Source organism: Sturnus vulgaris, chromosome 8 (genome assembly GCF_052056855.1).
Source record: "Sturnus vulgaris isolate bStuVul1 chromosome 8, bStuVul1.hap1, whole genome shotgun sequence".
Classification (NCBI taxonomy): Eukaryota; Metazoa; Chordata; class Aves; order Passeriformes; family Sturnidae; genus Sturnus; species Sturnus vulgaris.
Genome location: NC_142250.1, coordinates 30,009,548 through 30,111,476, shown reverse-complemented (window position 1 = coordinate 30,111,476; position 101,929 = coordinate 30,009,548). Strand labels below are relative to the sequence as shown.

At 40.6% G+C, this 101,929-nt stretch overlaps 2 protein-coding genes across 2 annotated transcripts; one reads left to right on the top strand and one right to left on the bottom strand.

The window, feature by feature from the left end:
- The first annotated feature begins 2,833 nt into the window (after window positions 1-2,833).
- On the top strand, window positions 2,834-50,888 carry NRAP (nebulin related anchoring protein). Its single transcript, XM_088169349.1, has 42 exons — window positions 2,834-2,905; window positions 3,174-3,268; window positions 3,985-4,072; window positions 6,254-6,358; window positions 6,882-6,986; window positions 7,630-7,737; window positions 8,549-8,653; window positions 9,204-9,311; window positions 10,286-10,390; window positions 13,130-13,234; window positions 14,959-15,075; window positions 16,450-16,554; window positions 17,479-17,586; window positions 18,296-18,400; window positions 20,843-20,941; window positions 21,450-21,554; window positions 22,725-22,832; window positions 23,637-23,738; window positions 24,245-24,442; window positions 24,664-24,768; window positions 27,032-27,130; window positions 28,172-28,276; window positions 28,732-28,839; window positions 29,416-29,727; window positions 30,744-30,848; window positions 32,978-33,076; window positions 34,883-34,987; window positions 35,381-35,488; window positions 35,911-36,024; window positions 37,335-37,532; window positions 38,745-38,849; window positions 39,866-39,964; window positions 40,813-40,917; window positions 41,285-41,392; window positions 42,986-43,297; window positions 44,055-44,159; window positions 44,817-44,915; window positions 45,034-45,138; window positions 46,650-46,757; window positions 47,414-47,729; window positions 47,960-48,108; window positions 49,303-50,888. The coding sequence occupies exons 1-42, from the start codon at window positions 2,834-2,836 to the stop codon at window positions 49,402-49,404; spliced, it is 5,214 nt and encodes a 1,737-aa protein (XP_088025475.1). The 3' UTR covers window positions 49,405-50,888.
- Window positions 48,766-72,748, bottom strand: HABP2 (hyaluronan binding protein 2). Its single transcript, XM_014872451.2, has 14 exons — window positions 72,602-72,748; window positions 64,434-64,470; window positions 58,938-59,063; window positions 57,738-57,845; window positions 57,205-57,321; window positions 56,760-56,879; window positions 55,986-56,157; window positions 55,469-55,557; window positions 55,114-55,339; window positions 54,128-54,267; window positions 53,654-53,788; window positions 52,014-52,159; window positions 50,895-51,095; window positions 48,766-49,391 (listed from the first exon to the last, which is right to left on the bottom strand). Exons 1-13 carry the CDS (start codon window positions 72,668-72,670, stop codon window positions 50,919-50,921), a joined length of 1,662 nt encoding a protein of 553 aa, XP_014727937.2. The 5' UTR covers window positions 72,671-72,748; the 3' UTR covers window positions 48,766-49,391; window positions 50,895-50,918.
- Window positions 72,749-101,929: the final 29,181 nt, after the last annotated feature.

The following is a 101,929-nucleotide window of genomic DNA, read 5'->3' as shown; positions in this document are numbered from 1 at the left end:
TTTAAGGAGGCTGGAGAGGTAACAATGTTTCTTCCCACTAATTTGCACTTTCAAGGTACTGTCTTCTTGTACTTTACGTGTAACCACAGTACTTTTAAAGCACATTGATTAAGGTTCTACTGTTAAGTAAAGCCTTTCAAGATTTTCATTGATATCAAAAAGCCTTTATGAGGCCTTACTAAAGGAGGAAAAAAGCCACAATGAGCTTTTAACTGAAGAGAAAATGTCTTGCTAAGATTTGTCAAGATAACAAACTTGCACTGGTTTTGTGATTTAATTCCTTGCATGATCAAAATGTAGTGCATGCTTTGTAATGAGACCATTCAATGTTTATTTTTTGATAAACTCCCTTTTCTGTTAGCAAGTCGGCTTTAATCTGGGGTGGTGAAGAACAGGACAGTTTTGGGGTCCTCAGAAATGGGAAAATCTTTGAGAGACTCCAGCAAAACTGATGTGCAATGGATGTGAGGGAAGTAGTGTGGCTGGGAAAGACAGCAGCTGTAGAGGACACTGTGTCTTACCACAATTCTCCTCTTAAAAATGCTGTGACTTGGGAGAAGCAGAACTTGGAAAATGCATTTGCTCACTTCCAGCCAAGCTGGTAGTATCTGTCACAGTGAAAAGAGAAAAACAGGCTTTATATATCTTGAAATGAAGTAGGATTTTTCTGTGAAATAAAGGGTTTTATCTGTCTTGGAAGGAGTACACAGTCTCATTCCCTTCAGGGACGTCTGAATGTTCTGTGGGTACACAGTGCACATGGACAGCATGATGATTCATGCTGGAGTCCTCTCCAGATAGTCAGTGTTCAGGTGACTCCTGGATGAATTATTTGTTCTGTAATCGCCAAGTCTTTATGGTTTTGTGTGGTTCAGGTGTGTCCTACTTTGAGCACCTCTCTGAACTAATTTCAGGAGGGTCTTAAGCAATGCAGGAGCAAGTCATGCACTCTTATTCTTGCTAAACTGTGAGACAAGGGCTCCAGCATCAGACAACATCTCCAGCTTCAGACAGTGTGGAGACAACTAGGACTGCCTAGAAAATAGACAGGATGGTGACTCTTGGAGTAGATGAACACAAAGAGGCAACAACTGATAGTGTGCCAAGTTCTAAATAAGGAGGGGACAGCCTGGCCACTGTTATCCTGATACAGGTCACTTGCATAAACAGAATGGCAATCTGGGACAAGATGCAAAGTTGCATAAGAAGGGAACTGAAAGCCTTCCAAATTATTTTGGTTCACAGGTGTGAGGGGGATAATTATTGTGGTGTAACTTGGTCAACATAAATCTCTCTTGATCCCAAAAATAATAACATGAGGTAACTCAGCAGTTATTTTAATATAAAAAATTATGTTCTGGGGACATTTTTTAAAAATGAAAATGCATCTGTTTATATACTGATATTAGTTACTTTGAAAGGCCTTAAGTGTTTTCAGGACTTTGTGCCACTGCTCTTCAGATTAGAGACTCTATTTTCAGCACACCAGTTGCTGACAGTACATTGTGCCAGTACATTGTCAGCATTCAGTAAAAGTAGCAATAATAGGTTAAGCAGAACTGCATATCTCAATAGAGAGATGAATAGGAGGCTCTCTAAGCATACCCAGAAGGTTTAGACAGAAATTATTTTGATGGAATTGTTTGCAATTTATAGAACAGGGAAGTGCTTAGCAATATCCCAAGGACTGCTGCAGGCAGTGGGGCAGATGCATGGATGACTAAGTAGACTTTTACTCAGATTGAGATAACTCTTAGCTTGTGTCCCAGGTTATGGAGCCCGGCAGCTGGAGGTATTATGATTAGGTGAGATGTAAATCTTAAATCCTGACCGTTTGTAGCTGTTAGAATTTAATAGCTACTTTTGTACAGAGCAGACTTCACAACCCTAATAGCTTGCTTGAATCCTAATATCAGACATTCCTTATAATTTTTTGGTGAAGGAATTTTTATATTCTGATCTATTCCAGTCTGCTCTTGGTGAACACTGTCAAATATCTGCTTAGTTCATTCTATTCAAAAGTAAATGCTTCTTTTCTGAAGTTTTTCCTGTAGGAGATAGAAGTTTGGATTTGTACCCATCATGTTTAGACCTCTTTGAGATAAGAGGTTCTGCCTGTTTCACAGTGCATCCTCCTACACCTGGAGGTGGAGTGACAGGTGGATGAAACAGGAAGATATGAGAAAAGAGTGAGCTCTGCTCTGCTGACATAATAGACACGGTTAAAATGAGCTGGCACCAAGGGAAAAAATTAATAACTTGTCTGGGACAATGGCAGTAAAATTCTACGTCCACCCAAGGGCCAGGAAGCTTCAAACCCTGTATCTCTGGTGGTACCTCCTTCTGCTATGAGGCTGCTCCTAAAAACACACTGCTCCCCCATGAGGCCGCTTGTTTATCAGGGTGAGGAGAAACTAATGGTAAAATGCTGCTACCGAATGTACTTTTCTCTTCATCCTGGGCTTCTGACAGCAAAACTGAAATACAAAATGATCAGGCTCTAACATTCACATGGACGTGATTCGTTCCTGTGAGTTCATTCTTCTATTTAGAGAAAGATATTGCTACCCTCCCTTCTGCACTGACACAGTTGCCAAAATAACCGCTCTTACTAACTGGCAGCTTTAAAAGCCAGCCTGCAGCTGACTTTGAAACAGAAGGTCAGCAAAGGGAGCAACAGACTTCAATTCAGAGCTTTAATGGGAGCCATTGACCACAGCAAAAGGCCTTGACTGGAGTGTCTAGAGTGTGCTTTGCACAGGCCAAAAAGTCACTTTCATATCTTTGAACCTTTTGTATAAACCTATATATTTTTCACTCTGTGGATTTCAAGATGAATGTGCAGCCGTGTGCTAGATGTGGCTATGGGGTTTACCCTGCTGAGAAGATTAACTGTATAGATCAGGTCAGTTCTCTTTCTTTATCATTTTGGACTATAATAAATGTACAGATTGGCACTTCTAACACTGTGCAAATCTCTTGGTTCCAAAAGTTCTTTGCTCACAACTGGGTTCAGAACTGAAATCAATTAATAACAAGTATATATTTGAAGAAAAATATAGTCAAGTTCATTAAATGAATGGTAAGGATCAATAGTGAAATTTTAAACTTAGCAGAATAATAATGAAATACAAACCATGTTCTGTTTGGTTTCTCTTTTGTGGCATTTCCAGACGTGGCATAAAGCCTGTTTTCACTGTGAAGTATGCAAGATGATGTTAACAGTAAACAACTTTGTTAGCCATGAGAAAAAGCCTTACTGTCAAGCGTAAGTGTATTTTTTAAAATTTATTTTTTATTTATTTTATTTTATTTTAGCAAAGTTTAATTTGGCTAGTCATTTTAATACCATGGAAGGTCACCATTTGGACTCAGTCTGTCCTACGTGTGATGTGAGATCAGGTATTGTTGGTGCCTTCATGGGTATCTTTGGATATATGTGAATCACAAAATGATGGGAAACTCTTTTTATCACACATAAAGCTTCCTCATTTGGCCACTGTGTTAAAAGATAACCAAATTAAGTTCCATTTCAGTATTGTGGGAAGAAAATAAAGCCAACCACAAAATTCAGCCCTTTCCAAATCAGTGGTTAAGAGTTAACAAGGTTGAGCTAATCATAAAGAAAATGTATAAAATGCAGATTTTGGAGTTGATTCTAGGAAGTTTTTATTTTATAATGATCAATTCCTGTCAAATTTGTCAGCAGAAAAAGGAGAGATGACAGTTATCTTTTATTCTATTATTCTCTTTTGTTATTAGAAACACAGCATTGATATGATGATCATTAAAATTAATTTTGCTCTAGGCACCTACTCTCTACAATAATAACTTGAATGTAATCTAAGATCTCTTTGTGAGTGGGGGAGAATTTGTGTATAGAGGGGTGGAGGCTGGTATTGTATTTTTGAGTGCTTGAAGGGAACCTTTCTGGTGAGCTTCCTGGTACATTCCTGATATCCTTTTACACTTCTCCTTTTCTAGGCACAATCCAAAGAACAATGCATTCACGAGTGTATTTGAAACACCAATAAATATGAATGCAAAAAAACTGTCAGAAGTGGTGAGTGAGGTAAGAAGCCTGAGGACCAAATGTGTTTATTCTACATTTTGATAACATATTTATGTCTCTTGTTTTGTAACTGTAAATATGTGCTTTTTACTTATCTTCCTGTGTTCTTTCAGATCAGTAAGATCTCAGCTGGGTTTGAATCATAATTTTTTTCAGTGCTATTACTCATCTGAAAGAGATCTTAGATCTAGATTATCTAGATTTGCTTCTGCTCTCAGAAGGAAAAATTGATTGAGCTCTTCACCTGTATATCTGATAATCTGATAATAATAAGCACAATTAACCTGAACTGCCCAGAGCTGTGTAAACTCAGTGACTAAGCAGGGTTGCACAACTTCTGGAAGCAAGAAAAATTTGCTTTGTGATCTCATCAGAAACTGCTACAAAACAAATTATAACTGGGTGGGAGGCAGGCAGGAGTTCCCATAAATACTTTGTCGAGTATTTCCGCCGGACCTGAGGTGGGAAAGCACCGTGTCCGGGGAGCTTTGCAGGGATTTTTGCTGGAGGCGTTTTTTGGGGATGGAGGCGCGCCGGCGCTGCGGGCGCTGCTGTGCCCCGTGCGGCCGCCAGGGGCGCTCGGGGCCCGCCTCATTCCCAGCGCCATCCCTGGATATCCCGCGTTGCTCCCCCCGCAGCATCCTCACACCCGGAATAAAAACACCCGGTTATCCATGAATACCTCACGTCTCCGCGCAATGCCGTCTCCTTGAATGACACGTCTTTCTATACCCTAAAACGACGTTGCTCATTGTGAATATATTTCGCAGGCAGAGCGATGTGTTTTGATGTGATTAGCAATTAACAAAGTTGTGTTTCTTAGATTATGGCATGCAAAATTAATTCTGATGTCCTGTATTAGCTGTAAAAGCTTGATGCACATGAATAGCCCTCGTCAGACACTGCATCATTTATCGTTTTGTACAGCATTCTTATGCCTCAGTTTTTGCAGTATCATGGGTCTGTAACTATTTCAGCAATGACTGTCTCACTTACTTTAAACTGTGTGTGACGGATCTGCTCAGGAATGAGTTTGGGATTACTGGAGGTTCTATTTCTGGTTTAGGCAGTGATATGAGACTGATACTTCCAGTGCATGTGAGTACACAATCCAGAGAAATTATAGCTCAAAGATCACTTTCCCTTGTTTTACACACCTTAAACACCTTCTGGCCTTTTCAATCACATAATGAGGCTCTGTTCCAGCGAGAAAATTGCTAAGGGTAGTAGAGAAGCTTTTTTGCAGTATCTTCTTAAAGGGAGTAATTCTGTATAAATTTTGAGAGCAGGAAAATTTTTTGCTAGTAAATGTATAAAATAGTGATAACTTGGGAAAAGGTTTCACTTGCTACCATAGAAGTTTGCTGTTTTTATATTTAAGCTTACTTCTGATGCAGAAAATAGAATGTTTCTTCAATCCCAACATGATGTTCTCACATAAGTCTTATGTTGAGACATAAGCTGGAGTGCAAAGATAAAAATTAGGTCTCTCTATACAGAATTTCTGTGTTAGCAGGCAAATCATTCAGCTCTCTGAACCTCTGAGCTTACTTTATAGATGGGAATAATGGTACCTGTGCTCAGTAACATTTCTGTCCAGTCAGTTTAAATTTCCTAGTCTGGGTTTTTACATCTGAAGAGTGAGTTGTATAACAGAGCTGTGATTTCAGTTGGATTTCTACATGCTCTCATGATAAAAGTAGCAGTAGGAACATAATGACCCAGGACTAAATACAGCAGTCATTTACATATGCACTGTTAGGATATGGTACTTAGTGGACACTGTGCAGGAAATAGGAGAATAGAATATTGCTCACTTGGTAATAGTTTTTCCATCTAATGCATTAACACATCCTGCTTAAAATTTCTCAGGGATTTCAATTCTCATAGATTATTTCCCCCAAAAGTATTATCTAAAGAGTAAATTATTCTTTCAGAATGTCATGCCAGGTTTCAGGTATAATATGCTGCTCCTTTACATATGTGCAGCTCCTATACAGAAATCTTAGGTCGAAGCTGGGTGTAGACTAGAAAGCAGAGTTTTGGCCTTAGGGCTAAATGCAATCGTCACCTTCTTTGTGTCCCCTCTTATTTTTCTCCAAAGGAGGTGTGTGTTAGTATGTACTAACAAATGACTAAAATGAGTAAACAAGTCATTATCTTTTTTTTTTTTTCTTTTAGATAAAATATCGAGAACAGAGTGAACAATTGAAATCAGTCTTTCAGTGGGATGTGAGGTCCAGAGAAATTGAAAGTGTCTATAAAGCCCAACAGCTGGCTACCCAGGTAAGAAATATCCCTCGATTCTCCAAGCCAGCAGCCTGCAGGACACCAAGGATTGGCCCTGGCTGTCCTGATTGCTAGGGGTTTAACCACGACATTTCAATGCTAAAAAAAGCGCCTTTGATTCTCATTTGGCTGAACTTTTCAAGGCAAAATAGCTCAATGATAGCTTAGGATAGAAGAATCAGAAGGTGAGGAAGGAAGAGTGTGTCTACAGTGCATGTACAGCCATACTCTATGTGTCTTCTCTCTACTGGCACTGGAGCTTCACAGCAGGGAATCTGATTCCCAGGGGCTGTTATTTGAGTTTCACTCCAGGATCCTGGATCCTGTCATCTTGGTATCAGTTCTTGCTATACAAGTTCTGCCTTGGCACTCTGAAGGGATGTGGACTGTAGGCCTTGTGCTGCACAATTTCACTTCCACAGCACTGTGTGCTTCCTTTTTTTTTAACCCCTGTCAGATCAGCTGTTTGAGTGTTAAAACCAGGGTGAAGATAGGTAGTTATATAGTTCTTGTTTTGTAGAATGCTTACTATGCTGCTTATGAAGAAGGAAAATCGTGGTACCCAGGAACAATCCCAGATCCTGAGATGGTCAAGATAACACAGGCACAGAAGGCTCTGACTGATGTAAGTGGACTGATGTTTGGCTTTATTTTCATGGTCTCTCATATTTTGAAGACTTACAAATGCATCAAAGTCCGTCCAGGCTTTGCAGGAAGAATATCTGGAGAGTCTGTCTACACTCCGATCTTTGTTAAGAAACTGGCATGTTTATTTCTGTCAATAACAGTACTTAGCCCTGTAAGTGATTAAAATCACCTAAGAATTTTATTGCCATCATACAGTTATATATTTATGTAACTCAGAAACACTTCAACTGCTCACCAAACTGAGGTGATCTGATCTAGCAGGCAGTGCTCTTTCTCTCAGAACTCATGATGGAAAATGTCCCATATTTTCCACAGATCAGACTTTTCATTGACTGAATTTCCATGAGTGATGAAAATCACTTTTGAATTATGACTGTGTCCTTACAATGGGTTAGTGACCTAATTAGTTTAGGCAATTAAAAGTGGATAATTGATATGAATGAGAAATGTTTTCTCTTGTACCTAGGAAATAGTTGCAACTTACAAACTTATAAAGTGTAAATTCTTTAATTTGTTTGCTTTTAAATAAAATGATACATACCTTTAGGGAGCAGGCATGAGAAGAGGAATCACATTAAACTACAGTGGATTCTTCCCTAATAAACAAATTCATCTTCTAGTTTCAATATACAGAAGAATATGAGCCAAGAAGAGGCAAAGGCAGCTTCCCTGCTATGATCACTCCAGGTTACCAGGTCGCTAAGAGAGCCAACCAGCTAAGCAGTAATGTAAGTCACAGGGCTTTTAATTCTATTTTACACTTCTGAGTATGGAGAATCCTGGGTTCAGGCCATTCACTTGAGATGTTAGATTCTATGATGAATATTTGTTATACTCCTACAAAGTGAGAAAATGCCAACATGATGCAGAAAACAGAGTTAGTAAACTACTTGGCCTGGGAAGACAATCATATACAATAAATGACAATGTAGATATTTCCTGAAAAATGTAGCAACTTTTGCCGTAATTTATCACAACCTGAAAAAGACTGTGACTCGCCCTGAAATGTTAATTTAATTAATTACCTTTGCTTTCACATTATGGCTTTATTAATTTAATTATTTACATTTGACATTTTTCACTTTATTACTTGAAATCAAATAGCTATAATTTTGAAATTTGTTAATATACAAGCTACTTTTAATTTATGCACAGGAAATTGCTTATTTATAAAAGGAACAATTCACATGAAAAAGATAAGTTAAAATAAATCCCATAAAAATGATTTTAAAGTATTGCTTTGTTTTCTGCAGATACTATCTGCATTGTCATTGCAGTATGATCTTGGGACATTAATGACTATTCTCATGGTATTTTAATCAAATGTATGGCCCAGATATATCACGTGAAAATTTTAATATCTGGTCCATTCTGTCTATTTCTGGTATTCACGTTAAGGAAATTGGGCGTTAAATATATGGATAGCTTGACTGGAGGGTGGAGACTGCTGTTGCTCATTTTCTCTAGAAGTCTTCTGATAGGAAATATACTTTTGCTGCTTGTTGTTTGTAATATGGACATATATGTTTTCCTCTTTAGGTGGAATATAAGCGTGGACATGAAGAGAGAGTTTCGAAGTTCACCTCTGTTGTAGACACTCCAGACATACTTCATGCAAAGGCTGGAGCACATCTTGCAAGTGATGTAAGTAAAACAAAATAGATTGATCTGGTTTTGGCTCTGCAAGTGATTCCTAGGGTATTTATAAATTACTTGAAAATATGAACACAAAGAAAAATAAAAAAATAATGTTTTAAAGGCAGACTTGTTTTAACATTAAGCATTTAATGCTTCCAGTTACAAAGACCACATTCAATTTGAGGCCATTTTAGGCTGTCAGAACAGAAGTTGGAAACCAGTCTGTTCCATACCCACCAACTGGCTGCCATGCAAAGTAAAGAAAGAAGCTGCCTCACTGTAATGTAAATAGAACAGGCATCTTGTAGACACCTGAAGTGTTTTCTTTAAACAACTCTTCCTGTCCTACACCTTGAACAAGACAAAGGGGCCATGCAGAAGATGCAGTATTGTGTATTTAAAGACCAAATTGCAAAGATTCAGACTTCATGGTTCATCTTCCTTTTGGCAGATGACAGCCATCAAATGCCTGACTTTGCAACTTTAAGGATTGATTATGTGTGCAATCAAGATACATTTTCTGTAATTGTTCCTGAACTGTCTTGAAATTTTGCAGTTGAAATACACAGAAGACTTTGAAGAACAGAAAGGAAAAGGCAGCTTTCCTGCTATGATCACTCCAGCTTATCAAATAGCCAAGAGAGCGAATGAATTAGCCAGTGATGTAAGTACCCAAAGCAAAGTCTCTTTTGGGAAAGACAACATTAAACTGTCACACAAATTTTGAATTAAAAAAAATTTGCTGGCAGAAATTCCATGAGCATGGCATAATGATCTTTTCTGGCTTTATTTTCCTTTCCAAACATAACAAAATCACAACATCCCTATACTCTTTAATAAGCACCATAAAAGGACATCAGTATTCCTTCAAAATGTACAGTTAATTGTGCTTTGTTATTGGAAACTGAAAGAAAAGCTCTTTTTGTTGGAGAAGATAACATATGGAAGAACATATAACTCAAAGGAAGTGAATTTAAAATGTTGTTAAGAGTCATTGAGGAAAATAAGAGATCCATAATTTTGAAGGTAAAAGCAGCTGACTCTAAAACAATTACATGTTTTTTGTTTGCCTTTGATCTGTGGAAAACCCTTCACTTTTGTCAGCAAACACACATGGTGATTAAAGGGCAGCATCAGGTTACAGGCATTGTTTTGACTTCAGCAAATGTAGTGCAAATCTTGGTCTAAACTTGAAGGCTGACTGCCTGAAATTCCCTTTATCACTGAGGATAAAGCATCTTTCAGAAACAAACCCATTTATTGATGGGACTCAGGTGACCCTGTGGTAAAATAAGTGCTCTGTGGTAACAGTGAATTTGCATTACAGTCAGTTCTATTTTTTTAAACTGCTGGAGCATCAGGGATTAGCCACTGTCAAGCAGGTGGTGCTGAACACACCCAATGGTCTGGGTTGAAATGACAAGTCCCGTGTTCCTACTGCATTATTAAAAAGTACACCACTAGCTCTGTTTTTATATCTTCAAGTGACATATTTGACTTGTGCAGGTTGGTGGCAATGGGAATTTTGACAATCCTTTATTGACAAAATGTGCATGTCGTTGGTTGTTATGTATTGTGCAGCATCTGTGTACCAGACTAAACTCACCTGGAACATTCGTTTCCTTTTTCTCCTTTTAGGTAAAGTATCATCAAAGATATGAAAAAGAGATCAAGGGAAAAGCCAGCCATACAGCTGGAACAGATGTTGATTTTGCAAGAGAAAATGCAGATCAATATGGACAGGTATGCAACATCCAAGAGATAGCCATGTTGATCATTACCAGAGCTGATTGCTCAAGGTTTCAGAAACTGGTGACACTTATTTTCACTTTCGTTTTCCTGTGTGAGAAAACAAGGTCTCCAAGGAAAGGATGGTGTGCAAACAGCAGTGTGCTCCTGAAGTGCGGTGTGACTGTCACTGGCACCTATAGATGTGACTACAAGGTGGCTCAGTATCACTGCATGACCCTTATGGTAGGGCCATTCCTAAAGACTGACCTTGGCAAATTTCATCTGTGTGCACTCTACATTTCTATTGTGGTGTTATGTGTCACACTGAAATTCATTTACTCGAGGAAATATTCCCATTCCATGAATAAAGAAATTCAGTCAGGAGAAAGGTGAAAGGGCTGTGAAATGGTAGAAAGTTGGCAGATAGCTGGGTGCCTTCTCTCAGCGGGTATTTTCACAAATCTTAGGAGCTTTGCAGCTCTAAATATGTGTGAACAGCATTGAATCTCTTAGATTTCACCTCCTCTACAACAGGGGAATTATAAGCCTGACAAGCTGTAGTTCTGTATTTGTGGAACCAAACAGGCTTTAGTTCTGTTTTGGTCTGTGGCATTTGGTTTGCCTATGTTGTATTTTTGAGGGAATACAATTGGTTTTGTGCTCATGCAAAATGCACCCAAAGTTCAGTTTAAATTAGGTTAGGGAAATAGCAGAGCTAAATAGAACTGAATGCAGCTAAATGGAATTCGAAAGGAATTGAATAGAGGTGTTGTATAAAGAAAACTGTATGGTTAATCTCAGGGGTTTTTGTCCTGCTCCTCAGTAGGTCCATATACTTTGGAGAAATGAAGGAACAGGGGCTGTATTTTCCTAAAACCTTTGATATTTTTGGTATTTTACATTTCTTGACTTCTTCTGTCCAAATCTATATTTAGTATTCTGTGAAAAGCAAACCATCCTTGAAGAATATGAGTTTAGAGTTGTAGCAATGAATCCTTCAATTAGTTCTGTCTTTTGAACTGCTACAAGTTTTAATGGGAATAAACAAATAAAATGAAATTGAAAAAGCCCTAATTACATTTCCAAGCCTTAGAATGCTTCTGTTTTAGAATTAATTTAAGTTTTCTTTCTTTGAAAGAGTCTTTGAAACTTCAGTCATGGACTTTAAATTCAATTTGAGTTTTAATCTTTATAGATTGGATACTGATATTATTAGTCAAATAACACAGAATCACTGAAATTAATGGATCTTTCTGAGTAAATTGTGACTTAACATGGGTAGAGGGATTAGATTTCTAACTGTTGAGATCATCAACAATGAATTGAGTGTGCATCAGACAGATATATATAAATATACATATATATATATATGCACATTCATATTTTTATATATGAGGCAATTTTTTGAATCCTACTGTAAAATTCGTGTGCTGAACATCTGTTTTGTTCGTGTTTTAAAACCTTAAGAGTGGCTAAAGTAGTTTTCTGAAACTTTGAATATATGCACAATATTAGAAATGCCATTAAAGCGTATTTAAGAGAGTTTGAAGCAAAAGACAGGTTGGTCTGGAGAATTCAAACTCTCTAATGGCATTTTAAGAAACTAACTCGTCTGGTTAATCAACTCTATTTTTTTTTCTATGCCTGTTTATAGAATAATTTAATGCCATTGTAACTATGGCATCATAAACTTGTGGTGTGACCTATTTTAAAACATGATATTGATGGTGCACAAAATTACCTCCAATGGATGGTTTTGCATTGAGAACACACAAAAGAGATATCCCAGATATTTGTAGTCCTTCCTGTCTGTGCTCTCCATGGCATTCTTGACATACATTCTATTCATGGCACATTCTATTTTCACTCAAGCTGACTCTACTACAAAAGATTTACAAAATATTGCAGAGAAGATACATTACACTACATCTCACTTGTTTATATTCTTGTTTGTACTCCATATTGTCCCCAGATCTTGCTATAGAAGGCTTTGGGATGATTATTGTCCATTACAATTGAAAAAAAATCGCCAGTATTTTGCTGTTAAACTATCTAAATTACTTTCAAATTATAAATATTTACACATACACTTATCTGTAGATGGACTTAAGGGTGTTACTTCCACAACAATTGGAGTTTCTTTAATTAGACAAATGGAATTTTGTGATTTTGTTCACTAAGGAGTTTGGCATTTTTGATATCTAGGTATCTCTGCTTCATTTATTCCTCCCTCTTCAAAATACATCACTGAACCAGAGAACTATTATTTTTGGTCAGTTATGATGTGAAAAATTACCATGGAAAGATCAAATAGCTTCTGTAACATCACAAAGAAAGGTTGATCCTATGTTAAACTTGTTAACTTTTAACAAGTCTCCTGGCTAACCAAATCAATGGCTATTTTTATAATATTCCAGGGAAACATGTATTGACAAACAGAGAGGCAGGCAGATATCTCTGTAAGAAATGAGGTGAGATCAGAAGGGTGTATGCCATTGTACACTTGAATGCTATCTTGACCACATCAATAGTTACCTAAATTTCTCTTGGAATGCAGCACAGGTAGCTTCAGAGGCACAGGTAATTTAACAGGTCAATTTATTCTTATATTTTGGTCATTTTTTCATTTAAAAAGAAAATATAATCGAAGCTGTGAACCTTCCTACTAACAAGGACTGTGGGGCATTGTAAAATAACCCATGGCCCCATCTGCCCATGTGTGATGAGTAAACACTCTTGAATTTTCTTCAGGGATATATGGATGAGTTTGAGGAGCGCAGAGGGAAAGGAAGCTTTCCTGCTATGATCACTCCAGCTTATCAAAATGCCAAGAAAGCAAATGAATTGGCAAGTGATGTAAGTATGAAACCTGAATCAATACAATTCATAAACAATTAAAAGCAGCAGTTTGTCAGAGCAGTGCTGGGAGGAGAATGCTAAAACTGCACTTGAGAAGTAAACAAAAGTGACATTTTGCTGCATTGCTGGGAACTGGATGGCTCAGGGGATTAATAATATCCATTAATAGAAGGGGGCACAGCTCCAACTTGTATGAGGGAGGAGATGGATGTGGCAACTAATGGGGATCCCTACTGCTAGGTTAACCCTCCTGGCAAATCTGCACCTGTATTATTAATGAAACCTTCAACTGCCTTAATCATCCTGTGGACTACTGTGGTATTCCCAGTAGTGAATAAATGGAGGATGAATGAACTGTACTGGTTTTGATATTTTGATGTATCATGCCTCTAGCACAAAGCAAGTCATATGGAGGAAAAGCAGCATAGACTATGACACTGTCACGTCACAAAAGCGAGCTTATTTCTGGGGTGTGAGTTTTGGTTTTGGGTGGTAAACTAAAGAAGAGGTGGTGGTGTGTGATTCCTGCATCCAGCCCATCCATTAGAGGGCCTCAGCCCTGTTTGGGGAGACCATTTCTGGCAGTGACAAAAAATGGGCCAGCCTGTAGGTCAGTACCCTGTGGCTGCTCTGAAGGGCTCCTGTGAGTGACAACTTTTGTAGTGTGGACACCTGTCCCCGATGGGGCTGTCTGAGCTGATGAGCTCAGTCTGTCTTCTGGGGAGCTAACAGATGGTTGAGTCTTTCAGCTTCTATTAGTCTGGACTAATAAACTGGAGTGGAAGGACCAGTCATGTTCTGTTACCTGAGCTTATCACTGAGAGAATATAAAACACCTCAAATCCTCTGTGACCAGTCCCAGCTTGATGACAAACTCAGTGATCCCCTGTTTAAACATGAAATATTTAACCTTTGCAGACAAAGATCACAGTTTCATAGGTTTTAAAAATGCTAATGGTCAGTAGCTTCCTCATTAATTTATAATACAGAGAGTGAAGAGGACAATTGGTTCATAGCAGTAAAATTTGCACACTACAGTGCTTACCAGCCTGCCTTATAGTTTTAGATCCTGAGGAAATGTGTGCAGACTTGGAAAATAAAAAAAACCAAAACACTTTGCATTTCAGTTCATGTAAAATAATTTATAAGAGGCCAAATACCACCTCTCTTCACCCATCCAAGTCCAATTTACACCAATAACCTGATGTCTAAATTAAATTTAGAAATCCCTTGTTTCAATCTTGATTTTGTAGAGAAACAGAATTCCCTTAAACTCAGTAAAGGTACAAAAAGATACAGCTTTTTAAAAAAGCTGGTCTCTACAAAAGGAAAAGTCTGTAGAGCACTTGATGACTAGCTGTAATTCTCTGACTAATATTAAGTATCAAGGATTAACTGCATTAATAGAAGAGCACAAAAGCTCTGACCACAAATCTGCTAATAATCTGTCCAAGCTATGAACAACGACCAGGACTGTTCAGTGTATGTAAAAAATTTATGAAAAATCCTATCGAGTAGTATGTCTTGAGAGGGACTGTGAAGGGCTATGGGGTTATATTTGGGTTATTCAAGGTAGTAAATACAGTTTTTCAGCTTAGCAAGTTCCATTTACTTATCAAAGCCAGCATAGGAAAGATATTATCCTGACTCATGAAACCACTCTAAATAGTAAGGAGGAAAAAGTGCACATCTATTTTATAATTCTCCCTACTTCTTTTCAGATAAAATACAAGAAAGATCTTTCCAAGATGAAAGGTGCAGCTCACTTTCACTCCCTAACAGCTGAAGACAACTTGGCTCTTAAACAAGCCCGAAGTGTTAACAAGCTTGTCAGTGAGGTAAGGGCTTGAATCGATCTCTTAACAAGTTTGGGAGCAGCTTGTACAAACATTTGTATTTGATGAGTAAAGACTGCAAGTTAAAAAAAAAAGCTGTTGTTCTTAATGCACTGTACATAACAAAAATCATCTCTGTGTAGCACAGCGACTGGAGAGAAAAGCTCAAGAAAAGATCTTCAGGTGTTGCATTCTGGCCCTTCCAATCACCTGTGTGAAAGTCTGGGAAATTAACCCCAGGAGAGTGATTCTAGTTCTGACCACATAAAAAACCAAAATCTGAAAAAAAACCCACCCCAAACCTGAATTGTGCTTTTAATATGATATTAAGAGACAATGCTTTAGGGTTAATTGGGTGTGTATCTTAGAGTGTCTCAAAGAGTATTCTAATAATCAAAAAATAAGAATAACAGAGACAGCATTTATCCCATTCTGGTTATGCAGATTTCTGTTTTCTTCCATCATGTGAAAGACTGTGAGTCACTGATAATTGATTCTTTTTCTGCTTGGTAAGGGAAGATTGCAACAGAATTCTCAGTAGATTCTGAATTATTAATTTATTTATAGTGTCATATCAGCTATAAAACTATTAATAAATGTGAGTTTCTAGAACTTCCCCATGGCAGTTTAAAAACTTATACTCTTGAGATGTCAAAGTATAAAACCTTCAATAATGAAAAACCCCTGGAAGTAGGGCTGGAAGGGACCTCCTGGGCCAATGATTCCTGGCTCCTGCTGGTTTGACACAGCATTGTATAATCCTCCTATTCCAATTTCTAGCCTACATTTATTCCTGTCCACTTTATTGCCACTATGTTTTGTGCTAGCATTGCCCTTTACTTTAAAAAGTTCTTCTCCCTGCATGGTTACTTTTTTGAGAGGTTTACAAATACATCATTTTCTTCTCTCTGCCTTTGATTTCCTCGACTAAGCAAGCTGAGCTCTTCTCATCTCTCAGTCTCTCACTGCAGCTGTTACAGGCTGAGAACACGTTCCTTAAACAGGAGTGACTGTAAGAGTACAAAAGCTCTTGCTGAGGTCTTGCTGGAATCTGGTACATGGCACATTTGTACATGTTCATTTGCTCCACACTCACCTTAGAATTTCTTTGTATATCATTGTCTTTGTTAATAGTTTTCCTCCTGTCGCTGTCTTATATACTTTGCAGAGGACGAAATTGCATTTCTTTTGCCTATAAAATGAGAACTGAATGTATGAAAATTCTCTTCATATTAATTTTCATCATATGCCATCTGATGAAAACCATGTATCAAAATCTCTGAACAGTGGGTCTGCCTAATAAAAAGTGTGTGAAGGAACTTGATAGAGCAGATTAAGGTTTTACCATACTTCCCATTGTGCATTTTTGTCACTAAGGTGGAGTATAAGAAGGATCTTGGAAACAACAAAGGCTACAGCATGAACTACTGTGACACTCCACAATTCAGGAATGTGAGCAAGATCTCAAAATTCACCAGTGATGTAAGTTTTCAGTACCTCCCTCGTGTATGGCTTGCTTGCTTTGGTAGCTGCTGGAATCACAGCTCATCTGTGTGTGTGCTTTGGATAAATGTGTGCTGGAAATGTCATTATAACTGATTTTATCCCATTGTTGTATAAAACTTATCCTAGTGTGTCCTGATGTATAGCTGGGGCTCATTTTATTTAGGATTATGAAAAGAACTATTATGGTATTTGGAAGAGAGGTTACTTATCATGTACTGCTGATCTAGAGAAGTAGCAGTCAGTTGTTACTGTTGTCTGTCATAATTATTACTTATTTCATTGTGCATGTCTGTTTCCTGACTGGCAGAAGATACTTCACCAGAGTTCATTCCAGAGAGGAACATAATTCTCGTGTGAAAATAATCAGTGTTAATAATTACACCTCTTGTATCTCATGAAATACAATTTTGTTTCATACTGTCTCTTACCACTTGCTGAAATCCCAGAGGAGTAAATATTTTGCCATACAGTTGAGATAGCAGAATGATCAATTTTTCTTGTCAAATCCCCCACTCTGGGATTGGTGAAAGATGCACCAAAACAACCCAATGTTGTTTATTTCTTAATGTGCAAATATTGTCTCCCTGGGATTTGTTCTAGTATTTATTTCTGATGAAATGCCGATGTATCTTCTTTATGTGGCACTCAGGTGGTATGAAAAGCAAGTAAATGATATCTTGTAGAAAAAGAAACTCACAGAGGATTGTAGCTTTTATTTTTTAAAATACCAAGGCTGTTGTGGACTAATGAGTTCCTGTATTGGAGCAACACTAGTAGACCAGAGCTGTAACAATTTGTCTCCCTGCTGTAAAATATGGGAATTCTTAAAAGCTGAAACTCTTCAGTAGAAAAGTTGAATGTATTTTCTCAGAGTATTTTTATCTTTTTTTTTTGTTACAGCTTAAATACAAAGAAACCTACCAGAATGAAATGAAAGGTCACTACGTGGGTATTGGCATGGACAAGAGGATGCTCCATGCCATGAAAGTTGGCAGCTTGGCAAGCAATGTGAGTCCCTTTTATTTGAAATTGTAGGCTTGTTGCCTCCTTGTCTTTCAGTTTTTCCAGAATTAAGTTGGATAGAAAACTTTAGAGCATACTGTGCTGGGGATCTGATGGATAGGTATGTTGAGAAGATGGGAAATTCTGGAAACCCTTTTGTACTGCTTTATGGCTCACTGTGTGGAAGAAGTTAAAATAAGAAATTTCAGTGATCTGGCGACATACTGAGATCCTTCAGTTTTCTTTGACATCAGTAGGATGCTGAAGGTTGTTTGCCACCACCCCCAGGGTCAGACCTTTGCTGGAAAAAACAGTCTTTAATGAAGATTTCTGGATTCCAATTTAATTTACTGGGTTAGTCAAGAAGCTATTTCATTACATACCATTCCTTCAAGTACATTATTTACAAATCTGTAAGAAGCTTGAGAACTAAGCAAAAAGATAAAAGAGATGTGTCATAGGTGGAAGTTAAGTTAATGCTCCCACTGTTGGCATTGGATTAATTGAGAAGCTGAAAAAGAATCAATTAGTGGCTAAACTATGCAAATAATTTCATTTTCTTTGTCACTCATGACATTGAACTTACTTTGTTTCTTGCATTTAATATTAATATTATTGTTTCTCCTTTCCTCTTGACTGATAATTATTCAAACAAATGACAGCTGAAAAAAAAACCCAGAACAATGATTTTTTTTTTGTTCTCCTTGTGTTTCAGATAGCCTATAAGTCTGATTACAAACATGATGGTGTTGACTACAATTACCCAGCTACCCTCACTCCTTCATACCAGACAACAAGAAAGTTGGTTCCTTTGAAAGATGTAAATAATTTTATGTTTTTGGTTTTGGCTTTTTTCCCCCCCCATGACTTGCATAGCTCATCATCTCTCTGTAGGATATATTGTGATAAATTGCATGTGTCAAATGATGATTTAATGATAGGAGCAAACAGCCACTGCTAACAAAGTTAAAGCAAAAAAGTGCAGTATCAAGAGGTCTCAGAGCAGTAGAAAGTGCTGCCATGTCCTGTCGTAGGCTTCAGCTCAGCACAGATTGTAGAGTAATGTGAAATCAGTGACTCCTGATGTGAAATCAGTGACTCCTGATGTGAAATCAGTGATTCCTGCCCTATCCCAGCTCTGTGCTGTGAAGGTCTCACCATCCTGGGGCAGCTCCAACAGCAGCATCCAGCACTGAAAGCACAGGAAGGACAGGGAGACTGAAACAGCCTTTGTGAGCCCTTGGTGAATTCCCTGAGGAGTGGTGTTCCCTTGGAAGGGGTGGTCACATAACCTCTCCAGCCATGCAGAACGGGAGCCCCTGTGCCTGGGCTTGAGTTCCTGGTGGAGCAATGTGAGCTTTGTGTGCTGCCGTGCCTGTGTGTGTAACCAGGTACAGGAAGGATGGCATTCTGCACAGCTTGTGATGCCTCCACCTCTCCAAGCATTGAAAGCTTGACTGATCTCCTCTACTGCTGGCACCTTACCCTGTGCCTTAGCTAGGAGCATACCAGGCATTGATTATAAAATCAACAGGAAGAGAGCAGCAGCTCTGCAGGGCATTTCTGGCTTCCTAAAGGGTGTACACCCTGCCTTTACACTGCAATGGCAATAAATCAGGAGCAATATGCTTTAGAGAGGTCATTAACATTATGTGAGGTTTATTTGGGCCTAAACACCTCTTCCAAGACAAGGATGGTAGCATGAAGATCTGGAATTGGGAACCCTGATGTTTTTGAGGAAGTATTGGGTATACTTCAACTCTAAGATGATCTATTGTCTCTACAGCAGTGGCTTCAACTTTGCCTTTGTAAAAGCTGAGAACAGTAAAATTCAGTGTTTAATTGCTTGCTGTGTGAGAGAGCTGTGTTATTAAAAAGTTCAAGGTAAGCATAATGTTCTCATATTCATGTCCAAAAATGTAAAAAACATTTCAGCAATTCCAGTGGCTCTACAACTGATAGTTAGCATAAGGGTTTGGAACACATAATTCCACTGACCACAGAGGTTCAGCTGCACCAGTCCTGATGTAGGATTTTGAATTGGTCCCAGGATGTGTGTGCTCCCAAATAACCAACATGCTTACTCTGAACTCTTTTAGGAATACAGCTCTGTCATACACTAAGCAATCACAAGTAGCAATAAATACAGTTTCAGTTAAAAAGAAATGATCCGTTTCCATGGAATTAAAATTCTCTCTGCCTCTGAGGAAGTAAATGCACTGTTTTAAGTACCTTAATCACTTTGGACCTGTGAGATAATTCAGGCCTTTTTTCCTAGCTTTTATCATTCTGGCAGAATGAGGAAGTTTATGTGAGGATATGGGAGATAAGAAGGCTTGCATTGAAATAGTTTCAGTAGCTCAAAGTCTCTAGAAATATGCTCCACTTTACTGGAAAGAGGTGCTTTTAAGAAACTAGTTTTAAGCAATGTGATTTGCAATGTTTGTAAAGTGGTGATTAACTACAGTGAATATTAATGAGAGCCTACAGACAATAATAATTGTGTTTTGTAGTAGAGCAATGAGTTCTTTTGCAGCAACAGGTTTGAAAGGAAGCATCATGTGATTTCTTTTATCATGAATAATTTGGGGCTTTTAAATATTTATTTTATAACTTATTTTTGTTGCTACCATATTAATATATTAGTAATTTAGTGGGCTCCAGTACTCTTGATAGCTGACATTAAAATGAGTTTTTTTGTATTATAATTACGTATTTTTCTTTTCTCAATATCCCCACAAAACTCTGAACACACATGGAAATTCTGTGGTTAATTTATTACATTGAAACTCAGTAATGACCAATTATAAGAGAGTTCATTTGCTCTACCCAGTGGTACACTTCAGACCTCTTCATAGACAGTTACAATAATTCTTATCTGATAAAGATAAAAATGGACTAAGTGGTGGTTAAGAATATGAGTTCTATGGAAATTATTTGGGGGGATTTTATAGCAATGATTTGCAGCTGGTGCTGCATCTTTGTAGGAATTTGTTGGTTTGACAGGAAGAGATTGTAAGTGAGGTAATTTTAAGAGTGGGATAAAATCTGTGACCTCAGACAGGGAAACTATCAGAGCACTAACTCAGACCTCATCCAAGAGATCCTGGCATTTTTCCTCTCTCTATTTATTATGGTTTAAGTAATATTTTATGCAGAGTATTAGTTAGCAAAATTTCATCAAAAGTCAATCTCTCATTTTCCGGTGTGACCATTTCTTCCTTTACTAATTTTTTGTTTAATTAATTTTATTTTAAATTAGGTAAACTACAGGCAAAGCATAGACAAGCTGAAGTACAGCTCTGTTGCCAGCACTCCACAAATTGCTCAGGCCAAAATAAATGCACAGCAGCTCAGTGATGTAAGTTCTGCCATTATTAGCCACTGCTGTTAATTAGAATGATAAGATAATTTAATTTCATAGCATTTGTAGTCTAATGTGTTTTATTCTTTATAGTTCTTCAGCAGATTCATAGCCAAACTAAGAATATATATTGAATGAAATAACTTTCAAAACTGTGGCAAGCATGCCAGTAGATTTAATACTTGTCTCCACTTTTAAGATTTGTATCAGTGTGCTTTTTAAAAAAAAATTTCTGTGTATTTATTTAGGCAAGGTTTTAAATTACATCTTTTGTACTTAAAGATAATCAGAAGCTCTTTTATTTATATAATAAATTTCTACTTCCTAGTGCTTAAGTAAAAGTTAGCTTATTGCCTTCATATTTGCATCACAATTTCCTATGAGTGTATTTATAATTTATGGCACCAATAACCTGAAATTTAACAGCAATAAATCAGTCTAATGGTTATATTTTTATTAAGTTAAAAATAACTGAGTTTCTTGCTGACCTTTTCAACATATGCAGTTGAACTACCGAGCCCAGTATGAGAAGACAAAAACAAATTACACTCTGCCTCAGGATGTACCTCTGCTAGTGAAAGCAAAAGCCAATGCTGAGTTATACAGCGAGGTGAGTCAAGCCTTGGGGAAGTACTGGCATTCATGATGCTGTTAATAGACTGAAACTAATATAAAGATGATGACACTTTTTCTGGAAGCATTTATCATTTGGCTTTGTAGTAAACAAAATGAAATATAGTGCCCAGAATAGACAGGGATCCAATTTCAAGGACAGTGAAACCTCTAGACTTTATTTTTCAATCATTTCCAGATCATTTTCAGGTAATCTGAATTTCTGTAAATCAGTAAATCAGTATTCACTCCACAAAGCTAACTGCTTCTGAGGTGAGATTTGTATGAAGAAGCAACATTTGCACAGTTCAAAGTCCACTGAAGTCAATGGAGAGAAACAATGACTTCAGCCAACTTGGATCAAGCCCACTGTTGCTCCATTCGTAATTCCTGGCAATAAATAGTGATTCACTTAGAGCCTTGTGGGTAAAAACCAAGTACTTGCAGGAAAAGTTGAACTTCTATTTAATTTTTAGAGTATTTTTCAGGCCTTCATTGTCATAGATACTTTTGGAGGAAAAAACCCCAAGACAAATTAGTGCAAAATGAGGGAAAAAACCTCCGGATTTTACTGGTGTGACTTTTATTTTTTAACCAGTATCATGATTTTTCATGGTTTTGAGTTGTTATTACTGCAAGTTTTTTGTGTCTTGTGTTCTTCCCCTAAGTTTTATTTGAGTTGCATTGGCAGAGTGTTGTGGAGGAACTTTCTTTGCATCTGTACTGCGTTGGGATGCATGCTCATTGTTAGATATTGGTAAAATAGAAAGATGAAAAAAGCCAAATCCACAAACTGGGGCTGCCTGAAAACATTCTACATTCATTAGGTGCATGCATAGCATGGATGAAGGCATACTTGATCTTCCTTTAATGGAATTTCAAGTGGAATCTTGAAAAATAGCTTAAAAACCCCTCCCTCCTCCATGTCTGTCTGAAATTGAGAATTATTGATGGGGATATTAAGTGCCTGTGAACTCCAAGAATAAAATTTTGACTCAATCCTAGACAATTAGTTAGCTCAAAATGACAATGAACTGTGACTTAAGATGGTCCCAGTTTGTGGACTGAGCATATTTATGCTTCTGTTTTTCTCAGAGTAATTTCCATGTTTGTTTGAAAATCCTGTGTGTTATGTGTTAGTGACATGTTGCTGTCTTTCCTTTCTCAGGTGAAGTACAGAGAAGGCTGGGAGAAGAGTAAGGGCCGGGGCTTTGAAATGAAACTTGATTCTCTGCCTTTGCTTGCTGCCAAAGCTTCAAGGGATCTTGCCAGTGATGTATGTTACATTTAGTTACCTGGGAATTATTCTTTATATATTTAGCTATAGCACAGGGAAATAAAGCATGGCTCACTTCATCTGGGTTTTTAAACCCTGCGTTTGGCTGTCCATCTTTCTCAATGGCTAATGAACAGCTGGAAACTTTCTCAGATTCTGCTGTGAAATTTCACCCTCCAAAAATTGCTTTTTTTAAAATCACGTGCACAGAGTGAAGCAAAATTTACACAATAAACCCACAGTGAAATTCGGTGTTTTGAATTGTTTCTAGCCTCAAAAATAATATTATCATCTACTACAAAAGGAATGCATATTTCTTTAGTCTGTTGCCTTAACATAAAAACCTGCATATAAAAAAATTCCAAACAAAATCTTTCTAAAATACTTATACTGAGACTTTTAACCTATGGAGAGGCAGAGAAGCAGGACACTTTTTCTGTGGCTGCAAAGTGTTCAGCAATGGTGGGGATTCTAAAATCTCACCTCATTAAAAAATCAAGCCTTGAATTCCATGCTTGGATTGATTTCTTACCTTTGCCTCTAAGAGCCAGATAATTTAGCTAATCAGAAGAATTAAAGTTTATAATCATATACACCTCAGAGGGCTGAGCCTTAAAGAATGAGGTTAAAGAAATCATAAATGAGACTGACCTAGCACCTTTGGAATTTCTGAGAAAATCTGGGAAATTTGAAGTGACAATAAGCTCTTCTAAATTTTTACCATCCAAATCAGCAGTGTAACACATATTGCTTATCTCATGGGTAATTGGAAATATTCTTAGGTTTATGCTGTTCTTTTGACAGATTAAATATAAAGAAGAATATGAAAAAACAAAAGGAAAAGCAGCTGAAACCAAGGATTCAAGACTCTTGCATTCTCTGAAGGTGGCCAAGATGAGTAGTGAGGTAAATTATTTCTCTTACACAAAAGGTTTTTTCATAATTAGGAAACTTTCAGCAACACTATGTGCTCTACAACTGTTATTGGTCTCGCTGTAAGAAATTCTTGGAAGCATTTAACGAAAATGGTTTCCTTCACTATCTGTTAATCTGCAATGATTGCACAGCAGGGGATTTTGGGCAATAATGTCCTTATTTTGGGGCAGGAAAATAACATCCTGTTAAAACCTCAATATGAATAAAATATCATCATATTAAAACCTCAATATAAACACTTCTACACAGAACTTTCAACTCTGTTAGGGTATGTTTAAAAGTAAGATTTATCGTTATAGAGAAAATGGCTCTAGAAAATTTATCCTGGCATGTGTTTTGTCCCTTATAGGACCTGATTCCTCCATCTGTTTGGGTTTTTTTTTGCCTAATCTGCCTAAGGACCTAAACAATAGAGTTGACTTAAGATAGCTTTGTAATATCTGATACAGACAATCTATTTTCATTCCTATTTATAGATTGCCTACAAAAAAGGTTTTGAGGAGAGCAAGGCCCATTTCCATCTGCCCATGGATATGATAAACCTGAGGCATGCTAAGAAGGCTCAGGCACTTGCCAGTGACTTGGATTACAGAACGAGACTCCATGAGTACACAGTGCTCCCAGAAGATATGAAGACCAAGTGGGCAAAGAAGGCCTATGATCTCCAGAGTGATGTAAGATGGTGTACACCCAGATTAACTGTTAAAAACAGCACCAGAGATTATAATTTTTCCATTTGATGTTAATTCTTGTTTTGTATGAGTGCTGTCAGATTGTACTATGGCTTTTTAAAATGTCATTTGCAATGGCTTTGAAACTGGAAAGGGTTTACATGTTCGCTTGCAAACATTATACTCGTGTCCCCTGTGCCAATAAATGTAATTTTCCTCTGCAGCTCCAATATAGGGCAGACCTGACATGGATGAAAGGAGCTGGATGTATCACAGAAGGAAGTCTTAATATACAACAAGCCAAAAAGGCAGGAGATTTAGTCAGTGAGGTAAGCAAAGTTCTCAGACATCTGTCTGTTGTTTGTTCAGAGGTTCATGCACACTTATTCCATTACATTATGTGGAATAGGTAAGGGATTCCTAGCAAGGAACATCTGAGAAATGGAAAAACTGATGAGCATAATTTAGTTATTCTATAGTCTAGAATATCCTGGGTTAGAGATTAAAATCATGTTTTCCCTGTATATAATTATCAAAATAATCTGTGAGGTAGAAATTCCCATAGTTGTGCTTCCACCTCTTTTCATTCTCCTGTCCATTTTGCAGATCAGCATTGAATTTTCATTGAGTTTCATGGCTGCATTAAATACAGGCTTTAAGGAGCAGTATTGAAAAATCTTTGTTAGCCATAGTTGAAAATTCCCTTGCTCCTTGGCAAGTAGGGGCTGTGACTTTACTGGCAGCTTCAGCTTTTCCTGCTTCTCCTTGCTTTTGCTTTATTAATTCATGCTTTGCACTGCCATTAACCTTATGGAAGTAAACTTCCTCAGCTTCTTAGCTGTGGTTGAGCAGTCTTAATAGTGCTAGGAAAACGAGAGAACAGAGATAAGAATAAATTAGGGGAAATTTGACAAGAAGGATAAAATCCCACTTAGTTCTGGGAGGAGGAACAGAAGCCAGTTAGTTACTGGCGATCACACTCTGACACCTTGGGTCTCTGACATCCTCTCACTACTTCTACAAGGGGAAAAAATACATCTTAGAAACAAAAAAAGAGCAGCTACCTCAGATCTGGTGTCTTGCTACAGGTAGGCTGACATCTGCTTCTGGGGTGTGCTGTAGTAATAATCACTTCCACAAATATTTAATCCATAATGATCTGCCTTTCCATTCCAGTGCTGTGCAAGGCCACGAGATGGCTGCCAGTCACCTAAACTGGAGACTGGTGGATATTATTTTAGAGATCTCTATTGCCATACAAAGCCTGGCGTTTTGTCATTTCTTTGCAGGATGTCACTACATTGTGTTCCATGCAATGTGACAAAACATGCTGTTTTTAATCTGCCTCCCTCCCTTCCAGGTTTCTAAAATAAAGCGATGAGCACCTCTTTGAAGTGCTGCATGCTTTTTTAACTTCTATTTTGTGTTCCCCTAGCAGAGACACAGTGTAAACTGATCTGTTCACCCATCAGTTCAAACAGAAGAATTTCTCTCCTGAAATGCCAGATAATGAAAAAATTGCATTTATACCCTTTCTAGGTGAAATGCCCCACTTCATGACTGAACTTGTAGAAAAAGAATTCAATTAAAGTATACAGGAAGTGTTTGCTTGGTCTCCTCTGTCACACTGTGGTCTTGAAACAGAGTCCTGCATTTCCGTGTACTATCTCAAAAAAAGAAAGGATGCTTAGCTCACTCTCAAATGAGTGGTGCAAAAGGTTGAGGCAAAGACATTAATTGAAAACAGGCCTGCTCTAAAGCCTTATGAAGTCGATTAAAGTTTTCCATTCACTTTAGTGTGCTTCAGATGTAAAACAAAATGTAAAATGGAAAGAAATTATGGACAGTATTATTTACCAAATTGAAAATATTAGTCTCTATGCATATGTGTCCATTCAAATGGATTTTATATAAGTACTGACAGCAGAGGATGAAAGAAGAGCAATATTTTTTCTCATGTCTGAGACTTGAGCCTTGTGGAGGCCTCTCATAGCTGTTCATCCCAGAAAGGCTTTACTACAATGTCTGTGCCTTGCTCTGCTTTGAAAAGAAGATTTTGAGATGGGGAAGATTTTGAATTCAGGTTTCTTTCAGGACTCTAATTTAATTATAATCTTAATAATTTAAAAATATCTCAGAAACATATGTTCAGTGATTTTAACCACCGATGCATGTGCTTGAGAAGTCTCTTGTAAGGAAATGAGATAATAAGATAATAATAATGAGACTATGTGGCTTATCAACTCTGTTGGGCCCTGACTAAAGTCATACCCAGCTTGTGAACACACTCACTGCTTGGTGTGCAACCTAGGTCCTGTAAGATATGCAGGCAGCACGTCTGGCACCAGAGATACCCATGCCTGCAGTGACAGCAGCACACACCTGTGCACTGCCCTCCTCACCTCAAAATATCAGTAGTGGGTAGTACTTGGAAGCTTATCTTGTTGATACCTGTGCTAAAACTGTCATGGCAATTTACAGGGCACTTCTGGCTCTATCACTCATGTACTTTTTAAAATTATTTTTAATAATTTTTTGGGGGAGGGAAACTAGTGTTGAAAATTTTGTGTAACTTGCTTTAATTTGCTGTAGAAAAAGTACAGGCAGAAGGCTGATGCTCTGAAGTTCACCAGTGTGGCTGACAGTTCTCAGATCAAGCATGCCAAGAAAAGCCAGGAACTTCAAAGTGATGTGAGTCCTTGACTGAATTTGTCTCTTTGCAAGCACCTTAGGCATAATGTGGTCATTCCTGACATATGTACACCAGTGGGATGGTAAGAGAGCCCCCAGTCATGAAGTCTTTCAATATATAAAATTTCTTCAGATTCATTCTAAGGGGTTTTATTTGTTTATTTGATTGATTCTCTCCGGGAATTCTTTGAACTAGAGCAACAGCAACAAGAATCAAGCACCATTGGGAATGGGCTCCTGACTCTTGTTCTTATCTCCTGTGTGCTGGACAAGCTGCCTTCCTGTGTGTGCTGAAATCAGAATAGTAACCACAGATTTAGAGCTTTATAGTAGGGGCTTCTTTTTCTATGGGATGTAAGAAACATAAACTTTGTGAAATGGGGCATATTTTCACAGGTTTTCAACAGTTCCTCCAAGAAATTCATGGGCTAGAACAGAGCAGTTAATTTCCCTGCTGTTGTAGCCCTGGGATATATAATGGGGATGATTTCGACTTGGATCATAAAAGGTCCTTGATGTTTTCATTCGAAGTTGTAATGTTAGTACTCACTGGAGTATTGTGTCAGCAATTACATTGAGGTCACAAATGCTCTGCAGATTTAATTGCTTAGTATTCTTCATTTCATGCCTAGAGTTCTCTGTTTCTACATCCTATTAAAGGTTTTCATTCTACCCAAGAAGTAGCTGCAGTTTAGCACTGGGTGAAATATGTCCTTGCATGCATTTTGTAGAGTATGAATTGATGCCAGCTTTATAGCTAGATAAGTAGCTAACTTTGAGAAATAAAATGAAAGTATCCTGATATATGTGCTGTTTCAAGGAAGCTTGAAATTTAACCAGGAGTAGTTTGGCCAACCTGACTCTCTGTAGGTCAGCTTTTAACTCCATATTTAACCCAAAAGTTCAAGATGTGAAAGAATAACTTCCCCAAATAAGCTGACCCTTAGAAATCCTTGAATATTTGGGATGTTTTAACCAGTATTCCTTCAGCTTTAAATGTGGACTACTGCTTGTTGACCCTGCTTTGCTTCCTGTGGACAGGTTGCCTACAGGTCAGGGAAAGAGCAGTTTCTTCATCAGTACACCATCAGCAAAGATGACCCTGTCTTCATGCTGGCCAAAGCAAATGCTGCCAATATCAGTGAGGTACTGTGTGATTCCCTCCCTCCTCTGAGAAGTTACAGCTGCTGTGAAATACTTGTTCTGTAGGTAAAATATATGTTCTTTCTCAGAGAAGGTCCTCATGTTTTAGATACAAAAACTTGAAATTTCAATTTCATGTTCCTAATAAATAGTAGCCACATCTGCTGTTCTGAAGACTTGCCACTTCTAGAGTTTGAAGCTGTGCATTTTTCACATGCTTCCAGGCAAGTGGCACACTCACAGTTTCACTGGAACCAGTGAGGTACTGGGGTTGCAATAACCACAGCATCCACAGTTACAGGATGTAAAGGAAGACACCAGGATCTGATCTGTACCCATGTGGTTTCCAAGCATGGAGTGTAAGAAGGACTCATTACTTGAGAGCTTTCACTGTGACTATAGAACAAATGGAACGGATTGATAGTAATAAAGAAACTGTGCTGTTGTCATCTCTTTAGAAACTCTACAGGAGTAGCTGGGAGAAGCAGAAGGAAAAAGGATTTGTGCTTCGTTTGGATGCTTTGTCATTCTTGACAGCTAAGGCAAAGAGGGATCTGGCAAGTGATGTGAGTATGGACTCCATCAGCCTTCTTTTTCTTAGGACAGCTGACAGTCCAGGTTGCTGCTAGTGTTGGGGATGTGTCACATATGTCTCTGTGCCCTGAGCCACCCTCACTCGATTCATGCTAAGGAGAGATGGAGGAGTTGTCTGAGTGATTGGCATTCTGTAATTAATCAGAAGGTTTGCTGTGAGCAATTCAGAGCTTTTCCCCACATGCTGACTGTGTTTTCCTATTCTCATTTTGACCTGAGGGTGAATTTTAGAACTCAAAATGAAGTGGAAATCTCCTGTGAAACATCATAACTCAGTACAGCTATGCCTGGCCAGAAAATTCCTGAAAGAACCTTCTGACCTCTGTGCCTGAAGAATGTTGTTTTTCCTAGAGAGAACCAAAAAGAAGATATTTCTTACTGGTTTTTGTGAGGGCTTATTCTTTATAGACACTAATTTCTAAGGCATTGCAGTTCTATTTTACAAATGATCTTAGTTGCTTTTATTGAGGACCATTGCTTTATTCCCAGTAGAGCTGTCAGTTTGGCAGCTTAAATAATTTACTCTTGGTCTGTTTTCTTCTTCATAGGTTAAATATAAGGAAGGTTATGAGAAGATGAAGGGTAAGCTCATTGGAGTAAAAGCTGTGGAGGAAGATTCGCAGATGGCTCATTCCCTGCAGATGTCAAAGCTGCAGAGTGATCTGGAGTACAAGAAGGCCTTTGAGGGCACAAAGAGTCAATTCCAGATCCCCATGGATATGGTGAACCTTGTTCATGCCAAAAAGGCTCAGAATCTGGCCACAGATATAGGATACAAGACATCTCTCCATCAGTACACAGCCCTGCCTACTGACAGGAAAGTGGCATGGGCCAAGTGGGCATATGGATTGCAAAGTGATGTAAGTCCAGAGCTCCAGCTATTTCAATACCCTCTCATCCAGCCCATTCTCAGCCCCACTTATGGCTTTCTCCAGATATTTATGCTTGTAATGCCATGACATCCTTATGCATCTAATTTTTCAGCTATTGAACAGTGAATATTAACAGTAAATATTAACCACTTGTTTCCTCAAGAGATATATTTAAGTAGTGCAGTGTTTTTGAGCAGGGTTATAACTCCATTATGAGAATGGCTTCTTCAAAGCCTACTTCAAATGCTAATAAAGCACTAGGATTCCTATATTATGTACATTTATTTTTGTTTCCTAATATGCAGGGAGGTTAAATAATGTATGGTGATAAAATCCCATATGGAGACCACGTTCTCAGCTGTAGCCATCAGATGAACTGTCTGATACTGTACACAGTTAAGTTAGACTTTCCATTCTGAGGTTAAAAGTCAGAACTTTTCAAGGCGACTGAGAGAAATGTGTACAGGCCTTGCTGAGGTATGGCTGTTGAAACCTTTGTGACATCTTTGAGAAATCAGCCAAGAATTTAAAATTCAGTACTCTTGGTAGGAGAGATTTTGTGAAGAAAGTGAGAAGTGCTCCTGTACTCTTCTTCCTTAAAGACACATGGAAAAACAAACAAAACAAAATGCTTTCTCTCTAGTAATACAAAAGGATATGGTTTGGAAAATGCTAAGTATAATTTTCTTTTTATTGCAAGTCATGGATGATCCTTTAAAGAGTGCTCCATATACAGTAAAACTGAAGTTACAGTAAAAATTGCAAACAACAGTAAGGTGTAGACCACTTTTAAAAATTACCTTGCAAGGCATATTGCACAAGTGATGGTGTGTCCTTATACTTCTATTTAATTCTGTATTTTTTTTGTTTTCCTTGCAACTATGCAATAGTGAATAAAACAGGCACTAATTTGACTTCATTGTTGTTCCAGAGATGTCTGAGTCCTTTAATGGCATTTTAAGTGTATGAATACCAACAATAGGACGTTTTCTTTCCTTTGTCAGAACCGATACAGAGCAGATTTGAACTGGATGAAAGGAGCTGGATGGATAGCCACTGGGTCATTAAATGTGGAACAGGCTAAGAAGGCAGGAGAACTCATTAGTGAGGTGAGATTTCATGACAGCATGTAACAGAATTTGCTGCATAATGTGTGCAAAATGTCTGTATAAAATTAAAATAATTTTCACTCAAAGGGGAAAGAAAAAGGCATACCACATGAAAGCCCTCAAAACCAGGGATAGGACTGGTAATTAGAGGGAAACCAGATACCAAACACATACCAGTAGGAGTCCATATAGCCTTTGCAAAAACAAAGTAGGTGACAAATGATATTATGAATAATAATGGCAATCAAACAGTGCTCAATTGCTACCCACTAGCCTACCTTTTTAATGAACCAAAACAGGAGAGATGATGAAAAGATGGAGACATTGGACCCAGAACCTTCTTTTGTAACAGACACACGTTTCCTTCTTGCTCATTTTTCATATGTATCCATATTAGCTATTGAAATTCATATAGATATCTCTGTCTATAGAGATTATCTATCTATCTATCTATCTATCTATCTAATCCATCAAGTAGTTTTCATCCTTATTTCTCCCTATAAAAAATCTCACTTACAAGAGAAGGCAGCCTCTAGAATACTTTGTGCCTGTCTCATGAGGCCTTCAAATGAAGTTCTGGTGGAAATAGTTAAAAGTTTCATAGTATTGTGTTTCTGTTATTTCAGAGGTAGTCCTGCTGGCCAAATCTGTTGCTGTAAGAGATTGAATCCTGTGATTTTTCAGTAACTATGGTGCAGGAATCATGTGTCCATTCACTCTGTGGTGTCTCAGAAAAATACAGTCATCCTTTCCCAACTGACTAATTGCTAACACTATTTTTTTTTCCCATGTAATCATCCATCGTGAAGAAGGATGATTCTTTTTAGATGCCATAAATGAAATCCTCAGCCCGTGTCAAGCAAGGTAGCTTTATAAAAGCTGGTACAGTAATGCCAGCTGGAATAGTAACTGTGAATCTGTCTAGGTGTTCCATTTGGATGCCACAGTAGTGAAATCTGCTGAGTAGAAATTTTATCCCCTAGGTTGTTCATCTCAACCTTTTTGTGAGTACTAAATAATGATAGTTTGCTATGAGCCTTGTCGTTTCTTACATATAGTGACTAGTCCTTCTATACTGCTAAAAAACAATTGCCAGAATATAATCTCTAGCAATTTTATGCAGAGATGTTCTGGTCAACACTGCTTTGTCTCCAAATCTAATTAAGACAAGGCATAAACCACTTTTGTTCACTGTTAAACTCAGTAAGATTGCTCATTTTTAAGATAATACTTTTGGAAACCAAAACATTACTTATAAGCTTATCATACTTTAAAGTGCTTATGTGTTTTACATTGGTATTTTTATTCTTTGAAGGGTCAAGATTTTGCTTCAAATAAACTTCTGTAAGTCACAGCTCAGTTTAAAGGAAATGACAAGCCATGAGTTTCTCTCATTGGGAAATTTTGGAATTTGCACTCCAAATTTGCGTTTGGAAAATTTTGTATGTGCTATTTGGAGAAGTGATAAGCGTATTGATAGATTTAAGACAATTCCTGCAGGAAGAGAAGCTTTGTTGACCTGGCCAAATGGAAAGAGTGTCATTTTTTCATTGAACTGCCTACACCTTAATTATGTATATATAACAAGACCAAGAAGCTCTCAGAAGCTACTGAGTCCTTAACAGCAAGCAAAATGAATATCATTATCTAGAAGATATGCCATAACAATTAGGTACAGAGTCAATGACTGCACAGATTTGCTGCAGGTTTAAGGAGGTTACCTAAACCCCCAAACAATAAGTTAAATAGTTGCTGTTATTAACACACTACAATTGTCTATAATTTCTTGCTTAAAGGAACTATAAATTAAAAATACAATCGGTCATACTCCATTTGAAGTAATGTGGAAAAGATTTTAAGATCCTAAGTTCTGGAGTATTTAGGTAACCAGAATCTGATTTTGAAATATTTTTCTTATATTTAAAGATTAATATTAATTGGCAAAAGGTTATTGTTAAATTGAAACAAATATTAATCTGAAAGTACCTAGGACATAAAGATGAGGAAAGAGGAATAATAATTATGTTCACAAATTCACTCTAATCTCCAGCAACCTATGATTTTTCTCTTTCAAATAGCATGAAAGAGCAGCACAAAATTCACAGCTTTGATCTTTTTCTGCTCAACAGAAGAAGTACCGTCAGCATCCATATGCTTTGAAGTTTACCAGTATTAAAGATACTCCTGAGATGATCCAGGCTAGAATTAGTTATAACCAGGCTGTGGATGTAAGTTATAATGTATATACATTATGATTATAAGAGTGGTATCCTCTTTGAACGACCTGATTGAAGCACTGGCTTTCTCTCTCTCCCTTTCTCTGAGATTATCCTTGGGAACCATGAAACTTCTCTATTCTGGTGTGGTGCATCCCACAAAGAGCACGTTTCTAACTTGGACTGGAAAGAGATCCCACAGAAGTGAATGGGATTTTCATACAGAAAGCACTTTCTGTCCCATTTATTTTCAGAAGTAAAATCTAGGAGTAAGACTGACCTTTGACCTTTAAAGAATTTTGGCATTTTGATATTCATTAAGGAAGAACATGTTTGGGGTTCTTTCCCCTTTTCAAACAGATCTTTCAAATTTCAGTTTCTGCATATTCTTTGGAAACAAAATGTAAAGCAGCATGACAAGGAAGGAAAAATAAATTATTTCAAGCTGTCATCCTGCTGAGAGAGAAATCCAGGAGGGGAAACCTTAAAGGGAAGAATTGAGGCTGTTTGGTGTTTAAACATGTTTATTTTTAATAGAAGAGCGATTTAAAAATATTGTAGACTTAACTGGGATAATACAGAACTGAATAATAAGCAAAAGTCACTCAAAAAAGACAAGTTTCAAACATGAGAGGATGTTTTATTGTGAAAATAGATATTTTTAAAGTGAAGGAGAAGATGAAAGACTTTGTGTAAAACACATGCTATTGTAATACTTTTGGTGTCTGTGTCTTTGGTTTAATTAATAAGATCCAAAAGGCTTACATCTCAGGCAGGATAAAATAAGTCATTTTGTTCCACTGAGCCACAGTCAAAATCAGTCTGGTGCTCTACTTCTTCCCACAAGGAGTTCTCATTAATTTTCCTCTACAGGAGCTGCAATACAAATGGTCTCAGCTGCTAAAAAAGTGTCAGATGGGTGAAATGGAGGGGTCCATTCTAATCTGTAGGGCCTCAAACTCTCCTGCAGAAATAACAGCCTAGGGAAGGCAGGTCAGGTGCTCCAGACATGGGTCATACCTAAGGCCAAGAAAAGGTGTCTGTCTGAACCCAAGTTGAGAAAAAGACTAGGCTGGCAAAGAAAAATAGTATGAGAAGGAGAACTCTGCATAGCCATTGCAGGGGAAGTTCCAGTTCCAGTTAATTGCATAAAACTCCTCTTACCTGTCTGCAGACATCTGAAAGTCACCTGGTCCTGGGCCAGCTCTGCGTTCCTCCTCCAAGGGTTGCTGTGGGTGGCACACACAGACACCTCTTCTATGATGGGATAAATCACCTTCTGAGGTGTTTAAATCTCTTCCCATTGACTATTGAGGACCCCTTTGCAGCTAACTCTGGGAATGAATTTGAAGCATTTGCACAGATAGTTACCATCCCATTTATCTGCTAAAACAGAACGCCTTTGGAGAGGCATTTGGGGATCTTCAACTTTCTGTATTTCTGTGGAATTTGAAAGTGTTAGTGGGTTACTCATTGCTGCACACACTTAATTGCTGCTGTTTATTTTTCTTCTCCCCACTCGCATATGTTAGAAGTTTTATCAAATTAATATTCAAATATCTGAATTTTCATATACATTGATTTACACACTCAAAACTTCAAGGAGCTCTTCTCTAGCATACTCCAGCTGATAAGTGTATCAGACTCCCAAAGCCTTTTGAATCCATTTTGACAGATACAATTACCTGTATTTATTAATGCCTCTGCTGCTTTTCTGTAGTGTTTGCTTTCCATAAACTTAATTGCTAATGTTTTTGTTTGAACTAATGATTGAACATGTAGAGAGTACTTGCCACTGAAATTCATCTCTGTTTGCAGAGGCTGTACAAGGAGCATGGAGAGAGTATAAAGCATCAGTATACACCAACGACAGATCTTCCTGAAATCCTGCAGGCCAAATTAAATGCTATGAATATCAGTGAGGTATAAACATGACCTTTAATATTTTAAAGGAAAGTGGAAATGTTGATAGTGCTTTGCTGTTTGTCCTAAGCAGGAAATCATACTAGATTTCTTTCCTTTCCCCAGTATATGATCATTCTGTGGTCTAAATATTTCTGAAGTAATGTAGGAAATCAAACTTCTTATCCAACTTCACCTACATTAGAATGATTAGGAATGAACAAACAAACAGCCTTTTATAATGGACATTTGTCTTGCAATAATTCCAGTTATGCATTGATAGTTTCATTCACGTTTCCCTCTGCATTAGAATAGAATGAATCTCATGTGTTAACATTTCTGGGATATCAATAGTGCTGTGATGCCAACCCTCTGAACTGCAAACCTTCTTTATTTCTGTTCTGTATTTCCTAGACTCGTTACAAGGAGTCCTGGAGAAGGATGAAAGATGGTGGCTATCAGCTGAAACTGGATGCCATCCCCTTCCAGGCAGCCAAGGCTTCGGGTGAAATCATAAGTGATGTACGTGAACGTACTGCTGATATTGTGCAGTGCCAGTCACTCCAGACTGTACCTGCCCTGCTGAGTGACTCTTGATGGAAACAGCATGTCCAGCCAGCTCTGCACCTGGGAGACATCTGGCCTTGGACTAGTTAGTGGTGCTTTTGGAGGTGCAGCCACAGTGAGGTGTTGTTGGCCAATTAGCAAAGGCAGGTTTGTGAAAGCCAAGCTGAGCAGTTTACCTGCTGCAGACTGGTCAGTCACAGGGACTGCAGCTGGGTGAGGCCTTCCTAGAACCCACTAAAGGTTCATTCAGATTTATTATCATACTCAGTATTGTCAGAATTTTCTGTATTATGAAAACCCCTTTATTCAGATTTTAACAGCTAGACTAATACTTCTCTTTACTCTTACCCACATTTCTCTTCCTACTTCCTTTTTAGCACAAATATAAGGAGGCATTTCAGAAAATGAAAGGGCAGATGGCTGGCTCATGTGGCCTGGATGGTGACATTCGTATTGCTCATTCAGTCCATGCAACATCTCTGCAGAGTGATGTAAGTACACGGAAGAAGATGGGGGCATTCTTGAATTGGTTTCCTAACTATGAGTAGTTTCTCAAGGAAGATTCACTTAGCTGTGGACTAGCTGTGGACTAGCCTAGTTCTTTAAAACTTACGATTTTCTGTCCCACTTTCCAGATATTTTAATATAATTGTTATATTCTTGCCATTCTTCTACGTTATTTACAGTAACATTAATTTGACAGTAAAAGAAGCCTGTGTTGTAGCACACTCCCCTGCTTCATACCACCACTGTCTACCACAGAATATTTTACTCTGTGAAAGCATCACTCTGATTGAGAATTAGCACTGGTCTTTGTACAGAAGTAAATTCAATTAGTTATTCAGTGTTTATTTTCAATTTATTGTTTTTCTGAAAGACCAAAGGATGACGGAGTTTATGGAATTTCAGGTTGGACTTTTTTGGTTGGGGAATGGTTCCCACTTGGTCTTGACCTGTGCTAAGAATCACATAATTTGCTGTTTGCTTATAAAGATTTTAACTCTTCAGTGCATTTTGAAGACTGTGGCTTGATCCAGAAAACAGTGAAATATAAGGGAGTGTGTTCATGGTTCTCAGAAGTGCTGGTCTTGTAGTGTTGGCAGGCTTAGACAAACAGGAAAGAGAAAGTGTCTGAAGAATTCATCCATCTGTCAGGTTACTCTAAGTCATTTGATGACCACCAATAACTCTGGATTGTTCCTTATCCCAGTGAACAGCCTGAACATCTCAAATTTGCATAATCTGATTGGGATGTCATGTGAAAAAAGTTCTGTGAAGATTTCTGCACCTTTCTTCTCCTGGACAGAGACAAGAAGTGAAAAAAAACCAACCCAGCATTAAATATTTGTCTAAAGTTATGAAACTAAACTGGCCAAATCAACAAATATTTTGACCTGATGGTTTGTTCTAATTTTAATATAAATAAGGCTTCTTGGATATTTTGCTCAGGCAGTATCTGCCCCTTTTTGTGACACTTTCTAAACAGGCAGTGAATTAGGACTTCTCTTGCCAGCTTGGTTAATTTCATAGATTCAATGTATCAAGTTTTAACAAAAAACTAAATAAATTGTCTCAGCTTAATTGAATATTATAAAGATGGCTACTTTTTGATGAAGAATAGGCTGCCACATATTCTAATTATAATTATTGATCTTTCACTGTATAGTTAAACAAATTAGGGAACCTGTTTTAAAAGAATAATTTATACTGCAAAATGGAAGAAATACGAAGAATGTGTCTTCTGATCAAAACCTGAATTTTAATTACTTTGCTGTGATATCTATGTGATCTCATTGGATAGGTGAAATACAAGCAAGGTTTTGAGGACACAAAGTCTCACTTCCACCTGCCACTGGATATGATACACTTGGTGCATGCCAGGAAAGCCCAGTCCCTGGTCAGTGAGCAGGAGTACAGGCAGCTGCTCCACCAGTACACTGCCTTGACTGACGATGTGAGGCTGAGGTGTGCCAAGAACGCCCACAGACTGCAGAGTGAGGTAATGGCAAAGTGTCCCACTTCACAATTTTAGAGAGATAAAGTCTTTGATGATTGGGTAGAAAAGGGTTTTCAAGTGAGGATGATTGTGCAGTTGGTAAAAATGTCGTTTTTAAGGTTTTTCTAACAATGCTGACTCTTTACCAACTGGTATTTACAACTTGGTTTGGATCTGGGTGAAATTTCAACCTTTCACAAGAAAGGTTGGATTTGTGAGACACTTATAGGCTCTGGCCCAAGACGCCTCCACTGAAATTCTAAGGATAAGCTTAACTCCCTACGTAGTCTCGAGTGAAACTAAATAATGCCTTACAAATCTGTAGGCAGAGCCTTGAGCAAAGGGCTTTTCACAGATCACATTGCCCCTGCAGACCTCAGGAGGGGCTGTAACTTACAAACATACCTGCCACAAAATGCTCAAAATGCTGCTGTATATCACCTTAACATTTCCAGCCAGCAGACTTAGAGAGGACAGACTGTGTCCAAACAAGTGTAACATCAGATACCAGTTGTGTTACCCTAATTTGGGTGAAACACACATAATCAGAGATTCTGAGGCAGGTTTCCATCCATCCTACTCCTCATCCTTCCCATTATCAAATGAAATAATATATTGTTGCAATGTATTTGTCAGGAACCTATTGGTAACTTTTGAAAAATTAATATTTACAGGGAGTCGTTGCTAGGTTTGGTGGTCCAGAAAATATTTTCATGAAGTGCATGCAGTGGTTCAGTGCTATTTTTCTTTAGTGTTCCTTGTTTGTATTATGACCATTCAGAACTGTTAAAAATCAAGGCTAGTTTGTCTGCAGTTTTTCTTACTTAAAAGAGAAAGAAAAAGCATATTTTCTTATGTTTTTATAAACTGGTATTATTTTATGTATATTTATAAATCAATAATATCTACCTGTGATTTATGTGTTATATATGAAGAAAATCTATGTACCTAGAAAAAGTTTTTCAAATGGAAGGCAAGAGTTGAAGCAGCATTTGGTGTTCATGAGGCTCAGTAGTCCTCAGACTCCTACATCTGTGCTGTAGATCTGTCAGGGCTGTATCCACACAGACATATTGATAAACACAAGATCTTAGGGCAGTGTGAACTCTCTGTGGTAGATACTAATTTTAATGGATTTACTGTATATTTTTGGGTGGATAAATATAGGGCATCTCAACTGCAAACTCGTAATTACTTCTGCTTGGTTTTCCTTAGCATTTGTATCGGTCTGACATGAACTCTATGCGAGGCGTTGGATGTATTACCCCAGGGGCCCTGGAGATTGAAGGAAAGAAGAAAGCTTCTGAACTCATCAGCGAGGTAACAAAAGAGGGTTTTGATTTCTCCACTACGAACAAGAGTTTGCCAGATGTCTTTCTATTAGACTGGGCTGGCAAAGTGACTCACTGGATAATGCCAGGCTCCCTCCCCTTGCCTTTGATCATTCCACTCGTGTCCTAACTGCAGATGGGTGAACCTGATGGAGTTTCAGGCTTTGCAAACTTTGCTAACTTATTTTGCAAATCTGTTCTCCCATGTTTCAGACTCAGGAGGTGGTTATTTTATGTTATTTATTTAGGAATTTAAATGGGCTTTTTCAACTAAAAATAAAGTTGTGCCTATCTGTAGTAAGCACCTGGTACTATTTCTCCAAAATTGGAATGAGCTGTGCAGTGCCCAGAATATTACAGGGTCCTCACCTCTACTCCTGCTTTACAGTCAATCTGTTTTTCACCTGCTGCTTTTGTGTGCTATTGTTTTTGTCCCTCTGTAGCTCGACTTTTAATTCATCTGTCATGTTCTCTTCATACAGTCTGTCCTAGTTTCAAATCTTGCATCTTTTGCCCATATTCACATAGATGTGAAATGAGGAAGAGTAGGAGTAGGGAACAAATCCCTGCTTGCAGTGGCCTTGCAGTTGTTTTGCTCACAATTCTAACATCAGGCCACAGGCCAGGTGAAACCTTTTTTTCCTCACAAAAAAATCCAGTGGGCTTGTTCAGCTCCCTCTCTCTTTGGACTGGATTGCCTTTGGTGTAATTCCACTACCCTGGGTTAATGGCACCAAGGGATGAAATAACCTCATTACTGTTTTCAGCATATTCAGTGTGGCAGCACTTTTCTCTCACGTCTTATTCCTTATTTACTTTTCATTTCCCCTGTGAGACTTGAATGCACCTAACTCAGAATAGCAAAAGGTAAATTAGTCTAAGGATTAATAGACAAACTAGTTTTAAGCACAAAAAGCAGTACTAGACCACTGGAATTGGAAAAAATCCCTCATCTGACAAGGCAATTTACTTATTCTGCTCGTTTTTCTTTGTGTGTGAACTCAGAGTAAATATCGTCAGCAGCCGCATTCCTTCAAGTACACATCGGTGACAGACTCTCCTGGCCTCCTTCATGCAAAATTCAGCAATATGATTGCTAATGAGGTAGGCTCTCCTAACGTGAATCAGAAAATATGCTTTTCAAAATGCAGCAAGCTGGGGATGGAGAACTGGGAAAGAGGAAAGAGACAGCCCTGTTCTGAAAGCAAAATGCATCAAAAAAAGCAAAAGCATCACTGATTTGTGCTTTTTCACAGTTAGATCACTTTTTCTTTTTTTTTTTTTGTTTCCAAACATTTAATACCATTTTCAATTCAATCTCTTTCAAAAAGCTCACATAGTATCCATACAACAGAGTTCCATAATCAAGTTTTTTTGCATGAAACAGAGACTCAAAAATCAGGACTGTAGGGTGTTCTAGAGGGAGCTCATTTGCATAGTATGATCCACCTTTGAGGGCTCCTCAAAGAGCCTTTTCTTTTCTAGAAAATAATCACTTTTCTAAATTCTGAAAAAAACAAGACAAAACCTATAGAAAAATTATCAAAATCATATATAATAACTTGGAGAAAAACTTCAAGCTAGAAAATATGTCCAGTCTACCAGAAATGCTTTCCTTTTTATTTCACACACATCTATGATGCTCTTGACATTCTTAGCTCTACTTTTGCCCTGCTGGGAATGTAAAAATGCAATGCTGAGAATGTAGTGGTTTGACATCATCATATATTTATATCATATATATTTATAAAAATTAGTGGTTTTTTTTGCCCGGCAAAAGCCCCAGGTCTTTATGCCCAGAAAAAAACTTTGCCATTTCAGTGATATACTCAGCTATTTTCAATGATGGCTGACTACAGTTGTCACAATCATTAAGAACTTAAGTAGTGCTGTTGTATTACTGAAACAAGAGAGAAAATGAATTTCAGTTGTCTCTTTGATCTCTTTGCCAGCGCCTGTATAAAGCAGCAGGAGAGGACAGTCGGCATCACTACACACCAACGCTGGGTCTGCCAGAGTTTACCCGGGCAAGAATAAATGCAGCCAACCTCAGTGATGTAAGAATTTGTCCTGTATTTCTTACAACTTATCTCAGATGCAGGATGAATTGTGCAGTGCCAAGGAAGATGGATAAGTAGAGGAAATTTGAGGTCTATTCTATTTGTGCTTCCCCTGATTTGATTATAATGATATTTATCTTCATTAGCATGTATATGGTTGTGAGTAAATTAAATTTACATAAAGAACGAGACTTGTTTTGTCTGAGTTAGTAGGATTTCCCAAAGATATTTAAAAAAAAAAATTCTTTTGATTATAAAGAATGAGACTGTAACACAGAATAACAAATGAAAGATGGTTCCTTTGTTTGTTCCTTTGTGCATTTAAAAGTAAAGCAGCAGTCTACATGCGCCTTTCCCACTTTAGGCAAAATACAGAGAATCTTGGCATAATCTACGTGCTCAAGGCTACAAGCTGACAATGGAAGCACTCCCGTTCCAGACTGCCAGGGCCTCCAGAGAAATTGCCAGTGATGTGAGTTGAATGATTCAACCTCCCTTCTTGCCTAATTTCTGTTAACTTCATGTAAAACAATGTCTAAAGCAGATTTTACTGAATTAAAGCAACTCCATAACCATGTGAGACAAGTGTGAGACAGAATATATTACTTATGAATGAGATTCTTTGTGTGAATTAGGAAAAAAAAGAAGAGGAAGAATCGCTGCTAATCGGGAACCAAGCCAGGTTAAACATCTTCCAGTGGGAAATAGGAAATGAATTAAAGTATTTGCAAACAGAAAAAACTGGGATTCTTCTTTTTTTCAGGCTTTTGGCTTCTCATATTATAAGGTGCCCCTTAACTCTGTCCATTCTCTTTTCACCTGACTTTTGGAAGTGTTTAGTGTTTTCAAATTGAAATGAAGCCAGAAACAGCTGTGGGTTCTTTGAATCCCCAAAAATCAGGAGTTACCTGTCCAGTTAGGAAGTAAAAATCAGTGAAAATTCCTGTAAATATATATCGTTTTAACTTCTAAAATAGAGGAAACAAGTAATCTTATCCTTATAAATATTCTATCATTTGGATTGTTGTACGCAAAACACTCAGACATGGTGGTACCCATTCCTCAGAAAGCCTAAGTTCATCCCTCCTTCACAAGACATTTAATAAATTCTAAGAAGATGGAAAAAGTCTTCATTTTGTGTAGTATTTAGTTGCGTACTTTGTCTCTAATGTGATAAAATATGAATATATTTCACATGTGTTTAATGAAGCGACCATTTCTAGTTGTAATTTATAATATATACTTAACCATATTTTGCAGAGTGCTTTTGGTTACAGCTTCAGATCTGCTCTAGAGGGTACAAGTCCATAATAGAATTACATCCACTTACAACAGATCTGAATTTGGCCCTTCATCTTCGAAGCACTTTATAAACATTAGATGCTGTAATTTAATCCCCACAACTCTCTTGTGTGGTAGATAAGTGTTATTATCCCATTTCAACTACATTATGAACTCTTCAGGGCCCAGGCCTTCCCTTTAAAGTTCTAAGCACCCTGTTGATGCTGTATAAATAAGCATTATCATCATCATCATTATTTCACAGAGAGGATAAATGCAAGATCACAGGGAGAGTCATAGTCCCAGCTAAGATGAGAATGAGGGGTTGCTGGTTCTTATTCTTCCCAGGAAAACTGGATTTACTCTTTAAAATAGCTGGGTGGCATTTGCAAATCTGAAGGCTACAGAGTGCATGGTGTTTGCTTTTGTATAGATTTTTTTCCTTCTGTCTTTTGTTTGTTTCTCTAACATGCTCATTCCTAGTGATGGGAATAAAATTTTCAGAGAGATAGTAAGAGTACGTGATTTGAGGTTAAACATGATCAATGTTTTGGGCATATTCAGAAAATGCAATGAGATGAACTTAACTTTAATGTTGCATCTCCTGTGGTATTTAAATTTGAGAGCAATGAGATATTCAAACAATTGCTTTCTAGTGCTACATACCTTGACTGGTTTTACAGAAAACATAGATGTTTCAGTAATTTCTCTTAAGTTAGTTGTCTGGAATAGCTGGTCTAAGTTTGGCACATTTTCACATTTACCCTTTCTCTAAAATTTTCAGTACCAATATAAACACAATTTTGTGATGGAGAGAGGAAAATGCATTGGTGCTAGAAGTGTTCTGGATGATGCCAGGCTGCTGCACTGCTTGCACGCTGCCAAATTACAGAGTGAACAAGAGTATAAGAAGGGATCCCAGGACGTGTGGTCTCAGTTTCATCTGCCCATGGACATGGTCAATCTTGTCCATGCCAGGAAAGCCCAGGCCTTAGCAAGTGATCAAGACTACAGAAAGAGACTCCATGAATTTACAGCACTCCCAGAAGACATGAAGATGAAGTGGGCCAAAAGAGCCCACATGCTGCAGAGTGAGGTAAATTCTTTCTTTTGGACCCTACCAGCATGTATTCCTGAGCCTGCCTAGAGGGAGAACCTCAGCACTTGGCTCTTGCCTTTAGAACCCCAAGTCAGGAGTCCAGACAAATGGTGGTGATGGTTTTGCCTGATGCCCTCACTGCCTGGTAAAGTACAGCACACATGAGTTAGTTGATTGTCATGTCCTTTTAACATATAAGGGAGAACAAAAATGGAAAATGGAGGATTGGATTAAAGTCACACAGTGAGACACCACGACTCTGAAGTGAAATCAGGATTGTTGGAATTGCAGGCACTTTTCTGACTTTCACTTTTTATTGGGTCTGCTTGATTTTCTTTAATAGATTAGGATGTAAAAGCAAGCCTTTAATGTGAGTAAAGAAAGAGTAATGTGTCCTCCTAGAAATGGGGTTAACGAGGAACCATGAACCAGATAAAATAATTAGTATTCCTGACTTGAACTCACCTCATAAAATTATTTCAAAAGAGGTTCTTTTACGCCCAGTACAAACAGGTTATTACTTACTGCTTTGAGTCATACTAATTCACTCGTGGGGCCTTCTCTTCTAACTTGCATATGATACATTATTTAATTCCTGGTGGAATGAACAAATGCAAACAGTTTGGCTTTACGATCTGATATGTGCATGGCAAATGAAAAACCTCAAAATGTGAGTATGAACCAGGGAGTTTTTTAAAAAACCTTAATAGCTGTGGATACAAAACTGATAGTTAACGATTTTCATTTTTAACAGCATCGCTATAAATCAGACCTGAACTTCATGAAAGGAGTTGGTTGGATGGCTCTGAGATCTCCGCAGATAGAAAATGTAAAGAAGGCTGGAGAGCTCATCAGTGAGGTAACTGATAAATCTTTCATGGGATAGCAAGTCTGTAGGAATTGTTTACCATCAAGGCTCCTCGTTACATGACACTTACGAATGTAGCTTATCATTTCCTTTTGATGTGGGAGCCTGTTTATACAAGGTGTAAGTTACCAAGAAGCAGTACAGGAGACACAAGTCCACTGTGTGACACCTGCTGAATATTTTCCATTCCAAATGAAACACAAGAGTATAAGCAAAACATGTAGCAATAAATAAATTCAGGAAACTCCATTATGAAATTCTAAGCAGGTGGTTATGGAAGTCGCATAGAAAGATACAGCACTGACAACCACACTGAAAGGGCATTTGCCTGCTCAGTATCATGCATTAATGGAGAAAAATTATGAGCTGTCAAAAGTGTAGTGTTCAAAAGCTTTTTTGCATGTGAATTTTTAGTGGGAAGTCCTTTGCATAGACAGACACACACAAAAGTTCTGTGCCTGATACAAAGGCATCCCCAGTCCCTAGCTGAAAGAGCAACTGAGACTAAAGCAGAACAGTGGCTTCAGGAAAGTGTCTTTTATGTTTTACCCCAGTTACCACACTCTTGGAATTGTTATATATCATTAAGAGAAACATCTCATGTTTTTTTTTCCTTTGTTTGTTTCTGTTGCCTCCTGCCCTTCCCAGATAAAATACCGGCAGAAGCCAGAAAGTCTGAAGTTCACTGCTGTGGTTGACTCTCCAAGCTTGATTCATGCCAAAAACAGCTACCTCCAGTGCAATGATGTAGGTTACATTCTGATGCATAAGTGATCTTAACTTTTGCTGTACCATAATGCATAAAAGAATTGGTCTTGACATTGCTTCCAGTATCATCTGCATTCAATAACTTTTGTCCCCACAGAGACTGTACAAGGCTGGAGGCTCTGAAGACAGGCACAGGTACACCCTGCCTCCTGATCATCCAGATTTTATCCGAGCCCGCCAGAATGCACTTTACATCAGTGATGTGAGTAAACCTTCTCCTTTGGGGAGCTGACTTGGTAAACTTGTTTGGGAATAAAAACGTTAGTGTATGTAGAAGCCAAGTTCTCTGAGTCTGCCCAGAATTAAAAGAAGCCAGAAGCAGTGAACAGCCAATGTGTTGCTAGGTTTGAGCTTGAGGAATTGGGAAAAGTCTGCTAACTTTCCTTTTGAGCATTCATTTAATTTCCTAGGGCAGTAAGCTATTATTAAAGATTTCAAACCTTCATTATAGATATGTTTAGTTACAAACTAAAAATCTTTTTGGTTTTGTTTGGGTGAGGGAGGAGGGAGAATCCTCTTTCCTAGACTATATATTCTACCTTTCTGAAGCTGCAACACGATGTTGAACTGATCCCTTAGGCATAGTTGTCATCAATCTGGATGTAACTGAATCAGTGAGTGGAAGTAGTTTAAAGAGAATTTGTTTCCACATTATCTCATACAGAGGAACTCAGTTTATTCCCAGTGTCCTGTTCCCTGACTAAATAGCTGTTGTCTTTACTTGTAGGGTCAGAATGACTTTGTAAGGAGCTTTGAGATAGGTGAAATAAACAAGAAGAAATTACATTTCTGAAGCAATAGAGGAAAATGTAAAAAGGCAAATATTGTGTGCAAGGGTTGCACAGAAATGAAAGGTCAGCCCTGTTAGCAGGGTGTACAGTGATTGCTTCTGCCCTGGCTGTCTTGCAGGATTTCTGGCATCTCAGTTTACTTTCAAATTTATCACCACCTAGCACTACATTCACCAGTGAAACAGAAGATTATCTTAAATTGTGGAGTGGGTTTTGTGCTTCTTTTCTTATGGCCACACACCCCAGAAGGGATGAATCAAAGACTTACAGAAAGCAAATGAATAAAATCAGAAAGGGACAGCCGAAAGGAAAGTGTCAGCTAAGATACCATGGCTGTGTAGTAGGACCTGCAGACTGGAAGCTATTTTAAGAAAGCTACTAATGGAAGAAGAACCAAATCTAGAGCAATTTCTCTTCAGGATGTAAATGTGATTCACATCCTCAAAGTCACATTAGAACTGGCTGTTATTCCACATGAGTTAATGAAGCCACATGTGGCTGGGGATAGAGACGAGGATCATTTGAAAAGCTTGAAATAACTGGTATTGAAATTAGGATGCCAGGAAACCCAAGACACTGTGAGTGGATGCATCAAAAGAGAGAATAAGGGCAATATCAATGCAATATTGATGTGACTGATGCATCACAGTTTCTAATAGAAATTAAATCGCATCAAAAACAACCACATTCAAGTACAAAAGGAAACCCTGGTGGCACTTTTCAGATGAGGCATTTTATCATTATGGTGAATAGAAAAGAAGTTGAAGTGCTATAGAACTGGATCAAAACCTTGGAGATGGTACTGATGACTCTTGATACAAATAAGCCCAGTAGGATAAAACATTTATTATTGCAGTTATGGGACTGCATTTAAGAAACTGCAGGGGGAAATGACTGTTTTGTTCTTTTCTTTTCAACACAGAAATTGTATAAAACATCTTGGGAACAGACAAGGGCATCTGGCTATGATTTTAGGATTGACGCCATCCCGTTCCAGACAGCAAAGGCTTCGAGAGAGATTGCTAGTGATGTAAGAATTGCTCTGTTTCAAACAATTCCCAACCCTCTTCCCATGCCACTCCATCCTGTGAAAATGGGTGAAGTCTGACATGAGTGAACTTTGTTCTGGTGTGGAAAATTGGTGATCCAATGAAACAAAGTGCTGGTTAGGTGCAAAGATTTCCAGCTAAAGGCTGACATTAATTATATCCAATACCAGGTCTTATGTCCCAAGAGTTTTTATTGGGAAGAAGACATATTATGATTTAATGAAATAAAATAGGTACTAGGCTATGAATAGTTAATATATGGTCTAGGATAAAGTGGGTTATCTTTGAACTCAGAAGACCACAGCTGGAAAGAAAGCTAAAGATGGAGGAGCTTCATTGGCTGAACTGTGTATTGTGTATACCCAAGAGTGCAACAGTAGGAGGATCTCTGATTACTTTTGAGAGATGAGCATTTTGGGCCCCCTAAGTCTTTCCACTTCTTTAAAAAAGAGCACAAAGGTAATTCTTCTAAAGTGTCTTGTTAGATTAGGAGATGTAGTTTGATATCAAACAAACCCTTGGTCTTTGTGCACTACAGGAAACATGATTGATAGCTAGGGGAGGATAAGTTATTTCATAACAGAATTTGAAGGTAATTTGAATGTGAAAATGAGATTTTCCTCTGCACTTCTTGCAGTACAAATACAGAGAAGCTTTCCTGAGAGACAGAGGCCAGCAAATTGGATTCCTCAGTGCAAATGATGATCCCAAAATCAGGCATGTCCTCAGAGTGGGGAAACTCCAGAGTGACCTCCAGTACAGGAATGATTATGCCCTAAACATGGCACAGTTCCAGAGTCACCTCAACCAGCCAGGATTCCTTCATGCCAAGAGAAGCCAGCAGCTTGCAAGCAGTGTTAACTACAGGCAGCCCTTGCACCAATACACTTGTGACCCTGAGCAGCTAAATGTGAAACATGCAAAGCAAGCCTACAAGCTGCAGAGTGATGTAAGTGTGGCTGAGCGACACGATCCTTCCCTGGGCTGGGGGCTGTCTGTGCAATCTCCTTTTCAACAAAATCACCTGGAAAGAACCACAGTCTGCTTGCTAAAAATGAATAATTTGTTTATTATTGACTCTGCTGCTCCTTTATATGCTCTCTCTTGAATACCCAGGGCATGCGATTTGGTTAGAGCTCAGCAAAATAATACATCCTGGTGCATGTTTCATTCTCTCAGGTAGAATACAAGTCTGACTTGAACTGGCTCAGAGGCATTGGCTGGACTCCCCCAGGTTCTCACAAAGTTGAAATGGCAAGAAGAGCTGCTGAGCTGGCATACCTTCGGGAAATGGGATTGCTGCGTGCTGCTGCTCAGTGCAGACCTGGAGCTGTAAGTAGAGTAAACCATTCTTCTCACAAATCCCAACAGCTCTGCTCCTGACCTGCACACATCCTGTCTAATACTTCTGAATGCTCCCTGAAGTCGACAGTTCTCCCTATTATCTGAACAGGATATGTGCACTTCCCTCATGAAGCTTTGTGCCTTAGTGTACATCTTAATTTGAAGGAACCGTTGAAGGGAATTCAGCAGTGTCAGCAGTGGCAGGTCAGGATGTGTTTTCCCCAACATGTGGATGATGTCAAATCTCCAAGTGTCCTAGTACCTCTGAGGAAAGCAGAAGCAGAGGAAGAAGGGACTCCCCATGCAATTCCCATTCTCTTTTCCCGATTTCATCAGGAACCACATGTTGCCATGTAATCTCCACTGGCAGCTGTATTGACAGGCTGAGTGTGGCTCCTAACAGCATAAAATGTGCTGTGGGAGGCTTTGTGCAAAGGGGCAATGCTCCACCCTCCTCTGCCTCTGTCCAGCTCAAGGTTAAAGATATTACAAGCAGGGATTTTCCAGGCTTTCCTTCTGCCTGCCTCCACAGGGATGACTCCCAGTCTACAGTGTGCCAGTACAAGAGAGCAGAAGTCCATACAGGAATCTTGTAGCCCTTAGAGTTAGGAAGCATTCAGCTGCAATAAAAGAGAAGTACTGCACTTCAGATGCTTCTATCATTTAATTTTTAACTTTGGTAAGAAATCAAACAATAATCCAGACCAAAAGAAACAGTATATATCCATGATTTACATTCCCATCTGGAAAGCTACTGGGAAATAAATGAAAACTATGGTTGAGTAACAGAGGCAGTAACAGGTTGCAGTAACAGAGGCAATATCTTCTTAAGTCAAAGGAATGATAATGAACTGATGACCCCAGGGAAACCTTCAGGTGTGCAATCCATGTGGAACTCAGGTGTTTGATGGTTTGCTTTTTATTTGGGGTTCAAAATAGAAACTAGGACTTGAGCACCTTTAGTTCTTTGGTATGTGAGGTATCTAACTGACATGAACAGGTCCAGTTTTTGCACTTCTCCACAGCAGAAATTTGCTCAGTGCAGAACAGTGATATAGATTTTCTTCTTTTTTTTTGCCAGTTGTGTAATTTTGAATATGAAAATATTGTTATAGAGTAATAGTTAAAACCCTCCCCTATCCACTGACTGGTTCCACAATTTTTTTGCGTGTGATTTTACAGGACCAGTTGGAGACAGAAGGATCTCAGCAAGTCGGAGTCAACCCTGATGCTTCAGAAATTCTTCAATTCAAGAGAAGGCAAATGCAGCTCTATCAGAAGTAAACATAACATAACATAACATAACATAACATAACATAACATAACATAACATAACATAACATAACATAACTAGATTTTCATCTTGTCCTGCAAATCCTGTAGCTTTTCCAGTTTTCTGGGAAACACAATAGATGGCATTTAAGAATTTTTGTTTTAAAAAGCAACAGCAATTTATAACCCATCATTTTATTTTTGTGTGGATACTTTGTGATTTACCACTGAATGTATTAGAGATTCTGCTATTTATTTAAAGCTGTAAACGAAATTAGTACTAGATGACTGGCAGGCTCAGCTTTGTACTGTGGATGGTAGAATATGAAATAATTTGTAATGAATAAATCAGGTGACTCTTATCCCATGTTTGTAATTTTTTGAGATTTTTATGTTCCTGGAATATTGGCACCATTGACCTAAGAGAGTACAAGCGTGGTTTAAGAGATGAACAAGTCACATCAGGGAATCTGTTCTAGGCTATCAGGATGTATTCAGGTCACAATTAGTTCTTCAGCTTTTTTCAAACCTTCTAAGTAAATATCGGAATTACTCTTTGCAGTAGGGGTAGCTATTGATAGATTAGGTAGCTGCTTAGAGAAGGTTGTAAACCAAGGAATTCAAGTGAGAGTGAACACACTACTATTTTAAGAAATAGACTCTTCACAAACAAGTCTATTCTTTGTATCCTGATTTTAATACCAATCCCTTGTTTTTCAAATCTCTCTACAGAATCATTGGGCAAAAGTTACACAATTTGACAGGTACATCTTATGAGAACCCCGAATTATCCAATGGCTTTAGACAGATTTTTTTAATAGCGTTTGGTGCTATTAGATGTCACTGATTAAGCACATATAAACCATTGTAGATCTGGAGCATAACATGTAATTATTCTCTAGTCAGGAATAAAGTGGATAATTCTAGTACTGAAAGTTTGTTTTTTTCAGTCTGAAATGCATCACTAATGAATTTTTTAGTTATTTAAGCACAAAAGTGCTTTTAAAAATAATTTTCCTGCCTGATCGTCCCTCCTCATGAAATTCCAACGGCTGTAATCTTGCAAACTCAGCCATGTAATGATTCTTATGTGTGGGAAAAATGGTACTGGCTTGAGGAGCACACACCAATAGATTTGAGGTGTCAGGGTCCAATGAGCACAGAAAAAACACAACCTTAGACAGGAGCAGGAGGGAAAGAGGAAATGTCTGGCAGCCGCTGAGCTGAAAAGCAGATCTAGAAACATGATTCAGGGCCTTTGATTTGTTTGGGGAAGAAATGGAGTAGCTTTATTTTGTTATCTGTTTGGCTACAAAACGTGGGCTTATTTCAAAGCCTATGACAGAAAAACTCACTGACATTCTAGCTAATGCTCTTAAGGCTGTTTTCAAGATAGTGATGAAGGATGCCCCATGTAAGCCATGAGAAAATGTCAGTAATATTTTTGGTCAAAGATGAGGCATTTAGGGAATTATTAAAAATAGTAAAACTCTCAATCTTACCATTTGTCATTCCAAAGCTCTCTCCTAATGACGTGACCTTGATGAAGACTGAATTGCATTTTTAATCCAAGTGGTGAATTTTGTCACCTGGGTGTAAACTCCTGGCTTGTTTTTTAACCCACATCCTTCTCCCCAGCTCACAAGGCCATATACGTAGTAGGAGCCATTTTTTACACAAGTCAGTGGGCCTCCAGAGTCTCCCTGAGGAAGGAAAGCACACATGTTCAAAGCAAATAGTAACCAAAGCAGAATAGTAACCAAAATCAGAATGCTTCTCTCTCATCACAAGACTTGAAGCTGTAATGATACTTTTTTTCCTAACAGATGTACCATCAGATTCTGCTTAGCCCCTTAGTGGACTTGCAATTCTGTGACCAGGTCAAATGATACCAGACTTTTTGGATTGTAAGTTTTCTTTTTTTTTCCAGTCTCTGACATAAATCTGACAAGGTCACATGAAATTTCTCAGGCGTGAAAGTACCAGGAATTCAGAGCCTGAACTCACAAAGATAAAGATGTGATCCCTGGCATAAATGAAAACTTTAGCTGTCTCACACTCCTCAAAACAGCTTTATTCTGAGTTACTTGGTCTCCTTTCTTTTTTTTTTATTTCTTATTTTTTTTATTTCTGATTTCTATTGCAAAATATGCTTTACACTGGTAATTTGCACCTTAGGAAGTGTTGTTCAAACTGTTTCCTACCTTTCAATGGTATAAGTATGAACTTGTTTCACATTTGTGTTAGCTGTAATGAAAAGAAACATCAATACTGACTCCCTGCAAGTCTCAGCTCTGATAGTGAAAATCAGATTAGAATTGGCACTCAAGGTAGAGGCCATAACAAAACTGAGGGAAAAAAGAGCAATTTTTCAGGTTATTATGACAAACTGCCTCAGAAGCCAAGCTTTCCAGGCTGGTCTCTTGATTCCACAGATCTGCCTGGTGGTGACAGTTTGGCAATATTATCTCTAAGGATGTACAACTCAAAGTGTGCTGCAGAAAGGCTGCTGAAATACACTGATGTGAGAACAGATACATATGCAGCACATTGCCAAGGCTATGCACAGCCTGACTCTTTACACAAAAAATTAGTGTTCAAATACAGAAAAAGCAACAGACCGAACAAGAGTCGATTCCGGGTTTCCGAAGTTTTCCTGCACAAAACATGCTGTCATCCAGCTTGTTATCATGTAGTCCAGGTTCATTGCATTTCCTCTGCGAAATCAGCTTGACATTGGCATCTAACAACTGATAGGATATGTCACCTATGGGATGTGCACCAAAAAAATGGAGTCACTTTCTTCCCATTCCTGTTACATATTGTCTTTTATTCATAATATGAGCTTGCTTGACAAACGTGGGATGGGGGAAGAGCAGGGAGGATGCACGTGCTAGCCTGGGAGGAAAAAACTATCTGGCTGAAATGATAGGTTTCCAAAGAGCTGTAGCCTGCAGTTTCACTCAGGACAGAATAAAAGTGAAGTCAGGTATTCAGAATTTGGTTCCAATCAGCTCTCTCTGTGTAATCCTGCTTTTCCAAGGTGCTGGTTGTCTGCAGCTCCCAGAGGTCCCCATGGGACTTTGAGCTGCTCAGCACTTCTCAGACTGGTACGATTAGATGCTTTACCATGCAAGCTAATGAAACAGATGAAAACTGAAAATCATACAATATTTAAAGGCAATGATTAATTACAGTGAATCTAAAGACATAACTTGACATCTAAAGGCAATAGCCTTAGTTTCAAAGTACTACATCTGTAGATAATTAAAGGTGGTTTATAAGTTTGGTTCTGCTAGAGTTTCAGGAAATATTCCATTTCTGCAGTGATTTCCTGAAATGCTGATAATGGCTCTGCTCAAAGAAGGAGCCATCTAGTTTGAACATGTACAGAGTACTTGATATTCTTTGTTGGGGGAAAAAAGCCCATAATATCCTCCTTACTCTCTTTAAGGGAGACTTTTTATTTGGAACTTTTTAAAAAATGCCCATTAAATGCTAGTGGTGCATTCTGATAAAATGAACACACTTGTCACTTGTGGACTTCCATGGGAGTTATATCAGAAGAAAGAATTCAGTCCCATGTATTGGATCAGGCTGTATCAGTCACAAAGCACTAGGACACCTACTGCAGCCTCAGTGACAGGTTTTCCTTCTGCTGCTTTACAGCAACACATCAACCAGAACATGAGAAAGTGCATTTTTCAGAAAATTGCCATTATCTCTTTTTAAGCATAATAATTTTTCCCCTTAGGATTTACCATGGGCAAGGAAGGTTTTTGGATGGAGCTGGTTGAACTTGAAAAGCTTGGGATTTTTTTTTTTATTTTTCAGTGTATCTGAAGGTCCAGATGCTGCTTCTGAAAAGCTTTTTCTGACCCAATGGGTTGGAAAACTGTGTGAAAATTCCTGTATTTCTTGGTCCTGTCTTGAAACACACAAGCTATACAATAGCCTCTCTTGATACTCCCTTGCTTCTGCAGCTGGCTTCAGATGAAACCATGACATGGAGAGTCAGATGGAAGGAAAAAAATGCATCAGGCATCTTATCAGAACTCTGACAAGTTTGGTTGATTTAGCAGTTGGAGATTTCTGCTAATGAGTAATTTGCATGACATGTTTTAGCTGACCTTATTTTTGAATTTTATGTCTTGGTTTCACGAGTGCCTAGGTCCTCATTTGGGTCTGGCAATTGCTGCTGAAAGTACCAGCCCACCTTGCCACTGGAGTACCCACCAAAATCCAGTTGGCCCATAAGTACCTTTCTCTGTCCTGCCCCATCCAGAAATGAAGCAGGAAGTCCCAGCAGGTAGGAAGAAGTCAGGGAGACATGCTGTTTTCACATATTTTGTTTCTACTGCACAGTTACCATCCACAGGCTGCAGTTTAAGTAGTGCTGGAGAGGAGATAAACAATAACAAAATGTATTTGAAGCTAATTTTGATCCCTAACTATTGTTAGCAGCTGTTACCATGCCAAGCTGCATAAACCCAGCATTCCATTTGCCTCCCTGTGCTGGACCTGTTCCCATTGTTTGGCTTCTCCTACGCAGTGACTGCTACCTGCCCATCACAATTTACATCCCAAGATTCTAATGGGTCTAGATCACAATTTGGCCCTATTATTTCCAGAGTATAGTCTCAATGAGAATTTTACATTGACTTTAGTGGGAGAGAGACACTTCAAACAACAAAGGTTGGAGGTAAGCCACATGAGTATCAAATAAAGGATTTACCAATATCATTGTATAGGACACCCCTGTCTTTGTATTCGCCATGTAAAATTATTCCCACTGCATCAAATATTTGCTCATGATCTTCTTTCATCTCGAGGTTTTGCTTTCCAAGGAATACTTGGATCTTTTTTACTGGTTTTCTGGGAAAAAAAAAAAAGTCAATTATATACAGACATTTTTTTATCAGTGGTGGTGCAAATCTTCCTCTTGTAGAGCTTGGCCAGAAGATTTCCTAAAACCATTATAGGAAGGCTTGGATAGGAAAGCAGTGGTGTTAGAAAATACGTGTGCTCTTAACTTGTTGCAACTGTGAAATAAAGCTGCATGTACATGGTTTTCTTTGCATTTTAAGGCAGAGCAGCAGTATGCACACATTCTGTTACTGCAGCAGTGATGACGAGTGGCAGCTCATGTAGCCATGGGAGTAGAGTTGCTTGCCATTGTCTGAGCATATTTAAAATCATCCATGTTGAAATGATTTTCAGTGTGTAATTTATCTATTTCCTAGGGTGGTGGTTTCCAACTAATTCAATACAAATGTTGGAGGAAATGTAATATTCTAAACTAGCTGGCACAGAAAAAAATTAAAGCTAAGTGTGTATTTTTACTGTTTTGAAGAACTTTTAATTCTGGTGTAATCTGTGATGTTGTTTATGGAATCCCAATATCCCCTGAGTTTTTAATAGAGTTCTTCTTTTACACATCACAAAATCTTGCTACTTTCCTCCTTTTTTCCTCCACACAACTTATTCAGCTCATTTTATTTGAGTGGGGCCTAAGTTTGCTATTTCAGCAAGGACCATTTTCAAGTATATAAACATTTTAATGTATGCAGTCATTTTTTTTCTGTCCTTGTATATGTTTTCCTTTCAAGTGGATTCCAAGCAATCATTTTGATTGCAAATAATTTTGGATACCAAGCTGCCTTTACTAACCACCCTGATTTTTATACATTTATCTACTCTAATGATAGGACATGCACCTACTCAACGCAGTGTGCAGCAGTAAGAACCCAGCATGATTTAATTAGCACTCCACCACAGATATAGTTATGCCCATCTTGAGCCTGAATCTTCAGAAATGCCATCCAGGGATGTTTCCCAGGTGTAGCCTTGGATCCACCATAGATCTTCTTGAGTGTCCTACGAACTTCTGGTTGTCCACATGTTTGGAATGTTTCAGAGGGGTCTGTAGGAGGTTCTGTTGGGATCTCTGCATTGGAAGAGACAGCAGATGTATAATGCAGAGTTAATATCAGACTGGAAGAGTTAAGCAACAGGGAGTAACCTGCTGCTCTAGACCACCTACGTGCTGCCAAATCACTTGCTTCTAATTCTTTACCTGAGCAGGGTGAAACATCACAATATTCCCAATCCACTTCCTTATTTTTCCTGATGTAGCACCAGGGTTTTTGATCCTCGTCAGGATTCCTGAAGGGAACAATTGAGAGAATCAGCCAGCAGGAATAGGGAAATCTCCATGAAACTAGTGAAGGAGCAGAGGATTCTTAGGGAGAACCCTCATGCTCCCATCTGGGAGACAAACAAAGATAATATTTTCTAAGATTTGACAAAAAATATGCCTGAGGAAGGCTTAAAATACTGCCATATTACTATTCCCATACCTATCTTTGCCATAAGAAAAATGTGGGACTGGTTCAAAACAAAGAAGGCAGCTTCTGGAAGCCTCACATCAGCATGGTTAGAGAAGGCATATCTAACATTCTGGTGTTTTATGGGCAGTCAGTGTCTAGAAAGATGAGAGATCTTAACACCATCAGTTTCTCAAATTCGTGAGCAGTTTGTCCTCAGGGATGTCTTTGATACAGACCTCTACAGTTGCTTTTTCAAAATATTACCTGCAGAAGTTGTGTTCACCAATGCCATGCGAGTCAGCATCCTCCATAAAGGCATTGAAAGGTTGGTCCAAGAGATGGTGGGAATTCCAGTGCAGGCAGGTCATGCCATTTTCTGCTTGGTTCACTCTTCCTCTATATGTGGAGGAGTCCTCTTCATAGCAATCATATGGTCCTGTAGAAAGACAGTGCTCGTAGGAAAATTACTTTTGTGTTGTTCCTTGCTCAAAGTGCTTCCTCTTCCTTCCTTTCCTTGCCCTACATTCGTTTTATGGAGGATCAGAAAAGCCTACTAGGCCAAGTAATTATGTTCCTTATTGTACACAGGCCAGAAATTAGAATAATGTCCCAACATCTGTCCACCTTCTAGCTTGATTGACTTCAAATGTCACCTATCAAAAGCACTCCCCTCAGCCTGGGGAGTCACAGGCAACTGGGCAGGCATCTTCACTACATCAGATTTTAAATGTTTGAGGAAAACCTGACATTTCTTCCCTTTGTGACCTCTGGGAAATGTATGCTCACTTATTATATACCAGTGGGACATTGCCAAAGCACACTTAGAAAACACCAAGGTGGGAACTGTTTCAAGCCCTTTTTTCAGCAGTGGCTGCAGAAGTCAGGCTCTTCCTCTGACCCTCTCTCCAAGGCCCCTGGAGCAGTGACAGGAACACCACAGGATGCTACAGGAATAGCATCAGATGGTCTGGCTGCAGGGGGAGGCCAGCCCCTGGCTCTCTGGAGGTTCACCCCTCCCCCTGAGGGGCTGTGACCTACCGATCTCGCAGAATCTCCCTCTGAAAGGTTTGGGGCACTCGCAGGTGAATTTTGATCTGTATCTGTTCCGTATGCAGGTGCCTCCATTTTTGCAAGGGTTTGGACTGCACTGTTTGGATGCTGTCAATGTGAAAACACAGAACAGCCTTGTCAATGTGCTGAGCACTACTCAGCCACTAGTATGCCCAATGGAAACTGGGGAGAGCTCCCACTCAGCCTGCTGGCTTTGAGTTCTCATGAAATCTTGTAAAATGCATATCTCTAGGGGTTTTACCAGTGATTGAACCACCACCCTGCAAATCAAGCATAACTCATCACTGGCCAGACCCATGGATGGGAGCTGCAGCATGACTAGGGCAGGATCACCCCTGCAGTGGGTGATTTCCCACTGCAGACTGGCCATAGTGCTGTCCCCACCACAATTTGTGCCCAGCTGAATGCTCACCACGCTGGCAGGAGGGTGTCTTGTAGGGAGGCTTGCAGCTGCACTTAGAGTAGGGTGGGGTTAATGTAATCAGACAGTCTCCAAAGTGGCAGTTCTTCTCCAGACACATGTCCTCCACTGTGGGAAACACACATAAAGTACATCATCAACATTTGTGTGTACCCAAGAACTGTGCCCTTGCAGGGATCGAGGGAACATGCTTTCCCTTGACGCTACAAGGATGCTTCCATTTGGCAGGTGTGGACTTGAGATCTCATTTCTTGTTCACAGTATCTATGGCAAAAAATCTGTGGTACTAATGAGCAGCTCCCCACTGCCTATCTTGCAGGGCATAGAGGAGCACTCTGCATTCCTGCAGTTTATTTTACTGGATGCTCTTTAGACAGACTGGCCCGGATTAAGTCCTAAGAACTATGGACATAACTGCTGTGGGCTGTCAGAACACTCAGCTCAGCAAACAGTGGGTTTATAAAGTTGCAACAGTAACATTAACTGCCGAAATAAGGAGTATAGGTTAGGAAAAGAGCCATTACCTTTTTCACATGTAGTCCCACCGTATGGCTCGGGGCAGCGACAGCTGAAGCCACTTCCTTTGGCTTCACATGTACCACCATTCTTGCAGGGGTTGGAGAAGCACGGGTCTGCAGAGGTAAGGATGGAGATCTTTCAGCCTCTCAACCTTCATCACCTGCTTTTTCTTCTTGCATTTTGTGCTTGCAGGAGTCTGCCTTCCTAGGCACAGCATCCTGTGTAACAAGTGCTGTGCTTATGCATCAATCAGCACCAGGAGCAGTATGAGTTGCTGCAGAGTTTATTCCAAGCTGCAGTGGCTCAGCTTTGGGTCTGGAGATCCTGTACTCCCCTTGCCCTATTACAGAGTAGTAATGGGGCAAGTTCCTTCCTTTCAGAGGTAGTTTTGCCTCTGTGGCTTTGCCTCTGGTTGTCTGCCTGCCTTCATGCACTGAGTCTGGAGTGATGTGGATTTGGCATTGTCCTGTTTGGAACACAGCATTAAACCTCTCCTGGAAAAGCCATCCACTATCTATAGACTCTACCATACCCCTGCGTGGCTGCTGCCTCAAGGGAATTAGCACTTGCTGAAAGTCACTCCTGTGCTACTCCTTACACTGTGCTCAACATCTCCCCTGCAGTCCAGGCTGCCAGGAACAATTGGTATTGAAGACAGCCCAGAGTCAGCTCTGCTTGCTTTGTACCAGGGCATAACTCGGGGAATGTTACAGGCAACTTCCCTGCCTCTCCTTTTGAGTCCCCTGAGCAATCTCAAGGATTCTTTCCCGTTCTTCTGAAGTTTAGCAAAACAAAAAAAAAGAAAAGGAAATAAAACCCCTGTAACTGCTAAAAGAAAGGAAAAAAAAAAAAAAAAAGGAAACCTGCTCTACATTTGGTGCCTAGAATAAATACAGAACATATATCCTGTGAAAACAGCAATTACATCTTACAGTGTCTATAGACAAATAAGCCTGTGCTTTTTTGTAGTAGCAATCAGAAATGTTCTGCATGATCAGAATCCATCCTGTGAAACCTGGAGATAAAACACAGGATTCTTACAAGAGAAATACAAAGAAGAACACCGCAAACGATCTTCCTAACTCATCCCTTTGATGCAGGCATTTCGAGAGCAGACTGGCAGCCAGACCTGCCATGCTCATGCTTCAACCACAGGGCTGGGATTTTACCCCTTCCTTGCCTTCCTGCCCACCCCTGAGACGTACCTTCCAAGGAAAGGGAGTCATCTAAAGATGTCTCAAGCCAGCTAATTCCCTCCCAGAGATGCTGCAGGGGGTTGGTGTCCTGCTTCAGTTCTGCATCGTAGTAGTAGTTATTGTCATCAGCCTCATCTGCAGGGAGGGGTGAGAAGAGAATGATGGAACAGAAGAATTAAAACTGGAAGGAGACAAGTTATGAAATAGGTTATTCCTGAGATGAACATTTCTTTTCCTTTCCAGCTCATTTAGAATGTCAGTGGGTTAAGTGACCATCTTGAGGCCCAAAGATGGCCCTCGAGGATGCTCCTGAAGGGCACTGGGGCTGTGGCTGCCCAGCTGACTGCTGTGGTGACAGCCAGGATGCCCCAGAGGGGCTGCAGGCCAGGGTTCTCCAGGCATAAGGAGTCCCCATGTGGTACTGCAGCCAGGGCAGATGCTGAGGCTGATACCTCTACAAAAAGAGATTCAGGTTCCTATAAGAAGAAGGGATTTTCCTTGTCCAGCTGCTTTGCTGATCATGAGCACCACTGGTGCAGAATCAGGCAGGGCCCTCCCCAGCACAGGGGCCCCGTGGTGTGCAGGGACACCGAGTCCATCTCCAGAGCAGTCAGGGGGAGCAGAGAGCCCCAGGCACCTGCACGGCTTTGTGACTTCTCACCCACAAAACAGCCTTCGAGGAGTGAGGGCACAGCACTGCGGACACGTTCTGAGGAGCCCACCCCTGCCTCTGCCAGCCCATGGCCTGCAGGAGCCAGTGTCCACCCCTGGCTTGGCCAGTGTCCCCATGGAGCCCTTGGGGACCATGGCTTGGCCAGTGTCCCCATGGAGCCTGTGGGACCATGGCTTGGCCAGTGTCCCCATGGAGCCTGTGGGACCATGGCTTGGCCAGTGTCCCCATGGAGCCCTTGGGGACCATGGCTTGGCCAGTGTCCCCATGGAGCCCTTGGGGACCATGGCTTGGCCAATGTCCCCATGGAGCCTGTGGGACCATGGCTTGGCCAGTGTCCCCATGGAGCCTGTGGGACCATGGCTTGGCCAGTGTCCCCATGGAGCCTGTGGGACCATGGCTTGGCCAATGTCCCCATGGAGCCCTTGGGGACCATGGCTTGGCCAGTGTCCCCATGGAGTCTGTGGGACCATGGCTTGGCCAATGTCCCCATGGAGCCCTTGGGGACCATGGCTTGGCCAGTGTCCCCATGGAGCCCTTGGGGACCATGGCTTGGCCAATGTCCCCATGGAGCCCTTGGGGACCATGGCTTGGCCAATGTCCCCATGGAGTTGTGGGACTGTGGCTTGGCCAGTGTCCCAATGGAGCCCTTGAGGACCATGGCCAGCCATGGTGGGGGGTTGTTTATTAAAGTGGACTGGTGGCTCCTTGCCCAGGTACAGCTCTTGCCAGTGGAAGCCACTCCAGTGTTTCAAAGACAAGCTATGGTAATGAGCAAAGCTAAGCTACGTACAGAGACATTTTAAAAAGCTCTCCCCTAGGGCCGGACCGATGGCCCCATGGATAATGCTCTGCCTTGAACTGATTATCAACTGCATTATCTTAGTTTTCTCTCCTCATTCATTCACTTGCAGCCTTTATCTTTATTCTTTCTTTGCTTCTGAAAAAAAGAAAGAAATTCCACGTTTATACAATGGGTGTTTTATATTTCATATTAAAATAGAACCGTCTTTTTTTTTCTTCTTTTTTTTTCCTACATGCCAACTCTCGTTTCTCATAAAAAAAAAAATAGAGGAAAGTTTCACCTCATTTATTGCTATGTCAAGTCAAGACTCCTTTTCCTCAGCTCATTATTTCCACAGGAGCCGAGTCTTGACTATGTGCAAGTGTTGCAGAAGTGTACGCCTTGCTGAGGAACAGAAGGATCTTGCTGAAAGATAAGGACATTGTCTACACTGAACAAAATTAAATTTAATGTGATGTAGTTAAGGAAGAAAAACAAAAAGGAAGTTTTGCCTGAAATGCAGCCTCCAAGTTCACTTTGTTGGAGAGGAGATTTTGCAAACAACTTGAGGTTGAGGGAACTGTCTGAAGTACTCTGAATTTGTATCCCCTGTTTATTTTCAGAATCTTAGAGGGGCATGCTGGCTTTTATTCCACAGATGCAGTCTGAAGGATGGGGTATCCCTTTTTATTGAAAAATGTACCTGCTAAAAGTTATGAAAGATGAACGGGAGTGATGGCTGCGAAAGGCAGACTGCAAACATGCCAGCAGGCTTTACAGGGGCTGAGGACTCTCCTGGATCAACAGAGGAAAAATAAGTGCCCTGAATGAGCATCAATAGCTAAGCCATTGTAGAATCATCTAGCCTGGCTTTTAAACCAACTGCTTAATGTGTGTTGTTAAGAAATGTTGCTACTGTCACTTGATTTTTGTTTGGCACGATTTCTCAGTCACAGAGTAATCATTTGTTAAGAACACTTACATAACTACTTGGTGTGTTATGAACTGTTTTTAAGTTCAGCTCTTCTGTAAACAAGATGGCCAAGATGTAATTCATGTTTTGCAAGACCTAAATTTGGAAGGTGGCTCTGAGAGGTTTGGGGGCACTGATGGGGTAGTTTGGGAGAGGCTAAAGCACATCTGAGGCCAGTTTGGCACCCAGCAACCCTCCAGGAGGGCAACTTCAGGTAGCCAGGGCTGAGGCAAGCAGGCAACCCTGAGCAACCCCTTCAAGGGCTGGCAATTTCTATTTCAAGAAATTTAAAGGCCAAGGCATGGAGTTAAGGGTACCTGTGGAAAGGGCTCAGAAGACATCAGAAAACTCTCTAGGGTACCCTGTCCCTCATGTGGATATGTGGGAGTCAGGAAGCTGGGGTTACATGGCTGGAAGACCAGCCAAAGTGATGTGAGAGTGCAATAGATCTGAGAAATGACCAGTGTACTGCTTTGCCCATTGCTATTCCTCTTCGTGAAACTGAGAAACAGACATAGCTCGTGCAGGTCACATGAGTGATGTTTCCCATCTCCCAGCTATTCTATGTCATCTCCAGCTGCATGAAGCAGTGAAAAACAAAGACCAGAAAACCCTCTCTGGGGCATATGATATCAAACTAAAATATATCTTCTTATTTATCACTGTTTTGACACTAAATAACTATTTGGCTTCCACATCTCTTATTTAAGAAGTGCTCCCATTCCATTTTTTTAAATTATTCATAACAAGTCATAGGTTTAGTAAAGCAAAAACAGCACTTTTTTAATCTGAGCACATAATTAAAGCACAAAGTCTGATACATTGGTTGATTTAAACATATTACTAAATCAGAGTGTTCGTTCTTTGTAAGTGCTGGAAAACCTTAACATGCTTAAAAAAAAGCAGTGATCTGACATTTGTCACTGAAATGTGACTATTACATGAAATTAAATTAGACATCCTGCATGCAAATTTTCAAAGAATAACTCTCCTCTGTGTAGTACAAAAAATCCCCCCATAATTGATAGACAGAGATTGACTTTTAAAGCTTCAAATCAGCTTTGAGGTCTGGGTGATCTTTTAAACTGTGCAAGCTTTCATCTGCAGTTTTTCACATTGCCAAGAGCTGTCCATCAAGCAATGGATTTCTGATCAATATCCCCTTGTTCATTAGCTTACACGGGCTCTCTGTTATGGAGAGAACAGATACCCCAATGCCGACAGTCACACTGTTTTCAAAACCTTCCCTGGATCAAGTGATGACTAATGTTCCAAGTGGGAAAGTGATGCATTAGGATGCCATTGGGTGACCTGAATTGCGAGGTAACTTTGTTGGACTGCAGTTGTCAAGATGAGTGATGTGCAGAGTTAAAGCCTATTGCCAACACACATCAAGAGTGCCAGAAAGTACCCAGCATTTATTCAAGCTCTCTGAACCTCTGGAGACTGACTGAAATCTGGCCTAATTTAAGCAGGATGAGTTTTCCTACCACCCCCCTAAATACTTTTTGTCCCCAGCTCTGAGATTATTGCAGTGTTATTTTTATGAGGCTGAAATCCTGACTGTATTTTAAGTAATGAGATATTTCCCATTTACTTCTGCAGAGATGAGACCTCACAGTATTTCTTCCCCTCCAAGCAGGCTGTGGCTGGGAGTAGCTGCAGCTTCAGAAAGAAGGGAGACCAGCTAACAACAAAGCCAGAAAGCCTTTCAAATAGTTTTGTGGCTGTTACTTAAAAGCAGTTTTGCAGCACTTTTTTCCTCAGAGGAATGGATGCGGGGTGAAGGGAATCATGATGGCTGAAAGAGTGGAGACTTTAAGGGGGAAGGGGAGTAGGAGATTGTAGGAACAGTGGAGGGACAGATGTAAGGACCATTCACCATAAGACAGGAAATTAATTAAGAAATTGTGAAAGGGATAAGCTGCCATCAAAAGGCAGATCAAACAGTTTGTACAAGGCTGTGTAAACAGGTGTGTAAACACTGAATCAAGTGCATGACTATGGCCAAATATTTGCAGAACCCAAATACTCAGCTCAGACACAAAAATGATTTGGAAATTTGTTTTCTACGCATATGTTGTTAGAACAGCAACATTGATATGGGCACTGCTATATGAGTGACAAGATTTCTGGTTTGGCCTGAAAGCCCAAATACCACTGGAACGAGCAGGAATGCAGATGAATAATGAGTGCATACTAAAATCCACTTTACTTTTTGCAGGAAAATGAGCAAAATTATTGTAATATTTCAATAGATATGAATTATAAACTCATGTCTAAGTGCCATTGAAATCAAGAAAAGAAAGAGCAGGACTTACCTGCAAAAATACAAACTTATCAATAAAATCATAATCTTCTACATGGGCCACGTAGGCTATGAAAGGATACACAAATCCTCACACATCCTACAGATCCTCACACAATATTCATCACAGCTTTTCCCTTATCAACATCTTAATGCGACACAGCCTTAAATGATTTTTCACTTGCATGGACTTGTTTGTGAATCTTCTAGCACTTGGGACAGAGCCTTGCAGAAATAAGTTCCACAGGTAGCTGCATGCTGCAAGGGGAAGTCAGCCTTCATTTATTTGACCTCTAGTTTTCATCCCCAGCTAGGCTCTTTGCTTATCCTTCTGTGAGGTTTGCAGCCATGACCCGTCCTCCAGACCATGGCCCACTGTGTGAGTGGCAGAAAAGTCCTGGTTTGGGACAGAACTGAGAGTTCCAGGTGTGGTCCAGGAGAACCCTGTGATCAGCTGCACGTTGGTGCTGCTGTACCTCTGTTTTTGGCTCCAGTGTGTCAGACACACTCCTGGCTGGGACATGATGCAGCATTGTCTCCTGCACTGACACAGAACATGTGGAGGTTGGAAAGCACTTACTGCATTACCTGTCCAAAGTCAAACAGACTTTCTACTTGGTCATAGGACATATTTTAAACTCAGCAAAGCTCTCCATGAAGTTAATAGAATTCAACACTGGGTACTAGTGAAGGGTCTTAATGAACCAGATTGCCAGCCTTTCAGTTTTGTGGCAGGCAAAAGTTGAAATGAAGAAACTGAAACCACTTACCATCCATCCAGCTGGCCCAGAAAGAAGAATGGGAAGCCTGCATGAGATAATGAAGGTCAGAGAGTCATTTTATGGAAAAAACCAAAGCCAGCACAGAGCTTTGCTTACAGTACAAAGATTCTGTTTACCCCTAGTGCTAGACATCCAGATAAGGCTATTACCCACTTTGGAGCTAACTGACCTAGATTTTAAGAGCTCTTTGAAGAGAGAAACAGAAAGTCAACAACCCATGGTAGAGGTCTGGCTCTTCCAAGCTGAGCTGGTCTGATTTGGAGGAAGCCAGACCTGAATGAGTTGTTTCTTTGCTTATGAGGTGATGGCACACTGGCTATTTGTCCAATTTCTCTGAGATGCTGGCAGAGGCCATGCTCCAGCTGGCTGCCAAAGCTGGGGGCTGGGAGGTGCCCAGGCACAGCAGAGTTGGGATGTTGGGCTGTGCAGCATGGCCCAGGACCTTACACCTGGTGCACCCAGTGGGACCTGGACCCCTGAGCTAGAAGTCTGTCAACAATCTTTGTATGTAGGAAAATATTTCTGGCACTCTCCAGGAGGAAATGCCATGTGTCCCACCTCCAACGTGGGGCTCCAGCCTTTCCTGTTTGGCTCATGATCAAGGGCAAGCAACAAAAGGGAACAGAAGAAGAAGGAAAACAGCTCTTAGCCTTTGAAGAATGTGAGTGAGGTTTGTCTGAAAGGAAAGGCATTGACTCTACACCAGGACGCATCCCCAGTGTGACAATTTCCGTTTGCTTTCCCTCTTGCTTTAAATCCCAGCTGAGGACAGGATTACCCACCTGCAGTGAGGATACACATGCTAACAGTGGGTGTAAAAGAGATTTGAAGTTGCTATTCTTCATCCCTCACATCATTTTAGGGAAAAAATGTATTTCCAAACAATTTAACACCCATAGTAAGGACAGCATACATACACACGCAGTTGTTGTGTGTACCTATGCATTACTACAGATACAATTGACTATAAATATATGCCCTGTTTAGTCACACATTATATATAGAAGAAAGACATTCTCAGATAACACTGGTTGAGACTAAGAACAAATGAATCAGAAGCAATGAATAAGAAACAGAACAAAATAAAAAGCTCAAAATTCACGTTTGTGAATATTATCTGGAATATATAAACGAGCTTTTGCTTCAGGCACGTTTGCGTCCCTCTTGTGTTTGAGCCAGGGAGAACAGACACTCCAGTTCTCCCCTTCCCCACTGACTTTAATGAGAGCAATGTCCCCTGAACCACTCAGCAGAGCCCCTTCCCAGGTGCATTTGAGTGAGCCACACACATACAGAACTAAATCCTTTGCAGCTGGAAGGACACACATCCTCACACAATTGCCCCTCCTGAATGCGTGCGGAGATGATGGTAAATGAGAAGGCTGTAAAAGCTCTGTCCTTGGTGTATATGTTTCTTGAGTGCAGGTACAGCATTTGTCAGATCCTTTGCCAGACCCCAATAGAGACTATATAAAGCAAAGGTCTAATTGCTCCATTTACAATTAGTGATAGTGTTCATCCATAAACACAGACCAAAACAAACCCTGCAAGTGTACTCCTTTCTTTTGGAGGAACAGATGAAACAAAGAACAAGGAAGCAGCACTGGGAGCAGGATGATGCAAGAAACATTTAATCCTGCTTTCCAGCTCTCTGTGCTGCCCTGCTGTGGCTTTTGCCTTATGGGCTTGGAAAGGGTTTGGGTCTGAAAGATTAAATCTTAGTGGGTTTGCCCCTGCACTCAGGCCAGCCCTTGGCACCCCAGGGAATGCTGGAGGGTTTCAGCCCAGGCTGAGTGAGGTGCACCAGGCTGTTCTGTGCCTCAGTTTCCCAGCTGTAGGGTGGAGATGAGAGTCTCAGAATGCTCATACCCCAAAGAAATAGGAAAGATGAGAAATGCAGCACTGTGCTACACTACTTTCTTTCCCAGGTTATCCAGCTGCCTCTCTGTCCAAACACAGGCAGACCTGACCACAGAAAGGCAGCTAAAAACTAAACTCCCTCTTGCAATAAAGTGGTGCCCTCAACAATGTGCAGGTTTACAGTATCATCCTTCAGAGCAGGCAATGGCTTTGTAGCTGGTGACAGTCCCAGATTTTGATTCCTGCTTCTGGATGAAAGCCTCTGTCTGCTGCCACTGTATAAATATTACTGGGAACAAAGGCTTCGGGAGCACCAAGCATAGGGAGTCCAGGAGTTAAACACAATCTGTACTGTAAGGCTCCTGTATCTCCTTTTGTGCTGCAGCTCTCCCTCCTCGTGTGCATGTCACAAGCTGCAGCAGCAGAGCCACAGGGGACAAAACCTCTGGCAGAGCTGACTTCTCAGCATGGAGAGTTTCCTCCTCTGTCCTGAGGTCCTCTGGACCACTCACCAGACCACACTGGTTTTGAAGCATTTTCACAGCTGCTAGCCAGCAGAGGGCCAAATTTTAGCTTTTTGACTCCTGGTCTGAAGCTTGCCATGGTGGTATGCAGCAGAGGAGAAGGAAGAGCTCGCTCCTTCCCTCCTGTGTGCTGGAGCTCTGCCCTTCATCCCCCACCAGGGAAGGATGTGGGATGCAGGGTGTGGGATGCAGGGTGTGGGATGCAGGATGCTGGCCATGGATAGAGAAGAAGGCTGTAGGAGGGGTGCACAGGCTGGGGGTCCAGGAGGGGCTGCAGGAGGAAGTGCAGGCAGGGGCAGGGAAGGCAGGGCATCCTGCCTGCAGTGCCGTATTGCTCGTGGCCAGCAGAGGAGGATCTTGTCCTTCCGACGAGGTGCAAAGCTGAGCCCAACGAGGAGCAGGGTTTGAACAAAAGGAAGGGGGGCGGGGGGAGAAGAAACGAGGCTGTGGAGCTGGTTTCACCAAATGCTCTCCTTGCTGCAGCTCGACACCGATACTTTGTGTGCTCTCTCAAGAGGGAATAAAATCACTGGATTCTGTTCATAGCAGTTCTGCAGTGATGAGGGACAGAGCTGGAAGAATTTGCAGAGAGCAATTTTAAATTTTACTACTTCAGGCTCATAAAAAAGAAACCCTACAAAAAAAAAAAAGTAATAAAAAAGCCAGGAGGGACATTTTACATGGGTACCAGTGCATTGCTGACTATGGAGCCAACTACATTTATAGCGCTCCCAGAAAAAATGGTGAAATTCAAAATGTCCTAATTTCACCTGACCTCTGTTGTCTTTTGTCAGTGTAATGATTAGCAGTTCACTAAAACTTAATTCCTCCAAAGAATCTTCAAAATTCTGCTAAATAGATTTCGTACTAATATTAAACATAGCAAATACATGATACACTCAATTTTTCCATTTCAACTCCTTAAGAAAGAGGGACTAATGAAATATAATAGATTTCAAACAAGAATGACAGAACCATAAGCTTTCTTTATCTCAGGATGGAATCCTATGGCTCTTTCTCAGACAAAAATGTCCAGTTAAACCCTAGCAATTCTTTCTGAATAAACTCAGGAAAATTTGACCCCAAATTCAAGGGAAATTATTTACAGCTGCCAAGGGCATTCTGCAATTGAACTGTTTATTGTGTCTTGGGTACATTACTATCTCTTATTACAATAAAAATCAATCACTAAAACACAAAAGCAGGTGGAAAAGGAGAGCAGAAAGGTGACAGCCCAGGGTTATGCTGTGAATTTACATGTGTGCAAAACTGACTTCCAGAGAAAGCAGTGTAATTATTCAAGCTGGTATGACAGAGTAGCAAGAGAGATGAAAATTAGGTCTATACACACACACACTGCAACAAAGCACTACAGGAATTCCAGTGTTAAACTGCATTGGTAGGAATTGGCTTATTCACTCAATTTCATTAAGTCCTGCAAATTCTCCTGCAACTTGTCACAAAGTGGCCTCTGTGGCAGAAAAACAAAGATTGTGCTTTCATTTGTTCATCTGTGCAGTCACAGCTTTGCAGCCAAGAAGGAGGTGGGATGGGGTTGAACTGGAGAATGAAGATGGATATTTGATCAACTCCCATCCACAAGTGACACAAGCCATGAAGGAGCCACGAGGGCAGACACAGCTACTGCCTTCTCGGAGTGAACCCCTTGATCCTGCTGACAGCTCTCAGTAGGAACCTTTGTCTGGGCTGCTTGCCAAAGGAGGAGGGAATCGACAGTTCTGATGCTCTTACAATGGGCCAGATTTTTGCCTGCAACCATCTTGGGTAGTGACAGTCTTTGAACTTCAAGGGAAAGTGGCTTTTCCAGCAATGACATTGTGTTTCTCAGCCAAGGCCATGGTTGCAGCATAATGAAAGCAGGGCTTATTATCATCTGGAGCACACATGCAACACATGTTGTGTTTTTAGCCTGGGAAACCATTCCTTGAAAGGATTCCACCAAAACCTTTGAGTTCTTCACTTCTCTGCTAACAAGACATCTCCTGCCTCCACACTGAACTGCAATATGTGCATCAGAGTAAATGGGTTCCTTATCAACCAGTCCCAGAGTACTCAGAGAAGTTCACACTTAAAATCTTTATTTTGCTGATTATTTAGTGGTGACCCTTTCCCATGGTAGCTCGTGATACAAAACCCACAGAGATCCAGGAAAAACGCAAGATCCTTCAGAGGCGCTGCTGAAACCAGCTTGGTCCTCTGCTCAGGAGTTACCTACTCCTCTTTTCCAAGAAATCAAAGTTACCAAATTAATCTTTGCTAAGAGGTGTCCGGGTAGCAGCTGGGTGTTTTTAAAGCTCGCTGGTGGTTGAAGTGCCCCCGAGTGAAAAATGGGGTCAGCCTTGGATGCCACAGCACAGGGAAGCTACAAAACGTGTTTCAGGGGTCTGCAGTCGCCAGCTAGTCACACCAACACGAGTGTCTGTGCTATCAAACGCTCCTGCAGCCACAACTGGGAATGCAGGTTATACTGCTAGACTTAAAGCTTATGCAAAGTCATTAAGTCCCTTTAGTTACACGGGATATCAACCTGCACGCTGCAGGGCATAAGCTGATTGCCTTCGGGGGTCAGCGAGGAACGCTTCCCTCTCTGAGAGCACGGTGCAAAATTAGCTGGGGGCGCTCCCAGGGCTTTGTTGCTTTCCTGCTGCATCAGGCAAATTTAGGCGAGCACTGCAGAAGGGTTTTACACTCCATGGGCCACAAATCCAGGCAGGCTTGGCAGCATTCACTTCTCTTCAGAGCGATGGGTGAGCAAAGAGCGGAGTGTGAAGCCCTCGTGTGCGTGGTGCAGCTCAGCAGTGAGGGTGAGGGAGGCAGAACTGGGAGTGTCCAACAGGACTGGATCCATTGGGGTTTAGAAAAATATGTCAGACAGGGTTGGCTTTGGAACACCCTAGAATGTTGGTCTCCAAGCACCTGAGGCAGGGGAAGACCTGCACTGCTGGCAATAATACCCTGCTTGCTGTGAGCCAAGAGGGAGATTGGCCCTTATGATAAGGGTTTCTTTTTTTGCATTTGTTTGATCTTAATGTGACACTTTTATCCTTCCCTTTCCACTGCTAAGTGCATTTTGTTATTGGATTGGGCAGGGCTCATGATTTCAAAACACTTTCCATCACAACTAAGCAGACATCAATTTTCTGAAGATTCAAAATATTCAGTGAAGAGCCACTTCTGCTGCTCTCACCCTTGCAAGCCTTCCTCCCTGCTGCCAGGGATGTTGAGTTTGCAGGGATATCTGATACAAGGAAAAGGCCTGATCTGAACGCTTGTAGATTTAAAAATAACCTTTTTCCTGAGAACTTTAGAGCACTGTTAAGTGGGAGCTGCAGCCTGGTGTACAGGAGGGGCTGTCACTGGAGTGTTGTGGGATGCAACTTTCTATTGTCCTGTTCCAGATTTCTCTAGCTCAACTCAGCACAACATTTAAACATATCATTTAAATCTGAGTGCATTCCAGTGCTTCAATGCAAGTCTGGATAACTAAGGATACACAGCTCAGTTGCAGCAGAGTTCTTTGGATTTCTCTTTGACTAATTAAGGAATGCTTAATACAATACCTTGATTGCAGGCACATTTCTACTACAATATCTTGCTGAGCAGAAGTGAAATGAAAAGCAGGGGGAAAAATCCCAACCCAAGAAGACCTGCCATGTCTGAAGACAATCTTTGGTACAGTTGCATCATATATGCTAAAATAATGGACCAAATTCAGTGCTCACCATACAGCTTTATGCCTTTTATAGAAACAGTTTGGATTCACGCAGATGGGATCAATTTCTTTTCAGGTAGTATGAAAGAACTGAATGAAAACTTTTGTCTTAGGGTTCTGCTGCAAACCTGCCAGATCCATGAATGTCCAAGTATTTTCTTGTTCTGTTGTGACTGACTCAACATGAACTACTGCTTAAACCCATGTTTGACTTCTGCTATATTTCACTAATAATATTTGTTAATCAGCTAATTACTTACAAAAACTTCTAAAACTGGATTCAAATAAAAATGATGAAGGTAGTTAGTTCTAGAAAAGGATGAAAATAGGAATTTAAGGGTATTTTCCGTGATTTCAGCAAAGTGCAGCATCTATTATTTTTTCATTCAAACTATTTCAGTGCAACTTTTTCTTCAGGACAAATCATTAAGACAAAAATATCCTCTCATAACTTGTTTGTCATGCCATGGTCACATCATGGCAACTCATTCACCTCTTTTTCTTTTTTTTTTCTGGGATCCATGCCAAGTGCTAAGCCAGAAAGCCTTGTTATATTAATTATGAAGAAAAAGCATGTTTTATTAAAAACTAGCCTGCTGAATATTCTGTCGTGCTGCTTTTCAGTGACAGCAGAATTGCTTTTGCATTTTAGCAATGTTAATGAATTTTCAGGGGCGGGGGGGGGAGATATGCTCTACATTTTCCATAGCATTTTTTACAGCAAAGTCAGATTAGGACTGTCAAAGCGTTGATTCTATCTAACACTTAGGACTAGTTAGAAAAAACATGGGCAAGACTTCATGTTGTCTAAGACTGGCCCCACATCTTCCTAGCTGAGCATGAATTAACACTGCCAAATTCATGATAAGCTTATTTGTATTAGATAATGTCCCCACAAAGTCTGTCAAACTGACATCTAAGTACCCTAGAGCTGATCCTCTCAGTAAAATGTTACATGTATTACTGGACCAAGTGTGGTGTGGGTCCTGGTAATACACTAGTCTATAGAGTTGTGAAAATCACTGATCTCAAATTCCAGACTTCTTTAAAAAAATCTAAGCCCCATTAAACCCCCTCACTAGATATCTTTCCCAAAGCATTTAATTTAAACACAACAACATCTGAATTTTTGCAGTGCATTTCAGTAAATATGAACCTGCACACATAGGAAAAGCAGATGTTTAAAAGAACCTCAGTTTCCTTCATAAGAAAATTTACTTGATTGCTTGGAAGAACAAAAGAAGTTTTTTAAGACTGACTTTTAACTTTCCTTTGATTACAAGTCATTCTTCCACTCTTCTTTAAAGAGCAGATGAATAGATGTAGGAAAGTATATCAAGCTCTGCCAGAGCAGAGCTCTGGTCACCTCTAGATGTGTTGAATATTTTGCCATTAACCTTCCTCCCACATTAGCAACAACAATAATTCAGTCAATCAAAACACATGGCTGGGGGAATTTTTACCTTTTACAGAAGATGTTTCAAAACTGCCAAGGCAGGGCCGACCTGACCTGTTTAATTCAATATTTAGTCCCTTCAGAATGAAGACTGGAAACAAGGAAAACTTTTTACGGTGAGGGTGGTGAGGCATTGGCATGAGTTGTCCAGGGAGATGGTGGATGCCCCATCCATGGAAATACTCAAGGCCAGGCTGGATGGAGCTCTGAGAAACCTGCTCCAGTGGAATATATCCCTGACCATGGCAAGAGGGTTGGAACAAGATGATTTTTAAGGTGCCTTACAACCCAAAACATTTTATGATTTTAAGATGAGTTGCCCATGCTGCAGCCCAGGGTTTTGGGGCATTTCTTAGTGCCCAGGGCTGGGAGAGGGACCATGCTCCCCACCACAGACCACCAGGAGTGATGTGGCCACTCAGTGTACCCAGAAGAGCCATTCCTTGACACTGTAGATGTCTGCTTCAAAAAAACCAATGGGGCTTCCCTCTTATGTTGCATTAACTTGGTCACCCCAGTGGCCTGAAATGCAGATACACAGAGCTGGCACATGGAAATAAAAGAAGAATGAAAACATACTCACGCCCAAACATGTGGTCCCTAGGACAATAACCAGTGGAAGAACCTGAAGCATCAAAGCACTGTTAGCCATCCTTGTTTTTTCTTGAAATTAGCTTTTTCTCCTTGCCTATGTTTTTTCAGACAAGCCACAGTCTTTTGAGGCCAAGCTAATTCAGTGCAAATAATTAACCGTGCTTTAAATATTGTTTAATGTTCAACAGATTGCCCTGATCAAATAAACGCATCCTGTCCAGATAATCATTGCATTGACCAGTGGCAAATGTTCCAAATCAGTAAGTAACAAGGATGGGAACAGTGTAAATTAACAATGAAAACAAGCATTTACCTTGTATTAGAATTATCCTTCAACTATTATTTTAAATTGGAAAAATGTATGAATCATACTTCTCTCCCACCTGAAAAACCATGAGATCTTGTTACATAATATATGATTTTTAAAAGTATCAAAGTGTGTTATTTGATTATTTTCTAAATTTCACACATGAATCAGAGTTTATGTTCTCAAGCTTTTGTCCACTAATGTGAGAACCAGGATTTATTACTTTTTTAAAAAAAGATCTAAATTCTTGAATAACTTCAATTCTCCTGGGGATGAAGCATTTGTAGCAACAGTAGCAACTCAGGAAATCAGAGTATTGCTGCAAGAATAAACAACCCTCTGTTGCGGAAATGCTGACAAACTTGGATATTGTTTGTGCTGCATGTTGCAAAAACAAATGAAGTGACCATTCTTTCTCTGAGATAGTTTAGAACCTGAAAAGGAAGAAGGTGATAGAAATAGTGTCCACATATTGAAACAGGAGGAAGAAAACAGTGAAATCCCAAGGGCTTCAAAATTTCCCATCCTGAATGTGATTTTGTGCTGAAAAAGGTGGTTGTGAGCTCTTGATTACAGTGACAGGTGCTGAAATTTGGATGCCAGGGAACCTTATTTCTGGTAATTCCTTTCCCTGGAACATGAGCATTCCTAAAGGAGATTTCATACACGAAAAATTACACGAAGAATTTTGGTATTCTGACTATGCCACATGTGCACACCTTGAGCAGGTGCCTACAAGCAATATGTGTTGGAGACAGTATGTTGGTGGCCAGCCACAAATACAAGTTTATGAAATTCCAGATTCTTTAACTAGTTAGAAAGACAGCAAGATAAAAGGAGTTAGATAACACACGACTTTATGTAATGTGTCCTTGAGTAAGCTGATTTGCACTGAATTTTAATAGAGCCCTGATTCATCAAATCTCAAACAGAATTAAGGTATGGACTGGATCCTAATAACATCATGCTTTATATCCATGAAAGATAAATTAAAGGATGCAAAACTGCTATTGACAAACATTGATTATATGTACTTTGATGGACTTTGAAGTTGTGCCAGATGCGTCTTATCAGCCTCCGAAGTTTTCTTTTAAATCTCATTGCATAAGGCTTTTACTTTTTAATTATTTTTTCCCTCAGCTTCTTTGATCAAGAAAAAATGTAGATCATATTTGTGTGATGCTATTTCCTGTGCATTTTATTTAGATATGCCCTTGTGTACAGCTCATGATATGTAAAAAAATGTTACATGGCACCTAAGTGATCTTACCCTGTTATCCTGGGTGCTATTTAATACTTAATTGACCTTCTCAAGCTGCTGAGTGAAATCCTGCCATGTGCAGAGAGCTACCACAATGCTCATGGTCCTTTTATGCCACAGAAATCTACATAATAAGATGCAAGACACAAGGTTGCTGGTCTCTCTTTTCTTCCAGGAGGATTTTGACCAGTGAGAATGTCCAGTGGATGTGATTTTATTCTGTCCCCGGATGGTGGCAAAGTGATCCTCATGTCAGACCCAATGGGAAGGCAAACCTCCCTGAAACTTCTGGCTTTAGGAGATGTTTAGATGAAGATTAGACAAGAAATTTAAGCAAGTGAAAATCCTCCTTTCACTTTCCTATATACAGAAATATTTTGTCAGCAGGGAGCAGCATCAAGAAACTGAAAAGAGGCTTTGGAACCATTCTGATATTTCAAAGTTGTGAGCCCACATGCACATCTTTCTTTCCTAATCCATCAGGACATAGCCACCCCCTTTTGGGTATGGGAATGCATAAAGTATATTGCTTGGCATGGCAAAAGTCTTCAAGGGTGGTGCAGGACTTAGGTACAGGTGGGTTTTTTTGGGAAAACATATCCAAGCCCATCCATGGCTTGCACATCGTACATGAAGAATTTCTCTGTGACAATTTCCAACAATAAATATGGAGAAAAAAAAATAAAACCCATAAAATTCTTTTAAAATCCTTGACAATAAATAGATGAAAACAAAAATTTGAAGTACTAGATCAGGACTGTGGTGGCCTGGGAGTTTCTTGCATCACTGTTAATGCTGCCTTGAACAAATAATTTCTCTAAATACTCCATTCTCATCACAAGATTGTGGCTAGTAACTTCTCTACTTTTAACATGTCCTGTCTGTTTAGAAAATAAATCCTTCTGCCTCACTATTTTTTCTTGTATTAATGAGCAGCTCCAGGCAAAAGACATGCCCTGTCCTAGCTGTGATGTCTACTACAAAGGAAGGAAAAAATAACCTAAAAGACTGTAGTCTCAAATGATTTATTTGGAATTACTACTGAATCTTATTCTCTATAATGCTTGAGCAGCTTTGGTTGCCAGAATAAACAGCAGAAACATTACTTGGTCATTTTTTTCCCCCCTAAAATGGGAATTTCCACTGAAAAAATATTACTCTTGGATGTTTTTTCTGCCACTGTACAGATCACTTGAATTCTGATCCTGGAAAGCATTTCAAATCTTTCCTGGCTGATAACTTTTCTCCATCCTCCAACACAAATGAATATTCTGTGCTGGATCTACCTCTATGAGTCTATGTGTCTATTATTATGCTGTTAGACACACTAACTGCAGATCTAGTTGTTAACACCAGAATAAACAAATCACCACAGCTGTGAGGGAAGAGAGAAAATCCCAAAGACAAAAGCAAGATAAAAACATCTACTATGTGAATCTAACAAAAGCAAAAGTTCTAGAAATGCTTGTTGGCATCAGCCCACGGGAGCACAAGCCAGGCCCTTCAAGGGTATGAACATTTTTTCAGATTTTACAGCAATGCCATGAAATAGGCATGGATGCTTTGACTTTGGTCTTTTGCACTGCTACCATTTTGTGGCTTTCTTTAATGAACTTAATAACTCAAAAGCCCTACACATGTCCGTGCTTCCTCTTTAGTGTTCCCTCCACTTCTATTAAGTATCCTTTTCAAACTGCAAATGAATATGAGAAAGCAGAAGCCCTATTACTCCTCTTTATACAGAAGGACTGGAGTTGAGAGAGAGTATAGGGAATTGACTTTTCATATAAAATCTGGAAAGTGGAGGAGAGGTATTCTCTATGAGAAATTCATCTTGGTGCAGAAAGCCAGCATGAGGTCTAGACATCCCTTAAATCAACATTTAAAGTGTTGTGGTTGCATTTTGCTTCATAATTCTCTCTAGCAGCACATTCCCAGGGATGGTTTCAATTCTTGTGCTCAGATCAAAAGCACAACTAAAAATTTCAAGACAATCAAACAAACAAAAAACAGAATGAGTGCAGGCAGCAGGAAGTTCTGTTGGATGTGCAAGAGGGCTCTTCCCTCATCCATCCTGCTGTAACCCAGAGGTCACCCATCAAAGGCTTAATGCAAGCTCAAAGCTGGTGCAAAAAGCTTGAGCTGGCTGGAGAGAGAGGCAATCCCACCCCAGGGATGCACACCAGGACCAGCAGCCTCTCTGACACTGATTTGGTACCAAACTCTTCCTCTGAAGGTGCATAAACACCACCTTGAAGAGCAACCTGCCAAGGTGGAACTTTGTCCATGTGCTCAGTCAAAGATTGACAGACACCTGGCTAAAAGATTTTCAGTCCTCTTCTGGCCTCCTGGGTGTTCTTTTAAATCTCTCCTAGAACAGCTCCAGATATTCTTGTTAGCTGTGCTGCTTTCTGAGCCTGCTTCTGTGTCTTGGAGCTGCCTGCTAAAAGCATTAAAATTGTAAAGTGGTGGATGAAGGAAGACAGTTTTGCTTTCAAGCTGAAAAACATGCATCAAAGCCCCTGTAGTAAATTTACAGAGTATTAAAAACAAACAAAATCTGACCGTAGGGTAACATCATTTTAGGAAAGATGCTGTGGCCTACCTCAAAGTCTGCATTTAATGTGCACAGCGCTCACTTAACCTGCCTAGGCTACAAATCCCAAGGGACAAATTCTGTCCAACCATCCTAAAACAGAGATATTTTTAGACTGCAAAGGTAGAGCTAATATGGTCTCTCTGCTCCAGTTACCAAACACCTCCTCCACAGGCCCCATTGATTGTTCTCCAGACAAAGAGGAGAGCATGAACATAAATTTGAGAGAACTCATACGAGAAAAAATGTAATAAAATATGACCCCCATGCTATTTTCATGCATTTAGAGGCAATCACAAATTAGGAAACACCTGAATTTTAAAAAACTCCGAGTCGTGCCTCCACCTTACATCATTAAATATTACTGAAATTTTTAAAATTATATTTTCTTTCTATTTGTGGTAGTGTTGAGAAGTCACACATTATTCATCAAGTCACCATTTGTTTTCAGGAAAGGATTCCAACAGGTGATCAGTAATGCACATACTAAATATCTGTGAATTCTTTGGGAGACTAATTTAATATGCTGTTCAATTAATTGTCTGAATGACTGAAATAACAGAGATGAGTAACTTCAGGTGCAAAGATGCACAAGTGTCATAAGCACAGCTATGCAGTTCTGACAGAGCCAAAGAATTTTCAGTAAGAACTATACAAATATTTAATTCTCCTAAAATGTTTAGATTTCCTTGTGCAGCACACCAAATAAGTATATAAAGCAGATTTTAAATTTTCATATATTGTCTAATGGTCATTAGTGCACATGGACAGAATTATTCATCTGAATGGCCAGCTGAAAAGTTGCACATGGTGGTAGACCCTGTCTAAGCTTCTTGTTCTCCCTGTGGAGGTGGTGACATGAGCAGCCTTACATCATGTTAATCTTGGTTTCATGTTCAACTTGGCTGGCCTGGTGTGATAAGCAGGGCCAATTTAGTTGAGCATAAAGATGTTGATTAATTTCAAGCTCAGCTTCCTCAGGTTACAATTCCTCATTTTGTTCCCTCATCTCAGATCTATATTTTGACCTGGATTTTCTTTTTGAAAACCTATTTTTTCTGTAGACACTGATCCAGTATTCAAGCTCATTTTTAACATAGTTGGAGTCAAGCAATTTTTTTTTTTTAATTTAGGATTCTGAAACTTGTAACAGAAGCAGCACAGCATGGTTTGCACATTTCTCCATGTAGCAGTGGCAACCACAAGTAAAACTGATCATGGTTTTTATCAGATTTTTTTTTTATGAGAAAGGTGTCTTTTGAGTAGCAATGCTAAATGTGAGCACCAGATCAGTAATTGCAGGGGTAATCGTTTGTAAGTTAGTCACTGGAATTGTGAACAGATCCTAAGGGATTTTGTGTCCTGTTTCCACTTAATTCATCCTTACCTTGCTCTGAAAGCTTCAACCACTGTTCTCCCTCGTTCACTGCATTCTGCACAATTTACCTGCTTCTCTCTGGTGCTCTTAACCAGCTTTTTTTGCACCTACCAAATCTCTTTTTTTTACCTTTTCCATCTCCAATTTCTGTTCTCATTGCAATCAAGCCTTTCAGGCTTTAAAGATAGACTAATGGAAGGTATGAAGAGCCAGACCCAGTGCAAGTGATGGAAGCAAATATCTGCAGCTCAGTGGGTGCCCACACCACCAGCACAACCTTCAAAGGGCCAGACTGGGAATGGAGAGACCCAGCACCATGAAAAATCAGAGTCTGGGGTTCATAAAGGGAAATGCAGACAGTGTCCAGTCCAGAGGCTTCTCTTGTTAACAACCAACAACTCTATCAGCTCACTGGAAAGTCACCGTGGTTTTCTCGCTTCAGACTCCTAAGCCAAAAGTTGAGCATTTTTAAGGTTGAGAAATTTTTATGTGAGCTACCATGACAATGTTTCATCATAGCAGCTGTCAAGTTCCTCCTTTCCTAACTGTTGGTAATAACATGAACATCCTGGTTAACAATCTTCCTGTAATGCATCACAGTCTTCCAGAAAGGAAAAAAGAGGCAAGAGTCACCACATTCCTATGAAATGCTTCACAAGAAGGATATCAGTGAATTCTTTTGGCTGTTCTTAAAAAGAATTTTTTGAGAAAAAGTTGATATTTTGTGTATAAAGCAGCACTGTTCATATAGTAGGTTTAGACAGGCCCCCAAGCTTTCACTGTAAATTTTAAATGTGGAGGTGCTGGTATGGGTGGCAGTACTTATCAGTGTTTACTTTAAAAGTAGTTACAGTGATGTTATAATCATTCCTAAGCCAGGCATTGAAAAACTGAATAATTTATTGTTAAAACTAATGCAAGTGTGCTCCAAAGTGGAACTGATTCCTGAACAGCCTGATCTCAGCTCTTTAGTGACATGTTGAAGACAGCAAAGTAATATGGTTACATTATTTTAAAGTCTGTGGTCCGTTATAACAGTATATGATTTTAAAAATCTATATTTATTTCCCCTTTTCTCTTCACCACGGTGCCTCCCTAGCACAAAGGTTTCTCCTCTCTGGCATCCTCACTAGTGCACCTAACTAAGTGGGACCCCAAAAACCAAAGAAAACAACCCCCTTGAGGGAAGGATCTTTCACACCATGTACAGGATGCTTTGGAAAAGAAGACTTCAGGCAGGAGAAGAAGCTGGAAACCCATTTTCCCTGACTCCTGAAGCTGGTCCTGAACAGATGTCCCATGGGGGAGCTGCCCAGCTCCTGACATTGCATCCAGCGAGGGGGTCTGACAGGCAGATGCTGCACATAAATCCCCTTTTTTGGTCCATGCTTCCAGCAACCTGCCCCATCTACTGGTGCTCAAGCAAATTCCAGAGGAAGGAAAAAGCATGTCTGAAGTTACCCCTTCCCTTCCAAAGAAGATGTACCCCCTCCATGGCCCATTTCCAAACTTTTTGCTTCTTTGAGTGATTTTCATACTCTGGAGCAGCATCATTGAATTTTGCTTAGTTAAGGCAAGACGGCTCATGTCAGAAAATGTTTGCTAGATTGGGTCTCATTTTGTAACGTTTCCCCTCAAAGGATGATTCAATGATGCATCTTAGAATCAGATTCCAGAGAGGGAACTAAAAGAAACATCAATAAAAAAAGAAACTGTGAGGAAACTAAATATAGAACAGGCCAATATGAATTAAACAACATCCTAGAAATCTTCACACAATAATTGATTTGCTCATTTGTACTTCTTTCTATTCTTTAATCTTTCAGCGGGGCTTCAATCCTCCCCCTATTGCTTTTTTAATATTCTCTGTTCATCTGTTGTCTACAATATTGTTTCTGATCTCTCTCATCCCATCAATCATCTATAAAAAGAGACTAGTCCACACACTCTGGTCTCCAATCCTAATGACTGTAAAGAACTAATCACCTAAACTGAGTGATGTTCATTGTTGTAAGTGTCTCTTTGATTTATTAAACATCTCTGTATAAATTCCTGCATGTTTTGCAAGTTGTTTCCTAGAACCTGTACTAAGGCACTTTGAAATCCTAAAGCTGTCTGCTTATGGGGTTTGTGGTTCACCTAATAAATGGATTCTAGTCATGAAAAATGAGCTTTTACTTAACTGAAAGGAGGACTCAATTCCAAATTCAGGTCAGAGCCTCAGTTTGAGCTTCCCCTGAATATACAGCAAACTTACAAAGGCTGCTCATATACACTTTATATTAATTTGAAAATACTGTGTGCATTGCTTTGGGATGTCTGCCTGCTGCTGGAGAGCCATAGACACTATGGAAATACTCCTAATGATGGCATTTACCATGGCTGTCACTTTCACATGCTGTTGCAAGCTCTTCAGTTGAGCAAGTGGACTCCCAATCCGATTAATTAAAGTTTAAGGACTGGAAATGTTCACAAGCTGTTTTTGTCAAAATGATGTTCTCAGCAATGCCATCGGTGTGTGCAGTGACAGGCTGGGATCCCAGTGCTGAATCAGGACCTTTTTGACCACACATTGTTGGTGAGGCCACTCCATGCCCACCAGGAGATCTGGGTGTCACCAAAGCTGGGGATTCTCAAAAGGGTACAAAATCCAGGTTTTGGGAGCTGCCTTCCCATCTAACCTGCTCTCACTTGAAAAAGAGAAAAGAGATGCTAAGGACAGAGCAGAATTCAACACGAGCAAGGTATGTCTGAGGATTGTGTGAGGCTTTTGAAAGAACCCAACATGATGTTCTCGTGAGCTGATTGCCAAAAATGGGAACTAGAGAAAGCATTAAATGGGCACAGCTGTTGGCAGAGCCACATTCAGCCTATACCACTCAAAGCAGAGGAGCAGTTTCACCAAAAAACCCTCTCTGTGCTTTTCATGCTTTTTCACCAGCACCTTAGGGTGCAGGACTAGAAAGAAAAGGTATAAAGTGTTTGAATGAGGCCATTCTGGAAAGGATTCTTTGCCAATGAGAAATCCACTCCCCTTTCTCATGCTGGATTTGCACAGAATATTGAGCCCCTGCTAAAAATAAATGCAGACTCCTTAATGTTCACCCCAGTCTTTACAGCAGTTCCTGGCTAATGAACCAGCCACTGTTACAGGCGGGTGAGTTTCATGCATTGATTGCCTTAGTGCCTCATACTAAGTAAAAAGGACGTTAATAATCTTATTATTACAGAAACATCGTGGAAACTCATAAATATAGATTCAACAGTTAACATCACAAATCTGTGAAAACCCTTTTTTCAGCACAGTATGGGCAGAGTTATGCTGTCAGATAAAAGAAGTGGGGAAAAGTATGTATAAATTATTCTATAGATTTGCCCACTTTTTGTGCTTACAAAATGTGCACTAATACCTTGCAGATTTTGTGTTCTGTAACCATTAGCAAAACAGTCTCCTATAATCCTCTGCTAAGGGTCCACTGAGCCAGGTTGGTAAATCTTGGTTTGGAATATACAGCTCATATGGGTTTCCTTTTCATTGTCAGTTTAGCAGGTCGAGTGTTACTCTTAGAATGAGATTTTGTTTCCTTGCATTCCGCGTAGCATTCCAAATTTGCTTTCTGCTTATATCTCAGGACCTCAAGCAAACATCAGTGTTTTGTGACTGCAGTTGTCACCTAGAGTAGGCACAAAAAGTGATTAGCTTCCCCACAAGTGCCCTGGCTTGGAAAAGGCTGCAACATAAAAACACAGCAGAAGAGGAAGAGGAGCCTTTTCTCTCTTTTTTTTTTTTAAGGAAATATGACAATTATATTTGGGGGAAAAAATATTTTCTTTCCCCAAATAACTGAAAAAAAATAGAGATAAAGGAGATTTAGATCTCTGTTCAAGAAAATATTCAAGGACCTGATTAGTGAAGTTTATAATGTTCCCATAATCTGTACTCTTTTATATATATATATATTTTCTGTAAAAAGATATTACTATTAATATTAGGTGAGAGTACTACATTACCCTGCTACAAGAACATAAATAAATAATAGCCATTTGCAACACTGGCGTCAGCATCTTTATCACAGGTTCTGTTTTGGGCTAGATAGATGATTTCCAAACTCTCAGGAAGGAGAGACTCATTTCTATTCTGAGAAGCTCCCATGCAAGGGACATTCACACAAATGTACAGAGATTAGGGACAACCAAAAATTTCCACCTGTGTGAACTCCCTGCACCATAGAAAGGCTTGCAGGGAGAAATGTTTTTAAAGAACTTCAGAAGTGAAGCACAGGCAGGGAAGGGGCTTTGCATTGTGAAGAAAAGATCAGCAACAGGAGAGCTGAAAGCTCACAAAGAATTTAGCCCCCAAGCAAGTTTAACCAAAATGTTTGCTTAGAGTCATATCACACCACTCTGCTGTTGGATCACCTAAACTAATATTGTATCCTTAAAATATTTACTGATGATGGAATCTTTCCACAGATTTAGTAGCAATGGTTTCGCTGAGAAATGATCTGTGATTTTTCTCTGTACAACAATACTGGCAATTTCTAATCCATTATCTCACAACCTACCTCAATCTTAATTTTTTTTTCTGTCCTGTCAAACAAATGCTTTCCAAATCTCTGTGGGATAAATGCAGTGATGATTTAATGTGTTTTACAATCCACTGAGATTTAAATATATCAGCTCACCTAGGAATGGATATTATATATTTTACAGCCCTGGTTTGGGAGAAAATCCTACGTCTTGAAGAAAAGAAACAAAGACCTTCTTTTTCTGATTTGTGTGTGTTGTTTGGGTTTTATTTTCTTTTCTTTTGTTTTTCCCAGAAAGAGAGTTGCTGCTTGAGAGGCACCAAGCAGTACAGAAGACTGAAAGCAGTTAGTCTTGGTGGAGGTGAACTGCACGGTTAGAGGGCAGGGAAGGAGGTCAGAGGTGTGTATGATCAATACAATATTGCACAGGAATTGCCACAGCGGACACCTCATGCCTACTTTGTGTGAGCACTTATAAATACCTGTCTGCATCGCCAATCCCTGGCTCAGCTGAAAAAGGTTCTGTATCTTTGACGTGAGGCAAGAAGATCTCCATCCCCGCAGTTCTACTGAGATTACTCAGCTGTGAACAGATAACTCGATACAAAGAAGAGGAAGAAAAAGCAAGGAAAAAAGTAGAAGCAGACAATTTCATAGAGCCCAAACCAGACAAGACTCTCTCTGATGACCAAGGGAAAAGCTTTGATAAACGGTAGGGCAGCTCCTCAAATCCAGGTCTCTGAAAGTGGGGGTGGAACACTGCAGGAAATAATATGAGAGTCCCTGCTGTGGGAGTCAAGGGAGACAGGGAAAATAGTTCAGGTAATAAAAAAAATGTTAATATTACAAGAGTGGAATGCATCTGAGTATAATTCCAGACTTTTAAGTTCAGTTTTCAAATCTTGGAGAAAGAAAGAGGCAGCCTGCTGCCATCTCTCTAGTTTGTCACATTGGGTTTAAGGTGTGGAATAAATCAAAACTTTTTTTTTTTTTTGGAACATGGTACAAAGAAATGCATTAATAATACATGAAAAAAATGTTCATCACATTGGTGTGCATCAGTGGAAACACTATTTTAAAGAAACTATGAGCAACACATTAAAAGATTTGACCTAGGTTTCACTTCTGATGTGCCAGGGTGGGGGCAAGGTGAGAATCTCTCTTACCTACTGATGTGTTACATCTGTGACTTCCTACTTGGGTAGAGAAGTTGGGTTCCCAAAGCAGGGATGATTTTTTTTCCTTACAGGCAAGTAAGGAAGTTTGAATCCTCTGAGCCACCCCCTCTAAGTGCGTTCAAGAGGAGCAGAGAGAGAAATAAAACAAAACCTCCCAGTTAGCTGGTAGCTGCCATGCCTTTTCTTCCTCTGCATGCTGAATGTTTAAATGTCTATGGACTGTGATGTTTGCTGAGAACAGCAGTGGTATTTGTGCTCAGCTTGGCACTAGTGCAGGCATGGCACACATGCACATGCCTACATGCCTTTCTAAATGCTTGTGACTTCCTACCCTTTAGCTTCCAGATACACACTTTAAAAAAAAAAAAGTATACAATTTCTATTTATGGAAGAGCATAGCTGCAATAAATATTTGTTTCTAAGCCAGCTGAATCTATCAGCAATCACGGTGTGGGAAAGATCAAAGGGAAGACAAGATAAACAGAAAAATGTTATTTGTGATTTAGATTGTGGTAGCACCCAAGTGCTCCACACAAAAATGGGGCCTCCTGCAGTCAATGCTGTACAGGCAAAAAGTGGAATTTTCGTGTCTTTTGAATTGCCAGCAGTCTCGATAAGCAAATTTAACCCAAGGGGGATGAAAACAGATTATTTCTGTTAGTGATCAGAATGAGGAAATGCTCATTTTGCTAGGGCATCCCTGGTTAACTTGGTTTGAAAGAGCTGTGGGCACCCTCTCCCCAGCTGGTGACGTGATGAGAAGAGATACCTGGGTCCCACCACCTCCATGGGGCTCTCTGTCCAAGAGGGAGCCCTTTGGAGCCCTTGAGCTTCAGGAATGCAAGAGCTTTGGTTCCACCAGCTCTTCCACGAGCTCCCCGTCCTCTCAGGGCTGGTCAAACATTGTCAGACCTGACAATTTCCTGCACTTAGTGGCCACTTGGTGGACAGAGAGAGTGAGCAGTGAATAGTGATGTGACGGTGCTGCCCCACTGACAGCCTTGCCCCACTGTCCAACACTTGCTGGAGGACACCTCAGCTGTGCCTGGACAAGCAGAGAGGGAAGGTGAGTGCTCTGCAACCTGCTCTGCATGTCCTGCCAGGTGGGGGAGACCCATCTGACAGTCCTTGCAGGGCTCTTTGCATGCATTCACTCCTCTCTCCCAGCACACTGCCACTCCACCACCCCCTGAGAAAGGGGGAATTCACTGCTCCAGCAGACAGTCATTGCTCTCCCTATATATGCCTTCAGCCTGCTGTCACCATCTTCATTTGTAGTTTTGTGAACTACTCTTAACTTATTTAATAGACTCCCACAATAGGAAAAAAGGCCCTAAGGAAAGAGAATAAAAGTTGTTACTTTGCTAAGACCTTGCCTGGCAAATTTCAACTCAAAAACCCCAGAGAATGCAGAAGAGATTAATGAAAATGCTGAGAATCACCATAATAATTCCAACTACCAGCACCAGTGTCAGCAGGCTCAGCAGGGCCTGTCATTAGAAAGCCCCCTTTTAAATGGGTGTCCCTCCTATTAGTTAAATTATCTACACTGCAGCGAAGAATATTCCAAGGTGACAGAAATGGGAACAGTACAGGCTGCTAAAAATGAAAATCAGATAATTGCTCATAAATTACTTCTGGGGTCTTTCAAGATCTTTTGGTCTTGCTGACTGAAAGGCAAGTCATTTGGAATGCAATAATTAAAATAAAAGCTGCAACATACAGGAAATGTGGTTGGAAGGAAGATATTAAGAGATACATTGTACCTGCATAAATTATCATCTGGTTTTTGATAGCATCCTGAATTCACTCTTGTCCTCTTCAAAAAGCAAGTAGAGATGAGAACCTTGACATGGAGAGCACCTCTGGCTCTGGTCCTCAGTCTGTTCCCTGTATTTTCACATGTATTCCAGCCAGGGGTAAAAAGGGTCTGGGTATTATTGTCCTTTCTCACACTTCTGCCCCAGGGCTGTCTCTGTGTAATGCTCAGTGGCACCCTGGGGACCAGCACATCCTCAAGGGTGGCCCAGCATTCCTCAGATCCCCTGGTGGCTTCACCCCTGCAGGGAATGGGGACTGCCCTGCTCACATGAATTGAAGAAAAACCCCCCAATTTCCTCCCTTGGGATGGGACCTCAAGACTTTACCAGAAATATTTTAAACAGGTGGCCTTTTCTCCTAATTTGCCACATCTGAGGGTAAAATTAATGTCACTTGGTGTTCAGCAGAGCCATCTCTGTATTAGCTTTTTTCAGTAGTTTTAGATGAAAGTTGCTGAGAGACAGAAGGGGTGCTCTGATGAGCTGAAGGTCAAGACATCATCACCTCTTCAGCTGTATTCTCTCTTCTTTTTCTGATCATCCCACACAGCTACCAACTGTTTGGAAGAGGATAGCCAAGCAACTCCAGAAAATGTCTGTTAAAAATCCATTTGCACTCATTTACTGCTGACCACGTTTGGTCTAAAAACATTAAGAAACTATTTCACCCCTCTTGGCATTTATTGGACTACATAGAGATATTTTTTAAGACTTTACTTGTTTTTTTTTAAAGCCAGACTGTATTTTGTTAGCTGCCCAGAGGATTTCATGCATGGGCTACTCTATAAATAAGACTTATTATTCCCCAGTGACAAATGCAGTTTCTTTCTCAGAAGTTCCATAATAGCTCATGTGGGATAAACAGAAGTTTTCTGATGGTGTTAAGTTTCACAATTAAACTGGAGACACTTCCTGCTATAAGAGGCTTAGATAACCAGTTTTTAAACGACCTTATAATTGCTGAAGCCAAGAAATCTTCTGCCCATGAGCTACAGCTGGGTAGTGAGAACAGGATGACATCAGTCACCAACTGTGATTCTCTGTAGTTCCCCAGAGAAAAAAAATTTGGTTCCCCTCATTCAATTTATAGCTTGGAGGAGGTAGGGAAGCTGGAAAATCTACCAGGCTAGCATAACAGGCTGGCACTGTTATCCTGATCTCAGTAAGGCCAAGGACTGTACAAGCAGCTGAAATTCCCTGTGGTATTCAAGATGAGGCAGGAGAAATTCTGCAGGACAACCACTGCAGCGTGGACAACACTGTCTGTTTCTGGGACGGAAAATACAAGATTTTTATCTTCAGGGCTGTTTCTCTGCACGTTTTGCCAAAAATAAATTAACCTCATGAACACAGAACAAATGTACATATATTACAGGGCTCCTTTCATGAATAAAGGATGCCAGGTCACCTAACCTCCATCCAAATAAGCGGCACAGGAAGGGAGAGAGAAGTGAAGGTAATTTGATGTTACAACAGGGGGGAGACAGAGGTTTACACCTAGCTGAATCATCCAACAACCCAATCTGCCAGAAAACAGCAAATATCACACAAATTCACATGATTTTCATCAAGCTGTCCCCTGCCCTAGCACTGCTGGAATGTTCTCTAGCTGGATCTCAGAGACATTTCACAGCAGAGGTGTTGCAGCCTCCTTGGCACAGCCCCTTCCAGCTTTGATCTCACTTCAAGGTTGGACCTCAACACAAAGGAAGAGACAGGGATGATTTTTCCAGTCATGACATCACTTCCCCACAAATAATGCCTTTCCCCAGCCTCATCACCTAAACCTCCCTTAATGCCCAGTGGTTTAAGACATGTTCAGAATTTCCATTACAGTGAGTCTTTACCATTCCTCCTGATTTTTAGGCTCAGGAAATACTTTGTGTAGGATTCAGGGCATGCAGGTGGGAGTGTTCCTGCAGCCTGGCCTTTCTATGATCTGTAATTCTCAGTGGCCATGGTTTCACCTTTATCTGGAAACTTATAGGAAAAAATCTCTTTTGGAACAATGAGAAAAAGGCTGATTAAATAACCGCCTATCATCTTCTGGGATTGTTATCCCTCAGTGAATGCCTGAAATCAGCAGTCAAGAACAAATAAAGAGCTCACACTCTTATTTTATGACTAGATTTCAATGTTACACTGAAATGAAGCCAGTTATCCTGAGTGGCACCTGGGCCCTTTGGGCAGGCACTAGAGAGCAGATGGAGATCAGGCTGCAGAGTTGGTATTCCACAGGTCTTGGTTCCTGAATTGCCAGTTTCATGTGCTCCTCTTATATTTCCCTCCTCCTTTACCACTCTGCTTCTGTATACTTACTGTTGAAAAATATTTACATGAAAAATATTCTGAAGGGAGAGAGGCTAGCAAAACTGTCAACTGGGCTAAAAATATTAAGCAAACCTTTTCCAGCCTCCGTGAAGTAATAGATTTCTAATGCTGCTTACTCAGGACTTCTAGGAGGCTGCTGTACTCACAGGAGGGTGCTTTCTTTGCTTATTTTATGCATCAGTTCATGTAGAATATTTGTTTGCTTCTGTGAGTGGAAAACATATATTTTCTGATGGAGATTGCTTGCCTCAAGGAAAAAACTAAATGTAGATTTTCAGCCTTGAGAACCTTAACTTTTTGTGCAATTTAGCTAGCAAATCACAAAATCACAGAATCATTAATACCATGATGGAAGGGGACATTAAGGTCCAACTTTGTCTGGCAAAAGAACAGTCTAGACAACATTCCCCAGCACCTTTTCCAGCTGAATCTTAGTGGCCCAACACTGGGGAATCCAAATGTGAAACCATACCTACTCTTGAGGAATTTCTTCAAGCTGGAGCAGATCCATCCTCAAAAAAGCCTGTGAAAATGTGTTGACATTGAGTGTGAACTCAAATCTTGATACTTGAACATATATTAGACTAGGTCTGAGCACTCCATTCACGTGGTAGACCTTTACATTGTCCTCTTTCTCCTTGTCCATAACTTTTTTCCTCCACCAAGAGCAGGATGTCTGCCTTTCCAGAAGAACATCCAGCCACCTAAACCTCTGTATCTGAGACAGACAAACTGTCTGTCCCAGTAAAACTGGGACTGCTTCGGCAGCTCTCCTATGAGGTGTTCCTATGTCTTTTGATCTATGCTGCCTCTGATCAGGGCTCACCCCAGCACCTGCACGAACTGGACCATATTTTTGGTGAAGAAACAGGGAAGACAGAGGACAGAAGGAATAGAGGGAAGAGGGAGGGTGTCCAGCTGCCAAATGCAGCTGCAGTGTGTGACATTGGGACAGACAGCATAGAGGGGACAAGTACACATGGATGGAGCAAATTATACAGTTTGTTTACTCTGCAGTGATGAAAGAGAAAGGTCAGCCTCTATATACCCTGGCTCATAGGCTGGCATATATGATTCATATATATGTATTTAAAGTCTTCTCTATCTCTCTGGCTCAGACTGCCACTCATTTCTAGTCTTCTAACAAGAAGGCTTTTGAACAGCATTCACGCTCACTTTTTAAGTTTCAAAAGAAGCATCTCTGGCTGTAGAGGCTGCTGCTAATGAGAGATGAGGCAGAGTGAGGAGACAGCACTACTCCAGGTCGTCTCTGTGTTGTGCCATCCTGTGCTGTGTGAGCAGATGATAGCAATGCTCTCCTCCTCTCTGGCTGCACCATGTGGGTCAGAGTCTGTGTTAGCACACAAGTAACCATTAACCTGGCCTTTGCAACCAGCTTCCAAAAACATCTCTGAGCATTCACCTTTTGTTCCGACTATAACAGTTGCATTCAAGAAAATGTCAGTGAGCAAAAAAATAGAGTTCACTAGGACAAGAATCACAGAAAAGCAAAATCATGGCAACACAGAATTCACCTCAGTCTAGGCAAATAAAGAAACTCCCTCTCACTGCCTTGTCTGTGCAAAGGGAGCTGCATTTCAACCCACAGTCACAGCAAGGGGCTGCAGCCACAAAATCCCTCAACTGCTCCCACCACTGGGCACATACCTGACATCGGTGTGGCAGGAACTGCAGGATTCTGCAGTGGGAACACCGACTGAAATGGGTGCTCAACATCCCTTAGCCCTTGGTCCTTTGGGATTTTAGTTACAAAGCAGACGAGTAACTCCTCTTTCCACATCTTTAGACTCAATGCTAGAGGTACTGAAGACTGAAAAGAAGGTGTCCTAGTTTGTACTGAAAGGTACCATTTAATGATTCAGAAAATATAACATTGAGAACTATGTGTGCACACTTTTAAATTAATAATGTAGCAAAACTGCTTGACCAGATGTGTTGGATTGTCCCAGTAGAAGTTTTGCCTGTTCTTGTGACCCCATCTGCTTCCCTCTGCCCTTTTCAAAGACCAGATACATTTCTTTTTAACATGGCTGGAAAAGCTGGGAAAGGAGGCAGAAGTAGCAGCCACCTCCATGAGCTGCCTCAGTTCCACTGATACATAATTTCTGACCCGTAAAAACCCCACAGAAACAAGAGTCAAAGAGCGTCTTCTCTTTTTATTTTTTTTTTCCCCTAAAAATATCTTTATAAGAAACTTCCCCACACTTGGAACATCAGTTCAGCATCAGCAGAAGATAAAACCATTGATTCAATAACATCTTAAGGGGAGATTCCCATACCTTTGGAGGGCATCAGAGGAAAAACTCTACCCAGACCTGGTATGGCTTTGATTTGCTATGTCCTTGAAAATAAAAAGTAATGTCTACATAGTCTCACAGAGACACAAAAAACAGAAGAAGGAAATATGATTCTTGCTCAGTTAAATTTTTTTTAAAACCTGCAAGTGCTCTCCACCAGCTGTCTCTTTCTCAGCACGAGGCTTCAGGGGCTGGGCAGAACACTGCTTGGTGAAATGGATATACTAAAGATTGAGCAAAACCCCTTCTCATTTACAGCTCTCCTACCTTCAGCAGAATTACATCAGGGATCTGTTCCATCTGTGGTACAGAGCTCTGCAATTCATACACCCTCCACTGCCTTAAAATTCCCAAGCTGCACTGTACAAGCAAGGAAGCAATAAAAGACATGGTGCACAGACAAGGCTTACAGTCTGCACTCAAGCTCTGATGCTGTAAAAAATGCCTAGCTGAAACAAAGATCTAAGTCCCACATCATTTATTTAACTTTCAAACATCATATCCTAGGTTTTACAGTGATGGGCACTACAGAAAACACAATGAGAAATAGATGGGTAATTATGGTGGTGGTTTTGACTTTTACCATCATCTAAAACCGTAGTAAAGTCAGAAGACACAGGTTTATGCTTCTTGAGATACGCATTTAAATCAAGTTTGTGTCATAAGTGATCTGAATGTAATGGTCACAGCTTGACTCCTAACCAGTCTTAGATAAGTGACGGAGATTCAGAATTAGGCACAATTTTCTGTATCAGAGCACGTGTACTGCACAGTTTGGTACAAATCAGTGTGACTGGCAGCACAGTCGAGACCAGGAGAGAGCAAGAAACTTAATTTCCGAGGGGAAGTTGTGATGTGTGTGGGATGCTCCCTGGGCAGCTGCCCACAGCCTGGCTGCTCCTGAGCCCCTCACTGAGCACTGCAGTCTGAGACATACTGCTCGGTTTGGGAGCAGAGGAAGGGGCAGAAAGAAGCAGCTGGTGGGGAAAAGAAAATGTTATGAGAACAAAACAGACATGAAAGATGTTTTAAATGGCACGTATGTATAGATCACAGGGGAACTTTGAAATGCTCGATTAAGTATTGAAGTAGCCATCACACAGCCCATAACCCCTGACTGTTACAGAAGCCCCGTACAGGCAGGTACCACTCGGGCTGCAGCATCCTTTGATGTGCAGGGACACGGCAGGAGCGTGAGTCACCGAGCGGCGAGGGACAGGACACAGCGAGCCAGCCCCGCCACGGGGACAGGACCGAGAGAGCCCGCGGCCGAGTGTCGGGCTGTGCTTCCACCCGGGAATGCTGTGCCCTGTACCCTGTGTCCTGTGCCCTGTGTCCTGTGTCCTGTGTCTTGTGCCCTGTGCCCTGTGCTCTGTGCCCTGTGCCCTGTGCTCTGTGCTCTGTGCCCTGTGCCCTGTGCTCTGTGCTCTGTGCCCTGTGCTCTGTGCCCTGTGCCTTGTGTCCTGTGCCCTGTGTCCTGTGTCCTGTGTCCTGTGTCCTGTGCTCTGTGTCCTGTGTCCTGTGCCCTGTGTCCTGTGCCCTGTGCTCTGTGTCCTGTGTCCTGTGCTCTGTGTCCTGTGCCCTGTGCCCTGTGCCTTGTGTCCTGTCCTGTGCTCTGTGTCCTGTGTCCTGTGTCCTGTGTCCTGTGCCCTGTGTCCTGTGCCCTGTGCCCTGTGCCCTGTGCCTTGTGTCCTGTCCTGTGCTCTGTGTCCTGTGTCCTGTGTCCTGTGCCCTGTGCTCTGTGTCCTGTACCCTGTGCCGTGTGCCCTGTGTCCTGTGCCCTGTGCCTTGTGTCCTGTCCTGTGTCCTGTGCCCTGTGCTCTGTGCCCTGTGTCCTGTGTCCTGTGCCCTGTGTCCTGTGTCCTGTGCCCTACAGCGTGGCTCGCAGGAGTGTCACCTGGGCCACGCGGACCTGCGTGGGGTAATGACGGTGCGTGGATGACCCCACAGGGACGCTCCAAGGTGGCGATGTCCCCCAGGGCTGTCGTAGGGCGCAGGTACAGCCAAAAGTCGCAGTGGGGTGCGAGGGGTTCCGAGGTGAGGATGCAGAGTGGGGCATCCCCGGGTGGCAGTGTCCCCTGTGTCCCCGTATGGAGCATCCCTGAGTGTCAGTGTCCCTGTGTGGGGCATTCCTGTGTAGGTGGCAGTGTCTCTGCGTGGGGCATCCCCGTGTGGCAGTGTCCCCATGTAGGGCATCCCTGCGTGGCAGTGTCCCCGTGCGGAGCATCCCCGGGTGGCAGTGTCCCCCCTGGGTGGCAGTGTGCCCGTGCGGAGCATCCCTGGGTGGCAGTGTCCCCCCGGGTGGCAGTGTCCCCCCGGGTGGCAGTGTCCCCTGTGTCCCCGCGGAGCGAACCACGAGAGGGCACTGACACACAGCCGAAGCGATGGAGCGCGCTCGGCTCCTGCGCCAAACGGGGCTCCGGCTGTGCCACCGCCTTCCCCCTCATTATATCTTTAGATAAAATTCCAGAACAAAGGACCAACACGAGGATATGCTCATTGCGGCGCGTTCCAAGTGTCCCTTACCGGGTCTGGAACAAAACCGGGCTGGGTAAATACCCGACAATGAAACGCTTTGTGCGCCGGGAGCTCGTAAGATGAAATGAGACTTTCTGCTGCGGTTGTTTGTCAGGCTAAAATAATAATTGTATCGAAATTCATTTTTAATTAAACTGTTTGGTGTGATCGGGGAATCTACATTGGCATGTATGGAGTGCCCATCATTGCTGTATCGGTGGGTTTTATCTGCACAATCAGTTAAGCTTAATATATTTTAATTGAAATTCTTTCAGTCTTTCAGCTGTTACTTCCCCCTTCAGATTATCATTCATATTATAACTGCATTTCATGCTTATCCTATTCTGAATGATTAAAAGAATTGTTCTGCCATTATATTTAATGCTTCCCTCACTTTCACAATCACTTTTTATTGTAAACTCTTGCTGTTATGAGAGAATTTGGTGCAAATCAGTTCACACCTTTTTGCTAGCTATAAACCAGATGTAAGAAACCCCAGCGTTAAGAACATGCAGAAGTGAATGACTGCCATTCTTGATAACTGAAAATGTGTCACTATGATATTATGAAATATTTTAAAATGTAACTGGAATACGCAAAATGTAAGTACTGAAATAATTTAAGTGAAATATACCCCTAAAATTTCCAGAAGACAACCAAAAATCAAAAAAGGAATGAAAAGAGAGCCTGTTACTGTCCTGTTTTTGCACAACACATTTCATTTTACTTCATGTAAATTAAGTTTGTTTTTAAATTTTTGTTGAGTATTCTTAGCTCATCTTACTGTGAGGAAAAAAAGGAAAAGGAAAACCAGGAGATTTACAGGTTTCTTGTATGAAAGAAAAATGTTAAAATTGAAATTATTTAAGGAAGAGAGATCTTGATTTGCATTTCTAAATAAATAAAAATATTAAGTTAGTTAAAAAACAATTTCTGAAGATAGTTGTAACAATTAATACTCTCTTAAGATTGCATTTTTTACTGAAACCCCTGAAAATGTGCTTTTTATCTCTCACCTCACCAGTAAGGCACTATTTTCAGTTTGTCTTGATGCTGAAAGCTGCGATCCTGAACAGCCCACATTCCCAACCTCTGTAAGAAACAAAAGAGACAGGATGTAGAGGGGAGCTCAGAGAAAGGAATAGAATTGGAGTTTGATTTTTCCTTCAGTAAAAGGGACTGTTTGATTTTTCCTTCAGGGAAACATGACATAAGTGAGAAGAATTAGTGTGAGTACAGTTTTGGAGGACAGCAGCCACAGCTAGTGCTGACAAGGGAGAGGACTTAACCTAATAATTTGTCTCCACACCTCACGGCCACGAGCCTCAGTAACATCCACACATTCTGCCTGAACGAGGCATTTATTTCAGTTTCTGAGAGATAAATTCTCACCAGTCATAACAGCATCATTCTGGCACTCAGTGTGGACCTGCACCTTCCATTAGGAGCTGCAAGGGCCCTGGGAGGGAAGCTGTGCTGAGTAACCCTTGGTCACCTGCTCAACTGGATTACAGGGAACTTTGCCATTTGTATGTCAGCATTTAGACATCAGGAGTTTTTATCCAGATGGACAAAAATTACTTAAATTTTTAAATAAAAAAAAAAATAAAATCCAGATCATTTATGTGAGTCTGTCTATGGTAAGGGGGGAAAAAAAACCAACTTTCTCTAAGAATATGTATTGCCTGGTGATGGTTTCCTAAGGAAAAAGCAGGTTTTCCTCTCTTATGCTAAATTTCAGAAAGCTTCTTCCTAGGGACACCTTTTCATGGCTTACATATTGCCTCTTTTTTTATTGTGCTTCCAAACAAACTGATTTGCATCCACAATGTGTCTCAGAATATAGAAGAAATACTTAAAGAGAGGGGAAAAAGACTTGCATATGTCATAGCAGTATATATTCTGTATGATTCTATTATATATCTGTATGTGTGTGCACGCATGGAAATTGTGCACACTGCAGAGGGGGAACAACACACTGGAAATGGTTTAGTTTAGTAAATTCCTGGTTGTACTGACTGAGGGGAGTACAAGGCTTGTCTGGCTCCTGGGCAGATGACCGGTCTGTAGCACGCTCTGTGTTTTCCAGCTTTGAGTCTCCCATGGCCCATAAAGTCTTTGCAAACACTTCTGTTGTTCCGTGCAGCATCTCGCCATGCAGGGAGAGCTCTCCTGAGTGGTCCCCTCCCAGCCGGCTGCAAACCTGACACAGCATCCCCATCTGCACTGGGACACACACGGAAGGAGCAAACGCCAGCCCAGCAGTGCTCCAGACACACTCTCCATCGAGGAGAGGGGCAGAAAAAATATATTTTCAATTAGCAAGGAAAATTCGGCTCACTCCCCCACGTTCTTTATCCCCCCCCTCCCCCCCCACTCTTTTAAATGTCAAACTCCTACACAGTTTCTTTGAAAGTTCGAACAGTTAGTTAAATCAGTCTGGAAACAAAACAAACCACAGCACATTTCACCTTTTGGAGAACTTTCCAGGAGACAACATGCATTTCAGAGCAGTGATGATTCAGTATTTAGCTCTCTGGGGTTGGGGTGTAGACAGAAAAATTCAAAACACTTTTTTGTACATCTGTGTTGAATCAGGGCTTATTTCTGATTAAGATAGCTGAACTTTTAATATTAAATTATTTTCTAAATTGATCACTTGTATTTAGGAACATCAGATGGAAACGTAGTTCTGCTCCAACAACGTTCACTCTGCTTAGGATCCAAGTTCACTGGGTTGGAAAGTTTCTGATTTTTCCTTCAGCTGTGTTTTGCCTGAGGAACACCCTGTGACAACAGAGCATAGGTTCTTTCACCTATTTGTGGCAATTTCTTTCAGTGCACATGAAAGAATGAGCATCACTGGGAGATGCTCAGGCTGCTGCTCTTTCCCTTGTCCTGGTGCTTGATGGGAAGTTCATCTCTTCTCCCTCTCCTGCCTGTGGGAGGCTGGGTGCTGGAGCATCTCAGGCTGATGGTATATGAGGCACAGCTGAGATTGGCTTCCCAGGCAATTAAGTGCCATGGGAGTTACTGGTCTGATTTTGAACCCTGAGCTTTTGAGGGGAGTTTCTTCTGCTCTATCTTGTACTGAGAACTTAGCCAGAACAGTGAGATCACCACATAAGTATTGGCAAAATAGTGGATGCAATGCAGTCACCCCCAGCACACTCTGTGGAGGGTCCATAAGCAGCCAAACACACCCAAACACAGAGCTTAAATAAAGGGAGACAGAGGAGAGAAACAAGTTTGAGTTTTTACTGCACCTGGTAACAAGAGTAGCTTGTGTTTCCCTGTTCTCCACTCCCCAGAGCAGCACCAGTCTGGAGTTGAACTAGGAGTTAGTAGTTTACCAAAATCAACTCTGGTGAGCACTGGTTTTGTGTGTGTGTCATCACCTCAGCAGCAGCAGCCAGGAAGGTCCCTGACCTTTTTGGGCATGCACAGGTGGACATGGTTGTGCTAAAGAAAGAGACCTAATGAGAAGCAGTGGATCTGAAGGGCCCAGATAATGATGCATGGCTGAGGCAGACAAGGCTGCTGGCTTGCACATCATACAGGCTGTGGGAAGTGCACAGCATGATGCTCCAAGCACAGTTTTCTAGCTGCTAAATGTGGGTTAGCCTGTTTATACCATATCCAGAAACCAGCAGGATGCTGTCCAGGCAGCAGGCAGGGCTGCAGGCTCACACAGTCCACACCAGGAAGGAGAGAGGGCAACAACCACGTGTCCAGGGGAGTGCATAGGTCAGAAAAAGGTCCTGCCTCCTGAGACAAGTGAAACCACTCAATTTATAACTGAAGAGGACTCGACAGTGGTTTGGAATCCCCAGGACTTGTCACTGAATGATGTGATTCCCATTCCCCTGGATCAAGGCTGCCACAGCAGCTGGCTGAGAAAGCAGGGTGGGGGAACAGGAGCACCATTGCCCTTCTGTGGGACCTTCACATCCAGGATGGTTGTGGCTGGACTCTGTGACACATTTCTTTAGATGTGCTGCGCCGAGGTGAATTGTGCTCATACCAGGTTTCAACAGTTCAGGTTAGGGTTGGGAAGCTGAGGGCGTAGGTGGGGCTGGCAGCAGAGAGGCAGCATGCTTGAGAGGAAAGCTGCCTTCTGGTGCAACCACTGGGATTGCCTGGGATGGTAGGATGGTGGGAGATGTGTGACAGGGACATAAATCACATCTGCACAACACTGGTGATCACTACACACCACAAGCCATCTCTGGCAGCTCTGTTTGCCTGGAGATGGCAGCTGAGTCCACCTCCACAGTATTTTCAAACTGCTGTTTGTATGCGCTGAGGAAATGAAGAATTTTAATATTTAATTCTTTTTAAGGAAAGCATCATAAACCTTAACAACCTACAAAATATTGTGATTTCTCTATCTGGGGCCGCTGGATTTACCCACTCCACGTCAAACTTTATCCCACATTGCCATCCATGAGGTAGGAGGAACAGCCAAGGACACCTTTTTCATAGCCCCCAAGCCTAATTCTGTGACAGCCTAACATGTTGCCTTAACTCCTAGCTCTCCAACCAGAATCCCCTCAGCTCTGAATTAAAGAGATGACAGAAGCACTGAAAGGAAGGCTCCTTCTGTAGCAACTGTGACTTCAGAATAAGTGGTCTCTTCTCAATATTAGCAACACAGAAACACTCTTGTTACCAAGCTCAACTCTGTGTACAGTCTGTGTATAACCTTTTAAAAACCTTTTGCTGTAAAACACAAGTCTGTGTTTGCTGTAACAGGAACGTTTCATTCCTCACAGTAGAATAAAAGAGTTTGCTGAAAGAGAAAGGGCATTGCAAGTCCCTGCTTTGTGCTCTGAATTCTTTTCCAGCATCTTCCTTTTAATACATCGCAAAAGGGGGGAGAGAAGAAAAAAAACACACATTAAAAAAAAAAAAAAGAAAAAGTGTTTTAGAGTGTTTTACCAAGAAATATCACACACTGAATTGAAACACCTTATCTACAAGGAGGTCCTGGTGGCAAGTGTAGAAGCAACACAGGAAAAAAATCAATACAGCCTGCAGAGATTAAAAACATACTGGAAAAACATAAGAAAAATGTAACAATTAATGCCAGTTGTACATATAATACGTGAAAACAAAGCGAAGAGGCATTAGTCTCTACACACAGATCTATTGGATAGGTAATGCTTTTATCTCAACTTGAAAATGGAAGCTTTATTAGACTGCTTCCCATCAGGAGGCATCATACCAAGAACAGTGTAAGGCTCTAACTAGCTGAAAGCCTCTTCCCCCCACACCTTCCATCCCAATCACTTTGCATACCCGTGAAATTCAAATGGCTCAACCTCAGACTGAGGTGGTGTCAAACCAGGGCTCAGATTTACCAGCCTGCATGAAACCACCCACTCCCCCTCCAGTGAAAGACATGAAGCAGCTGACCAAGATGCCTTGCAATAGGTGGGAGTTTTTTGTCTGCAATTTAAAAAGCCCCTCCATGATGTTGCAGCTACAGATTGTCTTATCATTACATTGTATCATGCTGTAACAGCTATTAAGATACGCCTGACTTTTTATTAATGTCCCACATAAATCTCAGCTGGGGGGTGGGTGGTCGTAATTAATGTGTCCAGGCATAAAAATCGGGAAGATATTTAAGGTGTGGCTCAGCTGAATGATTCCTCAAAACTCCCTCTAGCAGCTTTTCATCCGTACAATATTTAGACCAAATTTTATAATTTAACCCAGTATCTTCAGTGTAAACTCCAAGAAAAGGCATTAAACAGCTGTTTCTCCTAATGTTAAAATACACTTTGAAGTCTAAGTGGAATATTTACATCCTCAGTTTTTTTGGATCAGGAACAATAAAGAGGAATATCCCCCTTCTCATAATACCATAACAAATTTTAATAAAGCTACACAAGACTCACAGCAGGACTATAGATAAGGGTAAGCATCAGATAGGTGACAATACTGGAAAAACACCACTTGAACATTCCTTCTGCTGCCTTCACATCAAAATAAATCAAGGTTTACAGGTTTACTTTTAAACCCCAGAAACCATAAGTGAACTTACAGTTTACTCATCCCCTTTCTGATACCAGTGAGTAGAGAGGTAGGTACAGGGTCACACAAGTGTTGGTGGGTTAGACACCTGGTGCTACTTCAAGGCAGTAAAAGAGCTAAGCTGACTAAACCATCTGAGAATCCTCCCAGTGAAGGAACTTTAAGGACTATGAGACCAAAAAACATCCAGGCCTCTAGCTGATGTTTTGTACAATTTACATCCAAATGCTCCCACCATACTCAGCATTGCACAGAGGTCAGCAACACAGCAGCATCTATAATGGAAGTCTGTGCTGGACAGACACAAACAGGAACAGGCAAAGAGAGGGATTTCTTGGAGTTGGGAGCCCTGTTTCACACAGATTTCATAAACAGCTCTCAGAGCTAAGCTTGCTTTTTGTGGCAGGGGCACCTCCTGCTTTGGCCAGGCTCCCATTTTAGCATCGTATAAATCCAAAGGGATAAAGAACATACTTGGGCACTGGTGTTCCCACTACAGACAGGCTGCTTGCCAGCCTGGATAAACAAGAGTACTTTTCATTTATTAGTTACTAGTTTTCATTCAAACTCCCAGAGCGACGATTCTTTTACTTTGGACTGTATCCCATGCTTCCACTGAAGCCAGTTTAAGATTCTCCTGACCACATTGAGAGCAGATTCATTTGGAAACCATTTGAAAGGCTCAGCTCTGCCATTCTCACACAAGAAGGTGTAAAGCAACTTCAACAGGTAACTCCTGAGAATGACTTTGCACAAGCCAAATTTGCAAGGTTTTAATGAGCCTTGGATAAGACTGATAGCTTTTTTGCAGTAATGCTGTCCACTCTCAGCAATAAGTTAGAAACATTCCCAAACACCCCATGAGGAAAGAAGTCAGAGCTGGGCCTAGTTTAAGACATATAAACTGCAGAAAAGCTATTAAGGCTTCATAGCAAGCCAATGCTTGGAGTGCAGAAAGTCCTGGCTTTTAATGCACATATGAACCTGTTAGTGCTAAGGTTCAACTTTTTCCTGTCAGTCGTCTTGAGTGTTTACTAAATCCAGATGGCCTGAGGAAATAAATGAGATTAAAAAGAGTCTGTTTCATTCTCACACTTCCCAAAGCCCTCTGCAAAAGTATTGTGTTGCTACAGATAACACATGTACCTGCAGGCATCAGTGCAACTGTTACAGACGTGCTGGAGACTTCTTTTACCTTGTCCTCAGCAGAGCTTAAAAGCCTTTAACACTTCCACACCCATTGAGAAAAGGAACATGACATTCTGCTTTTGTTCCTATTGACAAATGCTGCTTATTCTCTGGTTTTCCAGAGAAACTGTGAAACATTTTCACTGGCCTCTCCACAAGTCCTTGGTGGTATTTCCAAAATGGGAAGGGTGGGGGGATCCTAACCTCTTAGGGAGGTACAGGAAGGACACACATAGGACATGCACTCTGTAGCGATGGAGAGGTGGCAAGTGGAAGCACTAGAGCTCTGAGAATCTCCACCCACACCAGAGGCAAAATCCCCACGGGTTTGGTTAGTCTAGAACTAAAGAAAATGGCACAGAAGGCAAAATCTTTCACAAGTGAATGGCTGTTACAAAAGAGGAATAAGTAACAACCCTCTGTGTTCCACAGAGATATAAAGATGTTGAGTCTGGGCCACCAGCCCCCTGGAGCATCAGGAAGCTGCAGTGTGCCCTCGACAGAGCTGTTAGGGAAGAGATCAGAAAGGATTTAGGAGTTCCTCAATCCCATCTCATGAGGAGGAAGGATTAAACAGACTCCTGAGGCTGCACCACAGAGGATGAATGGGGATGAAACGAGCCCAGCTGCCCTTTATATGAGGTGCAGCAGGAGAGATGAGGGTCTTGGCAGCCCCAGTCTGTAAACCAGCACCTGGCCCTGCTCCACACTGGCCCACAGGAGAACAGCATTCAGGTGTGTGTCCTTCAGCAGAGAGCTGACCACACAGGACTGAGCGCTGCTGTGCTTCAGGGCACAGCAGAATGGGATGCAGAAACACCAGGAAGGCACCCAGGGTGCTGGAAGACTGAGGAAGAGGATGCATTCAACTCATTTCATCTCTCACATGGTGTTTGTGGGCACAGGCTGGACAAGGTCATCTCTGTATGAAACATTGGTGAGATCTTGATTTTTCACTTTCAATAGCTACTCTTTACTAGTAAGTCCTTCTCAGATCTCCTTACCTATGACTCTTATCCTTCTTCATTTTAATCTGATGAAATATTTCTCTTTGTGTAGGAAAAAGGCATCAGGTGGAGAGTTTCTTTTGGATGAGAGGAGGGAATCGTGCTTGGGGTAAGGGGTTGTGGCTGGGGGAAGCCCAGATCACTGCTACCAGAGACTGGGATGGGTCTCCTGCTTGCTCCCCACTTCAGCTCTCTGCCTGCAAGTCAAAGATAACAGAATTCTTTTCTTTCAGCCATTTGTCTGGGAAGATTTGGGGTTACTACACATGCAGCAAGAGGTGGCCCAGGCCTCAGCGGAGATGCCGGCACTTCACCATTGTACAAACAATAGCACCTCTGAGAAGCAAGCCCTTGCTTTGTATATTTACTTCGTTTCTTGTTCAAGCTTTGTTAGGGAACCAAGGCACTTAGGCTGGTTACTAAAATAAAGAAGTGCTATAAAAAGAGATCAGCTCTTGCAAGGAAATCCAAGCTGCAGAAACATGAACAAAGATCCATTGAAAGGCAGTGTTAAATAAATACAAATTAATTTTGCATAGTTCCAAAGTCCTTCAGTCAATAAATGCCCATTCTCATTATTATTCAATAACATTTAGCTAATATATTTGGATTTGCAAGGCAAACATTTTCAAACATTTTTCTAAATTAGCACAAATCTTCTGCTTCGTCTTTTCTTCATCTACTGTGAGCGGAGCAAATAATCAGAGAACAAATAGTACTCTGCTTATAAATTCCTCTTGCCAAAGACTCGACCTCTAGAGACTTGACTTCACATTTGCTTTTCTGTAGAATTTAACAAAATTAGTCAAGCGCGATTTGTTGCATGTTTGTCTCTTTTCAAAAGC

Coding starts and splice junctions, on each gene's coding strand:
- NRAP (XM_088169349.1), top strand. CDS start 2,834: ATGAATGTGCAGCCGTGTGCTAGATGTGGCTATGGGGTTTACCCTGCT. Junction 7,738..8,548: donor CCAACCAGCTAAGCAGTAAT/GTAAGTCACAGG, acceptor TTTCCTCTTTAG/GTGGAATATAAGCGTGGACA. Junction 45,139..46,649: donor ATGCACTTTACATCAGTGAT/GTGAGTAAACCT, acceptor TTTTCAACACAG/AAATTGTATAAAACATCTTG.
- HABP2 (XM_014872451.2), bottom strand. CDS start 72,670: ATGGCTAACAGTGCTTTGATGCTTCAGGTTCTTCCACTGGTTATTGTC. Junction 57,846..58,937: donor TGACTCCCTTTCCTTGGAAG/GTACGTCTCAGG, acceptor TTACCTCTGCAG/ACCCGTGCTTCTCCAACCCC. Junction 55,558..55,985: donor GGTGAACACAACTTCTGCAG/GTAATATTTTGA, acceptor TGTTCCCTTCAG/GAATCCTGACGAGGATCAAA.